Source organism: Hypanus sabinus, chromosome 27, assembly GCF_030144855.1.
Source record: "Hypanus sabinus isolate sHypSab1 chromosome 27, sHypSab1.hap1, whole genome shotgun sequence".
Classification (NCBI taxonomy): Eukaryota; Metazoa; Chordata; class Chondrichthyes; order Myliobatiformes; family Dasyatidae; genus Hypanus; species Hypanus sabinus.
In genome coordinates, this window is record NC_082732.1 from 7724213 (window position 1) to 7868391 (window position 144179).

At 43.0% G+C, this 144179-nt stretch overlaps 1 long non-coding RNA gene across 1 annotated transcript; it reads left to right on the forward strand.

Annotated features, from left to right (window-relative positions):
- The first annotated feature begins 18446 nt into the window (after positions 1 to 18446).
- Positions 18447 to 98752, forward strand: LOC132381979 (uncharacterized). The gene is made up of 3 exons (XR_009508163.1): positions 18447 to 18637; positions 19853 to 19943; positions 96933 to 98752. It is a non-coding gene; the product is annotated as an uncharacterized LOC132381979 (long non-coding RNA).
- The last annotated feature ends 45427 nt before the right edge of the window (positions 98753 to 144179 follow it).

The following is a 144179-nucleotide window of genomic DNA, read 5'->3' on the forward strand; positions in this document are numbered from 1 at the left end:
ACTATAAGTTCGACAGAAACCACCACACAGTTTCCACAGATCCTCAGGGTCCTGATAGACTCGTCATCCATGCAGGTGGCAGAAGGGAATACCCCTGCTATGGACTTCCACGGTGCCAGACTCAGCCTCACAGATGCAGCACAAAATGAAAGCTCTGTTGGACCCAGCTTTGCAGACGCAGCACAAAGTGAAAGCACCCCGACCGCAGCAGACTCCGAGTCCGTCGAAACTCCGAGCCTCTGACCATCCCCTCTGGCACAGCTTCTCTGAGCACCATCCTCTGCCAAGCGCACTACGACACCCCGGTCACCAGCTACTGGCAACGTGACCCCGAGGACTGAGGGCCTGTTCTTCTCAGCAGAGACATGGACCTCACAATAGCAGCAGCAATGAAGAGGGCCGTCCTGGAGATTTGCAGATATTCCTCCGTGCTCCCACGTCTGTTTTTCATCAGATTAAGATTGTGCACGGCACTCCACTAAACAAATAACAGATATCAACTCCGGAGAGGCCACTGCAAACTGCGTTGCACTGCCATCTTGGCTTCAGCTCCTCTAGAAGCTGGAGACCCCAAAACAATATTCCCATGTCCAACCCTTCAACATCGCTTGGGGGTAAGTGCATTGACTTTTTTCCTTTGAAGATGCTCAGAGAGCTTGTGAAAGGTATGTTGAATTAGTATTGATACGATCTTCACAAGCTTGCCCAAAGGCTTTCCCAATGTCCTTCAGATTTTCTCTTAAATTCGTAATGCTCTCCCAGACCAGCCATTGCCCACAATAATTGAACTGCTGGAATCCTATATTCCTTCAAGAGGAGTGGCAGTTATCCAACGCTTACATTCCCTGCTTCCTCAAGCCCTTCTTTGGTTTTTCAGAAAGTGATACAAGAAGTGAACACAAACACTAACTGGAGCTTTAAGTGGTGCTTGAAATCCCCAACATGAGCTAGTTTATTCTTATTCATCTGTTTACTGTTGGCAAAGTTATTTACTGTTTTATCCACCTAATTAGATTGCTTATTAAAAGCCTCAATCATTCTCTTGGCATATCTCCAGCCCCTTCTTAGACTGTTAATTGTGATACCACACTGGAATGGAATCAGGTCATCCAGCATTAGACCCTAAATCAAAGAATATTTTGCACCCAAACTAACAGGAGAAATGAGTTTCCTAACTTCAAAGTACTGGCCTGATCTGGGTGGGGTTGCATCAATTTGAACCTTTTTTTCCCAAGAACCTAAAATTGTTTCCCTTTATTAGGCTAATTTACAATTAAGATGATTGCCTCTTTGAAGATCTTGTGTGAAAGTACGATATTGTGCCCTAGCGTTTCAGTGAATGAATGTCGCTCCTGTCTGTGACAATTTGTGGCTTCCAAAGCTAAATTTGTACGTTATTTTAGATGTTACGATTGTCCTAAGCTTCTATTTGATGTTTTTGGTGCTTGGTTGGCAAAGGTAAAGGGTTATTGATGTTTATTTCCAGTAGTTCCCTTTGTATTGATTCTCTGCTGATAACCTGGTTTATTCCCAGCCTCCAAAATTTCTTCACACGTACCTGTAGGTAATGAACCTTTGGAATTCTTGATCCAAAGAGGTGTGACAATATTTTGGAATATTAATTGAATTGAAGGATAATGGACAAGTGCAGGGAATTGGCAGTATGTTGATTGATCGGACAAGGTTCAGTCTTTTTTCGTGGTTAGAGAAATCAAGAACCAGAGGGCATAGGTTCAAGGTGAGGGTGAGAGATTCTGTATGAAGCTGAGGGGTAACATTTTCACTCAGAAGGTGGTCAGTATAGGATGTGGTTGAAGTGGATACATTAACAACATTTAAACAGGTACATGGATGGGAAAGGTAGAGGGATATGGATCAAACATAGAAAAATAGGATTTGCTTAGATAGGAATCTTAATCAGCATGGACCAGTGGGCTGAAGGGCCCAGTTCTGTGTTCTGTGACTCTAGGATCTTATTAAACGACAGGGCAGGTGTCAGAGATCAAAAGATCTACGCTTGATATTAATTATCTTCCATTCTTAAGCATGAATCTAGCACTGTGTTGACAACAATATCAATGCCATTCTCAGGACCATAGAGCTACTGTAAATCCTTCCTAATTTAGTTATCGGATATAATTTTATTTTTAAATCTCAGCTGCTTCTCTTTTCCCCGCCTCTCTGGGCATCTTGATTTAAGGTTCGCAGGGCTCTGTCTGTATCTACACTTCCCCAAGTGTCTCTTGAAGAGATCATTAAGGAGTGATATGAGTTTCTGGGGCACTACTAGTGAGCTCAATCCTGCTCTTATCACAGTTCCTGGGACATTCGCAGTGCAACCAAAGTCATGAACGAGGACAGGATTTGGATACCCTATCTGAATCTTCCCTTTCACTGATCGCATCATGTTGCACCCACTGAGAAACTATTTTCTGTCCTAATTGAACCAAGAATACAGGATCTCATGCATACAGGGTACACTTCATGCATCTCAGCTTCTCCTTTGCTATCTCAGCTCGTCTGTAGCTGGTAGCAGAACCATCACTATGTTTCGACAATGTTTAGATTGATCATGATTCATTGCCAAATGCATAGCCAGATATCATGTCCCACTTCTCTCTTAGGACCTGTGGGCTGAACTAGATTTGGCACTGCTTATTACAGTGTTAGCACTGACTTGATGGAACATAACTGACCGCTGTCCTTCCATCACAAGGCTGGTTTCGACGGGAATTCACTTCGGACAAATGTTTGTTATGACTTAATGAGAAGTGACCAGCTTGCACTCTTGAAAAGTAAATGAAGTTGCATATAATATAATTCAAACTTTCTAAACCTTTTATTTCTTCCTCAGTAATCATCAGGAAATGCTCAAGCACTTCCAGCAAATTGTTAATTCCAAGTATAAATTCTTGAGATTGTGTCTATATTGTTTCCACATGTATCAGGAAGTTAATTAAGAATATGGAACAGATGCTTCAAATCAACACCAGACGTCATAACTAAAAACACCAGTCTTAAATGTATATTAACACTTTTAACATTGCCTGAGAAAAATAGGATCCACATGTTTTAAGATTTACAAAAAAAACATTTCACACCTTCCAAACATATCAGCTCATTTGCAATTTAATTGTTAACCAATTATTTTATCATTGGCAAAGCCAGCATTTATTGACCATCCCTCATTGCCCCAGAGTAGATGGTGATAAGCCACCACTGTGAAGTTCTGTGGCTAGTGTAGTGAAATTATTCCCATAGTGGGAGTTCAAGGATTTTAACCCAAGAACACTGAAAATGGCTTGATGTACATTCAACTCAGGACAATGCGTGACTTGGCCGAACCTTGCAATGGCGGTGTTTCCATGTGCCCAACATATATGTTCTTCCCAAGTGTGAAGGTCATCGGAGGAACGGTTGAAGTCTTGGCTATTCATTGTGGCAAAGAAAGTGACTGTGAATATACATATTAAAGTAATAAATTCTGCATTTTTATGGCACCTTCTCAAATTTGCTTGTACAGGATCCCTTACCTCACAATGACCATTCTCAGAGTGAATCATACTTAAACATGATCCAGTGGTAAAGTATTGCAGCAGGAATGAAAACACAGGTGCTGCTGACAGCCAATAGGTCAGGCAGCATCTGTGGAGGAGCAGTTCCCAATTCAAATCAACAATCGTGTAGCTATTTCTGTCTCTCCCTCCTATCTATCTACGTCATTTTGAAATTATATCTCTGATTTTAACTTGCCAATATGAAACACCAATAACAATATCAAAATCAGGCCAATTTAATTACATAGCATAACTTATAAACTCTTCTACATGATGGATGGGAAACAGCAGTCAGGGCAAGCAGCAAGCAGTAAGCGTTTACTTGTAAGAAACAGAATGTCTTATTTTAACAAAGATTTTATTACCAAAACTATATTCAGAGTGATATTAAGTTTAGCAGTCTGAACTGATATTTTAATCTGCTAAAAATTTCCATATGACACACAAGCGGTCTGAGAAATGTCACTCACCCACATACTTATCATGTTGCCTTTTCTTTATTTTGACAGTCTGCAAGATTTTGCATATCATTTCAGCTAAACAACTTCTGTCATTCCATCTTCCTGTTCACTGCAGGGAACGTCCGAGTCCAGAGACTGGTTACAATGGCAAACAAAGCAGTTCAGCAAAACAGCTCCACCGTTCAACAAAATCATCACTGTTTCTTCACTTTGCAAACCCCATATCACTTGACTCCCTTTAATTTATAGAACTCAACCAGTCTCTGTTTTAAATAACCCCAACTGAGCCTACTCAAGCCTCCCAGTAAGTGGACCACCTCCACCATGAATGACCACTCCTTATTCTGATCCTTGGTACCCCAGCCAAGAAAAACATCAGCTCTACCTGTCCTTTTATATCTGTACCCTCAAAACTCAATTCTCCTCTAAATGATCCTACTACTGTTGGATGGGGAGCAACACATGGGGATTCGAATGAAATATGAACTTTTTCTCTCACCGCAACTGAATACATTCTGTGCTTTCTGCTATCATTCCTGAACTGACTGCAGGGCTACGTTCTGGTCAGTGTGCTCCTTAATCCCCTCACCATCTCTGGTGCCATTGAGTACAGCCAATTCCTGTGTTGTGTGGAGATTGTCCACTTGGGAGACCTTCTCCTGATGCAAGAAAGTGGTCCCCAGTAGATGAAATTGGTACTGATATTGATTTATTATTGTCACATGTACGAGATACAGTGAAAAGCTTGTTTTATATACTGGTCATACCTATTTTTATTATTAGACAATTCATTGAGATAGAACAAGATAAAAAATAACCAACTAGAGTAAAACGTAACAGCTACAGAGAAAGTGCAGTGCAAGTTCATGGCACAACGCATACACTTTCTGAGAACTGTCATCACTTTCAGAAGCTGGTCACAGCTCAGGAATGCAAGGCCTCTGTCAGCCCACTCCCAACATGAGTTGAAGGAAGGGACCAGGATATCCCTGGTGTCGCCATTACTAAAGACCCTCGGAGAAGTCTGTACAATTGATCGGCTGATTTAAACTCTCATCCATTAGGATCAGCAAAAATTTAGGGCAGACTTCAGAATGCAGAGGGTATCCCAGTGGTAGCAAATGGAATGAGTTCTCCCATAACAGCTAGGTTCCACAATAGCTGAACTGATGGAATTCATTGGTGTGGATTATAGCCTTCAAGGTGAGTGCCTGTCATACATCTCTATTTCCATAAACCATTCTTTAGTTTGCCAGGAGGTTCCAGAGAGTGACATAAATTGATCTCTCCCCAAACAAAATGCCTCAGCCTTGGGCAGTGCCATAGCTATGGACTGTAAAGACCAATGTCTACATGGGAAAGGGTGAGTTCTGTGGTAGTCAAGGACAGAGCATATGGTGTACTGACCCTAAAAGGGACAAATAAATGCTGAAGAAGTACTGAGATAAAACACAAAACAAGTACACAATCCTCTAAAATAGTTCTTACATTTATATTCAGCAAGGTTTCAGAGTTTTAATGTGAAATTCATTGACATACTGCTGTTTCCCATTAGCAATTGGCTGAAAAGCCTACTGGTCTCAGAGAAATGAGAAGGCAGGACGTTAACATAATAAAACACACATTTCCTAATTGACCTGTGACTGAAAAAAAATGATCTGTTCCATAAGGAGAAAATTCCTACATTATTTTGCACTGCATGCACATCAAATTCCTACTAATCTATATTATTAGCTTTATAAAGCTAATCCCTTGAAACAGTGAAAAAGCTCTCCCAGCGGACCACCAGTTCTGTTTGAGTTTCTCAAGCTAGTGATATGGCCAATCCTGCTGTGGTAATAGTCACAAAAGATGTATGAACTCGATCAGCTGTCAGCTTGTCCAACCACCTCAGATGGATTCTGAATCACAGTAAGTAAAACTTGCTCTCTCGTACCTCAGATGCAAATTCTTCACCTCCAGATGTCACATTCCCACAAGTACCTGCACATCACGCTTTTGGCACCAGATATTATGAATGGAATGCACAATCTGGAGTCCTCCCATTAAAAAATATCAAATTATATAAGCATTAGGCCTGTCATTCAATTAATTGTGATTAATAGTGCAATTAGAATATTGAGAATTAATCACAGCTTTAATTAACACTTAAGTAATAATAGGCCACTAACATTTTTTGGCTGTTTCAAAGCATTTTCACATATTCATTTCAGTTTCAACAGAGTTCAAAGTGAACAGGAAATTTTATAAGAATCTCAAGGAAACGTTTGAATATCCTGAGAAAAGATCTTCAAGCTGAAATATCAACTCTGTTTCTTTGTTTCTGCAGTTGTATGAATCACAGGTGGTGATGCATCAACATACAGGAGCAACCTGGCTCAGTGATGCCACAGCAACAACTGCTTGCTCAACGACAGTGAAACGAAAGAGATGACTTCAGGAAGGGGAAGGACTGTGAACATGCCCCAGTCAACACTGCAGCACGAGCGATGTTGAGAGACAGCAGGTTTAAATTTCTGGATAGTAACATATCAGATGACCTGTACCAAGCACATAAGTGCAATCACAAGGAAGATGTGCCAGTATCTTTACTTTCTTAGGAGGTTAAAGATGTCTGGCTTGTCGTTGAACACTCTAACAAACTTCTGCAGATGCACTACTGAAAGTACCTTGACTAGTTGCATCTTGGTCTGGTATGGAAATTCAAATGCACAGGGACTTAGGAAGCTGCGGAGGGAAGGGAACTCAGCCCAAACTCACCATCCGTGGTATCTACAGAAGGCAGCATTTATTGTCAGAATCCCCACCATCCAAGCCATGCCATTTTCTCATAGCCACCATAGAGTAGGAGATACAAAGGCCTGCAGTCTCACACCATCAGGTTCAAAAATAGTTACTTCACTTCAACCATTTGGTTCTTGAACCAACCTACACAACCCTAATCACTACCTCAGTTTAGCAACACTATGACCACTTGTACACCAATGGACCTTTTTCTATTCTATTCATGTTTCTTCTTCTATAATTTTGCGTAAGTTATGTTTAGCTTCCTCTTGTGAATGCTATGTCTCTTATATTACGTGCCTGTGATGCTCCGGAAAGTAGATTTTTCATTGACCTTGACTTTGACATAGAAAAGTCATAAAGTTATAGAAAAGTACAGCACAGAAACAGACCCTTTGGCCCATCTACTCTGTGCTGAGCCATTTAAACTGCCTAGTCCCACCCAACTTCAGTGGAAAAAGCCTGCATGCATTTTCCCTATCTCTAAACCTCATAGTTTTGTATACATCTATCAAATATCCTCTCAATATTTTACATTCCGAGGAATATAGCCCTGACCTATTCAATCTTTCCTTATAACTTGGGTTCTCCAAACCTGTCAAAATCCTTTTAAATTTTCTCTGTAGTCTTTCAACCCTGTTTACATCTTTCCTATTGGAAGGTGACCAAACTGCACACAATGCTCCAAATTAGCCCTAGCAACTGCCAGTCCTGCCCTGTTTACAATTTCTACATTACATCCCATCTCCTGCACTCTGAATGCCAATGTGCCACAAGCTTTCTTTACAACCTTATCTACCTGTGATGCCACTTTCAATGAATTATGGACCTGTATTCCCAGATCCCTTTGTTCAACCACACTCCTCAGTGCCCAACCATTCAGCATGTAAGACCTATCCTAGTTGGTCCTGCCACAGTGTAACACCTCAAACTTGTCTGTAATAAATGCCAAGTACCATTTTTCAGCCCATTTTTCCAACTGGTCCAAATCGCACTACAAACTCTGATAGTCTTCCTCATTGTCCACTACACCCCCAATTTTGGTTTCATCCACTGATTTGCTGCTCCAGTTATTCTCATTATCATCCAAATCATTGATATAGATGACAAATAGCGCTCTAATTACAGGCCTCCAGTCAGAGAGGCAACCCTCTACTACCACTCTCTGGCTTCTCCCACAAAGACAATGTCTAATCTAATTTACTACCTCATTTTGACTGCCAAGGGACTGAACCTTCTTGACCAACCTCCCATACAGGAACTTGTCAAATGCCTTGCTAAAGTCCATGTAAACAATATCCACTACCTTGCTTTGATCAACTTCCCTGGTAACTTCCTCAAAAAACTCCATAAGATTGTCTAGACACGACCGAGCATGCACAAGGTCATGCTGACCATCCCTAATCAGTCCAAGTCTATCCAAATACTCATACATCCAGTCTCTTAGAATACCTTCCAAAGACATTCCCGCTACTAATGTCAGGCTCACTGGCCTATAACTTCCTGGTTTCTTTTTAGTGCCTCCTTTAAACAGCAGGACAACATTAACTATCCTCTAATTCTCTGGTATCTCACCAGTCACTGAGGATGATTTAAATATCTCTGCCACGGCCACTACAATTTCGGCACTAGATTCCCACAGGGTACAAGAGAGCACCTTGGCAGGCCCTGAGGATTTATTCACTCTAATTTGCCTCAACAGTAAACACCTTTTCCTCTGTCATCAGTCTGGGGTCTATGATCTCATTGCTGCTTTGCCTCACTTCTATAGATTCACTCAGTTTCCTGAATAAATACAGATGCAAAAACTCCATATAAGATCTCTCCCATTTATTTTGTTTCCACACTTTATCATTCTGATCTTCCAGAGACCAATTTTGTCCCTTGCAGTCATTTTCTATTAATATTTCTGTAGAAACCCTGAGGATTCTCCTTCACCCTATTTGTTAGGGCAACTTCATGCCTTCTTTTAACCTTCCTGATTTCTTTCTATTACTCTTATATCAGATTTCTTATACTCCATAAGTACCCAATCTGTTCCTACCTGCCTGTATCTGTTGTGTACCTCCTTTTTGTCTTAACCAGGGCCTCAAGCTCTCTTGAAAACCAAGGTTCAGTAAACCTGTTATCCTTACCTTTTATTCTGACAGATGCATGCAAGCTTTGTACTCTTAAAATTTCACTTTTGAAGGCATCCCATTTACCATGTACACCTTTGCTAGAACATAGCTTGTCCCAATCCACACTTGCCAGATCCTTTTTGATACCATCAAGGTTAGCCTTCCTCTAATTTACAATCTTAACCTGTGGTCCACACCTATCCTTTTCCACATTTACTTTGAAACTAATGGCATTATGACCATTAGATGCAAAATGTTCCCCTAAACAAACTTCTGTCACCTGCCCTGTCTCATTCCCTATGAGCAGATCAAGAATCACACACTCTCTCATTGGGACTTCTATATACTGATTAAGGAAACTTTCCTCAACATATTTGACAAGCTCTATTCCTCCCAGTCCTTTTACAGTATGGGAGTCCCAGTCAATTTGTGGAAAGTTAAAATTACCTATCACAACCTTATGTTTCTTGCAGCAGTCTGCAATCCCTCTACAAATTTGTTCTTCTAAATCCCTCAGACTGTTGTTTAGTCTATTATATAGCCTCATTAATGTGCTTGTGCCTTTCTTATTACTCCATTCCACCTATTACCACCTCACTATGATTCTGTTCTCCAGTCTGTCCTGACTGAGCACAGCCGTGACATTTTTCCTGACTAGTACCTTCACCCTTCCTGCTCTATTGCATCTAAAACAACAGAACCCCAGAATACTGAGCTGCCGGTCCTGGCCCTCCTGCAACCAAGTCTCACTAATGACTACAATATCATAATTCCACCTGTTGATCCATTCCGTGTGCTCAACTGTCTTTCCTACAATGTTAGTTGCATTGAAGTATATACAGCTCAGAACATTAGTCCCACCATGGTCCTAAATTTGTCTGAGACTTTTACAACGTCTGTCTCCACAACTGCTCCACTATCTGTTCTGACACATCCCCTTGCAGCTCTAGTTTAACACCCCCGCCCCCCCCCCCCCCACCCCACCATAGCACTAGCAAACCTTCCTGCTGGGAGATAAGTCCCCCTTCAGTTCAGGTGCAAACCATCTCTTCTTTTCAGGTCCCACCTTCCCTGGAAGAAAGATCAATGATCTAAGAATCTGACACCTCCCTCCTACACCAATTTCCTAACTACATGTTAAGCTGCAAGATCTTCTTATTTCTGGTCTCACTAGCATGTACCATGGGTAGCAATCCTGAGGTCACAACCCTTAAGTTCCTGATCTTTAATTAAGCACCTAACTCCCTGAACTCACTTTGCAGAACCTCGTCACTCCTCCTATGTCATTGGTACCTACATGGACCACAACCTCTAGCCGTTCACCCTCCCACTTAAGAATGCTGATGACTCAGTCTGAAATATCCCAGACCCTGGCACCCAGGAGGCAACATACCATCAGATACCTCGTTCTTGGCCATAGAACTTGCTTTCCATTTCCTTAACTAACAAATCCCCTATCATCACAGCTCTCCTGTTCTCCCTTCTTCCCTTCTGAGCCACAAAGCCAGACTCAGTGCCAGAGACCCGATTGCTGTGACTTTCCTCTGCTAGGCCACTCCCCCCCAATAGTATCCAAATTGTTCCTGTTGTTGAGGGGGATGACCACAGGGGTATTCTGCATAGGCTGTTTAGCCCCTTTCTTTCTCTTTCCTGACTATCACTCAGTCTCCGGTGTCCTGTATCTTGGGTGTAACTACCTCTCTATATGTCCTATCTTTCACCCCCTCAGCCTCCTGAATGATCCGGAGTTCATCCAGGTCCAGGTCCAACTCCATAATATGGAGTGTTGGAAGCTGCAGCTGGATGCACTTCCTGCAGGTGTGGTCGTCATTGCATTATGTAGTGACAGAATGCTTTGAGAGGTTGGTCGTGACTAGATTGAACTCCAGCCTCAGCAAGGACCTATCTCTACAATAAATTAGCAGCAAATGCAATCTCAATGGTTCCCCACACGGCTTTAGACTACCTGGACAACACAAACACCTACATCAGGATGCTGTTCATTGACTATAGTTCAGCATTTAATACCGTCATTCCCACGATCCTGATTGAGAAGTTGCAGAACCTGGGCCTCTGTACCTCCCTCTGCAATTGCATCCTCGACTTCCTGACCAGAAGACCACAGTCTGTCAGATTGGTGATAACATCTCCTCCTCGCTGAGTATCAACACTGGCGCACCTCAGGGGTGTGTGCTTAGCCCACTGCTCTACTCTCTATATACACATGACTGTCTGGCTAGGCATAGCTCAAATACCATCTGTAAATTTGCTGATGATACAACCGTTGTTGGCAGAACCTCAGGTGGTGATGAGAGGGTGTACAGGAGCCAGATATGCCAACTAGTGGTGTGGTGTCATAAAAATAACCTGGCACTCAACGTCTGTAAGACAAGAGAGCTGATTGTGGACTTCAGGAAGGGTAAAATGAAGGAACACATACCAGTCCTCATAGAGGAATCAGAAGTGGAGAGAGTGAGCAGCTTCAAGTTGTTGGGTGTCAAGATCTCTGAGGATCTAACCTGGTTCCAACATATCGATGTAGTTATAAAGAAGGCAAGACATCAGACATACTTTATTAGGAGTTTGAAGAGATTTGGCATGTCAACAAATACACTCAAAAACATCTATAGTTGTACCGCGGAGAGCATTCTGACAGGCTGCATCACTATCTAGTAATGGAGAGGCTACTGCACAGGACCAAAAGAAGCTGCAGAAGGTTGTAAATCTAGTCAGCTTCATCTTGGGTACTGGCCTACAAAGTACCCAGGACACCTTCAGGGAGCAGTGTCTCAGAAAGGCAGTGTCCTATATTAAGGACCTCCAGCACCCAGGGCATGCCCTTTTCTCACTGTTGCCATCGGGTAGGAGGTACAGAAGCCTGAAAGCACACACTCAGCGATTCAGGAACGGCTTCTTTCCCCTCCGCCATCCAATTCCTAAATGGACATTGAATCTTTGGACACTACCTCACTTTTTTTTAATACACAGTATTTTGGTTTTTGTACGTTTTTTTAATCTATTCAATATATGTAATTGATTTACTTGTTTATTTATCATTATTTTTAATTTTATTTTTTTCTCTGCTAGATTATGTATTACATTGAACTGCTGCTGCTACATTAACAGATTTCACGTCACATGCCGGTGATAATAAACCTGATTCTGACTCTAATTCTGATTCTGCAGTTTTCTGTTTTTAGTTCTGATTTCCAGCATCTGTGGGGTTTATTTGTGATTTATAAAATGAATAGTGTTCACTTCACAACTTTAGTTGCAAATCCTTGCACTGTGATAGATACAGAAAAAATGTATTTTAAGGCTGTGAATTAATCAGCATAAACTTGCACAAATAACACAAATGCAAAGTAATGTTGCTCTTTATAAGGTATAAACATGTTCCATGGCTTTGCCTGAAATTGGCACACTACAGTTATAAGAGCTTGCTGCACACAAAACCTGCAGATCACGTTTGGTCTACACAATGCTCCCGATCCCTGCTTCGGATCTACACTGACTCCTTCCTGTGTTTCCTGATGAAACTCTACTGACATCCCGAACTTGGATTTAGGCAATTTGTAAAATACTGTTATTCAAAGAAATTACAATTTTACTTGCTGATAAAACTTCAAAAAGTTCCCAGCATTCCAGTTTAATTGATATCCTGGATTTTTGCCCACCGCTTTTATCCCCTTGCTCAGTGTTTGTTTCTGACTTGTTACTGACTTCTATTGGGATAATTGCTCACGTTTGCTGCCCACTCAGCCTTTCTCTGCCCAGATTTCACAGAGATTTGATCTTTGAATCTTTCACAGTTGTTCCTTCTAACCAGATGTGTGACCTCATTGAGAAGGCATGCAGCAGGAGGCTGTCGGGACACATGATCACCTCAGGCCCTTGCATTGCTTTGGGGTATAGGTCAATGGAAAAACACTAAACATGATCTTTACTTGGAATTATTTTGTAACATAGGTGAAGGTATAATAGGAATGGTGACCCCTCCTGATCCATTCTGAATACCTCTTTATCTATGATTCTTGGCCAGTGCTAGAAACCTATCTAGACCTGCACTGTGTGTGGGACAGGTACAGAAAATTCTGGAAACACACCACAAGTCAAGCAGCATTTCTGGAGGGAGAAAAACAGAGATAACATTTCAAGCTAAAGACCCTTCATGAGAACTAGAAAACAGAGAAAAAGACATTAATTTTCAGTGAAGATAGGGCTAGGTGGGAATATCCGTGATAAGGTGAGGTCAGGTTGGATGAGTTGATGGGGCATCTCCTTCCCAGTTCTGACAAAGGACTTTTGACCCAAAACATTGACCTGGTTTGTCTCTTCACGGATGCTGTCTACCCTGCCCAGTGAGTCCTTATGAAGGGTCTCAGCCAAAACGTCAACTGGTTACTCTTTTCTATAGATGCTGCCTGGCCTGCTGCGTCTCTCCAGCATGTTGTGTGTGTTGTTTTGGATTTCCAGCATCTGCAGATTTTCTCTTGTTTCTGTTGAGCGGATCCAACATGTTCTCTCTTGTTTCAGATGTCCAACAGCTGCTGTTTTCTTGGGGACTTTGAAAGTGCTGAGTTGGTGCTTGTGATCCCAGTGCCAATAATGCCATCACCACGTTGTGGGAAGGCACGTGAGGTGCAGTGTCAGAACAAAGGGAGCTGGCAGGAAGTGGTGACGGTGCTGTGATCAAGTCTCAAATTCATGCAGAGCAGAGCTTAAGTCAGGACGAGGTGTCCAGTTGTTCCTGGGAGCTGAGAGGGTAACATGGCAGTGGTTACAAGGAGCTGTAGTAGAAGTGCCTGAATGAGACACAGGGATTGAACCCATCCCTAGGGAAAAGAACAGGGTCAGATCCAGATCATCCTACATGGTGGAGGAGATTTGAGGGACCAAATGGCCTCCATTCTAAACATAAGAGGGCATAATACCAGAAGAGAGAGATTTAAACGTGATATCGGGGGCATCATCTTCACAAAAAGGGTATTTGGAAGGAGCTGCCTATAGTGGCTGGGGGTGGGGTGGGGGGCATCTTGTAGGTAAGTAGATGGATAAGAGATGTTTAAAGATCTGTGGGCCAAGCACGGGCGGATGGGACTAGCTCACCAGATAGCACGGTCAGCTCAGGTGAAGGGCCTGATTTCATGCTGTATGATTCAATGAGTTTATGACTTTGAATCTAATTCATCCATATTTACAATTGTTGTTCCTTATCACACCTTGCGGTGCAGCGGGCAGCAACCTTGCCATTTCTTTTCTGTTTTTTACCATCTCGACTCTTAACCCAGCATGGATGGAAAGTGTGCAAGGAGCCGGTTGGATTCGAACCCGGGACCTCTCAGCTCAAAGTCCAGTACGGATGCCACTACACCACCGGCTGGCTATGCTTACCATTGATGCACAATAATTCAATCCATTAAGAATGGGCAGTGCTAATCATGTGCAGTACTGCAATTAATTTAAAAGCTTCTATGTTATGAGAAATAAACAAAACATAAACAGTTTCACAACAGGACCACCCTCACTCCTTCCCCAACACACTTTGGCTCCTCACATTTGCACTAAATCTATGTTGAACTGCCTTCCACAAAGAGCAAGTCACCCGGCCATTGTCTGAATGCATATTTTGGTGAGACGTGCTAATTTCAGGGCAGGTGGATGGAGTTAGAATATGGATTAGTAAAGGTTTCACTGAATGATTTACCCCTGCACCTGTGTTCCAATAGACGACTGAAATACCTCAAGTCCACTTCCTTTTTAAGTGAGAGGTGGGCACGATTTGTAAGTCACTCGGTGAAATCACTTATTTACTTACTGTCCATTATGCTGCTGGCATTTAGGACGGCAATGAACATCAAACATGGAAAATCTACAGCACATTACAAGCCCTTCAGCCCACAAGGTTGTGTCGACTATGTAACCTACTCTGGAAGCCGTCTAGAATTTCCCTACTGCATAGCCCTCTATTTCCCTCAGCTCCATGTACCTATCTGAGAGTCTCTTACACATCCAGCTCTACCACTGTCGCTGGCAGTGCATTCCACACACCCACCACTCTCTGTGTGAAACACTTACCTCTGATATCCCCTCTGTAACTACTTCCAAGCACCTCAAAGCTATGCCCCTCATGTTAACCATTTTAGTTCTGGGAAAAACGCCTCTTTTTTCCACATGATCAATGCCTCTCATCATCTTATACACCTCTATCAGTTCACCTCTCATCTTCCGTCACTCCAAGGAGAAAAGGCCAAGTTCACTCAACCTGTTCTCATAAGGCATGCTCTCCAACTCTGCACTCTCTCTATAATATCCACATCCTTCCTGTAGTGAGGTGACCAGAACTGAGCACAGTAAGTACTCCAAATGGGGTCTGACCAAGGTCTTAAATAGCTGTAACAGTACCTCATGGCTCTTGATCTCAGTCCCACAGCTGATGAAGGCCAACTCACCATACACCTCCTTAACAGCACTGTTAACCTATGCAGCAGCTTTGAGTGTCCTATGAACATGGAATCCAAGAGCTTGCTGATCCTCCACACTGCCAAGAGTCTTACAATGAATATTATATTCTGTCTTCAAATTTGATCTACCAAAGTGAACCACTTCACACTTATCTGGGCTGAACTCCATCTGCCACTTCTCAACCCAGTTCTACATCCCATCAATGTACCACTGTAACCGCTGAAAACTCTCCAGACTATCCACAACACCCCCAACTTCTGTAACATCAGCAAATTTACTAACTCACCCTTCTACTTCCTCATCCAGGTCATTTATAAAAATCACAAAGAGCAGGGGTCCCAGAATAAATCCCTGCGGAACACTACTGTTCACCATCCTCCATGCAAAATATGAACCATCCACAACCACCCTTTGCCTTCTGTGGTCAATCCAATTTTTGATCCACAAAGCAGGTCCCTTTGGATCCCTCATTACTTTCTGAATGAGCCTCACATGGGGAACCTTATCAAATGCTTTACTGAAATCCATATACACTCCATCCACTGCTCTACATCAATACGTTTTGTTAATCCTCAAAAAATTTAATCAGTTCTGTAAGACCTACCCTTGACAAAGCCATGCTGACCATGATCCCTGCTCAGGTTATGCCTCTCCAAATGCTCATAAATCCTGCCTCTCAGGATCTTTTTCAAAAACTTGCCCACCACTGATGTAAGGCTCACTGGTCAATAATTTCCTGGGTTATCTCTTCTCCCTTTCTTGAACAAAAGGAACAATGTTTACAAACTTTCAATCCTCTGGTACTTCTCCTGTCCCTATTGATGATACAAAGATTATCGCCAGATGCTCAGCATTCTCCTCCTTCACTTCCCACAGTAGTCTGAGGATATCTAATCCAGTCCCAATGACTTATCTAACTTAATACCTTTCAAAGTCTTCAACACATCCTCTTTTTTAATATCTACAACTCAAGCATTTCAGTCCACTGTAATTCAACCCCACAATCGCCAAGGTCCCTTTTACTGGTGAATACTGAGGCGAAGTACTGATTGAGTACTTCTGCTACCTCCTCATTCTCCACATGTTCCCTCTCTCACTCCTGATTGGTCCTTTTCTCACATGGCTCATTCTCTTGCTCTTCACATACTTTTGAATGCCTTGGGGTTTTCCTTAATCCTGCTCACCAAGCCCTTTTCATGACCCCTTCCAGCTCTCCTAATTTCATTCTTGAGCTTGTTCCTGGCATGCTTGTAATTTTCTAGAGCTCTACAGTACTTAGTCTCTTGAACCTTTCATAAGCTATTCTTTTCTTCTTAACTAGATTTTCTACATACTTTGTACACCATGGTTCTTTTACCCTACCATCCTTTCCCTGCCTCAATCAAACATACTCATGCAGAACACATGCAAATATTCCCTAAACACTTGCCACATTTCTGCCATGAAATTCCCTGAGAACATCTGCTCCCAATTTATTTTTCCAAGTTCCTGCCTAATAGCATCTTATTTTCCCTTACCCCAATTAAATGTTTTCCCAAATTTTCTACTCCTATCCCTCTCCAGAACTATGGTAAAGGAGATATAGTTGTTATTACTACCTCCATAATGCCTTCCCAGTGAGATATCTGACACCTGACCAGGTTCATTTCCCAATACCATATCAAGTATAGGCTCTCCTCTAGTTGTCACATCTACATATTGTGTCAGGAAACCTTCCTGAACACACCTAACAAACTCCATGCCCTTGCTCTAAGTAGATGCCAATCATTATTAGGAAAGTTAAAATCACCCATCACAACAACCCTAGTACTGACATGATAAAGAAGGAAGGTCTGAACGCCACCAGAGATAGAGGACCTTCATAGCTTCCAGGTTTACACTAATGTCGGTCTGCAAGCCCCAGGTGGAGACTCAGGAATACCGTCACACTCAGATATAGAAAGATTCTTCATTGCTGTTTCTGTAACAGTTTTGTTTTACCAGTCAGGATTGCTAGCTCTGAGCTGGGCCCCCAAACCTGGAAGACTGGTGAACCACTCTTAGTCTGGCCTCTACCCTTTGACCTGTTTGGCATGGCTGGCCATACCTCTGACCCCAGCCAACATAGCTATTTGGTCATTGAGGCACGCACACCGCCAAGTCTCAGTATGGTTCTGGTCTACTTAGAAGTTGGTGAATCTAGCCACCAAACAATTAGCTGTGGCCTGTTCTGATTACCAGTATGAGACAGGAGAAGCACAGAGAAACCACCATGGAAATCCAGAAGAGTGATACTGACACACCAATTACATAACCTCATGAAGCAAAGGAGCATTTAATAAAAGGACTTTACACAGCAGACAAGACTTTGCTCTGTGAGGTAGATTTCTTGACTGTAGTTTGGAATAACCCCTACAGCATTGTTATGTAAGATATACAGTATTGTTTCCCATTATCATAGTCAGAGAGTAAGTGCATCCTTTACAGAGGTAAGGTTTTTCAAATCCCTGCTCTCTTTTCACTAGCACTGAAGAAGCACACATGCCAAACAGCAGAAGTTTCTACAATGAATTCACACTGATGTGATTTGATTTCACAGGATATATTGTTTCATTTTAAGCAGCCAGTATTTATATGAATGAATACTGAAGGGCTGTGATTCCTCTAGATCGGTCCAAAGAAGTTGGATTTCCAGTCTGTTCATAGCACCTTCGCTGTAAGCCATTACCTGTACTTGACAATGCCACTTAAACATCGGAGACACATGATTTGTTATGAAGAGTACCAGAAAACAAGTGTGATTAACTGCTCATGACCACTTTTGAATTATTTCACCTATAAATTAATTTGTTGTGTTTTATTTCAAATAATCTAATCTAGACAGCATGGTGTTAGGATAGGAGCATTATCTCTTCTCACTGTAGGTGCTTTGAAAAAATGTGTGCTAAAAACAAGCTGAAGTTTAGTACTTTGGCCAATAAAACTTCTACTGAAGTTATAAGCTGATGTATTCGTAGATGGCATGACACTCTCCTGTCAGCTGTTTTAACAGAGTTATTAATCCATGGGCTTCCTGAGAGTACACAAAGCTGCTGGTGACAGTTCTGCATCACTACAGCAAGTTCTGAGATGGTTTGCAATAGAAGAAGTTCAGATTCTCATCAAGGGAGCAATTGCTGAACATTCAGAAATGGAACAAGCAAGAATTTTGAAGCAATTTTGGTCTGCATCCCCAGAAATGTACTGGTTTTATGGAATAGAGCTACAGAAGGTAGGAAGCAGGCTATACCATCGTTCCCAGCTCTTGTGAAAGCACTCTCCACTTAGTCCCATAAAGCCAGGCAGCATTTGTGGAAATATGTACAGATGATGTCTTGGGCCATCTGGGTAGCCTCTAACCTGATGGCATGAACCACGATTTCTTGAACTTTCAGTAATGCCCCCCCCCCCATCCCCATTTCCCATTCCCTTTATCCTCTCCCACCTTATCTCCTTACCTGTCCATCACCTCCCTCTGGTGCTCCTCCCATTTTTCTTTCTTCCATGGCCTTCTGTCCTCTCCTATCAGATTCCCCCTTCTCCAACCCTGTATCACTTTCAACAATCAACTTCCCAGCTCTTTTCTTCACCCCTCCCCCCCTCTTGGTTTCACCTATCACCTTGTGTTTCTTCCTCCCCTTCCCCCACCTTCTAACTCTGACTCCTCATCTTTTATTCTCTCCAGTCTTGACGAAGGATCTCAGTCCAAAACATCGACTGTACTCTTTTTCCATAAATGCTGTCTGGCCTCCTGTGTTCTTTCAGCATTTTGTGTGTGATCCTTGTGATTTCCAGCATCGACAGATTTTCTCTTGTCTCTATTTAGTCCCACTCTCTTTGTCATTTTGCTCTAAAACTGTCATAATTAACTACCAGCTAACAGGCATTTCAATCTGCTCCTACTCCCTTTGGGGTACAGTGTTCTGGACTATAACAATTTAATAAATAAAAGAACTTGTGTTGAACTTATTAATTTCACTCTTCAATTACTTTTTCAATTACTAATTTCCTTTGGTTATTACCTCCTCCAGACAATGGAAATTCTTTCTACCGGTAAACTATCAAAACCTCCCTTAATTTTGAACATCCCTGACAAACCTACTCTTAACCTACTCTGGAATGACTACAACATTTTCAGGTCTACAGACTTTTAAAATAATTCAATTTATCCCTAGTACTATTCTTCAGAATCAGAATCAGGTTTAATATCATGGGCATATGTGATAAAATCTGTTGTTTTGCAGCAGCAGAACAGTGCAACACATTATAATAAAAACTATAAATTACATGAAGAAATATATATATATATATAAATAAGTTAAGTCAGTAGTGCAAAACGAGAGTAAAAAATAGTGGGGTAGTGTACATGGGTTCATTGTCCATTCAGAAATCTGATGGCGGAAGGGAAGAAGAAGCTGTTCCTAAAATGTTGGCTTTTTATCTTCAGGCTCCTTACACTTCGTCCTTTGACGGTAGCATTGAGAAAAAGGCATGCCTTGTGCGATGGGGTCATTAATGATGGATGCTGTCATTTTGAGGTAATACCTTTTAAAGATCTCAATGCCAGGGAGGCTAGTGTCCATGATAGAGCTGCCTGAATTTTCAACTTCCTGCGGCTTTTCCCAATTCTGTGCATTGGCCTGTCCAAACCGAGTGCTGATGCAACCAGTTGGAATGCTCTGCGTGTAATGTTTGTAGAAACTTGTGAAACTCCTTGGTATCTACTCAGGCTCTTAATGAAATATGGCCACTGCTGTGCCTTCTTTGTAATTGCATCAATATGTTCATCAGTATGTTGATAGGTCTTGTAAATCTCCACGATTTCTTGAAGGGTCTTCAGTTATTAAAATGTTCCTTAATAAATGTCAATTAATGGATTCATTTAAAGCAGCATAAGAGAGAAATAACTTGACCAAAAAACATTCAAGGGATATTTAATACATTCATCAGAAATTCTTCTCTCCTTTATGAACTTATAAATTAATTTGTTTTCAGTCACTTTGTAGAGAAAAGAACTTTGGATAAGCATGTTGAATACTGTATTCATAAAGGAGAGCACAGTGGAATAATTTCAAAGTCCTTGTTTTCAAAAAGCATTTGATTTTGCTCCAGTATAATTACTGAATAACTAGTAGACCAAATAGGAAACTCAAAATTGCTTATTCAGTTACATGAAAGGAAACATGATTAAATTATCATCTGTCGAATTTACCAAGTAGAAGGACATGAAAGATAGTAAAATCAGGGAGGGATATACTGATATTCTGTACTATATTGATTTCAAGATGGAAGAAATGTTAGGTCTCTTGAAAAACATTAAGGTGGATAAGTAAGCACAAGAGATTCTGCTGCTGCTGGAAATCCAGAGTACACACATAAAATTCTGCAGGAACTCAGCAGATCAGGAAGCTTGTATGGAAAGGAATAAAGAGTCAATATTTCAGGCCAAAGCCTTCTATCAGGACTCGGTCTCAGTCTGAAAAGCAGACTCTTTATTCATTTCCATAAATGCTGCCTATCTACAGAGTTCCTCCAGCACTTTAGTTATTTAGATGATTTTGTCCCCCAGACGTGATGGAACCTATCCTAGCTTATTAAGGGAGAAGGTTGCTGAGGCCTTGACAAAGATCTTTAGTTGCAGGCAAAGACCTCGATTGACTGGAGAGTATCCAGTGTTGCTGCTTTGCTTACGAAAGGAAGTAAAGACAAACTAGGAAGCTATAGGCTAGCAAGCCTTATATTAATGATAAAGAAATTATAGGAGAAATTTTTAGGAATAAGACCTATTCACATCTGGAAGATAATTGATTTATTAGGGATAATCAAATCAGCATGGCTTTGTGCAGAGGTCATGCCCTATGAATTTGATTGAGTTGTTCAAGGAGGCGATGTAGAAGTGAAGTATTATAAAGTCATTGTCAAGGTCCTTCATGATAGGAAGAATTAAGATGCATGAGATCCATGGAGATTTGACAGACAGACAGACAGACATACTTTATTGATCCCAAGGGAAATTGGGTTTCGTTACAGCTGCACCAACCAAGAATAGTGAAGAAATATAGCAACAGAAAACAATAAATAATTAAATAATATGTTAATCATGCCAAGTGGAAATAAGTCCAGGACCAGCCTATTGGCACAGGGTGTCTGACACTTCGACGGAAGAGTTGTAAAGTTTGATGGCCACAGGTAGGAATGACTTCCTATGACGCTCAGTGTTACATCTCGGTGGAATGAGTTTCTGGCTGAATGTACTCCTGTGCCTAACCAGTACATTATGGAGTGGATGGGAGTCATTGTCCAAGATGGCATGCAACTTGGACAGCATCCTCTTTTCAGACACCACCGTCAGAGAGTCCAGTTCCACCTCCACAACATCACTGGCCTTATGACTGAGTTTGTTGATTCTGTTAGTGTCTGCTACCCTCAGTCTGTTGCCCCAGCACACAACAGCAAACATGACAGCACTGGCCACCACAGACTCGTAGAACATCCTCAGCATTTGATAGAACGGATTTGTAATTGGCTTGACCACAGAGGCATAGGGTAGTGGTGGAGGGGTGTAATACTGACGACAGGTCTATGACCAGTTTTAGTTCATCAGGATCAGAGTCAGAGCCTCTTTTGTTTGAGATATATGTAACTCATTTGTACAAAATATAGATGGGCTAATTAGTGACACAAAAATTAGCAGAGTTGTGGAGAGTGAGGAAGGTTGTCAAAGGAGGCAGCAGAATGTAGACCAACTGGAAATGTAGGAAAAGAAATGGCAGATAGAATTTAATCCAGGCAAGCAGTTGCACTTTGGGTGATTAAATGAAAGAGATAGTTGGCAGGTAGTTGGCAGGACCCGTAGAAGTGTTAATGTACAGAGGGATCTTGGGTTGCAGGCATTGCTCTCTGAAAGTGGCAATACAAGATAAGATGATAAAAAAGGTGTATGACATAATGCCATTATCAGTTGGTGCAATGAGCAGAAAAGTTGAGAAGTCACGTTTCAACTGTATAAATGACTGGTCAGGCCACACTTGGAGTACCATGTGCAGATCTTGTTACCACATTACAAAGAGGATGTGGAGAATTTAGAGAGGGTGTGGAAAATATCCTTTATCAGAGAGTATTATCAGCATTGGAGGATGAAGGGAGACTGAATAGAAGTATATAAAATTATGAGGCTCATAGATAGGGTAGATAGAGCTTTTCCCATGGTGGAATTATTAAATACTACATGACTTTAAGGTGAGAAGAGGAAAGATTAAAGGAGATGTATCAGAGAGGTTTTTAACACAGAGTGGCAGGTGTCTGGAATACACTGCCAGGGAAAGAGGTGGAAGTAGTTACAATAGCAACTTTGAAAAGGCATTTAGACAGGCAACACAACAGGCAGGGAATGGAGGGATAAAACCATATGTAGTTCCGTTGTCACAGACATTGTGGGCCAAAGGGCCTGTACCTGGGTTGTTCTGTTCAATGTTTATTAGCTACACCTGTGCACATGCTTCAAAATTCAAAGTTCAAAGTAAGTTTATTATCAAGTATATATATGTCACCATAAACAACCTTGAGATTAATTTTCTTGTGGGCATACTCAATAAATACATAATAGAATAATAACCAGAATAAAATCAATGAAAGACAACATCAACTTGGATGTTCATTGATGTGCAAAAGTCAACAAACTGTGCAAATATGAAAATAATTAATTAATAATATTAAATAAATAAGCAACAAATATTGAAATCATGAAATGAAGAGTCCTTGAAAATGAGTCCACGATGATGAGGCAAGTGAAGTTAAGTGAAGTTTTCCCCTTTGGTTCAAGAGCCTGATGGTTAACGGATAATAACTTTTCCTGAGCCTGGTAGTGTGACTAAGGTCCCTGTACCTACTTCCTGATGGCAGCAGCAAGAAGAGAGGATGTCCTGGGTTGTGGGGGTCCCTAATGATGCATGCTGATTTCCTGCAACAACACTTCATGTAGATGTGCTTGGGGTGGGGTGGGGTGGGCTTTAGCCATCATGGACTGAGTCATGTCCACTACATTATGAAGGATTTTCCATTCAAGGACATGGTGTTTCCATATCAGGTGGTGATGCAACTAATCAATATACTCTCCACTACATAACTAATAAAGCTCGTCAAAAGTTTAGATGTCATGCCAAATCTTCACAAACTCACAAGACGTTGGAGAGCTGCAGTGCTTCTTTGGCAATTGTACTTATGGGCTGGGCCCAGGACAGGTCCTCCAAAATAATAACACCAAGGAATTTTCAGTTGTTGACTCTCTGCATCTCTGATCCACTGATGAGGACTGGCTCATAGACCTCTGCTTTTCTCCTCCTGTAGCCAATAATCAGCTACTTGGTCTTGCTGACACTCAGTAGGAGGCCGTTGTTGTGGCACCACTCAGCCAGATTTTCAGTCTCTGTCCCATATGCTGATTTGTCACCATCTTTGTTTCAGCCTATGACAGTGGCATCATCAGCAAACTTGAATAAGGCACTGGAGCTGCATTTAGCCACACAGTCATAAGTGCAAACCGAGTAGAGCAGGTCTGTGGTGCACCTGTGCTGATGAAAACTATGGAGGAGATATTGTTGTCAATCTGAACTGACTGGGATCTGCAAGTGAGGAAATCAAGGATCCAATTTCACAAGGTGGTATTGAGTCCAAGGCCTTGAAGATTACTGATTAGTTTTGAGGGAATGATGGCATTGAATGCTGAGCTGTAGTTGATAAGGAGCCTCCTGATGCGTATACCTTTGCTGTTCAGATGTGCCAGGTTTGAGTGAAGAGCAAATGAGATGACCTGTTCCTCCAGTAGGCAAAGATGCTTCTCAGACTGGGGTTTCATCACCAGCCTCTCAAAACACCTCATCACTGTGGATGTAAGTGCTACTAGCTGACAGACATTGGAGCAGGTTACCATGTTCTTCTTTAACACCAGTATAATTGAAGCCTGCATGAAGCAGGTACCTCAGACTGCTAAAGCAAGAGGTTAAAGATCTTAGTGAACACTTCAGCCAGTTGATTAGCTCAAGTCTTTTGTACTTGCCCAGGTACCCCATCCGGGCAAGATGCTTTTTGTATATGCGCCCTCCTAAAGGTTGCTTGCATGTCTGCATCAGAGACTGAAATCACAGGATCGGCATGGGCTCTGGGAGTTTCTCTCTATGTTTTGACAATCAAAGTGGGAATAGAAGACATTGAGCTCATCTTGAAACAAAGCCCTGTTGTCATCTATGTCGCTTGATTTAACTTGATAAGAGGTGATAATATTCAAGCTCTGCCACAACTGCTAAGCATCCTTCGTTGATTCAAGTTTAGTCTAGAATAGGCACATCACCTGTGATATAACTTTCTGGAGGTCACCCCTGGACTTCTTGTAACTTTCTTTGTCACCAGACCTGAATGCCTCTGATCAGGCCCTGAGCAGATTGTGGATCCCGTGGTTCACACAGAACTTCTAGCTGTGGAAAACTCTGTATGATTTTCTGGGCACACACCTTGTCTACAACTGTTTTAATGAGATCCTTGGCATCTATGGTGTATTCATTCAGATCCACAGATGAGTCATTGAACATGATCCAGTCCACCAACTGGAAGCAATCTATCGGCCATTCCTCTGCCTCCTGCGACCACCTCCTGGTTTCCTAATCTTTGGAGCTCTGCTATTTAGTCTCTGCCTAAGCACAGCCAACTGATCAAATGAGAACTGTAGGCATTCCTTATCTTAGTATAACAGTGGTCTAGTGTGTTGATAACTCTGGTGCTACAGGTTATATGCTGATGGTAATTGGGCAGGGTTTTCTCCAAACTAGCCTGGCTGAAGTTCTCAACAATGATTTGAAATGCATTGGGGTGAACAGTTTCTTGTTTGGAAATGGCTTTATGCAGTATATCTAGTGCTTGAATATAATCAGTCCCCAGTGGTATGTAAGCTGCAGTCAGAATAATGGAGCAGAGCTCCCTAGGATGTCTTTTGACTGTTAGGTGCTCAAGATTGGGGGAACACGAGTTCAACAAAACCACATTGGAGTACCACTAAGACTGATTAGATATTTGCACTTGTTAATGCAAATATCTAATCAGTCAATCATGTGGCAGTAACTTAGTTCAGAAAAGCAGGCAGACGTGGTACAGAGGTTCAGTTGTTGGTTAGACCAAACATTGGAATGGGGAAGAAGTGTGACTTTGTGACTAAGTGACTTTGACCGTGGAATGAAGGTCATTTGATCATCTCAGTAACTGTTGTGATTTTCACACATGACAGTCTCTGGAGATTAGAGTATGGTCCAAAAAGCAAAAAAGAAACATCCAGTGACCTGCAGTTCTGTGGGTGAAAATGCCTTGTTAATAAGAGAGATCAGAGGAAAATGGCCAAAAACTAGTTCAAGCTGACAGGAAGACAACAGCAACTCGAGTAATCATGCGTTGCAACAGTGGTGTGCAAAGGAGTATCTCTGAACGCACCACACATCAAACCTTGACACGGTTAGGCTAGAGCAGCACAAGATCAGGAACATAATAGTCATACATATAGGAGATACCTACAGTAATAAAGTGGTCACTGGGCTTATAGTCTATGTTCTGTTGTAAACTGTCCAGATTGAAAGGATCATCTGTGACTCTCACTTCTCAAAATACTTATTAATGAGTCACAAACTGATGGTGTATTGGTAATGAATAAATGCTGGTAATGTGGAAATAGGTTGCACCAGCACAGGGGTAACAGCTATGGATGAAGAATTCAAAAATAACAAGTCCTTTGATGGATAATTACCTCGTTGGCGGGATCCAGAAGAAAATGATAAAAAACAGAAACATTTATTGTTACACATGTCCATTCAGCTCTCTGCCCGCACAGAATTGTCCCTTCTTGTGCGACAAATGCAATCATATTTTATAAACAATGAACAGATAAACTGACATGCTGCAATGATTTGTTTTCAGTCATGTCTGTTCAGAAGTTGCAAGCAAAGTGCCTTCAGGACTTTGGTATATGGCTCTCCATGTGAAAAATTCTGTCACATTTGTTACGGAATGTTGCATTCTCTATTCTTGGAGCGAGTTTCACCAGCAAAACATTTTCATCTCTTTGTTATTGTCTAATGTGTATCTAACAGTTAACAATCCCCCAGAACTGTCCCTTCAGCAACGTGCCTTCTCTCAGTACTACATACACAAGATATCAAGATTAGAAATCTGTTCAATTCACAGTGTGATGTTTAAACCCTGTCCTAGAGGTAAAAATGCTTACCTACACGAGAGCAACAGATACTGGTATTAGGTATTACAACATTAATTTGCATACACCATGGAATTCTAAAGTAGATATGATGAAAATCTAATGTAAGGAATCTCCTGATATTGGGATCATGATGTAATGTAATACACAAGGCTTACTTCCATGTGCTGTGACACATTCAGTCCTCATAAGAACATTATACCATATTAGGCCACAGTGAAGCCTAAGGTCAGCTGTACTTGCTCAGCTTAAGCACAGACATTTATAAGGGATGTCTCCAAAGCATTGTGTTCAGATTATTTTCTATTTCATATTACTAATTGATACATTGATGAATTAACCATTACCCATTTACTAGAGCTCCCAGTTTTTTATAACTTGGTACAGTATGAGATATCCATCTGGCAGCTACAGCCTTCACTGAAAGAGGACATTCAGCCCATTCAATCCATGCCTGCTGTTCTTGAGCTATCCTTTCAGTCCCATTCCCCCCTTTTGAAAATACAGGCAGAAGGAGTGGAAGGAACATAAGCATAAGGTTGGTTGTAGGAAAGCCCAGCATGAAGACTTAAACTACTTGCTCATTTGCCTCTGTTGGTTCCTTCCTTCCCCAAGACTTTAAAAGAATTAAATGAAGCCAATCGGTTGAGGTTCTGGTATTGCCCAATGACCCAAGGACAGATCACTTTTTCTGAAGACAAGGTGAAAATTAGGAGGGAAAAATACTGAACAGGATAAATATCAACCAGAAGAAGGGCCGTAAGGAAATGAAATGTGCAATTTCTTTCTCATAATTGGTGCTTCAATCTCCACACTATATGCTTAATCCCTATTAATTTAAATCACACTGCCAGTGACAGAGGCACCTGCACCACCAGATGCACTAAGGCTGCCTAGAATAATGTCCTCAAGTGACTTCAACCATCAGGAGAAAAATCATCCCCCCCCCCCCCCCCCATCACAGCTTGTCTCCAGTTCAAAGTAGACTATGTGTGAATTCATTTCTGTTTTGCATTCAGCACATCAGTGTACCTGAATTGCCTTAAATGTTGTCTGTCCCCCAGTATCCTGGCCCAATTCATTGTGATTACGGAGCATTTTATAGAAATAATAGTTATACATCATGGAAGCAGACACTTCAGTCCAACTCATCCACACCAACAGTGTTGTCCAATCAGCTAATCCCATCTACCTACATTTGGCCCATAGCCTCTAAGCCTATCCTGTCTATATATTTATCTATGTGGCTTTTAAGTTGAACACATCCATTCCAAATGTGCAACTCTGAGCTTTCGCTTTGATTATCCATCCCAAACCACTCTGACCTGACATCAGCATTCTACTCTGTTCCACTGAAACTCAAAGACAATGCTCCATCTTCACATTGGGCACTTTACAAACTTCTGGTCTCAATGCTACTCTATGTCTAACGATTTCAAATTAGGCAGACTGTCCATTATTTTCCGGACAACCAGTGCCAGTAGTAAATCTCCTGTTGCCATCTACATCTTGCTTGGGCTCACTTTTGGTTTTCATAATGGGTTAGAGCAAAATGTTCAATCATTACAATAATGTGTTAAATTTATATAAATTCACACTAAAATGAGGGCAGAAAAGATTTACCGGGGGTTTGCCTACACCTGTATGCTTGATTTAAAGGGAGAGGTTGCAATGACTATGACTTTATTCCCCCAAAATATAGGAGATTGAAGAGTGACCTGATAGAGTATATAACATCATGAGGGGTATAGATGGAATGAAAGCACAAGGTCTTTTCCAGGTGAGGAGTGCTACAAACAAGAGGGCATAGGTTTCTTCTCCTTTTGCCCATTATGCTGCTGGTATTTAGGGCAGCAATGAAGGTCTTCCATCTCTGGCAACTTTCACAGCCCCCTTCATCATGTCGGTAGCTTTTCTCAATTTTCACTACTGCCAGTTATGCAAGTTCCGGGTGGCAACTCAATGAATACCGTCACACTCAGATGTAGCCAGATTCTCCATTGTTGTATTGTTGACCAGTGAGGGTTCTTAGCCCTGTGCTGTACCCCTAAACCTTGAGGACAGGTGGACCACCCCAAGTCCTGCCTCTACACTTTGACTGTTTGGCATGGGTGACCCTACCAAGAGCCAAAGCATAAAGCCCGGACTCCAGCCAGCATGGCTCCCTGAGTCATTGAAGAACCAAGCCTCCAACAAGATTGTGGTCCTCTTAGAGGTAAGATTAAAGGTGAGAGACTTAAAATAGACATCAAGAGTAGCTTCTTCATGCTAACTGTGGTAAATACTTGGAATGAGCAGCCAGAATTGAGTAGGGAATTCCAGAATTCTGATTGAGGGATTAAAAAATGATTAGGAATTTCAGAAGCTTAATGCGTTAATAGTTCTTTTAAAATCTAGCAACTGATTTAAGAAGGTCTATTAGTTATTTTGAAGAGGGAATTGGAACCATCTGTAGGAATTTAATATCTGTGAAGAAGACAAGGTGTGCTCATGAAGGGGAAATCTCCTGTGCTTGAGGTTCGTGAATCAGCTTCAGTATATAGTCAGTGTTCATTGTACTCAATGCACATAACCTGAGCAGATATTGCACAGAGAGGATTAATACTTCAATCCTCCTTCAGCCTGCATTGTGGCTGAAATCAATCTTGGTTGGTGTCACAAGCAAAATGACAGTGAATCAATGACCTGTTCTAGGAAATATTAAGCATAATTATGTGTGTATGACAAGTTTGTCACTTCACTCTCACTAATACTGTGTGAGGGAGCAGGATATGCCTGTGTGAAAGCTGTCGTTGTTCTGCAAGAAAAGAAGTTAAAATAAGAGTCTGACATCTTTAATGATTCTCATACCTGGCCAGCATTTTATGCATTAAATATATAAACAACTCAATAGTTCAACATTTGAATTTCAAAGTACATTTGCTATCAATCTATGTATAAATTATACAACCATGAGATTTGATTCCTTACTGGCAGCCACAAAGCAAAAAACACAAAAGAACCCATTTTTAAAAAACTAACAAACACCCAATGTGCAGAGAAAAAAAAAACACCAGTTGTGCAAACAATAAAAGCAAGTAACAACATTCAGAAAAGTGAGTCTGCAGACACGGAGCACAGAGCAGCTGGAGCAAGCCCACAGCCTCATCCTCAGTTCATCACACAGCGGAGCAAATCGTCGCAATGCTCCGCAGACACGGACCCCAGAACAGCCGGAGCAGGCCCACAGCCTCATCCTCAGTTCATCACACAGCGGAGCAAATCGTCGCAATGCTCCGCAGACACGGAGCCCAGAGCAGCCAGAGCAGGCCCACAGCCTCATCCTCAGTTCATCACACAGCAGAGCAAAACGTCGCAATGCTCCGCAGACACGGAGCCCAGAGCAGCCGGAGCAGGCCCACAGCCTCATCCTCAGTTCATCACACAGCAGAGCAAATCGTCGCAATGCTCCGCAGACACGGAGCCCAGAACAGCCGGAGCAGGCCCACAGCCTCATCCTCAGTTCATCATACAGCGGAGCAAATCATCGCAATGCTCCGCAGACACGGAGCCCAGAGCAGACTGAGCAGGCCCACAGCCTCATCCTCAGTTCATCACACAGCGGAGCAAATCGTCGCAATGCTCCGCAGACACGGAGCCCAGAACAGCCGGAGCAGGCCCACAGCCTCATCCTCAGTTCATCACACAGCGGAGCAAATCGTCGCAATGCTCCGCAGACACGGAGCCCAGAGCAGCCGGAGCAGGCCCACAGCCTCATCCTCAGTTCATCACACAGCAGAGCAAAACATCGCAATGCTCCGCAGACACGGAGCCCAGAGCAGCCGGAGCAGGCCCACAGCCTCATCCTCAGTTCATCACACAGCAGAGCAAATCGTCGCAATGCTCCGCAGACACGGAGCCCAGAGCAGCCGGAGCAGGCCCACAGCCTCATCCTCAGTTCATCACACAGCGGAGCAAATCGTCGCAATGCTCCGCAGACACGGACCCCAGAACAGCCGGAGCAGGCCCACAGCCTCATCCTCAGTTCATCACACAGCGGAGCAAATCGTCGCAATGCTCCGCAGACACGGAGCCCAGAGCAGCCGGAGCAGGCCCACAGCCTCATCCTCAGTTCATCACACAGCGGAGCAAATCGTCGCAATGCTCCGCAGACACGGAGCCCAGAGCAGCCGGAGCAGGCCCACAGCCTCATCCTCAGTTCATCACACAGCGGAGCAAATCGTCGCAATGCTCTGCAGACACAGAGCCCAGAGCAGCCGGAGCAGGCCCACAGCCTCATCCTCAGTGCCATGGAAAGTGGAGTAAACGTTGCAGAGCAGCAAGCAGAACAGGCCCGATCCTCGCCTGTGGTCCCGCACCCTAACCTTTCAATCCATCCAGCCCTGCATTTAAATCATCCGAACATCCGGCCATTCCTCACCTTCCTGCCCATACCTGACCTTTCCAAATCGGCCCAGCGCTTCGATTGATCAAACCTTACTCTCGATTTAGGTGGATGGGCTATAACAAAATTACAAAGTATTCATTGGTTTCCTTTTAAGAAAGAAAAAGAGAAATGAGAACTGGCTACATTCAGACTAAATAATCTGGTAGGTTATTCTCCCAGTGTGGTGTCAAACCTGTGTGAGATTGATCATGCACTGGGTCCCAAACTCAGCAACTTTTAGGCCTGAGATCATCATTACTTTCATGCTGTGAAGGTTAATAGAATCACTGACAAGCTTCCATTGACATTTGGGATCATGGATTCATTTCAGAAAGGGACATTCAGGAGACCATGTACCTGTTTTTATTGGGGAATTGACCGTGGACAGTCAGAAGCATCGAACTCCTGTGTACTAACATCTCGGAAGACCTTGTTCTGGGCCCAGCACATTGATATTATCACAATATAGGCCTAACTCTACTTTCTCAGAAGTTAAGGAAATTTGGCTGCAACAAACTTCTACTGTTGAAATGATCATGACTGATACAGTAATTCCAATGCACAAGCATGCAAGAGGCTGCAAAGAGATGCAGGCACATTACGGTCACAACCCTCCCCACTACTTACTGCATTAATCATCTTAACTCATATTCGGTGTATTGTCTGAGCCTGTGATGCTGCTCCAGCAGGTCTTTCACTGTACCTGTACCCCACTGCACTTGTGCACATGACAATAAGAAGGTGGCAACTATCACCAAGGATCCCCCACTTATTCGCTTCACATCCTCTTGTCGATGCTACTGTGAGCTGGGTGGGACAGAGGTCTGAAGTCCAACACCAGCAGTGTCTGGAACAGCTACTTTCCTACAGCCATCAAGTTGTTGAAATCACCTGCACAACACGAACCTACCTTTACAATGGAATGCTAGGAACCACACCTTGCACAACCATGGACCTGCCTTCGATTGGTACTTTTGTTTTGCACAAAGACCTTGCTTTTGCACAGCCCTTTTTTCCCTGTATGGTATAATTTTACGTCGAATTCGTATCCAGTGTATTGTCTGAACTGATGCACCTGTATTGCTGCTCCAAGCAAGCTTTTCTTTGTACCTGGACCTCACTGTACTCGGGTACATGTCAATAAACACAACCTTATCCGCTTCACAAATAGTCAAGTGATTTTCTTTTCATACATAGACATTCCATGGAAAATAGATCAGTCCAAACTGTGGCATTGTCAGGCCTGTGGGGTTTTTATGGACCTTTGTGTTTCTGTTGTATGAAATGGCTATTTATCCCTGAGCCAAGCATCCCATAGTTGCTGTCATCACTTTCCCAAGTGAGGCTAAGTGTTGGTATCAACACAGACCATCCTGGGCTGAGGCTAATGTGTTGCCTTGTGGCTGTTGGCCTTTCTCCTGAGTGATGCTGCTTAAGTCAGATAATCCCACCATTTGCCTGAAACAACAGCAGCCAGGATTTCAGCCAGGTACATCTGCAAAGCAAATGAAAACTCGCTCTTTGTCACAAACAAGTTACAACAATCACATCCACTTAAAGTCATTTTAAAATCAAATTCCCTTTTATTTTGGCTACCCATTCCTCTCCATTGACGGCATCCAGTGCCTTAGGGTCTAGCAGTATAGGCGGAATAGTTGGAACTGCTTCCTAAGATAATGAGTTGGAATGAATCCCTATTATAAGTGAATAATTAGCTGAAAAAGTTGTGTTTCCCCCATGAGGCTTTGCCTAGTTTAACATGCTGACAGAATATAAATTACCACAGCTTTAAACTCATGCGTGACTATGGAGGAACAACCACAAACGATGGATGTCTTCTTTTAAGAAAACACAAATCTTCTCCCACCTGGACCCCACTGTATGTTTGTTTTTGTCATTTGTTCGATTCTGGGTTTAGTGGCTGAAAGGAGCCATCTACAGGTCCAGCACATCCACTACAAAGCAAGCAAGCAGCAAGCTGCCTACAGTCTCCTTTGTGATATTACTCAATGGGACCTGCATAAAATCCACTAATTACCACACATTAAAGCCATCATTTGTCTCATGTAATTCAAGAAATGGGACAGCTTGGTTCAGTTACATTGCTCTCCCTTCCAAATCCAAATGTTTAGTTTGGAATGACATTGTGTTTTCAGAGTGTTATATTACATTAAACTAGGAAAAATAAAGACATTATATCACACAATTTGGAAAAAAGGTAGGAAACTCCCTAATGTTATCTTTCAAAGCATTGAGACATGTGCAGTGGATCTAAAACCATCTTTAGAAATAAAGAGAGAACATTTAATTTTAACCAAGGAAACACACGATAATCTATTAAGTTAAGCCAGTGTTTATTAACACAGTGCCATTCACAAATTGACTCATCAATAGGGAATGTATTTCGGTGTACAATTACAGCGAAGAGCCTGAGAATGTAAGTAGTCAAAGCTTTTGATTTATAATAAATGATTAGTAAGTACAAAGCAGGTGACATGAACAATAACTCACAATCATCACCATCAGGTTCAAATCTCTGACCAACAAAATAATTTGTAGGAGGAAGTGAAGACACAGAATGCTTGCCTTCAATGAAGGTGTCAGAGACTCAAAATATTAATCAGTTTGGATTATTTAGTTTATGAAGTTCTACAGTCTTGGAGATTTCTGGTGCTTTAATGGAATACTCAGAGAGTCATAGAGCAACACAGAATGGATACAGACCCATCAGCCATTGAGTGAATGCTAGACAAATGTCTACCCAGCTAGATCAAATGTCTTCTTTTCAGCCTGTATCCCTCTAAGCCATACCCTTGTACCTGTCCAAATGCTTCTTAAATGATACAATTGTTTTGGTCTCAAACACTTTCTCTATTTTGTATGCTCCCAATCTTTGACAGGAAAAAGATCCTCCAAAGGTCAAATGGGCTAGAAAGAACTAACTTTCCAGACCAGCCTGAAAACGTTGTCGAAGACCTCGCTAAACTCCTAATAAACAACATACAGTGCCCTACCCTCATCTACGTTTTTGGTTAACTCTGCAAAAGACTCTAAGTGTTCATCAAGCACAACCACCACACAGAAGGCCTTGCTGACTCTTCCCAATCACACTCTGACTATACACATGCTCAGAATTCCTTCTAGTAAATTCCCCAATACTGACATCAGGCTGACAAGCCTGTACTTCCCTAGCTCGTCCTTGCTGCTCTTCTTAAACGATGGTACAACATTAGTCACCTTCTAATCTTCAGCAACTTTACCAGTGTCTAATGATGAAGTAAATATCTGAGCAAATGCCTCAGTTCTTTTTCCTTGAACCTCCGAAAGATATATTCAGTCCAGCACTGGGCTTTTATTCACCTTAGTGCACTGTAAGGCTGTACATGTTCCTCCTCCCTGGTAATACAAATGCCTTCTAAACTTGTTTCCCTTCCATAATTTTTCTCCTCAGTAAACACTGAGGAGAAATATTCATTAAAAATCATATTCATAATCTGTGGATCAAGACATAAGCAGCCCTGCTGATCTCTAAGAGCACCTACTTTCTACTTAGCCCACTCTTTTACTTTTGATATAGTTATGGAATCTCTTGAGATTTTCCTTAACCTTACCTGCCAGCTGCATCTTTTACCCTCCTTTTGCCCTCCTGATTTTCCTCTTATGTTTTTTAGCATTTTATAAGCATCAAGGGATTCACTTGCCCTGGATCTCCTAAACCCAATGAATGGTCCCTTTATTTTCTTGACCAGAGACTCAATATTACACAACAGCTAATGTTCTATGAACTTGCCAGGTTTACCCTTCACCCTAACAGGAACATACTGCTCCTGGACACTTGATACCACACTGTTAAAAGCCTCCCGCTTGCCACTCATTCCTTCCTTTTCAAACAGGCTCACCCAACCCACCTCTATTATACTAGATCCTATTCAATTCCCCCAGAACTAGCCGTGCTCCAACTTAGGACCCCAACATGGGGACCAGTCCAGTCCCTTTCCATCGCTATCTTAAAACTAATAGAATTACTGTCATTCGAGCCAAAGTGCTCCCTGAATGATGCTTCAGTTACTTCAGTTACCTCATTCCTTAAAAGAAGGTCCAATTTAGGGAGCCTTTGATATTTTAACTGAGGAAATTTGCTCGGACACATTTCACAACTTTCATTTTGACCAATTTATGGATAGGGTGGCCCAGTCAATACTGAGGAAATTAAAATCTCCCACTGATACTACCTTAGCGTTCCACCACTATGGGCAATCTTTCTACACATCTGCTCCTCAAGATCCCTCTGATTATACAACCCCACTAGTGTGACCTTTCCCTTCTTGTTTCTAAGTTCTACCCATATGGCCTGACTGGACGATCCCTCAAGAATGCCCTTCCTAAACATTGTTGTTTATCCTCTCTTATAAAAAAGGCAACAACCCCTCCTCACTTGACGTCAGTGATGTATTTTTGTGGAGCCATTTTCTTTTACTCTGCAGTATATAGTCCAATTGCCCATGTACTGTGCTTTATTTCCTCTGCATTAGAGAATATCACTGGGACTGCTGAACTTACAGCCTTGCTGAAGATTTCAATGTCTGCCTATCGATCATTCTGACACTGAAGGAGACCATTCAGCCCTCTGAGTCTCTGTCAGCTCCTAGTGGAGGAATCAGCTCAATTCCATTCTTTTTCCATCGTCCTGCAGGTCATTTCCCCTCCAGTGAATATTCAATTCTGCTGAAAATTTCTGGCTGACAATTGCCATCATTCTAAAGTTGGTGAATAAAATCTACCAGTGAGCCAAAGTGGACAAATGTTTGCATTCGTAGTGTTGCATTCATAAACAAGGGTAAGGGTAAGCTCTTCTGAAAGAGCTTGTGAAGTGAATGAGGTTGAAAAGACTTGGAAGCTGAATATATCAAACTGAAAGATCAAGGTTATAATTTAATCTTAGCCTACTGCTTCTCTGAGATTAACACATTAGTTTTGGGTCAAGTTTTAATTGAATTACATCTGATTTTCTAAAAGTAAGAATCTGATGTGCCCACATCCCACCAGTTCATATCTCCTCTCTCATCCATTTATTTTATGAACCAGGATGATTTAGAAAGACTCTACCACCAAACAGTTTAATTTTCCAAGGAAATTAATATCTTTATGCTATGTCTGTGACCACTGATTAACTCAGTGACTACAGAAATGGATACCATTGATCCTGGGAATGAAGTTGTTTCTGCTGCAGATATTTGACATGTGTGCTTCATCCTCCCCTGGGATGCTAATTCACATTTGTAACCTCACAGACAAGTTACCTTCTGATCAGGACCCAAAAGGCCAAATCAATCACATGCTTCTAAGTCCTTCTGTGACCACTTCAAATTCTTCACCGTTCCTTCTCCAAATTTTTAAGGCAATTTAAAACCAACTTCAGCTGAGTTCACTTGCACTCTGAGGAGACGGAATTACATCTTTGCAAACAAATGCATCCAAAGGCAGATACTGAGACAAATGTAGATAGTATAACATTGCAAGTTTCCAAACCAGGGTACTGAAGCTAAACTCAGTTTATTTTTATTTCACCCAGCCACTGGGGTTAGGGGAGACACAATATAAATAAGGTTCTATTTATAGAAGTGATCAAAAAAATGTGTAGTGAAGGGAACATGAAATTGTGTATCTGCAATCTTGCTGTTTAAAAGGAAGTGCAGTTTTATTAAATTCCATAGAGCAACAATTAAACTAGGGCTAAGAGAAAACTTGGGGAGAACCTAGAGAGAGAAGAAAACATCATCCCGAAGGTGAGCTTTTGTCAAAAGATTGTAAAATATACAATTGATAGCAGAAGTACATAGTACTGATAACAAACAACAATTACTAAAAGTGGAGACAGCAAGCGAGAAAGAGAGAGCGAGAGAGAAAAAGCAATTCTGATGTTTCCTGTATGTACGTACATTGACTTCTGAGCTTAGGGTATAATGGGAGCTTATTCCCAAGCAGGAGGAGTCAAAAGTTGGGTGTTCATAACCCTGAAATGGCCTGTAGCCAGAATCTTCACCAACAGTGCAGTGGGAGAAAAAGTATAGCATCTGGAAAGGAAAACTTGGCAGGTGCTGGGAACCTTGTAACAAAACTGGGAACAAACAGGATGTCATGCAGCATCCTGTCAAGCAGCCAATGGCCGCTTTTTGTGGGATGTGTTACAGATGTCAGCGTTGTCCTTTGGAGGCTGCTTCCAGGAGATCATTTGTAAAGATCCAGAGAAGACAAAGGCAACACTATGTCAGCAGAGGTGGTACTGGGTGGTCACAGAACAAATTATATGATAACAAATAAAAGAAAATGTATTCACTGGGAACTAGAGGACACTATCTATTGTTCCTATAAGTCCTTCATTTTTTGACACCATGTAAACAAATAGGTCATGGTTCGTGTATCGAGATTTAAGGTGACCACCTAAAATAATGTTACAACCTACAATGCTGGCATGCCACATAACTCTTCTAACTAATAGGATTACAATAATTGACAAAAAGACAGATACATGGAGAAATAATGTCTCCGCTCAAAGACAAATACCACAGTTCTCCGTTTTCAGCAAAACAGCACTTAAATACAACAAACAAAAATAGACAATCGATGAGCATTTTCCAGAGCCTTTCTGATGCCTTCATATTGTGATGTTCTGGGTGGGGGCGTGGTTGACAGCCTGCCCCCGCTTTTCTAATGACCAGCACTGTTTGGAAACGCATGGTGCGAGCAGAATCATCTGCAGCTTTATGTGAAAAAGACTAAGGAGCTGGTGGTGGACCTGAGGAGGGCTAAGACACCGGTGACCCCTGTTTCCATCCAAGGGGTCAGTGTGGACATGGTGGAGGAGTACAAATACCTGGGGATACGAATGGACAATAAACTGGACTGATCAAAGAACACTTGAGGCTGTCTACAAGAAGGGCCAGAGCCGTCTCTACTTCCTGAGGAGACCGAGGTCCTTTAACATCTGCTGGGCGATGCAAAGGATGTTCTACGAGGCTGTGGTGGCCAGTGCTATCATGTTTGCTGTTGTGTCCTGGGGCAGCAGGCTGAGGGTAGCAGACACCAACAGAATCAACAAACTCATTCGTAAGGTCAGTGATGTTGTGGGGGTGGAACTGGACTCTCTGACTGTGGTGTCTGAAAAGAGGATGCTGTCCAAGTTGCATGCCATCTTGGACAATGTCTCCCACCCACTCCGTAATGTACTGGTTAGGCACAGGAGTACATTCAGACAGAGACTCATTCCACCGAGATGCAACACTGAGCATCATAGGAAGTCATTCCTACCTGTGGCCATCAAACTTTACAACTCCTCCCTCGGAGTGTCAGACATCCTGAGCCAATAGGCTGGTCCTGGACTTATTTCCACTTGGTATGATTAACTTAATTTTATTTAATTATTTATGGTTTTATATTGCTATATTTCTTCACTATTCTTGGTTGGTGCGGCTGTAATGAAACCCAGTTTCCCTCGGGATCAATAAAGTCTGTCTGTCTGTCTGTCTGTTTACTGCTCTTGTGTTAAAATGCTTTTGTGGGATTATGGTGGGAAGTTCCAGTTTATTTATCTTTAGCTTGGGTTATACAGTTATTTGCACGTGTATTTGTGGGTAACACTAACTGTAACCGGGGATGTGATTTTCACCTCCCCCATTTGTGTAAGACTGGTTGAGTTCACTCTCTGGGCCATGATACCTGGTCTGTTTTGTGTCTATCACAATAAAATGGTTGTTGAGTTAAAGAGCTTCCTCGTCTGTCATTATGGGCCAAATGCTCACCAGAATATGTTTTGGAGTTGAAACATCATTTGGATTGATTAATTCTGGAAATGAACTTGATGGAAGTTCAAACTCTTTGTATGCCTTTCGCTTCAGTCCTCACACTGTACTTTGATGTGAAACATCTGTGATTGAACTTCCATTAAGTTCATTTCCCTCCACAGATGGTGTTCAACCCATTGAATTCTTCCAGCAGATTGTTTGCTACTCCAGATTCCAGCATCTGCAGTCTCTTGTATCTCCACTGGGTTTAGTACCTCAGTTCCAGAAGTCTGCACTGGATCCAGTTCTGTTCACTATCCAGGCCTCTTTCATCTCTCACTGGGATCAGTCAATATGAACACCTCAGATTTTGTTACCAATTTCACTCACACATCTCTTGGTTCCATAAACTACCTCTATGACCCTCTGAGTGAACTCAACCTGCTGAGGATGTGCTGAATACTAAGAAAACAAATGCAGTTGTTTAGCCAAAAATTAGTTTATTCTGAATAATATTAAGTTAGTCCTTGTGACAAAGATTAATCTTTAGAAATAAAGACTAATAAAGCTCTTGAGGTCAAATTTGATCAAACCATGCTCAAGTATGTTGTCCAACTCCTCCTCACCAAGAGCCCTGATGTTGTCCAGCCTCGTGGCTATGTGCAAAGTTGTTTAATGGGAAACTGGGTAAGCAATGTTTCATGTTGAACTTTGAGTATCTCAGTAATGCTTGCTTCTTGAGGCCTTCCTTTATTCTTCTGCCTGACTTCTTATTTGCTCCTAGGGAGGATGAGTGAAGGAATAAGTGGGATAACTTTTGTGAGCAGAGTTCATCAAGGTTAAGGACAGTGTCAGGAACCAGTCCTTCAGATGTCAAAATGTCAACAGCTCAATTAATTTTGAAATCAATGAAGTCAACATGAAGTCAACCAATGATGACATGATCCCTGCAACCACCTGCTTTAAAATCTGGGATGTGGATCATCATAGTCAGGAAAATTGTCAGCCTTTAGAAACATAGAAAACCTACAGCACAATGCAGGCCCTTCAGCCCACAAAGTTGTGCTGAACATGACCCTACCTCAGAAATTGCTGGGCTTACCTATAGCCTATTTTTCTAAGCTCCATGTACCTATCCAGAAGTCTCTTAAAGGACCCTATCATATCCACCTCTACCACCATTGCCGGCAGCCCATTTCATGCGCTCACCACTCTCTGAGTAAAAAACTTACCCCTGACATCTCTGTACCTACTCCCCAGCACCTTAAACCTGTGTCCTCTTTAGTCCTGTGAATTTTTTCTAATCTCTTGTCCCTTATGATTGGGATTTTTACAAGCTGTATTATGCTATTTGAAATTAGCCTCTTTGCTATCTTCCATATCCCTTCCAAAGTGAAAACATTGAAAAAGAGTCATTTAGCATATCATTTCCTGGAGGTGCCACTCTTATATTAACCACCCTCTTCACTGCCACTCTTTTTTGGTGGTGCAGTCACAATTCATTAGCAAAGGCATATCAAAGTAAGGCTGGAACAATCAGGGCAGCCATTGTTGGAGCGGCCACTGTGTGACTGGACCAGTGTTAGAGTGGGGAGGCTCCACAGGGTAAGTATCTGGAAATTTTCTCCTTCTTCTTCATTCTTCATCTGGTCACACATAATTAGAGTGGTGAGAATGGCTCCAGAGGTTGTATTGTGTTATTTGTGTGAGATGTGGGAATTCTGGGAGACCTACGGCCTCCCAGATAATCACAACTGCAGCAGGTGCCCCAAGCTGCAGCTGCTCAGAGAAGGTATCAGAGAAGATGTAGCTCAATGACCTTCGGCTCATACAGGAAACTGAAGAGATGATAGATAGGAGCTACAGGGAGGTAGTCACCCCTAAATAGGTGACTGTCAGGAGAAGAAAGGGAAATAGGTAGCTAGTACAGAGCACCCTGTATCCATTTCCTCTCAGTAATAAATATACTGTTTTGGATATTGTTGAGGGGGGCAACCTGTCAGATGGGAACCACAGCAATTGGGTCTCTGGCTGAGTCTAGCGCTGTGACTCAGAAGGAAAAAGGGGAAAAGAGGACTACAGGAGTGAATGGAAATTCCTTAATTAGAGGAGTAGACATGAGATTCTGTGAACATAATAGAGACACATGGATGGTATGTGGCCTCCCAGGTGCTAGGATCGGGGACAACTTGGATCTAGTCCATGATATTCTAGAAGGGGTTTTTGAGCAGCCAGAAGTCTTGGTGCATATTGATACCAGTGACATAGGTAGGAAAAGTGAGGAGGTCCTTAAGAGAGAATTTAGGGAGCTAGGAAGAAAGTTGAAAAGCAGGTCCTCCATCTCTGGGTTGCTGCCTGTGCCATGAACCAGTAAAGGTAAGAATAGGATGATTTAGCAGGTGAATGTGTAACTGAGAACCTGGTGCAAGGGACAGGGTTTCAGATTTCTGGATCATTGGAATCTCTTCTGGAGAAAGTATGAGCTATACAAAATGGACAGGGTACCCCTGAACTGAGGGGGACCAGTATCCTTGCAGGAAGGTTTGCTGGAGCTGGAACTACTGGGAATGCTTTAAACTAATTTGACAAGGAGGATAGGAACTGGAATGATAGGGTAGTTGGTTTATAAGCAAATGCAGTACGTAGTGAGACTGTCAGAAAGAACAGTCAAATGATAGGGTAAATTGCAGTTAATGAGATGCATTACATTGTAAAAGGCAGACAAAATTGAAAAATTGGCAGATACACATCCAAGAATCCACATTGCACTGAAGGGACTGGCAGGTAGGTAGAGGGCTGGCATGTCGCTGTTGGTAAAAAATGAAATTAAATCCTTAGACAGAAGTGACATTGGCTTGGAAGTTGTAGAATCCTTGTGGACAGAGTTAAGAAACTGCAAGGAACAAAAGACCCTGATGGGAATGATATACATGCCTCCAAACAGTAGCGAAGGTATGAACTAGAAATTACAACAGGCAATAAAAAAGGCATATCAAAAGGGTAATGTTACGATAGTCATGGGGATTTCAATATGCAGGTAAGTTGGGAAAATAAGTTTGGTCCTGGATCCCAAGAGAGAGAATTTGTAAAATACCTACAAAATGCCTTTTTTGGATTGAGTGTCGAGTAATGAACTGGACTTGATTTTTGAGCTTAAATTAAAGGAACCCTTAAGAGACAGTGATCATAATATTATTGAATGTCACCAGGCAGTTTGAGAGGGAGAAGCTAAAGTCAGATGTATAAGTATTACAGGGACATGAGAGAGGAGCCAGATAAAATGGGACAAAAGTCAGCATAATTTCCTTAAGGGAAAATCTTGCCTGACACATTTGTTGGAATTATTCAAGGGAATAACAAGCAGGATAGTCAAAGGAGAATCGATGGATGTTGTGTAATTGGATTTTCTGAAGGCCTTCGACAAGATGCCATACATGAGACTGCTTATTAAGATAAGAGCCTATGGTATTATGAGAAAGATGCTAGCATGGATAGAGCATTGGCTGATTGGCAGGAGGCAAAGAGTGGGAATACATGGGGCCTTTTCTGATTGGCTTCCAGTGACTGGTGGTGATCAATGCCGGGACAGTTTCTTTTACGCTGTATGTCAATGATTTGGCTGTTGGAATTGATGGCATTGTAGCCAAGTTTGCGGATGTTACAAAGGTAGTTGGAGAGGCAGGTAGTCCTGAGGAAGCAGGGAGAATGCAGAAGGACTGAGACAGGCTAGGAGAATGGACAAAGCAGTGGCAAATGGAATATAGTGTTTGGAAGTGTGTGCTCATGCACCTTTTTAGAAGGAATAAAAGCATAGATTATTTTCTAAATGGGAAGAAAATTCAAAAATCTGAGGTGCAAAGGGACTTGGGAATCCCCGTGCAGCAATCCCTAAATGTTCATTTGCAGGCTGAGTCGGTGGTAAGGAAGGTAAATGCAATGTTAGCATTCATTTTCAAAAGGACTAGAATATAAAAGCAAGGAAGTAATACTGAGGCTTCTGAGACATTGGTAAGGCCTCACTTGGGATATTGTGAGCAGTTTTGAGTCACTTATTTAGAAAAGGGTGTGCTGGTGCTGAACTGGGTCCAAAGGAGGCTCAGAGAATGTTTCCAGGAATGGAAGGCTTATTGTGTGAGGCTCCGCTCCTTTACTCACAAGAATTTAGAAGAATGAAGGGGAACTTCATTGGAACCTATCGCATGCTGCAAGGCCTAGATAGAGTGATTGTGAAGAGGATGTTTCCTATGGTGGGGAGGTCTAGAACCAAATGATACAGCCTTAGAATAGAGGAAAATGGAGATGAGGAGGAGTGAGTGTGTGATGAGTCTGTGGAATTCATTGCCACAGGCACCTGAGGAGGTAAGGTCTTGGGGTGTATTTAAGGCAAAGGTTGATAGGTTCTTGATTAGTCAGGGTGTGAAATGGTAAGGGAAGAAGGCAGAAAAATGAAGTCAAGATGGGAATGGATCAACCAAGAGGAAATGGCAGAGCAGACACAGTGGGCCAAATGGTCTAATTCTACTCCTATGTCTTATGGTTTTATGGTTCCATGGACACTCCCTCTTCTTCCTTACTGAGCACCTAGTATCTTCTTCTTCTTCGGCTGTCCATCGATTTCGATGTTGACTGAGTCCTGGGCGGGGTTGTATGGAAGACCGGCAGTCGGCCATGCTGCAAGTCTCCCCTCTCCACGCCACCGATATTGTCTAAGGGAAGAGCCCAGGCCAATACAGCTTGGCACCAGTGTCGTCGCAGAGCAGTGTGTGTTTAAGTGTGTACTCAAGGACACAACATGCCTCCTCCGCTTAGGTTAGAACTACAACCTTCAGATCGCTAGACCAATGCCTTAGCCACTTGGCCACGCACCTTCTATGCAGAAATGTTAAGAAGCAAACTGTGCAGTATTTATAACCATATCCCATTTCAAAGTTCAACAAGGACAAGTAGCTTGCAAAAGACAACAAACTGGGCAAATACAAAAGAAAAAATATAGTAATAACAATAAATAAATCAGCAATAAATATTGAGAACATAAGATACAGAGTCCTTAAAAGTGGGTCCATAGGTTATGGGAACAGTTCAGCGGTGGAGCAAGTGAAGTTGAGTGACATTATTCCCTTTAATTCAAGAGTCTGATGGTTGAGAGATAACAACTGTTCCCGAACCTGGTGGTGTGAGTCCTCAAGCTTCTATGCTTTCTTTCTGATGGCAGCAGTGAGAAGGGAGCATGGCCTGGGCAGTGGGGGTCACTGATGATGGATGCTGCTTTCCTGTGACAATGCTCCAACATCAATATCACATGTGCTGATTGCTCCTGCAGTTCAGAATAGTAATTTGTCCATTCACATACGTACATGAACTGTAAACCTCTCTTATATCATCTTGCACTTTCATTGATCCTGATCTGAAAGCTTTCTATTTCTTGCTCCCTTGCTATTTATCTCACCTGTTTCTCTTTTGCTTTCAATACACAAATGCTACATGCTGGGTTTCCCTCTCTCCCACACCCTCCCCCCTTCCACTACCACTCGAATTAGTATACATCTGACTCCACACCCTCAGCATCAACAAACCGTCCTGCAAGGAGGTTAGTCCCCTCTCTGCTGAGCTCCAACCTTTCTGAATATATAGGCTCCGTTTTTCCCAAAACCAGTCCTAATATTCAAGGATCTAAAGCTGTGCTTCCTGTACCTGGTCTCCATTCATATTATATTAAATTAATTTATTATCATATCCATCAGAGTGAAATAAAATACTTCATTTTCATGAATCTCACATAAATAATGTATTCTATAGACTTCTGGCCTCTCCAATCAGATTCCCACTTCTCCAGCCCTTTATCTCTTCCACCAATCAATTTCCCAGCCTTCACTTAACCCCCTCCTACTCTCCGAGTTTCACCTATCACCTTCCACTTTGTACTTCTTCCTCCCCTCCCCCACTTTCTTACTCTGACCTCTCCCCCCTTCCTTTCTAGTCCTGAGGAAGGGCCTTGGCCCGAAACATCGATCTTTATCCTCATCCATAGATGCTGCCTGACCTGGATCCCCAGCATCTACACTACCTCTTGTGTGACTGTGGTAATAATAAATGCAACAATAAATACAGTGAAATGTGCAAAACAATGGACTGTTGCTATGCACAGCAGAGCAAAATGAAATACTGTAGTGACAATAATACAAGAGATAGAATCCAGGGTTAGAGAGGTGGCAGGCAGCACAACTGGGAAGGAGAAATGAAAGAGGTGATTAGTTCAAAAGTCTGATAGCAGTGGGGAAGAAGCCATTTTTGAGTTTGGTCATGTGGGAATTCAAAGCTTCTACCACACATCTTATTTCCCAAATTCATTCCTGAAAGGCCTGACACTAATCCTGATGATGTGTCCCAGATCTGTAACATCAACTGCTTCTCTCTCCACTGATGTCTGCTACACCTGCCAAGTGTTTCCTTCATTTTCAACTTCCATTGCAGATTTTCACCATCTGCATTTTTTTCATTACCAATAATCTTAAGACCACTGATCAAACATACCACACAAACAGAAATGGTTTCCTGCTACCTGTTCTAACAGTTTCCATTTAAGCCACAAAACTTTGTACAAATCACCTTATCAACCTTCGGGAATAAAACCCTAGTTTATATAACTTCTCCTCATAATTTAACGCTTTGAGTTCAAGGTTACTTGTAAGATTTCGATGCTGTACCGTCCCAATACCACAACATCTGCCTGAAGCTACGGTTTCGAGCACTGCTTGCATTGACCGGGTGCAGACTGCAAGAGGCTGCATGTGACCACATGGCAACCTCCAGCCCAACTCTTTAGATACAGCTTCCAATATTCCATTAGACATTTTGCATCTGTCTTTTAATAATTCAGGCACAGTTTATTTTATCTCTATATGCTCCCTCTGCTTCTCAAATTTCACCATTTAAAAACACCCTGTATTTACAATTACAGCACGGAAACAGGCTATCTTGGCTCATCTAGTCCGTGCCAACGCTTACTCTCACCTAGTCCCACCAGACTGCACTCAGCCGATAACCCTCCATTCCTTTCCTGTCCATATACCTATCTAATTTTACTTTAAATGACAATACCTGCCTCTATCACTTCTACTGGAAGCTCATTCCACACAGCTACCACTCTCTGAGTAAAGAAATTCCCCCTCATGTTACCCTTAAACTTTTGCCCCCTAACTCTCAAATCATGTCCTCAAATCAACGGTTAGGAGTTTGAGTTTTTACTGAGGATCAACTCAGTAGTGGTTGTTTGTGGTGCTCCAATGGGAAATTTATTTACATTCCTGCAAGAGAAGATGAGTACAAGAGAAAACACCTTACAGTAATTAAACAGGATCTGGTAGGACTCGAGTTGGAATATTCTGCAGTGGTGGGCTCTCCTTACGTAAGCAAGGAGATGCTCATGACAGAAGGAGTGCAACAGAAGCTCTATACTATATTTCCTTGAACAGTTGATACCTGAAGTGGGGGATGGTGGCTGTTGTCTTATGAGGAGGGGTTGAACAGATGGAACACGTATTGTCTGGAGTTTAGAAGACTGAGAGGTGATTTCATTGCAACATACGAAACCTTACAGTTCCTGACAGAAGCAAGCATAACGTTTCTCTAGTTGGGGAATCTGCACTGATGGATCACGGGCTCGACATAAGGTGTTGGACATTCAGGACACAGGTGAAAAAGGACTTTCTTCACCTTTATACTAGTGAATCTCTATAGTTCTCGACCCCAAGGACCATAGAGGATCAGTCACCAAGCAAATTCAAGGAAGATCAGTGATGTCTGTAGATTAAGGAAATTGAAAGGTATACTTTGAAAGAGGTAGCTGTAGACATAGCGGATCTATTGATCTTTATCATTTAACATCCTACAGATTCCGAAATAGGCCCTGTGGCATATAGGTAGCAGATGTGAACAGGTTATTTAAGAAAAAGAGAGAGGGATAGAAATAGGTAACAACTGAATTGTCAGCCTGACATCATAAGCAGGAAAAGTGCTTGGATCCACAATGAAGCATGTAATAACTGAACACCTTGAGTAATAGGACTGAGCAGCATCAGCATGGATTGAGAAAAGTGAAAGGGCAATTGACGAATCTGTTAACGTTGCAGCTAGATGTGAATGGCAGAATGGATAAGGGGACGCCCAGCTGATACGATGCATTCAACCACGTTCCACACAGCAGACTAGCCAACAAGTTTGGAGGATATGGAATTTTTGACAGGGATTGAGAAGTAACTCACAGAGGGAAAGCCCTATATTTCTCAGATTTCCACCCTAAACTCATCTTCCCACAGTGACAGAGTTGCTCTTGTCTTTGCCTACCACTGCATGAGCCTCCTAATCTAACACATCACTTTCCACAATTACCACCATCTCCAAAGAGATCCTACCACCTTCTCTCCGCTACCCCTCACTCAATTCCCTTGTCCATTCATCCCTCCCCACTAATCTCCCTCCTGGCACCTGCCCGTTCACCACCTCCTTCACCTCCATTCAGGACCCCAAACAGTTCTTCATGGTGAGGCAACACTTCACCTGCAATCTGCTGGGGTTGTCTATTGTGTCTACTGCCCCTGAGGGGCCCTCGTTGACATTGGTAAGACCCATTGTAAATTGGGGGACCACTTCATTGGAGCTCCACTCCATCTGGTAAAAGCTGAACCTCCCGGAGGCCAAACACTTAATTCTAATTCCCATTCCTCTTCTGGCAAGTTGGTCCATGGCCTCCTCCTCTGCCATGATGAGACCGCTCACTGGGTGGACCTTAAATTCTGTCTGGGTAGCCTCCAACCTGATGGAATGAATATTGATTTTTCCTTCTGGTAAAAAAAATTCCCTCACCCTGCCTTCTTATTCTTTTCACCACTTTGACCTCTTCCCTCTTCTCTTCTGCCTATCACTTCCACTTCTCCTATGAACCACTCCCATCTCCTATCAGATTCCTTCCTCTGCAGTTATTTACCTTTCCTACTCACCTGGCTTCACCTGTCACCTTCTAGCTAATGTGATAGAAAGCTAAGTGTGATTCTGAGCAGGGAGAGGAATGAACAGAGGCTTCTGGGCAAAATAGACAGGCTAATTGAGTAGGCGAGAACTTCGGAGACAGAAATTTCAGCTCGTCCTGCCACCTTTAAAGAACTCTGAGTACAAGTCATAAATCGGACCTGTTCAATTTTTTTCTATTTCAGAAATAAACCTTATTCATATTAAAGTACACCTATGCAGAAAAATAAAGAGCAAATCATTTTACGTTCTTAGTGCCATTTACATTCAGTAGTGTTAAACCTTCTGGTTGAATGATTGCCACTCATGCAACCCCTTGGGTGATACATCCCTTCATTGTCTGAGGGCCTTCCCCACCTGGCTCTGCCTTTCCGTGTCTGGTAGGAGAAGCAACCCAGGCTACATGCTAGCTGCACCAAATTTCAGTGCATCCCTCAGCATGTATTCCAGCAGCCTGCAATGTGCCAGTCAGCCGCATTCTTTTTCAGACATCTTGCTGTGTGCTGCAAGAACAACAAGTTTTGGCTGGTGATCTTCTAACAGCACTCAATGTCTTTCTCAGTATGTGTCCCTCAGAATAGCCCTTAGTTCTGTTACACAGCTGCTGGACATGAACCAAGGTACAAACTCTAGCTTCCTTCTCCACCTCCTTTTAGTAAATCCACAGCCACAAAGTGTTAGGTAACCAACACTTACCCACCATCTATCCAAGTGCACTGACATTAATATTTTGTCTCTTCAGGAAGGACTTGACTGTAAGGGCCCTTTAACCACCAGCCAAGCAAGGTCTTGATATTTATTGTCAATGAAGAATTCTGTCAAATGCTTTGAATAGTTGGCTTATGAAAGCAGCCTGCATGTGTGGTAAACTACATATACCTGTCTGGACACGCCCCTCTGCTGACTGCTCCTGTGGCTCCTCCCACAGACCCCTGTTTAAAGGTGATTGGAGGCACTGCTCCTCCCTCAGACTCCATGATGTCATGGTCTCTTTTGCTGCTAATAAAAGCCTATCGTTCACCTCCCGTCTCCGAGAGTTATTGATGGTGCATCAATTTTATTAGCAGCAATTTTAAGACATGGAGAGCATGGGGGCGGCCATCTTTGTCGGCGCCACCTCGCCCCGCCTCCAACCCATGGTACTTACCGGGCACCCAGACGGCGATTCAACTCTGGCCTCCATGACCCTCGACCAAAGCGCCCCACACCAGCTCACAAGGTCAATGATGGACATCCTGGTGGAGGGGCACAGGACTAGCTGCCTGTTTGACACGGGCAGCACTGAGAGTTTTATTGACCCGGACACGGTGCAACACTGCGGACTCGTAACACGGCCGGTGAGCCAGAGGGTCACCTTAGCTTCTGGATCACATTCCACAGACATCCGGGTGGGTTGTGTAGTGACACTGGTGGTGCAGGGCACAGAATATCGGGACTTTGCGTTACTGGTCATGCCTCAACTGTGTGCCCCTGTGCTACTGGGGCTTGACTTCCAGAGCCACCTAAAAAGCGTGACAATGGAGTATGACGGGCCCCTCCCACCACTCACTGTCAGAAATCCTCAGTTTTGTGGGACTTCATCATATACCCCGCTACTGACCACACACACACACTGACCCACACATCCCACCCAACACCATGCCAACAGCTGCACTACTGACACCACTTGCAGCCTCTCCACCCTCAAGATCCCTCCCCCATCGCTGTTTGCCAACCTGACCCCCGACTGTAAACCTGTGGCAACTAAAAGCAGGAGGTACAGCGCGGGGGACAGGGCCTTCATTCAGTCAGAAGTGCAACGGCTGCTCAGGGAGGGGATCATTGAGCCAAGCACAAGTCCTTGGAGGGCCCAGGTGGGTCCTTGTTCGGACAGGGCAGAAAAATAGGATGGTCGTGGACTATAGCCAAACCATCAATAGGTTCACGCAGATTGACGTGTACCCCCTACCCCACATTGCAGATATGGTCAATCAGATAGCTCAGTACAAGGTGTACTCGACCATAGACCTGAAATCCGCTTACCATCAGCTCCCCATCCGCCTGGAGGACCGCCCCTACACTGCCTTCGAGATGGGCGGCAGGCTCTATCACTTCCTGCGCGTCCCCTTTGGTGTCACAAATGGTGTCTCTGTCTTCCAGAGGGAAATGGACCAGATGGTGGACCAGTGCCAACTGAAGGCCACGTTCCCATATCTGGATAACATCACCATCTGCGGTCACGACTAGCAGGATCACGACACCAACCTCCAATGATTTTTCCAAGCGGCCAAAGCTCTTAACCTCACCTATAACAGGGACAAGTGTGTGTTCGGAACCACCCGACTGCTATCCTTGGGTGTGTCATGGAGAACGAGGTCATTGGCCCTGACCCCGACCATATGCGCCCCCTGTTGGAACTCCCTCTTCCTACCACCCTCAGAGCCCTCAAATGGTGCCTGGGCTTCTTTTCCTATTACGCCCAATGGGTCCCTCACTATGCAGACAAGGCCTGGTCAAGTCCACCAAATTTCCCCTCTCAGCCGAGGCCCTTGCGGCCTTCAGCTGCATTAAAGGGGACATTGCCAAAGCAACGATGAATGCGGTGGATGAGACCATTCTCTTCCAAGTAGAGAGTGATGCCTCTGACTTCACGCTGGCTGCTACCCTCAATCAGGCAGGAAGGCTGGTAGCATTCTTCTCTTGTACCCTTCTGGGCCCTGAAATTCGGCACTCTGCGGTGGAGAAAGATGCCCAGGCCATAGTGGAAGCTATTAGGCACTGGAGGCACTATCTCGCCGGCAAAAGGTTCACCTTGCTGACTGACCAGTGCTCAGTTGCATTCATGTTCAGCAACCAACAGCAGAGCAAAATCAAAAATTATAAAATTTTGAGGTGGAGAATGGAACTCTCCACCTACAACTATGATATCCTGTACCAGCCTGGAAGGCTCAATGAGCCCCCTGATGCCCTATCAAGGGGAGTGTGTGCCAGCGCCCAACTCGACCGGCTATACGCCCTCCATGCAGATCTTTGCCACCCAGGGGTCACCCGACTTTACCATTTCGTGAAAGCCCAGAACCTGCCTTACTCCCTTGAGGAAATCAGGATGTTGACCAGGGACAGTCAAGTCTGCGCTGAGTGCAAACCGCACTTCTACCGTCCTGAAAAGGCACAAGTTATCAAGGCCACCTGCCCCTTTGAGTGACTGAGTGTCGACTTTAAGGGCCCCCTTCCCTCCACTGACCGCAATGTCTACTTTCTCAGCATAATCGACGAGTACTCGCAGTTCCCCTTTGCCATCCCCTGCCCTGATACCACTGCCACGTCCGTCATAAAAGCCCTGCGCCAGCTCTTCACTCTGTTCGGATATCCCTGCTATATCCATAGTGATAGAGGGTCCTCGTTTATGAGTGACGAGCTACGCTGGTACCTGCTGGCTAGGGGTATTGCTGCTAGTAGGACCACGAGCTATAATACCCAGGGGAATGGTCAGGTGGAGAGGGAGAATGCCACTGTGTGGAAGGCCACACTCTTAGCCCTTAGGTCAAAGGGGTTGCTGGTCTCTCAATGGCAGGAGGTCCTCCCCGAGGCACTCCACTCCATCTGCTCCCTGTTATGTACGTCCACCAATGCCACCCCTCATGAGCGACTCTTTTCTTTTCCCAGGAAGTCTGCCACTGGGACCACCCTACCAGCTTGGCTGACATCCCCAGGGCCAGTGCTGCTCCGGAAACATGTGAGGAGCAATAAATACTCCCCACTGGTCGAGAAGGTTCACCTACTTCATGCGAACCCCCAGTATGCCTACGTGGTCTTACCTGATGGGCGGGAGGACACAGTCTCCATCCGTGACCTGGCACCCGCAGGGGCAGCAGACCACTACCCAGAACACTCCCCGGTAACTTTGAACCCTGTACCCGAGGTGACACCGCACACACCAGGCCCTACACAGACTCCTCACGACACTCCTATACCGGGCGTCTGGCACGCGCATGAGGGATTACTGATGCCTAATGGGCTGGCACCTCAAGTCAGGCCGGAGCCAGCACAACCACCATCTCCAGTGCAATCACCATCAGTGCTACGTAGATCACAACGACAGACTCGACCGCCTGATAGACTTAACCTGTAAATATACTTGTAAGAAACTTTGCCCCGTGGGGACTCTCTTTTAAAACAAAGGGGGGGTGAATGTGGTAAACTATGTATACCTGTCAGGACACGCCCCTCTGCTGACTGCTCCTGTGGCTCCTCCCACAGACCCCTGTATAAAGGCGATTGGAGGCACTGCTCCTCCCTCAGTCTCCAGGATGTCGTGGTCTCTTTTGCGGCTAATAAAAGCCTATCGTTCACCTCCCGTCTCCGAGAGTTGTTGATGGTGCATCAATATGATAGGAGGGGCAGGTAGTGTTGAGGCAGCAGGGGGTCAGCAGGAGAAATTAAACAGATTAGAAGAATGGGCAAAGATGCGGCAGGTGGAATATAATGTAGGGAGGTGCTCTTTGGTAGAAGGAATAAAGGCATTGATTATTTTCTAAATGAGGACAAAATTCAAAAATCAGAGGTGTAAAGAGAGTCGGGCATCCTTGTGCAGGATTCCTTAAAAGTTAACTTGGAGGTTGTGTCAGTGGTGAGGAAGGCAAATGCAATGCTAGCGTTCATTTCTGGAGGACTGGAATATACTGTAAAAGCAAGGATGTAATGTTGAGGCTTTATCAGGAACTGGTCAGGCTGCACTTGGAGTATTGTGAGCAGTTTCGGGTCCCTTATCTGAGAAAATATATGCTGCGTTGAAGAGGGTCCAGAGGAAGTTCACGAGAATTATTCCAGGAATGAACGGGTTAATGTATAATGGACATTTGATGGCTCTGGGTCAGTACTTGTTGGTGTACAGAACAATGAGAGGAGCTGAGATGGCCTGTTTCCGTGCTGTAATTGTTATATGTTATATAGTTATATGGATCTCGCTGAAACCTATATAGATTGGATGAGTGGGTGTTTCCTGAAGTGGGGGAGTCTAGTACCAGAGGGCACCGTCACGAAATAGAAAAGAAAAATAAGACCAGAGATGAGGGTCGTGAATCGGTGGAATTCTTGCCACAGACAGCTGTGGAGGCCAAGTCACCGAGTACATTTAAAGTGAAGGTTGATAGATTCTGGATCAGCCCAGTATTTCACGGGTAAACCTCTGCCTACCATAGAGCACATCTACGTGAAACATTGTCACAGAAAAGCAGCATCCACCACCCAGGCCACGCTCTTTCCCCACTGCTGCCAGCAGGTAGAAGGTACAAGAGCCTCAGGATTCACACCGTCAGGTTCACAAACAGTTACTATCGCTCTACGATCAGGCTCTTGAACAAAAGAGAATAGTTACATTCATTAAGTTTCTGGTGTTCCCACAACCGATGGTCCCACTTTAAGGACTCTACCTTGTTATTTCATGCTCTCACTAGTTATTGCTATTTATTTATATTTGCATTTGCACAATTTGTTGTTCATTGATCCTGCTTACCGTTACTGTTCTATAGACTTGCTAAGTATGCCCATAAGAAAAAGAATTCCAGTAAGATGGGAGCAAGTATGTGTACAGCAGCCTCTCGGGAGCCAACCAAGATCCTTTTTCCTTTATCAAATGTGTTTTTATACATATACATCACTCCAATAACTATATGCATAGCATCAGTGAGCTGCTCATTGTTTGGGCTAGCCAGCTAGGGTATTGTAAGTGCCAGAGAAGGTGAGTCACCATGTCAGGTTAAAAGAATTGAGTCAGGCTGTAGGGCCAGGGAGGTCGAGTCAGGCCATCGGGCCGGGGATGACGACATGGGCCATCCGACTAGGGAAGTCAAGTAGGGCCATCAGGCAGGGGATGTCAAGACGGGTCATCGGGCCTGGGGAGTCGAGTTGGGCCTTTGGACGGAGGGATTTGAGTTTGGTCGTCAGGCCTGGGGATTCAAGTCCAGCCATTGAGCCTCAGGATTCGATTCGGGCCTTTGGACGGAGGGATTTGAGTTGGGCCAGCGGGCCTGGGGATTTGAGTCGGGCCATCGGGCCTCAGAATTTGAGTTGGGTCTTTGGATGGAGGGATTCAAGTTGGACTGTCAGGCCTGGGGATTTGAGTTGGGGTGTTGGGCCACAGGAGAAGCTCTCACTGAGTCTGCCTATACATTGGGTGCAGAGGAAAAATGTGACGTCATCCACCTCCATGCATAAAAACGGTGAGAGTATCTTTAACTGGAGACAGTTTGGGAACTGTTATTGTTCAAAATGCCCTGAGTGTCCTTGTAAACAGTTCACTGAAAGCTAACATCCCCATGCAACAAGTTATTAGGAAGGCAAATAGCATTACCGTGGGAGAATTTGAGTCCAAGGTAAGGATTCCAGCTGCATTTATATAGAGCCTTGGTGAGACCACAATTGGAGCATTGTGTAGTTTGAATCCTCTAAGCTACATGAATACATAGATTCCATAGAGTGAATGCAATGAAGATTCCTAGAAGGTGGGTTTGCAGTATGAGGAAAGACTAAACTTGAGACATTTCCTCAAAAATCTTTGTAAGTGGCAGGACTAGTTGAGGAGTCCCTTAAAAGCATATAGGATTGCTAGATTGATGAATGGAGGAAGAGATTACAATGTGAATAAAGTTGTGCTGAACTTTTAAAAAATGTTATTTGGCCTTATCTTGGTTACCAATTTTGATCACCTGACCTTAGGAAGGATACCAAATGTCAGAAATAAAGGTGTAGAAGAGATTAACTAGAAGGACATCATAATCAGGCCTTCTGGAATATGGAAACTGGTATTGTTCTCTTCAGGGCAGGAGGGTTAAGAGCTGCACAGCATGGGCTTATTGTAGCATGTTGTTGGCTGATACAGCCAACCAGAAAAGATGGCATCGGAAATGGAAACATGGAGAGTGTGTCTCTATTCGTACAAGCCTAAAGGCAAAAGTCCATAGGCCAGGTCTCCCATCAATCCTGCTGTCAAGCTTTCAATCACTAGCAAATGAGCAGAACTACCTGCGTCTGTGACTGAATCAGAGTGAGGTGAAGGACTGCACGACGGAAACATGGCTCCAGAACACCATCCAGCTCAAGGGTTTCACCTCTTTCCCACCTGACAAAAATTTTGTGATCTCTGGTATGACCTACAGTGGAAGACTGTGTACCTCTTTTATAAAAACTGGCGTGTGAATGCTTCAGTAGTGACAACACACTGTTCACATCGGTTGAATGTCAATGCTGATCTGCAAGCCCTTCAGCTTACCAAGGGTGTTCACTGACATCGTGTACATCCTCCCACCTGTGCTAATGTTGGAGAAGCGCTACGAGAACTCTACGGCACCATCAGTGACCTCCAAGCCGCACACCCGGATGGTTTCTTTATTCTTGCAGGAGCATTCAACCAATCTAACTCAAAAACAGTCCTGCCTAAATTCTATCAGCATATTTTTTTTGCTACCAGAGGTGAGACCACTTCCCTGCATCCCTGGTGCATACAAAGCACCTCAGATGCCCTAACCACTCGTCGGTTACGCTAACGTTGGTTACCGACCACTAACGAAACGAGTCAGACCAGTTCAAAGACAGATAAAGACCTGGCTAGTGAGAGCAACCTCAGCATTGCAGGGCTGTTTTGAAAATGTGAACTTCATGGAGGTGGCTATCTACACCATCATATTAAGATTAATGAATAAGCAGGATTTGTGAATGGCTATGCTAAGACATGCATTGAAGATGTCACTGTTATTAAGCACATCTATGTGGAGGAAAATCAGAAGCTATGGCTTGCAGCAGAAGTCCAGACACCGCTGAGAGATCAGGATGCTGATAAGACGGCTCTCGGGTCAGAAATATCTGTGTTTTCCTGTGCCATCATAAAGGCACAGAGAATAGAGAGTCATTTCTGTGGCACCAGAAGCACAAGGTCATGTGACAGGGCATTCAGACCATAACAGACTGCAAGTCCACTCTGCGTATCAATGATAGTAACATCTCTCCGCCTGACAGTCTAAGTTTCTTTTACACACGGTTTGATGTTTGGAACTATGTGCTGGGGAGGAAGAGAAGCTGGCACTTGGTCTGGTAGTGTGAGGAAAATCCTAGCCAGGGTCAACCTACGTAAAGCAGTACAGCCTGATAATGTACCTGGTTGAGTGCTAAGAAACTGTGCAGCTCAGTTAACATAAGAAATTTAACAGAAAAAAATTAGAATGCAGAAACTTTCAACATTTCTCTGGAGCAGTCTACTATCCCTGCAATCTTCAAGGCTCCACCATCATCCTGGTGCCCAAGAGGAGGTAGAATGGTATGAGCAGAACATGCTGAGTCTCCATGTGGACAAGACCAAAAAAGACAACTGTGGGGCTTTGGGAAGTTGCGAGCTGATCAACCTCTCTGCACATAGATGGTTCCTCCATGGAGAGATTTAGAAGCACCAATTTCTGGGAGTGCATATAATTGACAATCTCACCTGGTCCCTCAACTCCATACCTTTAGTCGAGAAAGCACAGCAACATCTTTACTTCCTGAGGAGAATGAGGTGAGTGAGATTCCCCCCCCCCCCCATTCTAACCAATTTTAACATCAGCACCATTGAGAATGCCTTGACTAGCTGCATCACCATCTGGTATCTGAATTGTAAGGCATCCGACAATTGTAAGGCAAGTTCCTCCAAAGAATTGTGAGGACTGCTGAGAGGATCATTTGGGTGTTTCTTCTGCCCATGGGAAATAGTTATTGGAACCCTGTGCTGCATGGTGAATGATCTCTTCTATTTATCCAACGTAATCATATTCCATCTGGGTAGCCTCCAACAACATGATCTCAGCGCAAACAAAACCAAAAAGATAATTGTGGACCTCCCAGCACATAAATGATTCCTTTGTGGAGAGAATTAGGAGTAAAACTTTTTGGGAGTGCACAAAATGAACGATCTCACCTGGTCCCTCAACACTGATGTTCATGATGGCATGAACATCGACTTCTCAATCTTCCGGTAATTTCTCACACCGCCCCCCCCCCTTTTTTACATTCTCCATTCTGACTCCCTTCTCACCTCTTCTCTTCACCTGCCTATCACATCCCCCATGCCCCTCCTCCTTCACTTTCTCCCATGGTCCTCTCCTCTTCGATCAGATTCCTTGTTCTTTGCTTTTTCCACCTATCAGCTCCCAGCTTCTCACTTCATCCTGCCCCTCCCCCCCACATCCACCCACTGGTCCCCTCACCTGATTTCACATTCCAGCTTGTACTCCTTCCCATTCCCCCCCAAACCCCACTCACCTTCTTAATCTGGCCAGGTCTCCCTTTCTTTTCAGTTCAGATGAAGGGTCTCAGCCCGAAATGTCATTTGTTTCTTTCTTCTCGATAGATGCTGCCGGGCCTGCTGAGTTCTTTCAGCATTTTGTGTGTGTTGCTTTGGCACATTCATAATAGATCAAATGACCATCTATGGTTTGATATGAAGACAGTATTTAGCACCATGGGAAATAGCTGAGAATATCTGTAAAAATGACTAACGGAGACAGGAATGTGGACAGTCTGAGGAGAAGAAGGGAAGACATGGAGTCTAAGTTGCAACATGGATCTGCCAGATGAATGGTTGACTTGCTTCTGTGTTCTGTAGATGGATTTCATCCAATGAGGCTTTTTAATATATGATGAATGGAGAAATGAGGGACATGATCCAGACAGCTCCCACAGGACGGGTTTCTTTCAGGATCTTCAGGCAATACATTGACCACAGAAATGAGTAAGTCTGCTCCCCACATTTCTCACTGCGGGGTTTTTAAATGGCTCCTCCTCCACCTCTCCCTCACCTTGATACTGCTCTCCCATGGCCAACGGTATCTCCTGATCCTGAACTGCTACTAAAGTCTTCAGATCCCAGGCACCAACGTGTTCATTTAACTGTGGCCGGTCATTATTGTGGGGTTATGCAGAAAGAACATGGCATTCCGATCATACCAGTTCTGCAGCTGGCCATTAATGTTTTTCACTGGCCATATGGCATCCCTATAGAAAGCCAAAACATTAGTACATAATTATCCAATCGACCTTGCAATGCTCTTTATCAGCATCTAGCTACACAGAAGAGAAATTGTGCCTCATGATCTGCGGAGGGGGCTGACAATTAATAGGAATAATGTGTTGCTGGACTGCAGTTCCAGGAGTGTTTAGGGCTAAAGAACTAGGGCTGGATTCATACGTAAAACCACGTCACGTTAGTGAGAGCATTTTAACATGAATTGTATAGGTCAGTATTTGATTGCCTCGTGCTTTGATGATCTGAAGATATTTGTATTTGGGAAGGATTTCAAATTGAAGGATGAAATTCAGAATTTGAAATTCTGAATTTCATCCTTCAATTTGGCAGATTAACTTGATAAGTCCAAACATTTTAATTAATGATTCCAATATTCATTATTTGAATAATCAATATTGAAATCATTATTGAAATGGTTGAATCTCAAATAATGTTTATCAGAGCCAACTTTTCCCATTTTACACCTTTGCCATTTAATCTTCCTGTGAGGGATTTCTCAATCCATCCCAGCACAAGCCTCCAAATTTACTCTTTTCTCATTACCATTTTATTATCTGCTTCTTAAAGTCATAGGGTCATTGGGAACTACAGCATTGAAATAGGTTCTTCAGCCCATCTAGTCAATGGTGAACTATTACTGTGTTTGGTCCCATTGACCTGCACCTGGGCCATAGCCCTTCACACTGCTTCTATCCTTGTACTTATCCAAATATCTTTCAAACATTGAAATCAAACCTGTTTCCACTGCTTGTGCTGACAGGTCATTCCACACACTGAGTGAAGAAATTTCCCCTCAGGTTTCCTTTAAACATTTCACCTTTCAGACCCATGACCTCCAGTTCTAGTCTCACCCAACCTCAGTGGAAGGAGCCTGCTTGCATTTACCCCGTCTATACCCCTCATAATTTTATATATAGTAACTCTATCAAGCATCCCCCCACTCTCCTATGTTCGGGGAAAAAAAAGTCCTAGCCTTTTCTAACTATTTCTCTACCTGATAAAAGGTTGTTCCCTTTCTCTCACTACATATGCTGCCAGACCTGCTGAATATTTCCAGGTAGAAATACTCAGCAGGTTAGGCGACATATGTGGAAAGAGAAACTGGATTAATATTTCAGATCCTAAAGCCTGTACAAGGTCCTGACAAAGGATTTCACCTGCAATGGCAACCCTTCCTATCACTGCCCTTTCATTTCTCTCTTCCTTCCCTTTCTTCCCGGGTCACTGTCCCCTCCTATTGGTTCCTTCTTCAGCCCTTTACCACTTCCACTTATCAGCTCCTATCTTTTTAATTCATCCCCCCTGTACCTCTTTCTACCTACCTTCCCCTTCTCTGCCCACCTACCTTTCCCCTCACCTGGTCTCACCTATCATCTCTTCCCCTCCATCCCTCCTTTCCTGTTCTGCCTTCTGCCTCCTTCCTTCCCAGTCCTGATGAAGGGTTGCACCTCAAAACATTGACTGTTTATTTCCCTCTATTGATGCAGAATGGCCTGCCGAGTTCCTTCAGCATTTTGTGTGCTTTGCTCAATGCTAACCCTATTTCACTTTCCACAGATGTTGACTAACCCAACTGTTTCCAGCATTTCCTGCTTTAATGTCAGATTTCCTAGATCCAGAGCATTATTCCTTAGTATTCAGTCCCAACACACTAGACCACTGCTACACTATGATAAGGAATGCCTGTCATTCCTTCCCAAGACCGGATTTTGGCAAGTGGGATCATTTGGATATATTCCTACTACCTGCTTACAGACAGAGCCTAAAGAGCAAGGCTCCAGAGATCAAGATAACTCAGAGGTGGTTGTGGGAGGCTGAAGATGGGTTTCAGAATTACCTTCAGTCAGTGGACTAGGCTTTGTTCAAGAACTCATCTGAGAACCTGAATGACTACACCAGAGTCAATACAGACTTTATTAAAACAGCTGTGGATGAGTGTCTCCCCACAAAATCATTCAGGGTTTACCCCAATCAGAATCCCTGGATGTATAATGAAACCAGAATCTACTGAGAGCCAGATCAGAGGCATTCACGTCTGGAGATCAAGAATGCAACAAGGGGTGTAGGTATGATCTCTGGAAAGCCACCTCTCAAGTGAAGTGGAGATTCCAGACTAGACTGGAATCAATGAGGGATGCTCAACAGCTGTGGCAGAGCTTGAACCCCCATAACCTCCTACAAAGTAAAAATCTTGCAACTTAGGGGACGGCAGAGCTTCACTTGCACATAAGCCCAATGCTTTCTATGCTCACTTTGACCACCATACACGCACCTTCACGTCTCCCGGTGATCTTTAGCTCTCGGTATCTGAAGATGACGTGCAGGCTGGCCTCAAGAGAGTGAATCCAAGGAAACCATTCAGACTAGACAGAGTAACTGGCCGAGTACTGAAGACCTGTGCTGACCGACTGGCTACAGCATTCACAGATATCTTCAACCTTTTGCTCCAGCAGTGTGTGGTACCCACCTGCTTCAAGCAGGCTTCAATTGTACCGGTGCCTAAGAAGATCATGGTAATGTGTCTAAATGACTATCACCCAGTGGCACTTACATCCACCTTGATGAAGTGTTTTGAGAGGCTGGTGTTGAATCATATCAGCTCCTGTCTGAGCGGTGACTTGGATCCACTCCAATTCACCTATAGAAGCAACAGGTCTTCAGCAGATGCTATCTTGTTGGCTCTTCACACAACTCTGGAACATCTGGACATCAAAGATGCACACATCAGAATACCCTTTATTGATTGCAGCTCAGCATTTAACCCCATCGTCCCTTCTAAACTAATTAGTAAACTCCAAGACCTGGGCCTCAATACCCCGTTGTAAAATTGGATCCTAGATTCCCTCACCTGTAGATCCCAGTTAGTTTGGATTGTCAAAAATATCTCCTCACAATCACCATCAGCACAGGAGCACTGCAGCGATATCTACTTAGCTTCCTGCTCTACTCGATTTACAACTACGACTGTGTGGGTAAGTACAGCTCCATATCATATACATACAAGTTTGCTGATGACACCACTATTGTGAGCTGTATCAAAGGGGGCAATGAATCAGCATACAGGAGGGAGACTGAAAATTTGGCTGAGTGGTGAAATAACAACAACCTCTCACTCATTCATTGTCAGTAAGACCAAGGAACTGATAATAGAGTTCAGGAGAGGGAAACCAGAGGTCCATGAGCCAATAACCATTAGAGGATCAGAGGCGGAGAGGGTCAGTAACTTCAAATTCCTGAGAATACGTACACGACGCTGGAAGAATGCAGCAGCTCAGGCAGCACCCTCCTGAAGAAGGGTCTCAGCCCGAAACGTTGGCTACTCTTTCCTCACGGATGCTGCCTGACCTGTTGAGTTCTTCCAGTGTCGTGTACGTACTCTTTGATCCACAGCATCTGCAGTTGTATTTCTGTGTTTAAATTCCTGGATGTCACCATCTCAGAGGGCCTGGACCCGTTTTATATAAATATAATTGCAAAGAAAGCATGACAATGCCTCTGCTTCCTCGGGAGTGTCATCAAAAACCTTGGCAAACCTCTTCAGATGCTTGGTGGAAAGTGTGCTGACTGGCTGCATTATGGCCTGGTATGGGAAAGCAATCCCTATGAAAGGAAAATACTACAAAAGGCAATGGATTCAGCCCAGTACGCCATGGCTCAAATCTTCCCAACGATCGAGCACATGAAACCTTGCCATAGAAAAGCAGCATCCATCATCAAAGATTCTCACCACCCAGTCCATGCTCCTTTCTTGCTGCTGTCATCAAGTAGAAGGTACAGGTGCCTCAGGATGCACACCACCAACTTCAAGAACAGTTACTATCCCACAACCATTAGGCTATAAAAGTGGATAACTACACTCATTTAAGGACTCTTTTATCATGTTATTTCATACTTGTTATTTATTGCAATTTATTTACTATCTGCATTTGCACAGTTAGTTTACAGTTCCTGATATTTACAGTTGCCCTTCTATAGAATTGCTACGTATAGAAACATAGAAACACAGAAAACCTATGGCACAATACAGGCCATTTGGCCCACAATGTTGTGCCAAACATGTACTTACTTCAAAATTACCTACAGTTACAGTAGCCCTCTATTTTTCTGAGCTCCATGTATCTATCCAGGAGTCTCTTAAAAGACTCTGTTGTATCCACCACCAACACCGTTGCCAGCAGCCCATTCCCTGCACTCACCACTCTCTACGTAAAAAACTTACCCCAGCATCTCCTCTTTACCTATTTCCAAGCAACTTAAAATTGTGCCCTCTCATGTTAGCCATTTCAGCCCTGGGAAAAAGCTTCTAACTGTCGATACAATCAATGCTACTCACCGTCTTATACACCTCTACCAGGTCACCTCTCATCCTCTGCCGCTCCAAGGAGAAATGGTGAGTTCATTCAAACTATTCTTATAAGGCACGCTCCCCCATCCAGGTAACATCCTTGTAAACCTCCTCTGCACCCTTTCTGTAGTTTTCACATCCTTCCTGTAGTGAGGTGACCAGAACTGTGCACAGTACTCCAAGTGGGGTCTGACCAGGGTCCTATATAGCTGTAATATTAACTCTTGGCTCTTAAACTCAATCCCATAGTTGATGAAGGTCAATGCACCATATGCCTTCTTAACCACAGAGTCAACCTGAGCAGCTGCTTTGAGTGTCTTATGGACTCAGACCTCAAGATCCCCTTGATCCTCCACACTCCCAAGAGTCTTGCCATTAATACTATATTATTTCATCATACTTGACCTACCAAAATGAACCAATTCACATTTATCTGGGTTGAACTCCATCTGCCAATTCTCAACCCAGTTTTGCATCCTATCAATATCCCGCTGAAACATCTGACAGCCCTCCACACAATCCACAACACCTCCAACCTTTGTGTCATCAGCAAATTTACTAACCTATCCCTCCACCTCCTCATCCAGGTCATTTATAAAAATCATGAAGAGAAGGGATCCCAGAAAAATTCCCTGAGCCACACCACTGATCACCAACCTCCATGTAGAATATGGCCCATCTACAACCACTCTCTGCCTTCTGTGAGCAAGCCACTTTTGGATCCACAAAGAAAGGTCCCCTTGGATCCCATGCCTCCTTACTTTCTCAATAAGCTTTGCCTGGAGTACCTTATCAAGTGCCTTGCTGAAATCCATATACACTACATCTACTGCTCTCAGTACCCAAAAGAAGTCCCAATGATTCAGAAATCTTTGATAAGGTCCCACATAGGAGATTGGTGGGTAAAATCAAAGCTCATGGCATCGGGGGGAAGACATTGACATGGATAGAAAACTGGTTGGCAGATAGAAAACAAAGGGTAACGGTAAATGGGTGTTTCTCGGAATGGCAGGTGGTGACTAGTGGAGTGCCACAGGGCTCAGTATTGGGACCACAGCTGTTTACCATTTACATCAACGATTTGGATAAAGGCATTGAGCAAGTTTTCAGATGATACTAAACTGGGTGGCAGTGTGACATGTGATGAGGATGTTAGAAGAATTCAGGGTGATTTGGATAGGCTGGGTGAGTGGGCAGATACTTGGAAGATGGTGTTTAATGTGAATAAGTGCGAGGTTATCCACTTTGGGAGTAAGAACAGGAAGGCAGATTATTATCTGAACAGTGTAGAGTTAGGTAAGGGAGAAATACAAAGAGATCTAGGAGTCCTTGTTCATCAGTCACTGAAGGTGAATGAGCAAGCACAGCAGGCAGTGAAGAAGGCTAATGGAATGTTGGCCTTTATTACAAAGGGAATTGAGTACAAGAGCAAGGAAATCCTCTTGCATTTGTACAGGGCCCTGGTGAGACCATACCTGGAGTATTGTGTACAATTTTGGTCTCCAAGGTTAAGGAAGGACATCCTGGCTGTAGAGGAAGTGCAGTGTAGATTCACAAGGTTAATTCCTGGGACATCCAGACTGTCTTACGCAGAGAGGTTAGAGAGACTGGGCTTGTATATGCTGGAATTAAGGAGATTGAGAGGGGATCTGATTGCAACATATAAGATTATTAAGGGATTGGACAAGATAGAGGCAGGAAATATGTTCCAGATGCTGGGAGAGTCCAGTACCAGAGGGCATGGTTTGAGAATAAGGAGTAGGTCATTTAGGACAGAGTTAAGGAAAAACTTCTTCTCCCAGAGAGTTGTGGGGGTCTAGAATGCACTGCCTCGGAAGGCAGTGGAGGCCAATTCTCTGGATGCTTTCAAGAAGGAGCTAGATAGGTATCTTATGGATAGGGGAATCAAGGGATATGGGGACAAGGCAGGAACCGGGTATTGATAGTAGATGATCAGCCATGATCTCAAAATGGCAGTGCAGGCTCGAAGGGCCGAATGTTCTACTTCTGCACCTATTGTCTATTGTCTATTGTCTAAATCTGAACCCCTGACCTCTGCCCCAATCCCTCAGCCATGCATTTATCTTTCACCTCACTCTATTCCTATATTCACTGTCGTGGGGCACAGGCAGTAATCTCGAGATTACTACCTTTGAGTTCCCGCTTCTCAACTTCCTTCCTAACTCCCTGTCCGTTGCTTTCAGGACCTCCTCCCTTTTCCTGTCAATGTTGTTGGTACCAATATGTACCATGATATTAAAGCATATTGAAACATTCTTCTTCCCATTTGAGGATATCATGGACACATTCAGAAACATCCCGGACCCTGGCACCTGGGAGGCAAACTACAATCTGCGTTTCTTTCCTGCATCCATAGAATCACCTGTCTGACCTCCTAACTACAGAGTCCCCCATCACTACTGTCATCCTCTTCCTTTCACTACCCCTCTGAGCCACAGGTCCAGACTCTGTGCCAGAGGCACAGCCACTGTTGCTTCCCCCAGGTAGGCCTTGCCCCCCCACAACAGTACTCAAACAGGAGTACTTGTTGTAAAGGGGAACAGCCACAGGGGTATTCTCTAGTATCTGACTCTTGCCCTTCCTTCTCCAGACTGTTACCTACATATCTGTCTCCTGAGGTCCTGGTGTGACTACTTGCTTATAACTCCTCTCTATCACCTCCTCACTTATCCTGACCAGGCGAATGCCATCGAGCTGCAGCTCCAGTTCCCCAACCTGGTCCTTAAGGAGCTACAGCTCAACGTACCTGGCACACATGTGGCCATCTGGGAGGCTGGGAGTTTCCCGGGCATCCCACTGCTGACACCCAGTACAGAACACCGGCCTCATAGACACACTTCCTGTTTCTATTCTTCACAGATAACCTACCTGGCCTAAACCCATTATCGCCAAAGCCCTCCTACTATGTCTCCCTCTACTCAATTACCCGCTCTGTAAAGCTGTCTCCTTTTAAACTTCACACTGGTCCCTCGATCCTGCAGTATGCCTGCAGTAAAAGAATCTCAGGGTTGTATGTGATGACAGGTACGAACTCTGATAATAAACTTTACTTTGAACATTGAACTTTAAACTTTAAACTTTGGTCTGAGCTATTATGGTGGTACAAGCCAAGATATTATTCCCAAAATTTGAATATACTTTTGGTTACAAAAATCTATAATATGACAAAGTCCTACATAAAAGGTTGGTTAGCAAAACCAAGGATCAATGTTGGTTTATATATATGTGCTTGCTATCTTATATGTTCTTTATGTGCTTTGTCTTGTGTGTGAGTATTGATACTGTGCATTGCACCTTGATTCTAGAGTAATGCTGTTTCATTTGGCTGTATTCATGGGTATTCATGAATGTTTACATGAAAATTAAACTTGAACTATGAGCTTGAGTAAAATGGAAGTTGTGAGTCTGGTTTTGGACACACAAGCAAGATGGCACTTTATTCTCTTCTCAGACAAAAGAAGAGATTATCCGGCAGTGAGATGAAATGAAGCAGTGACATTTGCAAAGTCTCCTTGAAGTGACTGCAATATCTCCACTAAGCCCTGGGTATCTCCAGCCCTGGGCTGCTTAAAGTGGAGAAGGAGCATTCAGGATATGATGCAGCAACTAGCTTCATTAAATATGGTGAAGTGTGTTTTCAATGGAAGGGTGGAGAAGAGAGGGTGACCATGGAGGGTTGTGTCACTGATTACTTTAGTTGCGTTCTCGAGGAAGTGGGAAGTGTCACCAGAGTCAGTGGAGGGGAAGTTGGCTGAGTGGGAACAGCTCATTCTCCAGTCTTGAGAAAATGCAGAAAGAAATAACAAGTAGGCTAGAAAGCAGGGAGTCATGATAAATCAGTTCAGTAGTCCTCAGGTTATATCCAGATACAGGTCATCTGAGGCAGGCTCCACAGGATTACTGACAAAGTCTCACATAAAAGATTATTTAGCAAAGCAAGTGATTATCAGAATCAGAATCAGGTTTAATATCACTGGAATATACTGTGAAATTTTCCAGCAGTAGTACAGTGCAATATATATTTTTTTAAATCTATAAATTAAAAATTGAAATATATATATATATATATGAAAAATTAAATGAAATAAATAGTGCAAAAGGAGAGTAAAACTAAAGAAATAAAATAGTGAGGCAGTGTACATGGGTTCACTGTCCGCTCAGAAATCTGATGGCAAAGGGGAAGGAGCTGGTCCTAAAATGGTGGATGTGTGTCTTCATGCTATAGCTCCTCCTTGATGATAGCAATGAGATGAAGGCATGTCCTGAATGATAGATGCTGCCCTTTTGAGGTGTTGCCTTTTGAAGGTGTCCTTGATGCTGGGGAGACTAGTGCCCATGATAAAGCTGGTTTCAACTTTCTGTAGCTTTTTCTGGTCCTGTACAATGCCCTCTCCTCCCCCTACCCCACCCCCCCAAAGGCAGGTTGGTGCAACCGTGGCTGACAAGGGAAGTCAAAAACAACGTAATCTCATGTGGATAGGGTGGTGAAGAAAGCTTTTGGTATGTTGGCCTTTATAAATCAGAGCATTGAGTATAGGAGTTGGGATGTAATGTTAAAATCGTACAAGGCATTGGTAAGGCCGAATTTGGAGTATTGTGTACAGTTCTGGTGACCGAGTTATAGGAAAGATGTCAACAAAATAGAGAGAGTACAGAGAAGATTTATTAGAATGTTACCTGGGTTTCAACACCTGAGTTACAGGGAAAGATTGAACAAGTTAGGTCTTTATTAATTGGAGCGTAGAAGTTTGAGGGTGGACTTGATAGAGGTATTTAAAATTATGAGGGGGATAGATAGAGTTGATGTGGATAGGCTTTTTCCATTGAGCGTAGGGGAGATTCAAACAAGAGGACATGAGTTGAGAGTTCGGGGGCAAAAGTTTAAGGGTAATACGAGGGGGAATTTCTTTACTCAGAGAGTGGTAGCTGTGCGGAACGAGCTTCCAGTAGAAGTGGTAGAGGCAGGTTCGGTATTGTCATTTAAAGTAAAATTGGATAGATATATGGGCAGGAAAGGAATGGAGGGTTATGGCTGAGTATGGGTCAGTGGGACTAGGTGAGAGTAAGCGTTCAGCATGGACTAGAAGGGCCGAGATGGCCTGTTTCCGTGCTATAATTGTAATATAGTTATACGGTAAAAGCAAACGACAGGGCATATAATATAGCAAAAATTAGTGGAAAGTTAGGTGATTGAGAATTTTTAAAAAATCAATAGAAGGCAACCATAAAAGTCATAAGGAGTGAAAAGATGAAATATGAAAGTAAGCTAGCCAATAATATCAGAGGATACCAAATTTTTAGATATGTAAAGAGTACAAGACTGGTGAGAGTGGATATTGAACTGCTGGAAAATGACACCAGAGAGGTCGTAATTGGATGATAAGGAAAACAAGGATATACTGAATAAGTATTTTGCATTAGCCTTCACTGTGGAAGACACTAACAGTATGCCAGATGTTCAAGAGCATCAGTGTGCAAAAGTGAGCAGTTGCTATTACTAGGGAGAAGGTGCTAGGAAAGCTGAAAGATCTGAAGGTAGATTAGTTACATAGACCAGATGGACTAAACCCCAGGGTTCTGAAAGATGTAGCTGAAGAGATTGTGGAGACATTAGTGATGATATTTCAAGAACCACTAGATTCTGGAATGGTTCCAGAAGACTGGAAAATTGCAAATGTCACTCCAATCTTTGAGAAGGGAGGGAGGCAAAAGTTAGCCTGACCTCAGTTGTTGGGAAGATATTGGATTTGATTGTTAAGGATGAAGTTTCAGGGTACTTGGAGGCACATCCCCAAATAGGCCAAAGTCAGCATGGCTTCCTTAAGGGAAAATCTTGCCTGACTAATCTGTTGGAATTCTTTGAAGAAATAATAAGCAGGATGGACAAAGCAGAATTGTTAGATGTTATGTACTTGGATTTTTAAAAGGCCTTTGACAAAGAGCCAGACATGAGACTGCCTAGCAAGACAAGACCCCATGGTATTACAGGAAAGATATTAGTATGGATAGAACATTGTCTGATTGGCTGCAAGCAAACAGAGGGAACCTTTTCTGATTGGCTGTTGTTGACTAATGGTGTTCTGAAGGGGCCAGTGTTGGTATCACTTGCTTTTATGTTATATGCCAAATATTTGGATCATAGAACACAGAAAACCCACAAGACAGATGGCTTTATGGCCAAGTTTTCAGATGATAGGTGAAAGGGTAGATAGTGTTGAGGAATCTGAGAGACTACAGAAGGACTTAGATCAGGAGAATGGACAAAGAAGTGCTAGACGTAATATAGTGTAGAGAATTGAATGGTCATACACTTTGGTTGAAGGCATAAAAGTGTAGATGATTTTGTAAACAGAGAGAAAATTCAAAATTCGAGGCGCAAAGGGACTTGAGAATCCTCTTATAGGATTCCCTAAAAGTTAACTTGCGGGTTGATTCAATGGTGACAAAGACAAATGCAATGTTAGCATTCATTTCGAGAGGACTAGAACATAAAAACAAGGATGTAATGTTAAGGCTTTATAAGGCTTCGGTGAATATTGTGAGCACATCTAAGAATGAATGTGCTGACATTGGAGAGGGTTCAAAGGAGGCTCACCAAAAGGATCTGTGATTGAAAAACTTTTCGTATGAGGAATGTTTGATGGCTTCGGGCCTGCTCTAGCAGAAATTTTGAGGAATGAAGAGGTATCTTGCTGAAACCAATAAAATGTTGAGAAACCTAGATAGCATGGACATGGAGAGGATGTTTCCTGTAACAGGGGAGTCTAGAACCAGAGGGCACAAGCTCAGAATAGTGGGACTTCCATCTAGAATGGAGGTGAGGAGGAATTTCTTTAGCCAAACAGTGGTGAATCTGTGAGGTTTGTTGCCACAGACAGCTGTGGAGACCAGATTATTGAGTATATTTTAAGCGGACATTGAAAGTTACTTGATAAATCAGGTAGGTTACAAGGAGAAAGCAGGAGAATTGAGTTGAGAGGGAACGGAATCAGCCATAATCAAAAGGCAGAGCAGGTTTGAATGGCCAAATAGCCTAATTCTGCTCCGATGTCCTACGGTCTTATAACAAAGGAATTATATTTACCACAGAAATCTCTGAATCTCACGGGACATAACAAGGCAATCCTCATACTCTGTCAAAGTAATTTAGTTCAAAGAGAAAAGCTGAAAGCCAGGCTGACGTGGACCCACAGCAAACACCCTCAACTTGTTCTGTGTGTATAAGCGAGCACATCAGGTCCCGATCAGAGCAGAGAATTCCCAGTGAAGAAATGGATGGAAGCATGACTTCACCAGGAAGGATTCATGGTGTTCCAACTCAGTCAAACTTTAATTAATTTTATTAGATTGTTTATGATAAAACCAGTGAAATCCAATTGAAATAATCATTTTTTGAGATCTGACATTTTTGATTTCCCACTGAATCTCCAGATGTCTGCATCTATGATGTCCAATGTATACTGCATTTCCTAATTTATGGGGGGGGGGGGGGGGCATTGTTTTTAACGTACTTTCACACTCCTGTGATGAGGTGCAGGCTTGTGTTTTAGATAGTTCTCTGCTTTTGAAGCAGATGCCTGTTGATAATGAATATATGGGATTTATATTAAGGCTAAATTTCTGAGTTAAGCATGCAGAATAAGTTCTGCACAATGGCATTATTGTCATCACCAATTGGTAGAATGTTGTGATTCACAGCATTGGCTGGCTTTGAAGGAAATGAAGTTTTGTATTTAAATAGCAACTTTCACATCCCTTTACGAATGTCCTAAAGTGAGCATTTCTTAAAATGTCAGATGACATATAAATTAAATTCCATTGACTGTATCGACCAGGCCATGTGACTAAGAGTTTTGTTTAACCTGGACTGGAATACGTTTGCAAGTATTTCCATGTCACGTTTAGCAATTCTGGAGACTGGACCAGACATACGATAGGTTGTAAAGCTGTCAGTAATAAGATCATAAAACATAGGAGCAGAATTAAGCCATTCAGCCCATTGAGGCTGTTCCACCATTTGACTATGGCTGATCCATTTCCCTCTCAGTATCATTCTCCTGCCTTCCCCTCATAACCTTTCATGTCCTGACTAATCAAAAATCTATCAACCTCTGATTTGGCCTCCACGGCCACCTGTGGTAACAAACTCTACAGATTCACCACCTTCTGGCTAAAGAAATCCCTCCTTATCTCCTGAGGTTGAACCCTCTGGTGCCTCACCATAGGGAACATCCTCTCCACAACCACTCAATCTAGACCTTTCATTTCATTCCTTGTATCCAGCTGTTGTTGAACATGTCCTCCTCTGACAGAAACTTCAGACTCTTTGGAGCCCGTTTTCCCTGATTGAAAATATCCAGTCAACACTGACATTTCCACTGAGACCAATTTACAATTTTCGGTGGGTACTCCCGCACCAATCCTGCTGACAGCGTCTATAGAATAGGAACCTCAGGTCAAGGATATCTCCTTCCTCTCACCACAACCTTCACCCCCCACCTTCTGCCTGCATCCTCTCTGACCGCCAATCCACTTCTCTTGGGTTCTTCATGACCCCATGTCTCCCTCTCCCCCATTGTCTTCTATCAGTGTCCAAGCTTGTGCTTAGTGCTGTCAGGTACAATAGTGAACAAAGTTCTCTCACACTACAACCCTCCCTTCCTCTCCCTCTACCATCATCCTCTCTACTTATCATGTGCCTCCTCTCCCTCCTCCTCCTATTCCCTTCCTTTGCAGGACATCCTTTAGGGTAACAGGTTATGATAATTATTCAGAGAAGGGGGGTCAAGGGTTATACGTCAACTGTCCAACACCCAACAGGGATGACCCTTACTCTCATCCATACAATGCTTTGCAGGACGGCCTCCCACTTCAGCAAACCACCATCTATACAGCTCCCTCATGTTATTTTACACAAGAGTCTGATATAAAAAGAGGCACATGTCATACGTGTGTGTGAGAGAGAGCTGGAGGAATTAAACTTGAGGACGAAGTTTAGCACTGAAGGTCTCAACTTGAAATATCTTCCTAGAGATTTATCCCATCTGACCACACTTGGCAGCATCTGATTGCCTCCTCCAGTCAGGTAAGTCCAGGACACAGACTGAAACACTTTCAAAATCTACTCCTTCTGACCATCCTTGGCAGCATCTGATTGCCTCCTCCAGGCAGGTATGTCCAGGACACAGACTGAAATGCCTCTGTGGTAACCACAGTGTGTTACTGCTGACAGATCATCATGGGCATAGCCCCTTTATGAACGAAGCATTGTTCATATAAAATATGCAGCTTCAGTAACGTTGGATGAATAGGTGTTTCAAGCACTGGGCCAACCTGATTCAGGGTGTGAAAGGTTACGAGGAGAAGGCATGAGAATGGGGTTGAGCAGGAAATGGATGAGATGGCAGAGCAGAGTGAATGGACCAAACGGCCTAATTCTGCTCTTCCGTCTGGCCTATGGAGCTTGTTGCAGCCTGTCAATCTCGTGTTGGTGAGCTACTTTCTGTCAGTCCCAGTGCTTCAGGGTGGAACAGGACCGAACCAGCCTGTCTGTTTGTGAGGCAACTGCAACAAGGGTAGTGTTGCTCACTCTCAGCTCCCTTATTGTTTACTTTGCACGAGGCTGGCTTGAACATTCAGCTATTTTCCAGCAGTTTAGCTAGTGGCACTCAAATCTTTCACTGCTGCAGCTCTCTGAAGTTAAAGGAATGACTATCATAACGCAAACTGCTTCCCATAAATAGATGCACTTCATGAAAAAATATTCTTGCAGTTTTGCCCTGTGTTTGGATTTGAAGAATGTGATAATAATCCACAATCAGGTTGGTGTGTGGGCACTAGGTAATGGTTAGCTAACACTCCAAACATGGAGCTAATAGATTTCTAGACATCTTTGTGCAACACATCTGAAAATATCCGTAAATAACTCTTTCCTCAAACCTGTCGCAAGCACATTCACCTCCTGCAGTTCATTTTAATGACTACCAGTTAGAATACGAGGCTTTAATAAAACATGGGTTTCAAACAAGCAACTGGGTAAAAATCATGACCATTTGTAATCCACACATTAACAACAGCCATGTACAAATAACCTCCAGTGGGTCATGAAACGAGATGATACCTTTTGCACAGAATAATGAGAAGCACTATAAACTAAATAGAATTTATAAAAATTTGAAGAAATAGAAATTATCTTTAAAGGCAAAAGCTAATAAATGTTTTAAGAAGGTGACAGCTTCTCAAGCTGGAGGGTTGAGAAGTACAATTGCAAAGAAGTTATATCAAGACTTTGTAAACATTGGTGACATTTAGTGAGAGTATAGCGCTCTGATAGAAATATTGTCAAAACTTTCAGGTAGCTGAGAAGACATTACCTAATGGAGTTAATTGTCTATAGAGACTGGAAGAGTGGAGATAATTTCCTTGGAGCAGTAAAGCTTAAGGGAAAGTTTATCAGAGATATTGAAAATCTTGAACTTCATTGACAACACAAGAAGGAAGAAACTGTCTTTTTCTTCAGAAGGATCAGTAACCCCAGGATATCCCGGAAGTGAACAATGGGACAGTGAAAATTATTTGATAAACTGCCTCTAAGAATGGTATAAGTAGATTGAATAGTGAATTTTAAATGGAAATTCAAATATGTGCTTGAAATAGAAACATTAGCAAGACTGCAGGAAAAAGATCAATGCTGATTGGATCCTTCTTCAAAGAAACAATACAGAAGCAATGGCCTTGAGACAACATGATTCCATCTGCTGTTGAATCAGCAATAACTGTCTGGCCTGCTGAGTTCTGCCAGCATTTTGTGTTTTTATTTAGACTAAAATCAGATATGATTCACCGCATAAGACTAGTTTTGGGAATTGCATAGCCTAGCTCTGAGCTGGGAATGAGTAGGAAACTAAGGCTATCTGCAGTTAATAACATGGAAACAGGATCCTGTTCTATGTCTGTGATAGTGAAAGTGACTCCTTCCCTTCCTCCTCACTGCTAATCCTCAAGTCATCTTCTGAAGAGTGAGCAGGATTGGCAGGAGTGAATACAGAATGCTCATCCAGGCAGCAGAGGTTTACAGTGATGTGTTATAGAGATGGAGGAGTGGAAGGAAAAAAATTTGAACCATGATCAGCAACTGCTTGGCTAAAAACATGGTTGACTCTTCCTGCTGCCTTGGTTTAAGCCATCATGTTCAAAAACACCTTCCACCCCAGACATTCTGCCTCCCATCAGATACAACAGCCTGAAAGCATGCACCATCAGGCTCAAGGACAGCTTCCACCTCACTGTTATAAGACTATTGAATGGCTATCTAGTATAATAAGATGTACCCTTGGCCTCACAATTTTCCCCTTATTAACTGCCTCCAGAGTACTTTCTCTATAAGTGCAACGTTTTATTCTGCGTTCTCTCATTGCCTTTCCTTTGAAATACCTTGATGTACTGATGCGTTGAATATGTTGGATAGCACGTAAAAACAAAGTTTTTCACTGTACCTCAGTACATGTGACAATAATAAACCAATTTACCAAAAGTAAATTGGATTCCAAGTGGGAGTTGGGATGGCGTGGGGAGTGAGGCAGATGGGATTCTTCGACACGGACTTGACCAGGATTCAAAGAGCTGCAGAACCTCCTGTAGTGTAATAATTCTGTGGAACAGAGGATAGAATCATTTTGGACAGTTTAGCAATTATTTTCTCATTACTTTAATGTTTTAATTTAACTCTATTGTAATTATAATCTGATCGATGCTCAAACTCTTGCCAAAAAGACTGGATTTCTGGAATTATGTTTTATGTGCAATCTGTTCCGATTTTAATGCAAAGTCCTTTGCAAAGGAATGTTGTGGACTTCCTGTGATTTGCAATGTATTAAATCCACAATTTTCCTTCTGCTACTGCAGGCACCTGAGGTACAGGTGTACTGTACAGAGGAACCCAGTCCTGTGTAGTTTAAGAGTGTGTAGCCTGTGCCTGGACCTGCTTCTCTGCTCTTGACACAGTCCCAGCACTTGGACAATTTGGGCCATTCATCCAAAAATTGCCTCCACTCTTCAGTGGTTATCATTCAGTCCTGAGCCTTGATCAGTCTGATTAAGAACATTGGCATCTGTATTCATCAAAAGAAATATTTATTTGATGAGCTATAGGAACATTACTTAAAGTATCCGGGCCTAAAGGTTGATGGCTACCTGGTTCATTGTGTAATGTTGTGATGTGTAAATGGGTTGTTTGCAATGGGTCAATGTGTAAATTGGGCTAGGTATAAATGTGTAATGGAGACATATGTAGTGGGGCAGTGCATAGAGGATCTGCACTTAATGGGAGTTTGTGTTATAACTGTGTGTAATCAAGCATTTGTAATGGGATCATGTGTTGTTGCCTGAATGAAGTCACTGGAGTAAAGTACCGGCCGTTATGAAGCAGCCTCTTTATTCGACAAAACAAGATATATCAGGCATCAGTGGAAAGGTCTGCCTATGCCCAGCACTACACACAATCTATCTGCTAACGATCAAAAAAGATTCAGGACAGTTCAAACAAATCCATCTTTATGATAGTAGTTTAAAATGTCTGGATCTTCCCACCATCACACCCAAAACAAGTATTAATCACTGTCACATCCATGCAGTGGAACACGTGATTGGACTCATGCATATGCAGACAATCAGCTAAGTGCTTGTTTCTTGGCCTGACTCGTCTGTGATTAGAACCTATTGTTAAAATCAAATTCACAATCCATATTCAGATCTGAAGACAAATGGCCAAAGTTATCTGCTAAATGTGCTAAACCCAACAGTTGCTTTAATAGTTCTTCATCTTGGCCCTCCTAGACAAAAATAAATTTGTACCTTAGGCAGCAAAAATGTCCTGCCTCTGAATTTCTGCCCAGTTGTTTTTTGTGCATCTACATCTATCCTATCATCCCTAATCATTTTTCTACAAAGTGTTAAACAGAAAGATGGTCCAAAAATTAGAACAGCAGTCAGTGGAAATGTGGCTTTGCTCATATGCCCATTGGCTGTTCCCCTGCTGTCCAGATGCAGCTTAGTTGTCTTTCTTGTCTTCACCCCTTCAGTCTCTGATAGCTAAAACTCTCTTTCCAAAGGCACCAGCAAGGTAAACACATCAGGCTCAGAGGTCCTCTCATCGATTTACAGGAAGGGGTTGGGTGGTCTCTATTTGAACGACTACAAGGACCTGTCCCCAGTGGAACCCCCTTCCGAACTGTCCAGATGATCACTGACCCGACTGCAGAAAGTGCTCGGCTCATTTGTATTCACTCCCCATTCAGACTGCCTTCAGATTCCACATGCAATCTTTCTCAGTCTCCAATGCCATCAACCTGATGTCTCTGCTTTAACTTAAATCCCCCTCCAATATCTTTTCTGTTTTATGCTATTCAACTAATCCTCTACCTTCAGGAACCAGTCTTCATTGGAGTTCCATTACCATTACACTTTAGCACGCTATTTACGTCTTTCTATCAAGTGCTTGGTGTCTTCTGCCATCACATTTGCTGTGGGTCTGTTTCCACCAACTGTGGCCAGGTCTGGTGTGGCCGACCGGTCTTCATCTCTTAGGTTCTCTGTAATTACACAGTTACTGGGTGCGCGTGATCTCCTGCTCTGTCTGTGCGGGAGCAATAACAAGGTGAGTCATACCATTTAACAAGTCCAGTGTTTCCACTGGCTGCATTGCCAAGTCTGCACACAGACACAAGTAACATTCATTAAAAGTATCATCTCTGTTTCTATCCACCTAGGACTAAACCCTGCCCTCTCTGGTTGCACCCTCACCCATGACTTGGTCACCCTACTGTGGGAGGACTATCCCCTTTCCCTCAGGCTCTCTCTGATCAACAATATGCTGCTGTTGTTTTGTTTGGTCCTTCAACACTTTAACTTGGTTAAAAGGTCTTTCACACACTGTGTCCTTCTACCTCATAGGCCCCAGGCTCACCACAACCTGTAACTACCCCATAAAGGAATCAACTTGCTTATCCTATCAATAACTCGTAGGGGCTGAGACCCAGTGTGCAGTTTGCGGTTGCTCATAATCCCATCAGGATTCCTGGTCTACCTGATCAACCCATGTCTTTCCCGCCTCAGCTGTAGCTTTGGTTAAGGCATTCTTGATTGTTCAGTTCATCCTTTCTACCATCCCTGAACTCTGAGGGTTGTAGGGTACTTGGATCTGTTGTTGAATCCCTAATGGTTGGTACGTTTCCTTCATCACTTTCTCTGTGAAATATGCTCCTTGATCCGGGTCCACCTGGACTGGGGTTCTCCACCTGGCAGTGCCATCCCTTGCTGGGCCTCTGTACCTCCCTCTGCAATTGGATCCTTGACTTCCTAACTGGAAGACCACAATCTGTGTGGATTGGTGATAACATCTCCTCCTCGCTGACAATCAACACTGGCACATTTCAAAAGTGTGTGCTTAGCCCATTGCTCTACTCTCTATATACACAAGACTGTGTGGCTAAGCATAGCTCAAATACCATTCATAAATTTGCTGACGATACATTGTCTGTAGAATCTCAGATGGTGACGAGAGGGTGTACAGGAGTGAGATATGCCAACTAGTGGAGTGGTACCGCAGCAACAATCTGGCACTCAACATCATTAAGACAAAAGAGTTGATTGTGGACTTCAGGAAGAGTAAGACGAAGGAACACATACCAGTCCTCATAGATAAATCAGAAGTGGAGAGAGTGAGCAGCTTCAAGTTCCCAGTTGTCAAGATCTCTGAGGATCTAACCTGGTCCCAACATATCGATGTATAAGAAGGCAAGACAGTGGCTATACTTTATTAAGAGTTCAAAGAGATTTGGCATGTCAACAAATACACTCAAAATATAGTTGTACCATAGAGTTGTACCATGAAGAGCATTCTGACAGGCTGCATCACTGTCTGGTGTGGAGGGGCTACTGCAAAGGACCGAAAGAAGCTGCAGAGGGTTGTAAATCTAGTCAGCTCCATCTTGGGCACTAGCCTACAAAGTACCCAGGACATGTTTAGGGAACAGTATCTCAGAAAGGCAGCGTCCATTATTAAAGACCTCCAGCACCCAGGGCATGCCCATTTCTTACTGTTACCATCAGGTAGGAGGTACAGAAGCCTGAAGACACACACTCAGTGATTCAGGAACAGCTTCTTCCCCTCTGCCATCTGATTCCTAAATGGACATTGAATCTTTGGACACTATCTCACTTTTTTAACATACATTATCTCTGTTTTTGCACATTTTTTAACTTATTCAATATGCGTAATTGATTTACTTATTTATTTATTATTAGTATTTTTTTTTCTACTAGATTATGCATTGCATTGAACTGCTGCTGCTACATTAACAGATTTGTCGTCACACGCTGGTGATAATAAACCTGATTCTGATTCTGTTGGGAAAGCCTTTACCCACCGGGTGAAATAATCTATAATTACTGGATAGCAGCGTTTCGCCCTGCTTTTTGTCAGGGGCCCTGTGAAGTCCACCAGGATGATTTCTCAGAGCCCCCTCAGCAATGGCTGGTTTGCCAGCTACAGCTTTGTTCCCTTATCGGGGTTATGACGGGCATAAATGATACAATGGCAGCATAGTTTCTCAACATTCCCTCCACTACCAATCCCGCCGGAGGATCGTAATCATGGTCTGCCTTCCCCAATGCTTCACCCCATGATATAACTTCAGTAGTGTCTGCCTAATTCATAGTGGGTCCTCCTCTGCTCCCTCTCTCCTCCATTTCTGCTTCTCTTCTGCCTCCACCCCTTCATATAATTTTACTGAATTGGCTTCAGTCATTTCTTCCTCTTGGTCCTCTGCTGTCTTCTTCACACCGATGTCTGCTGGCTCCTTCCCTTTCTGCTCCGTACTCTCGCCTTTCTGCTGAGATTATACTTCAACTACTGCTACCTCTGCTCACAGAGTCTCTCCTTCCAGGAGTTGTTGCATTAGGTGCCTGTGCTGAATACACGCCCCTGTTGAAGTTACAAATCCTCATCGTGCCCATGACATCAGGTAATCATGTACCACTCTGAAGGCATACACTTACCCTAGCGCAGTTCTTCTATCCGGCCACCAGTTGCACCACCTGAGGTAAGCAACCCTCCCCCCACCCCCCATAGGTGCTCCTGAACCTAATTCTTCATCTGTTTCCTTCACTACAGCCCACCCAGTCCATGGTTTCCTGTCTATGTGCCTCCGAGACCCATCTATAAAAATTCCCGCTGTTCCCCCTTCCAGAGGTGTTTCCTTCACTTTGATATCTTCTTCCAATATCTATTTCCATTTGGCACTCATGTGCCTCTCCCTCTGTTAGGATTCATTAAAGTGTCTCTAACTATCACTACTAACTTGTGTTTGGGGACACGAACTGCCTCCCAAGCTGGCCTTCTGCTGTTGGAGACTGCTCTCCGCATTCAGGAGCTCCACAGTGGCATGTGGTGTGTGTAGTATGAGTTGTCCCATCACAGCTGGCTCCCCTACTCACACTGCCCACTCAGTACAGTCCTGCTGCAACAGGTTCCTGTTTCGTTGAACAATATGCCACTGGCCTTCTTGTGTCCCCGAGATCCTGCACCACTGCTGTGTTGTAGTACCCTCCCCAACTGCTGCACTATAGGTGAAATGGGCAAGCTGTGTCTGGTAATCTTAGAACACGTGCAGACACCAGGGCTTCTTTGCTGTTCGTAAACACCTTTTCCTCCTCTGGCTCCCATTTTATTTCTTCCAGAGGGGATTTCCTTCCTTTAATCAAGGCCTGTATCAGGGCCACTAGTACTGAGAACCCTGTTATGAAATTACGGCAGTAATTGAATAGACTCACTACCCTCCTCACTCCCCTAATGTTTACTGTTTAGGGCATGAAGCTGACTGCCAAACCTCCGTCATCAGACATGTCCTGGGAAATGGTAGTGTGGTGAACTACATATGCCTGTCTGGACAGGCCCTCTGCTGACTGCTCCTGTGGCTCCTCCCACAGACCCCTGTACAAAGGCGATTGCAGGCACAGCTCCTCCCTCAGTCTCCAGGATGTTGTGTGGTGGTCGCTTGCCGCTAATCGTGGTCTCTTGCAGCTAATAAAAGCTTATCGTTCGCCTCCCATCTCCGAGAGTTATTGATGGTACATCAGGTAGCCTAGGGACTGTATGGTTTGCATTCCTGTCTGAGCCTTGTGTAGATTTATTTTAAACCCCTCGACTCACCACATCTAAAAACACTGGCTATTGCCCCTAAATGACCTGCTTCATCTTCCAAAACAATTAGTAGATCATTTACATACTGTAACACCGGTGCGGTGTTAGATTGAGCTTTTCCAAAGTCTGCACCATGACCTTATGAAAAGTGGCTGGGCTACCGTGGAATCCCTGGGGGAGTCTGCTCCACGTATACTGTTGCCCACCTAGAGTGAAGGCAAATCGGTCTTGGTGCTGCGGGGAGCTCCCAAGATCCATTAGTGATACCCAGGTCTGAAAAAGTTTATGTTCTGGAGACAGGCTATTCAGAATTGTTGCAGGACTCACTGCAATGGGATGTAATTTCAGTGTGACTTGTTAAGGGTGTTTTAGTTTATTATTAACTGATATGATCCATCAGGCTTCTTTACTTGGGGAGTTAGTGGTTGACACAATCTCTGAGTACCATTGGGGTTTTAGTTCCTTCACTTTACTCTGAACAGCTGTCAGTGCAGCCACACTGGTTACGTTGTGTTCTCTGCTGGTTGTGTGTGTTCGTTGCCCCTGGTTTCTCCAGATTATTTCCCCCTTTCCTGAATCTATAATGGCACCTGCTTCCCTTAGGATGTCTGGTCCAAGGGTAGTACTCTCATTATTTGGACAGACCCAGAAATAGTCTGGAAGCTGCATGCTACCGATTTCAAGTATCTGTGACTCACATCTGTCTGCTTTCACCATTTTTCCTCCTACAACTATAATATAAATAGCCTGTCCGGTTGTTGGCAAGAGGTGGTCAGTTATCGATACTGATGCCCCTGTGTCAACTAACATCTTGTATTGCCAGCCCCCTAAAAATGCTGTTGCGTGCACCCATGGGTCACCAGTGCTGACAGTGGGGGCCACAGCCACGTCTTTTTCTGACCTAGAAGCTGTCTTCACTTGCCCTGTGTGGTGAACTATGTGCCTGTCTGGACACGCCCCCTTCTGACTGCTCCTGTGGCTCCTCCCACAGGCCCTGTATAAAGGCGATTCAGGTCTAATCCTCTGCCTCATTCTCCAGGATGTAATATGGTGGTCACTCACTGCTGGTTCCTTCTTCAGTCAATAAAAGCCGATATCTCGCCTTACGTCTCAGTGTGAGTTATTGATGGTGCATCACCCTGTGATCTGGTCAACAGTCGGATGGGTCAGACTGGGTGCTGATAGAGTGAGAGATTTTGTGTCTGCTGTGACTTTCATCTGTTTTTCTTTCCTATTTTTGGACACTGCCTCCAACCATGTCCAGATAGGCCACAGCTGTAACATTTTAACTCCTTTACCCACTCGTGTCTATTCCAGCAATGCCTTGCCACATTCCCCAGCTGCAGGCACACAAAACAAACCCTCACAGCAGCTGAATCTACGACATCCACTTTACGATTTCTCTTGCACTCTCTTTGGTCTATCTCACTGGCCCACAAAGCTATCACAAACTAGGTCAACCCCACCGCCATCCCTAAATCTAAATCTTCCTAATGGGTTGAGCTCAAGCCTTCCTTCATCATTTTCAGGAAGACTGGGTCAGCCCTCCCTGGATTATCCGATCTGGAATACTCCTCATATACTGGATATTTACATTCTGCTTAATCCATGGCTATCTCACCAGCTCTTTGAATCACTGCCATTATCACTCACCTCCCCCCAGTCGCTGCCTCACTTCCCCTTTGAAGAAACGATATCTCTCTTCACTGCTGGTGTTCCTGGAAGTTGCTGATGTACCATCCCGCACCTCCTGGGCCACCCTAATCAACATGTTCCTCGAGCACTTCGCTTTTACCAACACATGCATATCTTCAGGGTGCATCTGGTGAATTTCAACCATTTCCTCAAATTTGTGCCAGAATTCTGAATTCCCACTTGTGACTTTAAACGAGGGCAACTCTGACAAAATGCCCCGTTTCTCCCTGAGGATGAAGGGTTTATGAATGGTTATAATCAGGGTCAAGGGCTGTCACAGATCATCAAGGTTCTTGACCTGACACTGCCTGACCTGAGTAGGTGCCATCCTTTGCAGATATATCCTCTACCCAAAATATCTCCACACTAATTCGCACGCCACACAAAATTTAAATGACGAGTACCAGTTAATCGAACATACTTAAAACTGCAGAGTAAGTACTCTGCAATCTGCCAGTTTTGAGCACCTGACCTCATGATGCCCGCTGTACTCCATCGTAAAACACAAGAAAATTCAGGACAATTCAAACAAATTCATATTTACAATAACAGTTTGAAATGTCTGGATCTTCCCACCATCATGTCCAAAACAAGTATTAATCACTGTCACATTCATGCAATGGAACATGTGAGTGGACTCATGCATAAGCAGACAATCGGCTAAGTGCCTGTTTCGTGGTCTGTCTCGTCTGCGATTAGGAACCTATTGTTCAGAGCTGCATGAAAATCAAATCCACAATCCATATTCAGATCTGAAGACTGGTGGCCGAAGTTATCTGCTAAATGTGCTAAACCCAAAATTCGCTCTAATGTGGGGTCATGGTCTGTACATAAAGGAATATCAAAGCAATGCAGGTAAGTGGGATTCATGTAGAGAGGCATGCTGGTCAGCATAGACATGAAGGGTCTATCTGAATACCAAGGTTGTGAGTCAAAGTGGAGTTCCATTAAATTAGTCACTCAATGCTTTATTGATGCTAAGTTTTCAGAGTGAGATGAATTCGTCACTACTCCAGTGTTGTGCTGGGAGTGTGGCCTTGTCAGAGGTACTCACCACTGGGTGAAAAGTTAAATTGTAGTCCACCATCTGAAAATATCGTTCAATCTCTTGGATATTTAGTCAATAAAAGCAATGCAGTGCTAGCTGTGTTTTTAAATAATCGTCACCATTCTTCACAGCCATGAAAGGTTCCTTCAAAGAGCTGTAGACTGCCTTTAAGATTTACCATGCTGACTAAAATCTGCTAAATCTATGCAGATTACTCCCATACTGCAAACTGTATACCAGTTTTTAGGTTTTCACCCATTTTGTCCTAGTGTGATCCACTGCGAGGTAAATCTCTCAACACTTATACCAGTTCAATGGCTCAAGAGCTGTTGCAAAGTATTACAGGATTATTTTTGCAGGTGCACAGGGATTCTGCTCAATTTTTTATTACTACAGATCAAATTACATCTTCCAGATGTAATGGTTCAAATGTGAGCAGTAGTATCGCTCATTAATTCGGAGTTAACCCTGCCCCTCAATAAAAAAACTTTCATCACTAGATGAGCTACGATAACCTCTCATAAAACATTTTTAACTCAATATCAGTCCCCCACATAGAACCACCCATTAGTGCTAAGTTTTAGTATCTTAGTCAGGTCATGGTGGGGTGAATTCAAGACCAAAAATAAGAGGTGATTCAATAGGAGAGTGAAATGTGAGCCCACATCTAAAAAAGAGGAAATTTCTTCATGGGTATGAATGTTTATCCAAATGCATTCAGTACCAAAGTAGCTGGAAACGAAGGAGTGACCTGAGAGGTATTTTTCCAGTCCTGTAACAATCACTCTTCTATGATATAATCGAATGGAATAAAAGTTAAGGGCATTACCAAAATCAGAAGTCCCTGAATACTCTTGCCATTTGGATAGCACAGGTTTTCAGACCCCTACCAGGTACACCATCTGGGCCTGACACCTTGTGACGGTTCACCCTCTTGAAGATGTTCTGACGTCAGCCTCCGGGATAGAGATTACAGGGTCACCAGATTCTGCAGGGATTCACACAGGTGTACTTTCATTCTCCCTTTCAAAGCGTGCATTAAAGGACATTGAGCTCATCCGGGAGTGAGGCATCACAGTCATTCCTGATGTTAGCTTTCACTTTGTAGGAAGTAATGGCCTGCAAACCTGCCAGAGCTGACATTCTAAGTTCAAAGTTCAAAAGTCAATGTACGTTTTATTATCAAATTATAAATTATACAACACTGAAATTCATCTACCTACAGGCAGCCATAAAAGAGGATAACCGATTTTATAAAAAGACCCAATGCACAGAGAGGGAAAAACAAATCAAGTCAAATCATGCAAACAATAAAGCAAGCATCAGTGTTGAGTACAGAATGGAGAAATAAACCCGAAGCCGGGAGCAGCCGAATTAGGCCTGTGGTCTCAGTCCCAGTCCATCACACAGAGGCAAATTGCCACGAAGCTGGCTTACTCTCAGCCCAGAGCAGCGGGGTACGACACTGCCTCAGTCTCAGTGGCAAGGAGAACGGAGTAAAACGTCGCAGAGCAGAACCAGCTCGACACTCACCTCCGGTCCTGACACCTTGCCTTTCCAGTCCATTTGGCCTGGCATTTAAATCGTCCAAGCACTAGGTCATCCCCCGAACTTGGGCCCCACTGCAGCAACATGCTCTGGGCCTGGACCCTACTTTCCAGCCTGTGCTCGACCTTTCCAAACTGGCACTTAGCATGTATCAACCCTCGAATCGGCCTCGCTGCTTCATGGTTTGCAGTGATCACTTACCACATTGATACAAATAAAAAAATGTTGTCAAAAAAGAGTAGATTAATAATGTGCATCCAATTCCACCTCTGATCTCAATCAGAATTGGGTTTTTTTGCCCTTACGTAGCTCTCCATAGGCCACACCTGGACCTTTTGTATAGTTCTGGATCACTGTTCTTGAAAGCTGCAGATCCTAGCCCTCGGCAGACTACAAATCATTCTATCTCAATTTTCTAAATACATTATCAGAAATGATATCAGAGATGAGAAAGAAATACTGGTCACAACTTGCCTATTAATGAATTCAAATTCTTACTTCCTGGCAGTTGTTTGGGGTGCTAAACCATGAGGGTCGATGTTTGGGACTGCAATGTGGGGCAGCACCACTGGAGTTGTGTGGACATGTGAAAAATCCTGGAGACGAGAGACAGAGCAGGTCCTGGAATCTGTAGCAACAAACAACCTACTGGAGAACTCAGCAGGTCGAGCAGCATCCATGGGGCAGGCAATGATTTGTCTGCATTTTGGGTCAAGTCAGGACCTACAAAGAGGAAACAGTGAGAGAGATTCCTGATGCAGGGTTCTGACGTGAAGTATCACCAATTCCTTCCTCCCACAGATTCTGCTCAACCCACGGAGACCATCCAGCAGATTGTTTGTTGCATGTGAGAAAACCTCAGTGGAAACATCCAGCCAGGAAGGAAACAGCAGCAGCATAGCTGGAGAAATCCAGTAGGAATGAGATGCATCGGATGCAGGTGTCTGAGCTGACCAGTTTTGTGAGATTGAAATTTAGAGACAGTGACCTGTTGAGAACAAAGTTTTTCTGCAGTCTCCTCTTCCTCTTGGGATTGACTTTACCCACCTCAGCTGCTGCACACAACATGATTCCCCATCCCCACTCTGACAGAACTTCCTAAAGAAATGAGATCCATTCAGAATCTGCCCTCTCTCTGGAATTAACTGAACACAGAAAATCAGCACATCATCAACAGAAGACAGAGCTGTGACAGGATGCAGATTCCTGGCTGAAAATTCAGGTGAAAACAATTCCAAGCCAGCCGTGAAGTGTACACACTGTAGTCCTTCAAAGATCCGCTTTGACAATGTTAAGACTCCTGGAGAAGCAGCTCTGTCATTGTCCCTGCCTTACCACAATGCCTGCATTACATACAGCTTTTCGTTTATTGTGTGGTTTCATTTATGCTGAATGTCCAAATCTGCCACAGCAGGTCTATAGCAGAAATTATCTCACAGGCCCTCCACTCTGCTTTAAAGCATCTAGTCAACAACAAAACATATTCAACCTGCTGTTCATCAATTACAGCTCAGAATTCAATTCTATCTTCCTCTTAGTACTAATTGTCCTGCTTCTAAACCTGAGCCTCTGTACCTGCCTCTGCAATTAGATCCTTAACATCCTCATCAGGAGACCACAGTCAGTGTGGATCAGAAATCACATCTCCTCCTCACTGACAATCAACATAAGTGCACCTCAAGGATGCATGCATAGCTCATTGCTCTAGCCAGTCGATACTCATGACTGTATAGCTAAGCACACCTCAAATGCCATCTATAAATTTACAGATGATATCACTGTTGTTAAAATCGCAAGTAGTGATGAAGATGTGCACAGGAGTGGGATAGATCAGCTGCTTAAGTGGGGCTAAAATAACAATTTTTCACTGGACAGCAGCAAGACCAAAGAATTGATTTGAAGAGGAAATCAGGAGTACACGTGCCAGTCCTCGTCAAGGGCTCAGATGTGTGAGCAGCTCTAAATTCCCAGGTATCAACATCCTGGAGGATCCGTTCTGGGCCAACACAATGATGGAATCAGAAAGAAGGCACGTCAGCAGCTCTACTTCATTAGAAGCTTGAGGAAATGGCTCTAAGAAAGGCACAAATGCCACCCAGTTGGAAGGAAGCGATAATCTCAGCTATACTGAAAGAAGGCAAGGATAAAATGGAATGCGGGTCATTTAGACCAATATCCGTTCTTAATGTAGATTACAGATTATTTACCTCCATCATGGCCAAATGATTAGAGGAGTTTCTACCCATACTGATACGTAACGATCAGACAGGTTTTATATGACAACGCCAGACACAAGACAATATATGAAGGACACTTCACATTATGGATCATATAGAAAAAAATAAAATCGAAGCAATAGTGATAAGCGTGGACGCTAAAATCGGTTAATTGGAATTTTCTTTACAGAGTTTTACATAGATTTGGTTTCCAAGACACAATTATTAAAACTACACAGACACTATATGACAATCCTACTGCTAGGATTAAAATCAATGGATATTTATCAAATAGTCTTACCCTAGAAAGGGGCACGAGACAGGGTTGTGCATGGTCACCGCTACTCTTTGCATTATATCTGGAACCATTAGTTCAATACATCAGACAAAATGAAGATATCAGGGGAATTACTATTAAGGGGACAGAGCATAAATTGGCTTGTTATGCAGATTACATTTTGATCTATTCAGGACAACCAACATATTCTTTACCTAAATTGATGCAATCCTTTGAACAATATAGTCAATTATCAGGATACAAGATCAACATAGATAAAACCCAATTACTTTCATATTACTATAGCCCACCAAGAGAAATTGAAAGCAGATACCCCTGGGCATGGCACACAGAGTCTTTCAAATATTTAGGCATAATTATGCCAAAAGATTTGGCAAAATTATCAGAATGTAACTATCAGCCTCTATATAAAAAAATTAAGGAAGATGTGGCAAGATGGAACCTGATTCCTTTTTTCAGTCTCAGTTCAAGGATTGAGTCTATTAAAATGAACATACTGCCCAGGCTGTTATATCTCTTTCAGACCCTACCAATAGAGATCAATCAAAATCAATTCAATAAATGGAACAAGATGTTATCAAGGTATATTTGGCAGGGTAAAAGGCCTAGAGTTCGTCTCAAACCTTTGCCATTAGCAAAGGAAAAGGGGGGATGGGGCCTACCTTCTCTTAGAGATTATTATTTTGCAGCACAGTTGAGAGCTGTGATATGTTGGTGGAACCCATCATATGACGCTCAATGGAAAAACATTGAGGAGCGAGTACTTCACATCCCCATACAAGCAATTTTGGCTGGTAACAACCTGCAAAGGTACATAAATACTGTTGATAACCCATGGGTGAAATTGACTCTTAAAATATGGAAAACTACTATAAAAGAATATAATCTAGAGGGAGATATTGCAATTCTTAAATGGTGTTCATATGACTCAAATTTTACACCAAATAAATTGGATGCTAGATTTAAGGACTGGACAGCTAAAGGAATAACAGTTCTTTGCAACATAATGAAAGAAGGAACACTGTTCAGTTTTGAAATGCTTAAAGAGAAATACATTAGAAAAACAAGATATTTATCGGTATTTACGGATGTGACAATATGTTAATAAGACACTTAAAAATGTAACCGAGGCAAGTACATGCTTGATAGAGCTATTTAGAAAAGCATATAATTCAGATAGTGGTAGTAGAATCATTTCAAGCATGTATAAGGGGTTGTCAAATCTTAAAACACATTCGACTTCATACATTAAAACAAAATGGGAGAAGGAAGGAGGGATAATTATATCCGAGGAAGAATGGACAACAATGTGGAGATATCAATGGAAGTGTACCAGTTCACAGAAATGGAGGGAGTTTGGATGGAAAAACTTGATAAGATATTTTATTACACCTTCTCAGAAATCCCATTATGATAGTAACCTCCCTATTTGCTGGAGAAATTGTGGAAATCAAAATGCAAATCATTATCATATTTTTTGGGACTGCCCAAGGACATAGAGTAACAGAGGAAATGAAACAGATTGACATTAGGAAGGAAATGGTGATGAGTAGACTGATGGGACTGAAAGCTGACAAATCCCCAGGTCCAGATAGTCTGCATCCTAGGGTACTAAAGGAGGTGGCCCTGGAAATTGCGAATGCATTGGTAATCATTTTCCAATGTTCTTTAGATTCAGGATCAGTTCCTGAGGATTGGAGAATGGCTAATGTTATCCCACTTTTTAAGAAAGGAGAAAACAGAGAATTATCGACCTGTCAGCCTGACATCGGTGGTGGGGAAGATGCTAGATTCCATTATTAAGGATGAAATAGTGGCATAGATAGCAGTGATAGGACTGGGTCGAGCCAGCATGGATTTACCAAGGGTAAATCATGCTTGACTAATCTAATGGAGTTTTTCGAGGATGTAACCAGGAAGTTAGACGGGGGAGATCCAGTGGATGTAGTGTACCTCGATTTTCAGAAGGCATTTCATAAGGTCCCACATAGGACATTGGTGGGTAAAATCAAAGCTCATGGCATTGGGGGGAAAATATTGACATGGATAGAAAACTGGGAGAGACTGGGCTTGTACGTGCTGGAATTAAGGAGATTGAGAGGGGATCTGATTGAAACATATAAGATTATTAAGGGATTGGACAAGATAGAGACAGGAAATATGTTCCAGATGCTGGGAGAGTCCAGTACCAGAGGGCATGGTTTGAGAATAAGGGGTAGGTCACTTAGGACAGAGTTAAGGAAAAACTTCTTCTCCCAGAGAGTTGTGGGGGTCTGGAGTGCACTGCCTCGGAAGGTAATGGAGGCCTATTCTCTGGATGCTTTCAAGAAGGAGCTAGATAGGTATCTTATGGATAGGGGAATCAAGGGATATGGGGACAAGTCAGGAACCAGGTATTGATTGTAGATGATCAGCCATGATCTCAAAATGGCAGTGCAGACTCAAAGGGCCAACTGGTCTACTTCTGCACCTATTGTCTAATGTCTATCAAAAACTATTGGAGGGGGATACACAATGCCCTACAAGACATTTTTAAATGTGAAATACCCTTAGAGATTAAGACCATATATTTTGGATATATACCTCAAGAATGGTTGAAAAGAGATAAATATTTAATGAATATACTGTTGGTGGCTGGTAAAAAGACGCTTACTAGGAAATGGTTATCACAGGAGAGCCCAACTTTAAATACATGGATGGAAATTACAATGGACGTTTACAAAATGGAGAAGATAACAGCATCTGTTAATTGTAAGCTGGAACAATTTGATTCATACTTGGAAAAATGGTTTAACTACATAATGCCTCATAGGCCTGATTTTATTATCACAAATCAATATGTTGTAAAAAAAATCACTTCCTACTTGTACATAGTTCTTTCCTTTTGCTTGTTCTTTCTTTCCACTCTTTTCTATAAGTGTATACCTCAGATAAATACTTTGTGGAGATCTGTGATATATATGTACAATGTCTGAAATATATCTCATGGAAATGTTTGTTTGATGAACTTCAATGAAAAAAAATTACAAAAAAAAAGTCCAGTTGCATCACAGCCCAGTAGAGAGACTCCAATGCACAGGATCAAAGTTCAAAGTAAAATGCACTATCAGGATACATACAACCCTGGGATTCTTTTTCTTGTGGGCATATTTAGCAAATCTAGAGAACAGTGACTGTAAGCAGGATCAATGAACAACAAATGTAAATATAAACAAATAGCAATCAATAACAAATATGAAATAACGTGAAATGAAAGAGCGTGAAATAACAAGATAACAAGTCCTTAAAATGAGACCATCGGCTGTGGGAACACCAGAAATAGAATGCATGTAGTTGTCCCCTTTTGTTCAAGAGCCTAATGGTTGATGGGTAGTAACTGTTCCTGAACCTGGCGGTATAAGTCCTGAGGTACTTGTACCTTCTACCTGATGGCAGCAATGAGAAAAGAGCATGGTCTGGGTGGTGAGCACCTCTGATGATGGATGCTGCTTTTCTATGGAAATGTTTCATGTAGATGTGCTCAGTGGTTGGGGGGGCTTTATCAGTGATGTACTGGGCTGAATCCGTTACCCTCTGTAAGGATTTTCTGCTCAGAGTCATTGGTGTTGCCATACATTACGTGCAAAACCTCTACAGACAACTGAGGAAGTAGAAGTGCTGTCGAGCTTTCTTTGCAATTATATTTATATGATAGGTCCAGGACAGGTTCTCTGAGATAGTGATCACAAGAGGCTGCAGAGTGTTATAGACACAGCCAGTTCCATAACATATGCAACATTTCCCACTACAGGGGATAATTTCAAGAGGCATTGCCTCAAGAAGACAACACCCATCACTAAAGACACTCACCATCCTGGACATGCCTCTTCTCATTACTACATTCAGGAAGAGGTACCTGACGACTGACATTCTTTGATTCAGAACCAGTTTCTTCCCTTCTGCCATCACATATCTGAACACTGCATGAATCTATAAACTACACTTCATTATTCCTTTTTTTGCACTGTTTAATGTATTGATTTTGTAATTCATAGTAATTTTATGACTTTGCACTGTACTGCTGCTGTAAAACAACAAATTGCATGTTATATTAGAGAATAAGTCCTAATTCTGATTCATTACTCTCGGTTTCCTACATATAGAAGACTAACATTCTTAGAAGATAGAATGTTATTGCTTTTCCCTTGAACTACTTCAATGCACTGACGTGTTGAGTGATCTGTGTGGATGGCATGGAAACCAATGTTTTCACTGTATCTCAGTACGTGTGGCAATAATAAACCAATTTATCAGTGTTTATTTGTAAGTTTCTGGCCTCATGCTACTTGAATCTGTAAAACTAAGCATACAGTAAACTTCTACATGTTAAGAACAGTTAAAGTTCAAGTCAAAAAATATTTCACTGGGGAAAAATACTTCCCATCACTGAGAACAGGTAGTACAATACTATTCCCTGTGCTCTACAGGTCCAAACTTAAATCTGAAGACCATCTATAATTCTATGCCAGCTGCTTCTTAAGAAGAACCATGTCAAATCTCTAGAACTTAAATAGATGATAACATCTGTGGATAAACACTAATCATATCTTTTTAATCCTTCAAAACACTCAGTTGGGAATGCATCTAACAAAGTTGTCTGAGTTTTCAATCCTATTATATTATTCCTATTAATAATTCTAACAATTTAGCCAAAACACATAAAATGATGCATTGGTAATTGTTTTCCTTCTGGTCTTATTTAAATGCCAATGACATTACCAAAGCTTAGTTTAATACTGCAGACTCCAAAGATAATTGAAAGATTATAGTGAAAACTTTCACCATTTTTTCATCCACTCCTCTTTAATATTCTGATGTTAAAAAAAAGCATTAAGGTTTCAAAATTTCTCTATAATAAGCTGCATTCATTTCTCCATTCCCAAGTCTGCTTTTATATTTAAAAATCTATCCAAATGATTCATTTTTGATATTTCATTTATGAGATTCCCATTGATGGTTTCTCTTTCCCTATAGAGTAATCCTCTTTTGAAATTCCTCATCCCTGTTCCAAAAGGATGTTTCTGCTTTCTGAGGCTGTGCTCTCTGGTCCTAGGAAACATCCTCCTTACATCCACTTTATCCAGACCAGTCAATATTCTATAAATTTCAATGAGAACCCTTTTCATTCTTCTAATCTTCAGCTAGTACAGGCCAGAGCCTTCAAATGCTTCTCATATGTTAACCTTTTCATTATTGTGAACCTCATCTGGCTCCTCTCCAATGTCAGCACATCTTTCCTCAGTTAAGGGGCCCAAAACTGCTCACGAGTATGGGCAAGTATATTCTGATCAATGCCTTATAAAGCCTCAGCATGACATCCTTGCACTTAAATTCTAGTCCTCTGGAAATGAATACTAACATTACATTTGCCTTCCATTCCACTGACTCAACCTGCAAGTTAACCTTTAGGGAAACCTGCACAAGGACTCCCAAGTCCCTTTGCACCTCTACTTTGGTTGCAAGAACAGGAAAACAGATTATTATCTGAACGGTGGCCATTAGGAAAAGGGGAAATGCAACGAGACCTGGGTGTCATTGTACACCAGTCTTTGAAGGTGGGCATGCAGGTACAGCAGGCAGTGAAAAAGGCAAATGGTATGTTGGCATTCATAGCAAAAGGATTCAAGTACAGGAGCAGGGAGGTTCTAATGCAGTTGTACAAGGCCTTGGTGAGACCACACCTAGAATATTGTGTGCAGTTTTAGTCCCCTAATCTGAGGAAAGACATTCTTGCCATAGAGGGAGTACAGAGAAGGTTCACCATATTGATTCCTGGGATGGCAGGACTTTCATATGAAGAAAGACTGGATCAACTAGGCTTATACTCACTGGAATTTAGAAGATTGAGGGGGGATCTTATTGAAATGTATAAAATTCTAAAGGGATTGAACAGGCTAGATGCAGGAAACAGTTTAAGGATAAAGGGGAAGCCTTTTAGGACCGAGATGAGGAAAAACTTCTTCACACAGAGAGTGGTGAATCTGTGGAATTCTCTGCCACAGGAAACAGTTGAGGCTGGTTCATTGGCTATATTTAAGAGGAAGTTAGATATGGCCCTTGTGGCTAAAGGGATCGGGGGATGTGGAGAGAAAGCAGGTACAGGGTTCTGAGTTGGATGATCAGCCATGATCATACTGAATGGCGGTGCAGGCTCGAAGGGCCGAATGGCTTACTCCTGTTCCTATTTTCTATGTTTCTATGTTTACTTCCCTATGCTATATTCTGTTGCCCATTCTCCCAATCTGTCTAAGTCCATCTGCAGACTCCCTGCTTCCTCAAAACTACTTGTCCCTCCACCTATCTTTGTATTATCCGCAAACTTGATCACAAAACGTAAGAAGAATTGGACACAGAAACGACCCCTGCAAAAGGCCACTGATCACTGGCAACCAACCAGAAAAGGCCTCCTTTATTCCCACTCTTTGTCTTCTGACAGTCAGCCAATTTTTCTCTCCATGCTAGGTTCTTTCCTGTCATACCATGGGCAAAAATATCTTGTTAAGCAGCCTCATGTGCAGCACCTTGTCAAAAGCTTTCTGAAAATCTAAGTAAACAGCAATGATTGATTCTCCTGCATCTATTTTGTCTGTTATTTCCCGAAAGTCTTACAAAGAAGTATTGCAAGACTTTCACTTAAGGAAACCATTCTGACTTTGGCCTATTTTATCATCTGCACCAAAACCACATCCTTAAATATAGATTCCAACTCTCACCGCCGACCCTGACACTCTTGAATTTCTGGTATACTGCTAGTATCTTCCATTGTGAAGACTAATGCGAAATACTTAACAAGTTTGTGTGCCATTTCTTTGTCCCCCAACCCATTACTACCTCTTCAGCGTCATTGTCCAGCAATCCATATAACCATATAGCTATATAACAATTACAGCATGGAAACAGGCCATCTCAGCCCTTCTAGTCCGTGCCGATATCCAATATCGACTCTTGCCTCACTTTTAATCCTTATATATTTGAAATATCTTTTGGTTCCATCTTTTATATTATTGGCTAGCTTACCTTCATATGTCATCATTTCTTTCCTTATGGCTATTTTAGCTGCCTTCTGTTTGTTTTTAAGTTACCCAATCCTCTAACTTCCCACTGATTCTTGCGATATTATATGCCCTCTCTTTTGCTTTTATGTTGTCTTTGACTTCCCTTGTCAACCACGGTTACATCATCCTCCCTTTAGAGTACTTCTTCGTTTTGGGGATGTATCTTTCTCGTGCCTTCTGAATTACGCCAGAAACTCTAGACATTGTTGTTTTGCCATCATCCATACTTGTGTCTTCTTCCAATCAAGCTCCTCTCTCATGCCTCTGTAATTCCCATTACTCCACTGCACTACCAATACATCTGACTTTAATCTTCTCCTTCTCAAACTGCAGGGTGAATTCTTTCATATAATGAATACTGCCTCCTAATGGTTTATTTACCTTGTGCTCCCTAAGCAAATCTGGTTCAGTACACAACGCCCAGTCCAGAATTGTCTTCCCCTAGTGGGCAACAACCACAGGCAGCTCTGAAAAACATCTCATTGGCATTCAATAAATTCCCACAGTTGGATGTTAAGCTCGAACTATGATCTTCTTTCAGTGCTAACTCAGCAATGCCCACAAAGTTGTATCTGCCATCTCTAATTGCACTCCATGGTCATCTACCTTATTCCATATACTGTGTGCATTCAAACACAAAACCTTCACTCTCTGGTACACTTTGAACACCAATAGTGTTCAAAGTGTATACTTATCATTGAGGGAAATGGCTACAGGAGTACTCTGCACTGGCTACCTATTCCTGGTCCCTCTCCAGCAACTTATGGCTGACTACCTCCCTGTAGCTCCTATCTACACCTTTTCATTCTCCCATATGAGCTGAATGTGATCAAGATGCAGCTTCAGTTCCTTAACATGGTCTCTAAGGAGCTGCAGCTCAATGCATTTCATTCAGATGCAGTTATCAGGGAGATTGAATGTCTCCCAAAGTTTCCACATCTCACACAGATGTTACTTTCCACTCATCAGCCCAATACAGAACTTTCTCTTAATCTTGTTAGATGATGCTGCGGACAATGTTAATATCTGGAGATTACCAAGTGAACAGAACATCATGCATTCTTCAGCAATCATCCCCATTTCTCAATGAATGGGTGGGATGAAGATCTGCAAATGAATCAGCTTCAGATATAAACAGTTCTGGAGCTTAGAGGTCTGGTGTCAAGCAGCATCCAACCACGACGACTACGTTGGGTGGAGGACCAGCTAGGGCTGAGTGTTTTCCTCCGTTTATATTGACTCAAACTTCACGAAGGACCAGGTGCTGCAAGGTTGTCCAGGGACTCAGTGTTACCTGTGTAACCCTCTCACAGGGGCTCATAAACATACTTGGCTCGTTAGCTAACTCTGCCAACAGCCACACGACTCCGCAGTGAGAAGTATCACAAGTCGAGGGTCAGTATGATTTGGGTTCAACCAAACAAAAAAGTTGGTATGTTCAGATTAAGGAACATTTATTGTAGTGAGCACTGTGTAAATACTGCCCCATACAAAGCTAACATTCGCCAGAAAGATAGCGAATTGTACACCACCATAAAATTACAAAGAAAACATATTTACCAATATTTCAACCTTAACAAAGAGTTAACAGGAAAAGAAAAGAACAACAAAAGGGCCCATTACAGATAAACCAGCTCAAATGCGCACATAAACAGGGAGAAGATGCAAAAATCTGAGATACAAAGGGACTTGGAAGTCCATGTGCAGGATACCCTAAAGGTTAACTTGCAGATTGAGTTGGTGGTGAGGAAGGCAAATATAATGTTAGCATTCATCTCAAGAGGTCTTGAATACAAGAGCAGGGATGTGATGCTGGGCCTTTATAAAGCACTGGTGAGGCATCACCTTGAGTATTGTGAACAGTTTTGGGCTCCTCAGCTATGAAGAGAAAAGAAAAGAAGGTCCAGAGGAGGTTCACAAGGATGATTCATTGAATGTAAGGGTTATCATACGAGGAAAATTTGATGGCTCTGGGCCTGTACGCACTGGAACTTAGAAGGTTTAGAGGAGGATTTCTATGAATCCTTTCACATGTTAAAAGGCCTAGATAGAGTAGATGTGGAAAGGATGTTTCCATTGATGGTGTATCTAAGGCAAGGGGGCACAGCGTCAAGATGGAGGGGCATTCATTTAAAACAGAAATGCAGAAAGATTTCTTTAGCCAGAGAGTGGTGAATTTGTGGAATTTGTAACCACAGGCAGCTGTGGAGGCCAGGTTGTTGGGTATATTTAAGGCAAAGGTTGATAGGTTCTTGATTGGACGTGGCACCAAAGGTTACAGGGAGAAGGTTGGGGTTGAGGAGGGGGAAAAAGGACCAGCCATGATTGAAGGGCAGAGCAGACGCAATGGGCCAAATGGCCTAATTCTGCTCCTATGCCCTATGGTCGTATGGTCTTATATCAACAAAAACACACCATCCCTACTGTGAAGCTTGGTGGTGGTTACATCATGCTGTGCGTTACTTCACTGCATGGTGAAATGAATGCAGCAAAATACAGGGAAATCCTGGAGGAAAACCTAGTGCAGACTGCAAAAGAACTGTGACTTGGGAGAAGATTTGTTTTCCAGCAAGACAATGACCCCAAACATAAAGTCAAAGCTACACAAGAATGGCTTAAAAACAATAAAGTTAATGTCCTGGAGTGGCCAAGTCAGAGTCCAGACCTCAATCCAAGTGAGAATTTGTGGCTGAATCTGAATAGGGCTGTTCACTCACAATCCCCATGCAATCTGACAGAGCTTGAGCAGTTTTGTAAAGAAGAATGGGAAAAAATTGTAGTACCTTGAAGTGCAAAGCTGACAGAGACCTATCCACACAGACTCCAGGCTGTAATTGCTGCCAAAGGTGCATCTACTAAATACTGACTTGAAGGGGTGAGTAGTTACACACTCAATTATTTTGTGTCTTATAACTGTAATAAATTTAGACCAATTTGTAGAAATGTGTGTTCACTTTGACACATAAGAGTCATTTCTGGTGACCAGTATCAAAACAGCCAAATTAAATCCACTGTGATTCAATGTTGTAAAACAATAAAACCAGAAAACTTCCGAGGGGCTGGGGTAAATACTTTATATATTCACTGTAAATATATGCCCATGAGTTTTACACTATTTTATTTATTGTGCTTGTTATTGTGTTGTTTGTCTTACTTTGCTTTTTGTATTGTATCAGAGCCAAAGTAACAATTACTTTGTTCTCCTTTAAACTTGTGTACTACAAATGATACCGAACAATCTTGAATCTTGAATGCCAGTAGTAACCAAAAATGTGCATGAAGGCAGTTGATTATTGTAAGTGACCCCTCAGAGTCTCTGTCGTAGTAATAACAGGGAAGTCAGTAGGCCAATGCAAGAGTTTGTTGCAGGGGTGCAAGGGACTGAGGTGAGAGGGAATGGGAACCATAAGATTATTTAGAATTTGTATGGATTAGAAAGACAATCCTCTGTCATAAGAAGTAAGATCATCGAAATGTCCTGTTGACTCTAATTTTCCCTGGTCACGGAGTTTACCTGCTCTGCTGAATGATCCAACTATCTCTTTTATTTCAGATTCCAACAGCTGCATCGTACAAATCAAGGCAGCTTTTTCTTCTCTCCTGCAATGACTCACTAAGTGCCGGAGGAACTCGACAAACCAGGCAACATCAATGGAGAGAAAAGAACAGAGGATGAAGACTTGCCCTTAGTTTTATTCACAGGTCTTCATTTCCACCTCATGCAGTGAGATCTGCTGTGATTCACAAGCCTTCCCATGCAGCAACATTTGTGTTTTCTTCAACGCCACCCTATCACAGAGATCTCCTTTCTTTCATCTTCCCTCCCCATTCTCTGTCACTTGAAGTTAGTATGTTTAGTCTGGTTCCGATGAAATGTCACCAGCCTGAAAAGTTAACCTTACCTCTCTCTCAACAGATACTGACTGACCTGTGGAGTATTTGCAATACTTCCTGTCTTTATTTCAATTACTTAGATAGAGTTAGAGTCATAGAGCACTACAGCCCAGCAACAAGCCCTCAGCCCATCTAGTCTGTTATACTGCTATTCTGGCTGGACTCAACATGCACCTGGACCATAGTTCTCCATACCCATCCCATCCATCTCCTTAACCAAATGTCTCTTTAATGTTGAAACATAACCCGCATCCACCACTTCCACTGGGTGCTCAGTCCACACTCTCATTGCCCTCTGAATTCTACCTCGTGTTCCCCTTAAACATTTCACCTTTCACCCTTAACCCATGACCTCTAGTTCTAGTCCAAGCAAATCTCAGTGGGAAATGATTGCTTTGCCCTATCTATACTCCTCATAATTTTGCATACCTCCATCAAATCTCCTCTCAGTCTTCGACACTTCAGGGAATAATGTCCTGAACTATTTAAACTTTCCTATCAATCAGGTCCAAAAATTCCAGCAACATAGGTCAATAGGAAGAACATGCTAACAGCAACAGTGGGGTCAAAAAAACAGGTGTAGTTTCTAAGTTCTTGTTGGATGCAATCGAAGGGAGATGAGGAAGAGTGTTTTCACCAAGGTAGTGTTAAAGTTTTAGAACTCACTGCCTGAGAAAGTGATCGAGGCAGAAGTTGCCATCGTAGTGCTTGAATATGTACCTGAAAAACCTTGATTTACCAAGCAGCAAACGTGATGCTACAAGATAATTTCATGGAGAGATGCAACATAGAAACAGGCCCTTCAGCCCATTATTTCCATGCCAATCTTCAAACACACATTTACACTAATCCTATCAGAATTCCACTTTTATTCCCCCTCGTTCACATCAACATCTTCCACTCATCTACACACCAAGGGCAAAATAACAGTGTTCGATTAACTTACCAAACAACACGTCTTTGTGATGTGTGACAATAGACAATAGACAGTAGGTGCAGGAGTAGGCCATTCGTCCCTTCTAGCCAGCACCACCATTCACTGTGATCATGGCTGATCATACACAATCAGTACCCTGTTCCTGCCCTCTCCCCATATCCCTTGACCCCGCTATCTATAAGAGCTCTATCTAACTCTCTCTTGAATGAATCCAGAGACTTGGCCTCCACTGCCTTCTGGGGCAGAGCATTCCACATATCCACCACTCTCTGGGTGAAAAAGTTTTTCCGCATCTCTGTTCTAAATGGCCTACCCTTATTCTTAAACTGTGGCCTCTAGTTCTGGACTCAACCATCAGCAGGATCATGCTTCCTGCCTCCAGTGTGTCCAATCCCTTAATAACCTTATATGTTTCAATCAGATCCCCTCTCATCCTTCTAAATTCCAGTGTATACAAGCCCAGTCACTCCAATCTTTCAACATATGACAGTCCTGCCATTCCGGGAATTAACCTTGTGAACCTACGCTGCACTCCCTCAATATCAAGAATGTCTTTCCTCAAATTTGGAGAACAAAACTGCACACATTACTCCAGGTGCGGTCTCACCAGGGCCCTGTACAGCTGCAGAAGGACCTCTTTACTCCTATACTCAATTCCTCTTGTTATAAAGGCCTGCATGCCATTAGCTTTCTTCACTGCCTGCTGTACCTGCATGCTTGCTTTCATTAACTGATGTACAAGAACACCCAGATCTCGTTGTACTTCCCCTTTTCCTAACTTGACTCCATTTAGATAGTAATCTGCCTTCCTGTTCTTGCCACCAAAGTGGATAACCTCACATTTATCCACATTAAACTGCATCTGCCATACATTTGCCCACTCACCCAACCTGTCCAAGTCACCCTGCATTCTCATAACATCCTCCTGACATTTCACACTGCCACCCAGCTTTGTGTCAACAGCAAATTTGCTAATGTTACTTTTAATCCCTTCATCTAAATCATTAATGTATATTGTAAACAGCTACAGTCCCAGCACTGAACCTTGCGGTACCCCACTGGTCACAGCCTGCCATTCCGAAAGGGACCCGTTAATCGCTACTCTTTGTTTCCTGTCAGCCAGCCAATTTTCAATCCATGTCAGTACTTTGTCCCCGATACCATGTGCCCTAATTTTGCCCACTAGTCTCCTATGTGGGACTTCATCAAATGTTTTCTGAAAGTCCACCGGCTCTCCCTTATCCATTTTCATAGTTACATACTCAAAAAACTTCAGAAGATTAGTCAGGCATGATTTTCCCTTCATAAATCCATGCTGACTCAGACTGATCCTTCTTCTGCTATCCAAATGTGTCATAATTTCCTCTTTTATAATTGACTCCAGCATCGTTCCCACCGCTGACATCAGGCTAACCGGTCTATAATTCCCTGTTTTCTCTCTCCCTCTTTTCTTGAAAAGTGGGACAACATTAGCCACCCTCCAATCAGCAGGATCTGTTGCTGAATCTATAGAACATTGGAAAATGATTACCAATGCGTCCACGATTTCTAGAGCCACCTCTTTAAGTACCCTGGGATGCAGACCATCAGGTCCCGGGGACTTATCAGCCTTCAGACTCAACAGTCTATCCAACACCATTTCTTGCCTAATATAAATTTCCTTCAGTTCATCCTTTACCCTAGTTCCTTTGGCCACTATTACATCTGGGAGATTGTTTGTGTCTTCCCTAGTGAAGACAGATCCAAAGTACCTGTTCAACTCATCTGCCATTTCTTTGTTCTCCATAATAAATTCACCCATTTCTGTCTTCAATGGCCCAATTTTGGTCTTAGCTATATTTTTGCTATTCACATACCTTAAAGAAACTTTTACTATCCTCCTTTATATTCTTGGCTAGTTTACCCTTGTACCTCATTTTTTCTTGGCATATTGCCTTTTTTTGTTATCTTCTGTTGCTCTTTAAAAGCTTCCCAGTCCTCCGGTTTCCCGCTCATCTTTGCTATGTTGTACTTCTCTTTTATTTTTATACTGCCCTTTACTTCTCTCATCAGCCACGGCCACCCCTTACTCCCCTTAGGATCTTTCTTCCTCTTTGGAATGAACCAATCCTGCACCTTCTGCATTATTCCCAGAAATACCTGCTATTGTTGTTCCACTGTCTTCTCTGCTAGGGTATTGTTCCATTGAACTTTGGCCAGCTCCTCCCTCATAGCTCCATCGTTCCCTTTGACGAAGCAGGAGCATACAGAGCAGGAACAATACCATTAAGCAAGGCGTCCGTAGACCCGTTTTGGAAACCGCTGATAGAGAAAACCCACATGGTCACACCAAGAACGTCCAAACTTCACACAGACTGCACCCAAAGTTAGAAATGAACACAAGTCACTAGAGTTGTGGGACTGTGATTCCACTAGCTCCACCACTATACTGCACATCACCACACTGGACAGTTCTTTGTTGATTGGTACAAAGTCTAAACAGCTTTTTATTTTGCATGATGAACTTTGTTCCATTCAAAGACAAAAACATTTGGACTTGTTCAAAAGAACAAAATTGAAGATCGATGACTGTGGTTGAAAACATCAATATCATCTTCCACAGATGCCCTGTTTTCCTGCATTGTTCTTTAAGATTTCTGTTGGGCATTGCTTGCTGAACCAATCATTACTGTCCACTGTTGTTTGCAAACTCATTTATCTTGACTTACTAAAACCTAGACAATAGTTTTTATTTATGTATTTAAAGTAGCTTTGCAGAATCTGCTTTAGCTCTGGAACCTCTTTAGTTCCTGCTGCTGTCTGTAAGGAGTTTGTATGTCCTCCCTGCAAACTCCCACAGTTCAAAGACATACCGCGTTGGTAGGTTAATTGGTCGTTGTAAACTGTCCCAGAATTATGCTTAAATTAGTGGTTGCTGGGCGACACAGTTCGAAAGGCCAGGAGGACCTATTCTGCACTATATCTCGAATATGCAACCTTCTGCTACTGTCCCCAGCAACTGACCAATGGAGAGTGGGTTGTAATTCTGATCCACTACAAATCCCTCAGCTGACCTGAGAAGGAGCAGTGAGATGCAGCCCTTGGGACAGGGTCAAGGCTGGCTCTATCAAATGTCTTTGGAATTAATGCAACACGCACAAAATTGTGGAGGAACTTTGGAATTAGTGTTGGGTGCAGGACTCAATGTATGAGAAGCATATGATGTTTCTGTACCTCTTCAGAAGGAGTAGGAGGGGGACCTTGTTGAAACCTATTGACTACTAAAATCAATGGACATGGAAAAAATGGTGGGATCCAAGTGCATAGCCTCAGGATAAAGGAAAATCTCTTTATACGGAGTTTAGGAGGAATTTTTTTCAGCCAGATGGTGATGAATATGGGGAATTTATTACCTTGGAGGGCCAAAGAGGCCAAGTCACTGGTTGTATTTAAAGCAGAGATTGATAGGTTTTTGATTGGTAAGGGTGTTGGACATTAAGGTGAGATGGCGGGACAATAGAGTTCAGGAAAGATAAGTCAGCCATGACTGAATGATGGAACAAACTTGAAGGGCTGAATGTCCTAATTAAGCACCCATATTTTGTGGTCTTACACCTAACAGTTGATCTATTCTTCTCTTAATCTTCTTGGTGTGCTCCCTATTTACATGAACATGGGCAATGTCTCCCTGGACCAGAACAACCACAGCACCAGGAGTTTATATGAAAGGCCAATTTTGGGAAGAATGCCTCAACCAGAAATTAAGCCCTGTATTGCCCACAGCAGGGCCCTTACTCCAGGGCATCAGGCAATACCAATAGCTTAATGTTGGACACAAAGATATAAAATGGGTAGAATCTCAGTCAATCATTAGCTCAATCATTTCAGTTTCCAATATTAGTAAGTTAGGCATTGGGGAGATATCCCATGTTCTATAACTCTTCTCTGGATTTCCCTGATCTTCTGCAACCTATTCTTGCTCACACGTGCCCATAGCCTCCCCTTTGATTCTCCTTGGTATTACCTTGCATTGAGAAGTAATTTTGCAGACACCAATTAACCCAGCTGCATGTCTTAGGGATGTGGGAGAAAACTCATGCACTGAAAGTTCAATCCTGAGGCCAGGATCAAACCTGGGTAGGTGGAGCAGTGAGGGAACTGCATTAACTCTACATGTCTTGCTGACCATAACTGCTGTACATTCTCTGCATTTCTGATCATTTCTAGGCAATCAGTTCTGAGATTTGGCTGACAGATATTGACCATTGACCTCACAAACTCACAGAACAGAAGATACACTCAGCGGCCACTTTATTAGGTACAGCTGTACACCTGCACATTAATGCAAATATCTAATCAGCCAATCATGTGGCAGCAACTTAATGCATAAAAGCTTGCAGATATGGTTAACACGTTCAGTTGTTGTTCAGACCAAGCATCAGCATGGGGATGAAATGTGATCTAAGTGATTTTGACGGTGGAATGAGCTGGTGCCAGGCAAGGTGTACTAAGTATCTGCAGATCTTAAGAAAAGGCAGATCTCCTGGGATTTTCTCAGGCAGCAGTCTCTGGAGTTTGCAATGATGCAAAAACAAAAAAAAACATCTAGTTAGGTGCAGTTCTGTGGGCAAAAACCTTGTTAATGAGAGAAGTCAGAGAAGGCCAGACTGGTTCAAGCAAACAGGAAGGTGACAGTAACTCAGCTAACCATGCATTACAACAGCTGTGTGCAGAAGAGCATCTCTGAACACATAACGTGTCGAACTTGGAAGTGGATGGGCTACAACAGCAGAAGGTCACAAACTTTCAGGATGTACCTAATAAAGTGGTCACTGAGTGTAGATGAGAATGGAATTGACTTTATTTCTTACATCCTTCACATACACGAGGAGAAAATATATTTACATTACATCTCCGTCTAAATGTGCAACGTGCAATTTATAGTAATTTGTAATAAATAGTATGTACAATGGGATAGTCAATATAGCATAGAAATACAGTTCTATCAGCGTGAATTAATCAGTCTGATGGCCTGGTGGAAAAAGTTGTCCTGGAACCTGTTGGTCCTGGCTTTTATGCTGCGTATCACTTCCCGGATGGCAGCGGCTGAAACAGTTTGTGGTTGGGGTGACTCAGGTCTCCAATGATCCTTCAGGCCCTTTTTACACACCTGTCTTTGTAAATGTCCTGAATAGCGGAAAGTTCGCATCTACAGATGCACTGGGCTGACCACGTCACACTCTGCAGAATCCTACGACTGAGGGAAGTACAGTTCCCATACCAGTCAGTGATGCAGCCAGTCAGGATGCTCTCAATTGTGACCCTGTAAAAAGTCCTTAGGATTTGGGACTCATGCCAAACTTCTTCAACAGTTTGAGGTGAAAGAGGCACTGTTGTGCTTTTTTCACCGTACAGACCATGTGAGATCCGCGGTGATGTGTATGCTGAGGAACATAAAGCTGTTCACCCTCTCAATCCCAGATCAATAGGGGTTAGCCTGTCTCCATTCCTCCTGTAGACCACAACCAGCTTCATTGTTTTTGCAACATTGAGGGAGAGATTCTCTCTTGACACCACTGTGTCAGGGTGATTACTTCTTCTCTGTAGGCTGCCTTGTTGTTATTTGAGATTAGGCCAAACAACATAGTATCATCAGCAAATTTAATTAACAAATCGAAGCTGTGGGTGCTGACATTGTCATGGGTATACAGAGCGTAAAGGAGAGGGCTTAGGGCACAGCGCTCGGGGGCTCCTGTATTGAGAGTCAGAGGGGTGGAGGTGAGGGAGCCCACTCTTACCACCTGCTGGTGAACTGACAGGAAGTCCAGGATCAAGCTGCACAAGGCAGGGTCAAGGCCGAGGTCTCTGAGCTTCTTGTCAAGCCTGGAGAGGATTATGGTGTTGAATGCTGAACTGTAATCCAGGAACAGCATTCTCACATAAGCGTCCTTCTTCTCCAGATGTGTAAGGACCGTGTGTAGAATTGTGGCTATTGTGTCATCTGTCAATCGGTTGTGTTGGTAGGTGAATTGTAGGGGGTCCATTGTGAGTGGCAGTATGCTGCAGATGTAATCTTTGATCAGCCTCTCAAAGCATTTGCTTATTATTGAGGTGAGTGCGACAGGACGTCAATCGTTCAGAAATGCTACCTTGGTCTTTTTAGGTAGAGGAACGATGGTAGATGGTTTGAAACAGGAGGACACATTACTCTGGGAGTGGGAGAGATTAAAAATGTCTGTAAACACACCTGGGATGCTGTCTGGTCCTGCAGCCTCGTGACTGTCCACTTGTTGGAAACACCGGTGTACTTCGGCCTCAGAGATGACCAAGCTGCAAAACTGTAGAAAATCGGAAAGTATGATCCGACACGAAAGTGATGCTTTTTATAATGTGGAGTATTTAACACAACAACTGAGGTAGTTATTGCTCAGGAACTTGGAGGGGAAAAGTAAAGGATGATGATGAAGTTGTTGGGAGAAGCAGGAGCAAAACCAGAAGAGAGGACACTTCCAAGTCTGAGAAGTTACTAAAAGAGGGAGATTGTCCATAAAAACAGTGCCTGAAGCATTTATTGATGTTATTGACACAATTGGTCAACAACTTTTTGTAACCTTATCTATGGCCCATTTATATATGATACTCTTTACCATCCATTTAAATTCCTTTGTCTTCATATTACAACCATTAGCTTTATTGGGAACTCCTCAAGATTGTTAAAGTTAATGAAGTGCAGCTTTTCTGTCTGAAATCTGGGCAATTTGTGCTGAAGGGCTGTTTTCTCTTTTCTTTTCGTCATTGCTCATCATCTGTCCAAGCTGCCACAAGAACCAGTCAACGGGTGATGTGGCTAAACAGCAGAAAACACTTTTATTGCTGAAGCTGAAGACAAGCTAAAAATATCTGACAATCTGCTAGCTCCCAGCAGACTCTGCCGTCTGTAGTGTAGGGTGCATCACTCAGCTGTGCTGACAATGAATGGGATAATATATAAGGAAACTTTCACTGAAATTAGAACTTACTCACACAAAAAGGCCACTTGGCCAGTCCATTGAGTCCATGCTGCTGTTCGAAAAGCAGTCCCATCATCCATCCATTCCATCTGCCTTTTTATTTCAGAATCAGAATCAGGTTTAATGTCACCAGCATATGTCATGAAATTTGTTGTTATGCAGCAGCAGTACATTGCAATGCATAACAATCAAAACTGTGAATTACAGTAAACGTATATACAGTACATTAAAAAGTTAAATTAAATAAGTGCTGCACAAAAAGTAGAGAGGTAGTGTTCATGTCCATTCAGAAATCTGATGGCAGAGGAAAAGAAGCTGTTCCTGAATTGTTGAGTGTGTACCTTCAGGCTCCTATACCTCCTCTCTGATGATAGCAATGAGAAAAGGGGACATCCTGGGTGATTGGATCTCTTAATGACAGGTGCTGCCTTTTTGAGGCATCGCTCCTTGAAGATGCCCTGGATGCTGGGGAGGCTAGTGCTCATGATGGAGCTGATTGAGTTTACAACTTTCTGCAGCTCCTTTAACCTCCTCTATTCTCCTTTAACTTATTGTCTCTCATTTGCCAATTAATTCCTCTTTGATTCTTTTGCCTCTTCCCTGCATTAAGGAGTAACTAACAGCAGTCAATATTGCCCGGACTCACTGAGTTGTCAAGGGAGGTTGGGGAGGCTGGGACTTCATTCCTTAGAGTGGGGAAAATTGAGGGAGTGACCTTATAAAATCATGAAAGGCATTGATAAGGTGAATGCAGTCTTTGTTTCCCAGGGAAGGGGAATCAAAGCTTAGAGGACATAGATTTACAGTAAAATGGGAAAGATTTAAAAGGGAGCTGATGGGCAATTTCTTCATGCACGGGGTGGTGTGCATTTGGAACAAGCTGCCAGAGGAAGTGGCTCAGGCAGGTGCAATAACAACATTTCAGGACAATTGGACAGCTGCTTGAACAGGAATAGTTGAGAAGGTTGTGGCCCAGATACTGACAGATGTGAATAGCAGACCTGCTAGTACAGGGTAGGCCAAAGGGCCTGTTTCCATGGCTCTATGACTTTGATTCCAATTAATCTGTCAGGAAGCTTTTGGGATGTGGGAGGAGATCAGAATATCTGTGCAGTCACTGGGAGAACTCCAGACCAACTGTACTAGATGCCAGGATTAAGCCCAAGTCACTGCAGCTGCAAAGCCGTGCCATTAACTGCTGTGCCAACTTGACAGCTTGAGTCCTCCACCCACAGACACCGCTCCAGATTTCACAGTCAGACATTTTGAATAAACCACAAAGAGAAATATCTGCAAATAATCAAATATATATTTATTTGAGGGGATTTATTATAGGACAGATAATTTAGCCTTATTATTGACTGGGAGCACCAACTCCTTCCAACCATCATCCTCACATATTTATTCTTCTCTCACTTAAGTATGTCTGTGCCTCCTTGTGATGGGCAGCTCCGCATCCCTTCCTTCGGAAAACTTTGGAGACACAAGAGGCAGCAACAACTGTTCTTTCAGTTTGTGGATGCTGGGTGAGGAGTAGGAATGGACAATGCCGGGTTGGAAACCGTGGAGTCGATGGGATCTGTAGTGCTCTGGGAGATAGTATGCTGGCACTCATTTCAATGTTTATGCTCCAGGAGAAGTGAAGAAGTGTCCAAGAGCTAATGCCTGGCTCTGCAAGGTAGAAATCAATGTGCTGGACCACAATGACAACAACCTTTGGATCTAGGCTTGATATTGAAGTTCAGGATTAATGTAAAGTGAGTGGACCACTGCATATTCAGGTCAGGTGAAATACTTATCTCCCCTGACCCACTGTGCTCGGCTCTACCTTGGTCATCTTTTCCATCCTCTCCCCCTCCCATCCTCTTAGAATCATTGCCCTCCCCCACCTGGTTCTATCCACTCACGCACACACTCACCCACACACATCCATCTGGGTTTCTTTTCACTTTGCTTACCCTTCCTATCCCCCTTCCCATTAAGGTTCCATCTCCATATCACCCCTCTCTTATCTGTTTCCAACTATCACCTACCAACCTCTCTCTCTAAACTCCCCCGTCTTGTTCCCCTATGTGGCTCCAACATCCCTCACCTCAGCAACTTCCACAGATCTCCTACCTGTCCTACCCCTCCCTCTCACCTCTTCATAGCTGCTATCTTGCCTCCAAAACTCAGTCCTGACCCAGGGTTTCAAACCAAAATAACTGTTCCTCCCCCCTTCCCCACCCCCCACCAATATATGCTGCTCAATCCCCTGAGTCCCGCCAGCAATTTCTTTGTTGCTTAGGGTACAGAGGAGATGTGGAGTCTATATATCTTTTCTGCCCCCACAGGTAGCTGCTCTATTGCTCACTGGCACACCTCCTCAGAGTTACTGGCAGCGGAAGGCAGCGTACTAAGGAAACTCCAACATCACCGTGCTGGGACTATCCAGCACTCTCTCATTGCTGCTTCCTCTCTCCCTGGCCGGCCAAACCTTGAAGGTGTCTGTTGTTCCTGTTCCAGTGATGAGTACAGGTTTCCCCGGCCATCCGAAGGTAGAGTGTTCCTATGAAACGGTTTGTAAGCCGGAAGAAGCAATTACCATTTATTTATATGGGAAAAATTTGTGAGCATTCACAGACCCAAAATGTAACCTACCAAATAACACATAAAAGCTAAATTATCAGTAACATATAGTAAAAGCAGGAATGATGTGATAAATACACAGCCTATATAAAGTAGGAATACTTTTCTGCAATCATTGCAGCACTGTCCACCGTAGTGAAAATCTCACACCAGCGCTCTTGGCAGAAACACTCGGTGCAAGCACTCTCAGCAGAAGCACTCTCTCCAGTAACCTTTAAGCTATGAAGCTGCCTAATCACACCAAATAACACATAAAAATACACAGCCTGTATAAAGCAGAAACAATGTATGTACAGTGTAGTATCGGGAAGACAGTGAGCACACTGATGATGGTGTGTTAGGCTGAGTCGTCGGAGGTTGGGGTGGTGGGAGACTGGGGTGTCATCTCATCGTCGTCTGTTTCCATCAGGGCAGGCAGGTCACCTTCTTCTCAGTCTGCCTGCCTCATTGTCAAAGATCAAGGTTCACCGTCTGCTGTGGCTGATGTGGAAGGCTTGAAAAATGCTTGACTGCTTAGCCTCGCACATTTTTCTATCATACGGTTCTTTGTAAGCACTCAAACCACCCTGCAAATATGCCCTAAACCTACGTACCCTGTCAAAATTAAAGTCATACTTCTCTGCAATCATTGCAACGTTGTCAATCGCAATGAAAATCTCACGCAGTTGCTTCACGTTCAGTTCCTGGACGACTTCACTTTCGGTCCGTTCGCTACTGCGTTCGATTTCGATTGTTATCCTTTCCTCTTCATCAGCTCTTCATCTGTCAGTTCTTGGTCATGGGATGCCAAAGCCTCTTCAACATCATCTTCGTCAACTTACACAAACCCAGCCTCCTTAGCCAAACTCATTTTGTCCTTACTTCATTCACACGATCAAAACACTTAATTATGTCTAGTTTTACACCAAGTGTAACACCCTTATGAGCTCTTTTAGGCTTTTCCGATACCTTAGAACTCATCTTGCTAACGGATGCACAAAATAAGTCGAGATAAAGCACAGATGCTCACAGGCACGTGTTTAAGCAATGGCGGCTAGAATGCAGTTCCGGGGGAGAAGTTTGGCTGCTTGGGGTGCGCGCTGCCTTTTTCATAACAGTGAAAACACCTTCTGTTAGTGAAAACAGGTAACTAATGTAGGTCTCGGCCCGAAACGTCGACAGCACTTCTCCCTATAGATGCTGCCTGGCCTGCTGTGTTCCACCAGCATTTTGTGTGTGTTGTTCTTTGAATTTCCAGCATCTGCAGATTTCCTCGTGTTTGCTAACTAATGTAGGTCTTTTGTAACAGTGAGGTGTTATAAAGAGAATGTTCGAAAAATGGGGGACACCTGTACAGCTGTTGTCACCAGTTGCCTTCAGGCAGCTGCAGGTCGGCCATGGGTATTGGATTGGATTTATTAATGCCACTCAGATGTTTAAAATTCCCGACAAGTTGACATATTGGAGGTGACAGTAAATGATCTAAAACCCTTCTCTGGGAGCAGAACTTCCACTGGAAGCACACAGAGCTGCCAGCACTGCTCTTTTTGAAGCATAATTCTCTCGCCAATGCCTCTTCATGAACACACAATACTGGGGCTGCCTTTGAAGTGGGACATCATTAAAACAGTGTATGAAATATTTATTGATGCTGATATTGACACCACTGGTCAACAGTGTCCTATAACACTGTCTTGTATCGTCAATTTTATCTTCCATTTAAATTCCTCTGTCTCATGTTACACCTGGTTTTATTTAAAAGGATCATCAACTGTGTACACATCAGTTAGCAGGTTTAGAAAATGTTAAAATTGTTGAATGTATTGATCAAATGCATACACACACGCACACACCCACACACACACATATGCAGGTGTATATAAATACAAATATATCGTTCATTGTTATGTCCCACATTGTATGATGTGGGAGATCATGGTCTTTCCATGACCATGATTGTTCTTGGCACATTTTTCTACAGAAGTATTTTGCCATTGCCTTCTTCTGGGCAGTGCCTTTACATGACGGGTGACCCCAGATATTCTCAGTACTCTTCAGAATTGGTCTGCCTGGTGCCAGTGGTCGCATATTCAGGCCCAGGACTTGTGAAATGCATCAGCTGTTCAATTGACCATCCACCACCTGTTACCATGGCTTTACAAGACCCTGACTCGGGGTGGTGCGAGGGTGCTGAGCAGGTGTTACACTTTGCCCAAGGGTGGCCTGCAGGCTAGTGGGGGGAGGGGGCACCTTACACCTCCTTTGGTAGAAACGTATTTCCACCCTGCCACCCAATTGTAGAGATACTTTGGAGACAGATAAATTTTCAAAATAAAGCTTATTTTGACATTCAATGTTCCCAACACAGCGAGGTGTCTGCAAGGCAAATTCCATGCTGCAGGAATACACCAAAGCTGGGTGAATCTAATGCGAAGGCTCTGTGTGCTAGGACCACAGCCTGGGCTCGTTCCACTACCACACATGGAGGGGCTGAGTCGGGACAGTCCTTCAAGCACTGGAAGCAAACTGGCCATGGTGCTATGGTTAAAAAGGTGCTTACATTGCTGAATGTAGTATTGACCAAGAATTTAGCAAGTTTGGCACCATGCTTCCTTTTGCATCTATGTATTATTATAAAGTTTATTTTCAAAATAAAAAGAAATTTGGCAAGTTTTTTAGTTATTTAAGGGTATTCAGTACTCTTTAGAGTTCAATTATTAGGATTTTGAGGAGACTGGTTATGTCCCCTAGGACTCGAGCTCATTTCTACAGGTGTACCATGGAGAGCATTCTAACTGGCTGCATCACTGCCTGGTATAGAGGCTCGAATTGACAAGATCAAAAGAGGCTGCAGAAGGTGGTAGGTAGACTCGGCAGCTCCATCTCAGGCACCAGCCTCCCCACTATTGAGGACATCTTCAAAAGGTGGTGCCTCAAGAATGTGGCATCCATCATTAAGAACCTCATCACCCAGAACATTCCCTCTTCTCATTCCTGCCATCAGGAAGGAGACACAGGAGCTTGAAGATGTACACTCAACGTTTTTGGAACAGCTTCTTCCCCTCTGCTGTCAGATTTCTGAATGGTCCATGAATACTACCTCACTATTCCTCTTTTGTCCTACTTAATTGATTTTTTATTATAACATAGTATTTTTTCCATATCTTGCAACATGGTGCTGCCTAAAAAACAACAAATCTGATGGCAGATGCCAGTGATAATAGACCTGATTCTCATCATAATTCTGAGAAGTCAACAAGAGTAAAATGCCAGGCACTGAAAGCCTTTCCGCCGACTAGGCAATAAACCAGGGCTCCATGGTAGTGTAGCTCAAAGTGTTCCAGAGTATAGAGTTCAACTCCAGCCTCCTTCTGTAAGGAATTTGTGTGTTCTCCCTAAGGAATGCGTATGTTTTCCCCAGGTATGCCGGTTTCTTCCCACCATCCAATGACGTACCGTCAATTGTCCTGAGATTAGCTTAGGGTTAATTGGGTTCATTGGAAGTTTGCTGGGTGGCTCACTAAATAAGAGTAAAATGAATTACTAAAATTAATTAAAATTCCAAGACAGAAATTCTGGTGGAGGAACTCAGCAGGTTGAGCGGTATTTTGGGGGGAAAGGGATTGTTGAGGGTCAAATCCTGTATCAGGACTGAGACTGGTGAGGAGAGATGCCAGTTTAAAGAGGAGAGGGAGAGTCTTTACTTCTCCCCCAGAGATCTGCTTGACTCTCTCAGTTCCTCCAGTAGATTGCTTGTTGCTCATTTGAGCACGTTCTCATCAGGACTAAAGATGATGTTCTCTGCCTGATAAATGCGCAACATTGCAGCAAGAAAGATTAGGAGAAGGTTGAAGTATCTTTGTTTCACACCAGACTTCACATAGATTAGTTCTCTGGCAGATTCATTGGTTAGTATCATGGTAAGACACTGACCAACTTGAGCAGCCAAGTTTGAGAAGGATTTTCCACAAGCCTCTTGATTGACCAAATAGAAAACTACTATTGGTCACAAAGAGTCAAGAGTATTGGTTGATGTTATATGCCTGGAAATTACTTAATTTAAGATCCTGCTTTTTTTAATTCCCCACCTCTGAAAGTTTGACTTGACACCCCCAATATCTGGAGTCCTAGAGCAATACAGTACAGAACAGGCCCTTCGGCCCATCTGGCCTTTGCCTACCAAGATGCCCCAACCAAGCTCGTCTCATTTGCCATCTTTTGGCCCTTAATCTTCTAAATCTCTCCTATTCATGCGACTGTCCAACTGTCTTTAAAAGTTGCTATTGTACCTGCTTCAGCTATTTTCACATCCCACATACCACCATTTTTAAAAATAGTTGGTCCTCAAATTCCAATTAAATCATTGCCCTCTCACCATTAACCCATGCCCTGTCCACGTCACCTTAAACATACTGAGGGTGAAATACAAAATATAGTAGATGTGGGTTCAATTGTAACATTTAAAAGAAGTTTGAACATGTACATGGATAGGAGAGGGTTGGAAGGATACGGCCCAGGTTTAGTTAGATGTGACTATGCAAAAGATCAGGTTGGTTTGGACCAGATGAGCCAAGAAGCCTGTTTCTGTGGTGTAGTTATAAAATAACTAGAATATTAATACACTGACTGAACAATTTACCAGATTTAAAAAAAAACTCAATTCAGTAAGGGATTTTCCCTGTATGCATTTAGCTCCCTGATCCAAATGTTAAAGATTTAAAGATCAGTTTTATTTGTAACATCTACGCCAAAACATTGAAACATACAGTGAAATGCATCATCTGCACCAATGACCTAACCAGTCCAAAGATGCGCTCAGCAGATGTTAGGCTAAAAGAACAGGAGCTGCAGCTTGTCTTTCTCTCAACCTTTATTCTTAAATGTTGGAAGGGAATTGGAAAATATTCAAGCCAAGGATCTGAGAGAACTTCAGATAGTCCTGGTGTTGTTCTCTAAGAGCAGAGTTTTTGGACCTTTGGAAACAAAAATTAAAATATGTAGATCAGCAATAGCCAGATAATTTGGAAACAGCTTGAAGACCGAAAGAGAGAACAGACCAGGTTTCCTCCTCTCTCTCTCCGCTCTCACAGTTTCCGTGCTTGTACGCTTTGCCCTGGGAACAATCTCCAAACGTTTCGGAGTTTTCTTTCTTCCAGCTGGAGACCATCTCACTTCCTCTCATACATCTGGATCCAGGCACCCAGGAGGCCATTTCCATCTGCCAACACAAAGCAGGGCTGAACAGAACATAATGAGAGCTTCCTTCCTGAGGTGGCGGAACCGAGAGGGAACTCAATTAGCAACCTCAGCGGACTAGCCATTTAGCAGAGAGGAAGCCCCGGGATGTTCAGAAGATGCTGCAGAGAGGATTAATCTCCAACTCACTCTCCCATCAACATTCTTGGGTAACACCATCCACCCGAGGGTCCTCTCAGATATTTCTTAGCTTTGCAGAGGGAGCGCAGTTGGAACTGGAAGTATTTTAATTTGGTGCAAAATACTTTCTACACCGTCTCCTGCAGAGTCACACCAAACAAAATAACACAGAGATCAGAGTTTCAAAGGCTGCCGGTGGATGTGGAATAACACTGGTGTAAGAAAGGAAGGGCCATTTTCTGGTTCTCATCCTCCAGCTGCCATCACTATGGTAACACTTCTTGGTAGGTAGCTAATGCACTTTCCTTTTAAGGTGGGAGGTTATTTTTGTTATGCAAGTCAAAAAATTCTGATAACATAGGGCTCAGCTGTAAATGATTTCTGGCATCAAAAGTGGATAGAGACTGGTCTGTAACTCTGCCATTGCAAAGCATTTCAGCTTTATCAAACTCTGGTTAGGCCATATCAGGAGCATTGCATTCTGGTCACTCCATTATAGGAAGCTTGTGCAGGCTTTGGGAAGAGCGCAGAAGAAGTTTGTGCAGATGTTGCCCAGATTAGACGGTATGTGCCATGAGGAGAATTTAGATAAACTTGAGTTGAGTTGTCTTCTCTGGAGCCGCAGATACTGAGGGAAGGGCTGTTCAAAGTTTATAAAATGATGAGAGGTGTCGATATTGAACAACCAGTATCTTTTTTCTCAAGGTTGTATTGTCTAATACTAGAGGGAAAGGGAATGTATTTAAAGTGAAAGGGTTTAAGTCTAAAAGTGCAGGGCAAGTTTTTTTTTAATACAGAGTGGTGGTGCCTGGAAAGTGGTGGAGGCAGATATGATAGCGGCATTTAACAGGCTCGTAGATTAAGTAGCGACTGTGCAGAGATAAGGGTATGGGCAATGTGGAGGCAGAGGAACTAGTGAAGTCAGATATCACTAGCTTATTTACTTTGGTATAATTGTGGGCTAAAGGACCCGTTTCAGTGCCACACTGTCCTATGGCATCAGTTGGCATGACCTAGGGTTCGTGGCAGCACTAAGTGGCCATAAGAATCTTAACAAAAGGGACCAGCTTGAGAACAAAGAGGAATCCTCAAAACCCAGGCTGAAATAGATCCCAAAGTATGGCATCAGTCTTTGGAAGATGTTTAGGATGCAGCTGTTCTCAAACTCCCTCTACGTCTTGCAAACATAAAGGCATGACTGGAACAGGATACTGGCCGAAACTCACTTTGCCACACCGTTGTCACCTAGATTTAGTGCTTCAAGGACATAGAAAGCAACTAGGAAACACAAGCTTAGTGCAGGATGAGTATCGTTAGCACTCATCCACACAATGACAGACAATGGATACTCAGTGATGAAAGCAGACCTTGAATGGCAAAGGTCTCCCTATCCTGAAGCTCTCTCAGCGTTCTCTGGTCGTGTTTGTACTGTTTCTAGCAAGGATAGCTTTACAGAATGCAAATGATCATAATAAACCAAATAATTCAGTCATGCTCCCTAGTAATTGAGTTTCTAACACATCTAATCCTCCTGGATGCCGATCGAGCTCTGAACATTAACCAAAGCCACAGAAGGTCATACAGGCTATCGAACCGAATGTGAATTCAGAGTGGTGCTTGCCCCCAATTAGTTTGGATGTCCCTGTTCACAGAGATGCTTCTGTTGCCTCATCCAGAGTTCTATGTGACAGCTGCAAAGTCTCAGCTGATCCTGGTGTTTCTATTGACCTCCCTTCTACACTGATGATAGGCATTTAGGACATATGTTCAACTTTCTGGAGGCTTTTCCAATTTATATTAGCTATAAGCTTTCTGCACCTTCACCTCCCAACAAGACTGAGTAAACTGTATAGCGAACAGTATCAATAGGTGATTCATCCGTAGGTGGTTTCTTCCCCCATCCTGAGACTATGAATAAACATTTCTTCATCAAAAGGAACAGCTGCATCTAGCCTTTTTCAGACTAAGTCCTGTTCTTATTATCCTGGCAGCTGATTCTCTTTACAAGTCATCCAGCATTTTAAGCAATCCATGAAGCACTGAAGGAACTTGTTAGGTCAGACACAATCTGTGGAGGGAACTGGACTGTCAGCATTTCAGATCAAGACCCTCCATCTGGAAGGGTCTCTGCCTGAAATGGTGATTGTCCTGCAGTTCAGAGCCAAAACATCAACTGTCTAATTCCCTCCATAAATGCTGTCTGACCTGTTGAGTTCAATTTGCATGCTGCTCCAGCTTCCAGCACTCTACAACCTTTTGTGTATCCAGTATTTAAATTTCTCTGAAAGCCATAAAATTGCTAATTAAGAATTATTTTTCTACTTGCACTCACCTGAATACAAAGCTTTCCTATGAGGTATGGATGTGCATGGTGCATAAACTTTTTGAAGTGGAAAGGAGAGATGAACGTGCAAGTCTCTCCATGACAGTGCATTCCCTCTCCAACAGCAAGCCTCATGTAGTTCTGGCCGATGACACATGGAAACTGAGCTCCTTTCAGACTCAGGCTGAAATACAGAGATGGGCAGGAGGCCTGGCTCCTGCACACGTAGCATGCAGGCCCATTGTGAGGACACACCCCGCTGCTCGTGAACCAGATCCACAGCTATGGGTAAATAGCCCAGCCCCACTGCCTTATGGACAGCCTCGGGAGAGGCGAAAGCTACAGGAATAAACCCAGACAGCAAATTCAGAGTGGAGCCCCTAAGGCAGCTGGACATCATTGAACATCTTTCCGGCAGCTCCTGCAGCCTGACATATTTCTTCATAAGCTTTCCTTTGGACTACACTGGTGAGGCCGAGCGGGGGATCTTGACAACTGAGCTTCTCAGGCCCTCTTTACTTTCCATCCAGGCTTGTGAAGATGATCATCATCACCCATTGTCCTTCGAAACAGGCAGATGCCAACACAGTGCAGGTATGTCAAATTACAATAAGTTACCAATAAATAAATAGATAGACAAGTAAATCATGCAAAAGCTAAATAGTGAGGTAGTGTTCATGGATTCACAGACTATTCAGAAATCTGATGACAAAAGGAAGAAGCTGTTCCTATGCAATGATACAAGCTCCTGATGGTAGTAACAAGAGGATATGTCCCAGATGATGAGAGTCCTTAATTAAGGATTTTGCCCTCTTGAGGCACCGCCTTTTGAAGATTACCTCAATGATGGGGAGGTGTGTCCCCATGATGAGATTACAAATCTCTGCAGCCTCTTTCGATCCTGGGCATTGAAGCCTCCATAACAAGCAGTGCAACCAGTCATTAGACTGATTTCCACGATAAATCTAAGGAAATTTATAGCAAACTAAACAGTCTCTCAGTATACCATAAAGCCCATTACCGAACAACAATCAGACAATCGTTTCAACTTAGCCGCATATGCTGAAATGGACTCTCTCTCTTTTTGATTCCACTTTTGAAACCTAAGGCATTCTGCAATGAACAATGGCTTTGATTCTAAATGTTCCTGCATCACATTTATAATAACAGCAAAGCTCATTGTGGATAGTTTGGTTGGAGCAGATATACTTCAAAGCAAATGGAATGTCTTTAAACCTAATTAACTCAGCAAAATTGGTACTCATTTCTCATTGGCTATTTCATTTACTTCAAAATATTAGTCAATTAGCTCAATATACATGAGCCATTTACCTGTTGTGTAATCAAATTCGGCAATCTTTCTGGTGCAGCAGCCATTTCTGCTTTTATTTATGATTACTATCACCCAGTACTGACTCTTTATGAAGCCATGAATTCTTTCATTTTCTATTTTGTTTAACTCAACAGTCTCTGCCCGTGCTGGGCTGATTTTACACCTGCTGTTCCTCACTGAGCTTCAACAGGTAAATAGTCGTCTCTGGTTTGTTTTAAAAAATATCTTGAGGCCAATATCATGTTTTCTCACCAAAACATTAAACTAATTCTGCATTCCAAAATATGAGTCTAGCTTTGTGTTTATGCACATCTGAGGCATGCACTTATCATGTGGTAGAGTGATGATGTATGCAATTCACATATTTATGCATATAACACATAATTAATTATTTAAATGAACAGGAATGCTTAATCAACAACATATTTACAAGATTACTCAAATATTAAATATTAAATACCCAACACTTTCCACCAAGGACCCTTCAAGGACGACTCCCAACTTCCTCTTCCTGAAGTCCATAATCAGTTCCTTGGTCTTGCTGGTGTTGACTGCGCAATTATTGTAACACTACTCGATAGTGTTACAATAGCCGATCTATTTAGTAGGGAACCCTGTACTCTGGGAGCCTAGAAAGCCACCCGTAATTAACCAAATTTGACCTACCAAACATGTGAAAATCTGCAGATGCTGCAAATCATATACAAAATGCTGGAGGAACTCAGCAGGCCAGGTAGCATCTACAGAAAGAGAAAACAGTTGACGTTTTGGGCCGAGACCCTTCATCAGGACTGGAAAAATAGATCAGAAGTTAGAACAAGAAGGTAGGGGAAAGACAAAGTACAAGGTGGCAGGTGACAGGTAAAACCAGGAGGAGAGGCGTAAAGTAAAGAAATGGGAAGCTGATAGATGAAAGAGATTAGGGGCTGGAGACGGGGAATCTGATAGGAGAGGGCAGGAGGCCATGGAAGAAAAGGAAGGGGGAGGAGCACCAGAGGGAGGTATGGGCATGTAAGGAGATGAGGTGAGAGAAGGAAACAGGAATGGGCAAGTTTGGGGGTTGGGGGCAATTACCAGAAGTTCGAGAAATCCATGTTCATGCCATCAGGTTGGAGGCTTCCCAGACGAAATGTCAGGTATTGCTCCTCCAACCTGAGTTTGGCTTCATCGCAGCAGTAGAGGAAGCCGTGGACTGACATGTTGGAATGGGAACTGGAATTGAAGTGGGTGGCTTCTGGGAGATCCCATATTTTCTGGCTGAAGGAAATAGGTGCTTGGCGAAGCAATCTCCCACTCTACATCAAGTCGCGCCAATATACAGGAGGCCACGCAAGGAGCACCGGACACAGTAGATGACCCAAAAACTCCTTCCAGGTGAAGTGTCACCTCACCTGGAAGGACTGTTTGGTGCCCTGAATGGTAGTGAGGGAGGAGGTGTGGGGGTAGGCGTAGCACTTGTTCCGCTTGTAAGGATAACTACCAGGATGGACATCAATGAGGAGGGATGAATGAACAAGGGAATCACATAGGGAGCGATTCCTACAGAAAGCAGAAAGTGGGGGGAGGAGGGAAAGAGGTGCTTGGTGGTGGGATCCTGTTGTTGATGGCAGAAATAATGGATCCTGTGCTCCCACTGTGGCCTCCTGTATATCAGTGAGACACGACATAGATTGGGAGACTGCTTCACTGAGCACCTACACTCCATCTACCAGAAAAAGCAGGATCTCCCAATGGCCACCCATTTCACTTCTACTTCCCATTCCCATTCTGACATGTTAGTTCATGGCCTCCTCTACTGTCACGATGAAGCCACAATCAGGTTGGAGGAGAAACACTTTATATTGCGTCTGAGTAGCCTCCAATCTGATGGCATGAACATCGATTTCTCACCCTTCCAGTAATGGCCAACCTTTCATCGTTCCCATTCCTGTTTCCCTCTCTCACCCCATCTCCTTACCTACCCATCACCTCCCTCTGGTGCTCCTCCCCCTTCCCTTTCTTCCATGGTCTTCTACCCTCTCCTATCAGATTCCTCCTTTCTCCAGCCCCTCATCTCTTTCACCTATCAGCTTCCCAGCTCTTTACTTCACTCCTCCTCCTCTCCCAATTTCACCTATCACCTTGTACATCTTCCTCTCTTCCCCCACCTTCTTGCACTAACTTCTCGTCTTTTTTTCCACTCCAGATGAAGGGTTTCAGCCCAGAACGTTGACCACAGACTCTTTTCCACAGATGCTGTCAGGCCTGTATTTTCTACGTGTTGACTTACCAAACAATATGTTTCATACTTGGACTTCATCAGCTTATTACTTTATAAACTTTTTGTATTCTTCACTTCATTTCTGTGCATGAAAGTGAGCTCTTGAAGAAGCAAACTAACTTAGATGAAGTACAACCACGACTGGGGCACCAGGTGCAGTTCTACCCGGGCACCTTGGGGTAGATCTTCCTTCCAGCAGTGCTGGTAGATTTACCAGACTGATTTGGATGATGAGAAGGAATTCCCATGAGAAAAATAAATGCAGTATTGCCTGAACTCATTGGACAGAGAATGAGATATGATTTCACTGTAACATGAGCTTTTAACTGGAAACAGGGAGTGCAGGAAATCCTCAAAAGAGAAACAGAGTTAATGGTTCAGACTGAAGAGAGGGTTGATGCTGATGTACTGTTTTATCAAACAGGAGGATCTGCCGTCAGGAGTGTCATTTTCCGCCTTTCTTGTTATCAAAGAGAAAAGCCCATTTCCCCAAGCAATCCTTTAGTCTTCTGCCCTCAACTCTCTCTGTGGCATTTTCACAGTTTGATATAGCAACTGCTCTGTCCAGAAATTGCAGAGAGTTGTGAATGAACCCACCTGTCATTCAAACCAGACTCACCTATCTACACATAGCACTGCCGAGCATAATCATGATGCTTCCATCCCCAGTCACTCTTCCCCACACTCTCATTGGACAGAAGGTATAAAAGCTTGAGAACATGTAAGACTTCTGGAAGAACCTCTTCATCTTTATATATAAGAGATTCTTACCTCTTGATCTCTCAATCAACCTCGTCATGGTTATAGCACCTTATTGTCTACCTGCACGGCACTTTTCCTGTAACTGCAACAGTGTATTCTGCATTCAGTTTACTTTTCCCTTTTGTACTACTTCAGTGTATTTATGTAACGAAGGATCTGTCAGGATGGTATACAGACAATAGCTTTAAACTGTTTCACAGTACATGCAACAATAATAAAAAAAATTACCTATTACCAATTGCCAATTTTTTTGCTTGTAGTAATACTCCTGTGAAATATCCTGAGATCTTTTTGCTAGGTTAAGGCTATAGAAGCGAGTTTGTTGTCGTTTTGCTAAAAGCCCCAATACAGCCTGAAATCAATGATATCGCCAAACTTCCCGCTAATGCTGGTCAGGAGATATAAAGGTTCATAGGTTCAGAGGTTCATTTTATTGTCAAAGTATTCTGGAATAATACAACTCTGATATTTGTCTACTCCATTAAATACAGAAAGACTATGGGTGTTGATGGAAGGAAAGACACAAAATCCCCCACCTCGTCATAAAAAAATAACAAAACTCGGAGGCCCCACGGCAAATATAGCAATCACCAACACCCACACGTAACAACCCCTGACCCCCTCACTCTTGGAAAAGAAGAGCAACAGTAGCACCAAACACCCAGCCCACCCTTCACACACAGAAATATTAACAGATCACCCACCCACCACTTGTCCACAAGAAATAAACACTGAAAAACTGAAGGAAACCAATATACAGTCCGGTATCATGAATGTCTCAGAATATGGGAAGCGTCTTGTCGTCTGAATATGAGGGGAGCAGCTGCACAAACTCCGTCCTTCCATAAAGAGTGCCCACCTACCCAGGTCCTAATGCCACGGATCTGGGGCCGAACACGGCGACCCAGGTCGAGAGTATTGATCCAGCTGCTGACTGTTTGTGCTGGAAGCCATCGCTGAACCCCTCCACATTCATCTCAATGCTTCAGTTTTCCTTGCTGCTTCAAGATGGAGTCGTTCATGGCCCTGCACCTCCTCTCTGGTCTTTTCCACGATTCATCTTGTGTCCTCAGACCTTTTTGGCCCCCCATCTCTGATCTCCACCAGACAGCTCTCCGGACACAGCACAACACTGGATCCTTTGACTGAGTTCCAAACTGTACATCACAGACTCCAGCAGTCTCCATAACACAAGCACGACAAAAAGAACAAACCGAAGGTGTAGATAATGTGAAATAATTGGATAGATTTGCTACCTGAAAGATGTCGTCTGAGGAATCGTTATTCACTGGCGTCATCTTGACTGGAAATGGATCGTATACTCCATATATCAGAATGACTCCCTCACTTGCTGATGACACCATTGTTGTTGGCACAATCTCAGACGTCAGTGAGGAGGTGTACAGGAGTGAGATAGATCAGCTGGATGAGTAGAGCCAAGACAATAACCTTGCACTCAATATTAGCAATACCAAATAATTGACTGTGGACTTCAGGAAGGAGAAGTCGGGAGAACACACACCAGTTCTTGAAAGGTCAGTGGTGGAAAGTGTGATCAGCTTCAAATTCCTGGGCATCAACACCTCAGAGGAACTATCCTGTGCCAAATGTATTGATGCAATCATGAGGAAGGCAAGGAAATGGCTATACTTCATGAGGAATTTGAGGAGGTTTGGTACGTCAAAAAGGACCAGAGAAGTACTACAGCTAAACCGTGGAGAGCAGTCTGACTTGCTGTGTCACACCTTGGTATGGAAGCTCCAATGCACAAGATCAGAAAAAGGTTGTAGAGGGTTAAATTCAGCTGGCACAACCTGTGCTCCCCACTTCCTCCCCCACCATCACCACCACTGAGGACACCTTCAAAAGGAGGTGCTTCAAGAAGACAGCGTCCATCATCAAGGAAGCTTACTCTCCAGAGTATACACTCTTCTCACTGCTGCCATACAGGAGCTTGAAGGTGTACCGTCAGTGTTTTAGGAACAGTTTCTTCCCTTCCATTATCAGACTTCTGAACAGTCCATGAAATCATGAACACTAAATCACTAATCTCCTTCATGGATTTATTTTATTTTTAATTACCACTTGTAGTCATTTTCATGTCTTCCATTGCCGGGCTGCCACAAAACAACAGGTTTCACAACGTATGTCAGTGATAATAAATCTGATTCTGATTTTGATTCTGGTTCTGGTTCTCATATTCGTCACTCTGCGTGGGGGAGCTCTCACCTGTTTAGTGCAAGCCTTTGGCAAACAGGATAGAATCAGGATGATATCCGCTCAAATCCCACTCCAAAGCATTGCGCAAGTTTCGGGTAGATACCCTACTCTAATGCAATATTTTTGGGGTCTTGAAGTGATAGGCAAATGTACTAAAAAGAAGGACCATCTCCTCTCACAGGAGAATACAAAATATCCTGTGGCAGTTTGCACAAGGACAGGGCACCTCAGTCCAGTACTCGACACAATATTTAGCCTGCCCTGAAATTATTCAGGAAATGATTTGGCCTTTTAGCGTATTGCTGGTGGTGAGACGTTCCTGTTGGCAGCTCATTTCCTGACTTCATAACATGGACTACATTTTGTAAAGTCCCGAGATGCATCCAACTTGTCATTAAGTGCTTAAACAGAGACAAGGTACCTGTGTCATTGTTGACAATCAGGATCTGATTATACCATCTGACAAATGAGGAACATCATGCAGACAGAGGCTTTCTTTGAGCCCTGCCATGTTGTGAATTTCCATGAGCTGCCCTGGAAATACATGAATGGTTGACAAGAGGTCACAAATGACTACCAGTAGCATTTGGTGTTCACCTATGCAGGGACTTTCCGACTGAATCCTGATGCCGTTGCAGACATTCTGTCAGTGAAGGATGTTAGTGCACACCTCTGATTAGAGGGGTGCCATGGAGCAACATTATATGAGTGTTTGTCTGGTAACTGAATCCCCAGAGGGAACTATTGTAACCTAGATCTACAAACCACAAAGAGGAATGAGATGAGTTAAATATTTTTTTTGATGTGAGCCACACTAATTCAGCAAGGCAAAAAGAAAGGCTGACAGTTTTCTTGCACATCCAGTGATATATATATATAAAAAAATGAACAAACATTTTTAATTCTCACTGTGAAGGGCCAGTCTATTTTTAGTTTCCATTGCCAACTTTCACTTTATTGCAACACAGACATCATTTGCCATCTGCTTATGTCATGGGAATAAAATGTATCAAATAACATCCTGAATAATGAATGAACAAATCCTTCCCAGAGATTTATTTCCAAAACTGCAATGACTTTTCTGTCAAGCCGCCTGGCTCTGCAATATGGTGTTGCAACTTCAATAAACTGTGCTTCAGAATGAGAGGTCGCGGGTCAGAATTTGTGATTGCTGACTTTGTGAAGCTCTAGTCTGAACAGTCCCGTTGTGGGTGGTTGCTCAACCCAGAGCAGAGGCTACAAATAAAGAAGAAAGAGCAAAGAGCCGGTTGAGTCTCTTTCTGCCCTGGACTCACACAATTTCAACACCCCTCTTCCGTCTCATGGCCCCACTCATCCCCAGTCAAGCAGCCACCACTGGATTGATATCCTTGCTAGCTGGAGAATAAAAATAAAGCAATATCTAACCAGGATTATATTTTATTGATCAAGGAAGCATGTGCAAATATATCTGTGGTTCTTCTCAACAGTGTCTGGGGGTATGCAATGTGGGATGAGAAGACAGGGAGCACATTTTTCCAGCTGGGTTTGAAAGGTTCTGTGGGACTAATGAAAGATGAACCAGGAAGATTTCTATTAATTGCTACCTTTTGCTCTATAGTAGCTACACAGTAAGCCTAGTTCATTGATTGTGAAGTACCTCCAATTGTTAGTTAGCAGGCAGTATATAATGGTAATGGACTAGGAGGGAAGACAAGTAGATTAGTATATTAGGTATTGAAAATATACACAGATTAAGATAGCTATAGATGAGTGCTGTATAGATTGATATGATGACTGGCGTAGACTTGGTGGCTGAGGGGTCTATGTCTATTCTGTAACTCCGACACTAAATTGATCCCAGATCAACTGAGCAAGGTCTGCTACATTTTAGTCCAAGAACACTATTCACTAAGGTCAAGGAAATAAACTTTGGAGGCAGAGTAACACATACTGCCACTCCTGTAGCTCTACTGTTGGGGGGGGGGGGATCAGTCACTGGGTCAGTTCTTTTCTTATTAGAGACACAAGATTCCGACGATGCTGGAATTGAGAGCAACAAACAAACAGCTGGAGGAACCCAGTAGTTCAGGCAGCATTTGAGGGGTGGAAGAATGTTTCATGTTGAGACAAAGGGTAAAGGATCCAGGTGAAAATTCCTGTGGCTGACCCTCAACTCACCAAAACCCTCCTCCACTATCACTCATTCCCTTGCTACCTTTAATATCCAAAATCAACCTAGCCAGATATTTTCTAATCTCTCAAACAATGTAGCCATTGATACCTGCTTTGGCATTTATTTTGAATTATAGTCCTACCAACCTTCATTCTGATTGCTCTACCAACTTTAGCTCTGACGGCACTGTGGCCCTTAAATTTCAAATTCATTTGGATCATGTGAGGAGGGCAGACAATTCATTTTCACAAAGTTTTTTTTTAAATGAAGCGCGTTCACACAATCCTGTCTTGTGGCGCATGCGCAAGCGTCAGGGACCAAGCCAAACACCTGAGCCAGCAGTCTGAGTCTGCCCGCTACACAACAAAGGACCCACAATCTTTTGGAAAAAGGCAGCAATCAGCACGCTGTGGCCAATGGTCATCCATAAGTAAATTGTTTACGGCAAAGCTCAGAAATACATACGTTACACAACTGTTACATACCCGTCCAGTGCCAGACAAGGAATTCCCCTACTGTTAAACAGAAGAGACAATGCCAAGGTTTGACAGTAATGATACACATCAATAGACAAGGTTTAATATGCCTCAGTGCAAAAGTACATAGTCTACCAGTAGGCTGCCCAGTCTTCAGTCAGGATGAATATAGCAATGTATCTGGCATGCAAGGAGCTTGTGAGCACCAGCCTACCACACTTTGATGATCATCAGAAAGTTGGAGAGCATGGAAGTCATCTTTTGTTAATGCAATCAAAGGTCTGGGTCTTACTGCTGGTGAGGAATAGGACTTGCTGTCAACAATGGCTTGGTAAGGAATCCCCTGACTGAGTTAGACATTTCAGAGCAGATCATATAAACAACTCAGCTGCTTATGACCTGGGACAGACTGGATGAGTGTTACAGTGCACCAGAGGTAATAGAAAGTGCACTTCTCAGAAGCTGGACAGCTTTCCAAAGATTTCAAGTAAGTTAAGAGACCTTGGGGATCTGTTAATGGAGCTGCTTTCAGCAAAAGAAGAGGGTTATCTGCCTGGCTTAGCCTATTTAGACACTGCCCATGGCAGTAGTCCTATTGTTGAAAAGCTGCAACATACTTTGCAAGAGAAATTGATTTTTCAAGGTTCAAGGTATAAAGAGGAGAAAGAGCTCAGTTTTCCCCTTCTCTGTCTTTATTGATTTCATCTACCAGCTCATCTCGGAGAATGAGCCATCCTCTAAAACACACTAACATTTGTACTTTGTACCAATGTCTCCCAGCCTACAGCTCAGAATGAATCTGTGTTTAAAGGTGACCCAGATAGATGTTGCCCTATCCATAATAAACCTCAGCTGTTGAAAAATCCCTGTTGTTCTGGGTTAAAAACCATTGAGGAACAAAAGGGATTTTCATCATCACATCTTACACGTAACTGCAAGGCCACAATAACGTGTGATGAATGTAATAATAATAGTCATGTTACAGCCCTACACCCTGGTCCTCCCCTGAGGGCATTTGAGGTTTCAGATTGCACTTCAGAGCATGGCAGGGAGGAAGAGGAAGAAACTTTGCCATCTGCGAAGTCTTGATGCACCGAGTTTTGTAACAGCAGTCTCGTCACTGAATCCCATTCCAAGGTAAGCTTAGTCAACGAGTATCCTAATGGTCAATGAGGGAATGTTTTCAAGAGGTACTTTGTTCAATGACCAGAGCAACAGATCCTTAGGCTGGTCAGAATTCTCTGATCTGTTTGCCATCCATAGTGATTCTTGAAGACATGTGCTGGTATAATGGAGTGATCAGGTAGAAGAGCGACAGGTTAGTGTAATGACGTTCCAGACAATCACGAAGAAGTAGTGGCTCCTGAGGCTGCTGCCTGTCACACCCACCTCAAGTGTCTTACTGAACAGATCCCACCTCTAGATGATAAAGCACAGTAACACTTCTGCTTGGGAGAGATATCCTCACAGCCCACAAGGTCAGGAAGCACATCAACAGTCCTGGTAATGGAGCCTTTGCGCAGAAGCTGGACTTAGGATAGGTACATGATGGTGATTTGCATTTAGGGAACATCCACAAACCTACTGTTCACAGCTTTCAGACAAACATTCTGGTAAACGGGAGGCCTTCCCTGTTTGGCTATTACACAAGCCATATTAACCTTAAAGAACAGGCAAACTCCAGACGACAGCCTGAACATGGTCTCTTGCAAAGTGACAGCATCTGCAGAACAGATGAAGACCACCATCTTCTGAAGAACTAAGGAAGATCATAGCCTTGCTCTCTTTTTTGAAGATGAACTCTTTCTTGGGACTATAGACTAACAGTTTTTCCCAGATGAGTCCAAGAGCTGGGTGGTAATTCTCTGCTTTAAGTCTCCCAGACTATTTCTACCCAAATACAGAGAACAGGCCTTGACTCGCCTCTCTTCTCTATGACGCTAGCTTGATTGAAAGAGCAGTTTGTTGATTTCATGGAGAAGGTCTTTGACAATGACCATCCACAGCTTGTCTCTCCACTGACTCAGAAAAAGGAAGGCACACTTGGAGTCTGTCACCCCAGAAAGATAGACCAGATCAGGGTAGGTTTTGAGTCTAGTGCTCAATACAAAGGCATCTATCTGAACTATATCAGTCCACCAGGCTAGACTTGAATAACAGTCCTGATCTGCTTTAGGAAAATGCATGTTTCAGTTACTGGTTATTTTCAGAAGATGTTTCATCATTTCACTGTGAGAGAAGACCATCGTGATGTCTTATACTTCCTCTGGTATTGAGACAATGACCTTAAAAAGGATGTGGTCGACTACAAGGTGAGTGAGTGAGAGAGGCCTCTGTCGGTCAGGGTCAACCATGACGTGCAAGCCTGAGTAGTATGAAATGGAGAGTGAGCTGTTGCCCGTGTAGCAAGCTCCACATCTGATGAATCCAAGGGAACAGCAGAGACCAATACAGTTTGGTACGAGCAGCATTCCAGCAGTTGCCAGTCAGTGTTGAACTCAAGATAGGATTACCTAGGAATCCAGTACAGGGCTTACTCCCAAAGCCTTCCCTATGTGTGGATATAGCCTCAAGGCAGCAGTGCTTCGAGATCAGAGTGTTCCTTCTCCTAGATGAGCTGCCAACCCCGGCTGAGAAGCCACATCTGCTTAAATGCGACTGGTTTAAATGCACCAATAACCCGCCTTTGCCCCTTCCCCTGTCAATGGAAACAGTTCCACCAGGCTTAGCCACTTGAAGGCCAGGAGCTAGACGTGGTAGTCAGGGGCAATTTGAGGCTATCTTAATAGGTAGTGGGAGCTTGTCTCCACCACCACCCCCAGCTACAACAATCTTAAGGAACCAACGACAGGATGAAGGTTCATACATCTGGCAACAGTCCTTCACCAGCAGTGGCCACCTACATCTCAGAAGGGCTGCGATGAAAAGGGAACAACAATACAGCTCAGATACCAAATGCTTTGTTGAACATGAATTCTATGTGGATGATGGGCTCACGTCTCTGCCATCTGAGGAAGAAGCAATTAACCTGTTGCCGAGAACGCATGCTTCTCTTCCTGAGAATACCTTGAGGCTTTGCAAGATCATGTCAACAGCATTGATATTTTGAGAGCATTTACACAAGAAGACAACACAAAAGATATCAATGACCTTGATTAGGGTAGAGAAGCTATCCTCACTCAGCACAGCTTCTGCTTAGGCTGGGGAGCTGAAAATGACACACTTAGATTCCAGGTGTCTATCAGTGACAAGTCTTTCACACAATGCCAAGTTCTGTCAACATGGAAGAGCAGATTATTATTTAAATGTTAAAAATTTGCAATATGCTGCTGTGCAGAGGGACTTGGGAGTGCTTGTGCATGAATCACAAAAGGTTGGTTTGGAGGTGTAGCAGGCTATCAAGAAGGAAAATGTGATGTTAGCCTTCATTGATAGAGGGACTGAATTTAAAAGCAGAGAGGTTAGGCTGTAAATGCACAGGGTACTGGGGAGGCCATACCTGGAGTACTATGTGCAGTTCTGGCCTCCTTACTTAATGATGGATATACTGGCTTTGCAGAGGATGTTCGCTAGGTTGATTCCAGAGATGTGGGCGTTAGACTATGAGGAGAGATTGAGATGCCTGGGACTGTACTCACTGGAATTCAGAACAATGAGAGGAGATCTTATAGAAACATATAAAATTATGGAAGGAATAGATAAGATAAAGGCAGGAAAGTTGTTTCCACTGATAGGTGAGATCAGAACTAGGGGACATAGCCTCAAGATTTGGGGGAGTAGATTTGGGATGGAGATGAGGGGGAACCGCTTTTCCCAGAGAGTAGTGAATCTGTGGAATTCTCTGCCCAATGAAGCAGTGGAGGCTACCTCAGTAAATAAGATAAAGTTGGATAGATTTTTCATAGTAGGGGAGTTAAAGGTTATGGGGAAAAGGCAGGTAGTTGGTGATGAGTCCATGGCCAGATTGAATGGAGGATCAGGCTCGACTCCTGCACCTATTTCTTATGTTCTTATGTTAACAATACACATCTTCTTCAACCCTCTCATTGCTCCTGTCTCGGTACCAGGAAGACTCCTACTCAGTGAACTACTTTATCAATGGAAACAAGCAGCTGCGAAGACCCTCTCCCACAAGAGAAAAGTAGGATGTGGGAGGACTGGAGAGAATCACTACAACATCTGCAGAATCTTCATATCCCACGTGCTTACACAATTGACTCTCTCTCAGCCGCCAAACAAAAGGAGGTCACCATCTTTTCAGATGCTTTAACGGAGGCTGTTTCTGCTGTTGTATATCTGACAAGGATGGCCAGATTTCTGTTGGCTTCATCTTGGGAAGGGCCAAAGTAGCATCACAGACTGAGCCAACTATACCCCGGATGAAGCTTGTGTGCAACGGTGTTAACAGTAGAAACGGCAGAACTTTTACTGTTCGAGAGATGGACTTCGAACCCGGTGCTGTAACTTTCTACTATGACAGTAAGGTTGTGCTTGGATACATATATAAAAAATCCAAAAGATTTTGTGTGTATGTCCATAACAGGGTCCAAAGAATTTGACAGTCTATAGAGCCATAGCATTGGAAATATTTGTCCTACAGATTACATCCCAGATCTGTCCAAGCATCCCAGCTCACCAACACCAACTGGTTCAGAGGAGCAGCGCTTCTGTACAACTCTCTCTTGACTTGCTGCACACAACCAGATGTAGAGTAATCGATCCTATTGCTGATATGGGATTCAACCATGGGTGACAAGCTGTGCCACTGGCACATTTAGTAGGTCACCTACCTCAGGGAGCTTTGAAAAAAATCTCTTCCTGGAGCTTCCTGGAAAGCAACTCTGAACCATATTGTGCACTCTTTCAGGCCAACCACACAGCCCTCTACCGAGTTCAGAGGCTGGCGTAGATGGACAGCACTAGTGTACTGTCCAAGCCAATGAACATAACAATCCACTCTGTGCAAATGACCACCTTCTCTGAAAGGTATTCTTCCTAAGGGCGGAAAGCTCCCAAGAATAACTCACGCACTAAATTCAATCCAGTCTATTCAGGGGTGGAGGAGGACTAAGGCTTACAGATTTGAGCAGCTCGGAGAGGAACCCCATTATTTTGCCTAGCAAGTATCACACGACCACAGTGTTCATATGTCGTGAACAGGCATCAAGGATGCACATTCATGAAAGGAGCCATTAGAGCTGCTGGTATGTGGCTTATTTGGAGCAAGAGATGCATAAGTAGCATCTTACATGGCTGAATCACTTGTAAAATGGAAAAGCAGATGATGTCAGACTTGCCAGAGGAGTGACTAAACACCTCTCCACCCTTCACATACACTGGCCTGGATGTCTTTGGTCTTTGGACTGTGATTAATAGACATAAAAAAGAAATCTAGCTCATAGCAAGCCATGGGCAACACTCTACTTGTCTGAGTACTCGAGCTCTTCACATAAAAGTGATTGAGTCTCTAAAGTGATTGAGTCTCTAAAGCTCTTCACATAGAAGTGATTGAGTCTCTAAAGCTCATCAAATAGAAATGATTGAGTCTCTAAAGTGATTGAGCCTCAAAATCTCTTCACATAGAAGTGATTGAGTCTCTAAAGATTTTCTCTTGAGGAATCCAGGCTGACTATGGCCTACTTTATCATGAGCCTCCACGTACTCTGAGACCTCATCCTTTATAAACGTAGGCATTCTTGAAATTTCCCTCCTTGGAATCTGGCACCAACCTGACCTTCCCAATCTACCTGCATGTTGAAATCTCCCATTACTGTTGTAACATTGCCTTTCTGGCATGCATTTTCTATGACCAGTTGCAATTTGAAAACCACATCCTTAGGGGGACTGTGTACAACCCCCATCTGGGTCTTTTCACTCTTACAGTTCCTTATCTCTATCCATAATGATTCAATTCCTTCTGACCCCCATGCCAGCTCTTTCGGAAGATTCGATTTCATTTTTACCAACAGAGCAACACCGCCCCCCTCTGCCTTCCTGCCTGTCCTTTCGATGCAATGGACATTTTCTATCAGCTATGAATCAATGATGCCTACAACATCATACCTGCTAATCTGTAACTGTGCTACAAGTTCATTTTCCTTATTCTGTATAGCGCACACATCCAAATATAACACCTTCAGTCCTGTGTTCACCCTTTTGATTTAGTCTGCCTTTCACGTTGCAACTCATCCTGTTGACTGCATTTTTGTCCTATTAATGGCCTCTCCTCACTACACATTGCTTCTGTTTGTAAACCTGCTATCTCATCTTCAACACTATCATCTGACTTTCCAACAATACTTCTTGGAAGCAGTGGCACAGGCGCATACACACCCAGACCAGAGACACAAGGCAAGGTCATTTCATTCCAAACAACATGTTTATTGATCATTACAGAATGTCTTTCTGGTGCTTCCCATTTCCTCCCCTCTCCCTTATCCTTTACCCAACCATGACTCCCCTTTCCCTGCCCTTTCCCACTCTCTGCCCACAATAGACACCCTAGCTAGGCACCTTAGCTATATATATTTGTGCAAAAGACTTTTGCACAGTACTGTAATTAAAGTAAAAAAGAATTCCTCATCAATTTTAGAGTGTACACTAGAAGTCCAACTACTCACTATTCCATTGCTTTTTCACCTTTCAATTAGGTTTGGGGCAACGATATCAGCTTCCCCACATCAGGCCAATTTGATTCACTCTGTGTAATATCAGGAAATAAATGAGAACACTGGGTACACAAAATGGCAGACAACAGCCCAGTTGTGGCACTGAAGACTAGCCACACCTCTAACCAAGCCATTCTGGTTCAGTTATAACAATGGTATCTGCTCAGCACTGTAGAAACATGTCCAGACACAGTGCCTGTAAGAACTATTTACCTGCCTTGGAATTTTTCATGTTTTATTATTTTACAAAATTGACTCACAGTGGATTTAATTTTTGGCCTTCTTTGACACTGATCAACAGAGAAAGACTCTTTAATGTCAAAGTGAAAACTGATCTCTGCAAAGTGATCTAAATTAATTACAAATATAAAACACAAAACAATGATGGCATAAGTGTTCAGCCCCTTCAGGTCAGTATTTAGTAGATGTACCTTTGGCAGCAATTACAGCTTGAGTCTGTGTGGATAGGCTTCTATCAGTTTTGCATATCTGGACACTGCAATTTTTCCCCATTCTTCTCAAGCACACTGCTCACGCTCTGTCAGGTTGCATGGAGATCATGAGTGAACAGCCCTTTTCAAGTCTAGCCACAAATTCTCAAATGGACTGAGGTCTGGACTCTGATTTGGCCACTCCAGGACATTAACTTTGCTGTTTTTAAGCCTTTCCTGTGTAGCTTTGGCATCATGCTTGTGTCATTGTCTTGCTGGAAAACAATCTTCTCCCAAGTCACTGTTCTCTTGCAGACTGCATCAGGTTTTCCTTCAGGATTTCCCTGCATCTTGCTGCATTCATTTTACCCTCTACCTTCACAAGCCTTCCAGGGCCTGTCTGCTGCAGTGAAGCATCTCCACAGCATGATGCAGCCACCACTGTATTTCATTGTAGGGATGCTGTGTTTTTGGTGATGTGCTATGCTGGGTTTATGCCCAACATAGTGTTTGGTCTGATGGGAAAAAAGCTCAATTTTGGCTTCATCAGACCATAGGATCTTCTTCCAGCTGACTTCAGAGTCTCTCACATGCTTTCTGCAAACTCTAGCTAAGATTTCATGAGAGTTATTTTCAACAGTGCTTTTCTCTTTGCCACTCTCCCATAAAACTGCAACTGGTGAAGCACCCAGGTAACAGTTGTTGTATGTACAATAATGTATGTACATCTCACCCATCTTAGCCACTGGAGCTTGTAACCCCTCCAGAGTTGTCATAGGTCTCTTGGTGGCCTCCCTCACTCGTCTCCTTCTTGTACGGTCACTCAGTTTTTGAAGACAGCCTGCTCTAAGGAGATATGCAGCTGTGCCATATTCTTTCATTTCTTGGTGATTAACTTAACTGTACTCCAAGGGATATGCAGTGACTTCGAAATTTTCTTGTAGCCATCTCCTGACTTATGCTTTTCAATAACATTTTTGCAGAGTTGCTTGGAGTGTTCTTTTGCCTTCATGGTGTAGTTTTTGCCAGGATACTGACTCACCAGCAGTTGGACCTTCCAGCTACAGGTGTATTTTTACTACAATCAATTAAAGCCATTGACTGCACACGGTGATCTCCGTTTAACCAATTATGTGACTTCTAAAACCAACTGGCTACACAAGTGATGATTTGGTGTGTCATATTAAAGGGGGGTGAATACTTATGCAATCATATTTTGTGTTTTATATTTAGATTTAATTTAGATCTCTTTGTAGAGATCTGTTTTCACTTTGGCACAAAATAGTCTTTTTTTCTGTTGATCAGTGTCAAAAAAGCCAAATTAAATCCTCTGTAATTCAATGTTGTAAAACAATAAAACATGAAAAACTCCAGTTAGAGGGGGGGTGGTGAATACTTTTTATAGACACTGCATGCCCTGTCCACATGAAAAGCAGAATCTGGCCTCTTGTTTCCTCTCAGTTTCATTCTCAATCATCAGATAATTATGGAAATTTTACCAAGGAGAGCTCACTGTCCTGTACGTACTCTAGTGATGCAATCTGAAGGACTGTATTCTGGATGTTAGATGAAAATGACTGTCTTTGAAGTAAAGGCAGCATTTGATCAAGTGTGTGCCATCAAGAAGCTTTTGGAAAGCTGCAGTCAACTGGAGAAAACTGAAATCACCCTGGTGTCTGTGTTAGTCCTCATTCTAAGGAAAGTGGGTGTGATTATTGGAGGTCATCACTTCAAGCGCAGAACATCACTGCAGCAGTTGTCCAGGGCAGATCTATGTTCAGCCGCATCATCACTGATCTTCTTTCCACCATAAGGTCAGAAGTGGGGCTGGTTTATTAATATAACACAATATCCAACACGATTTTCATCTCTTATGCAAGTAAAACAGTTCAAGCCTGCACACAAGAAAACCTGGACAATATTATAGTGCATAGGCTGAGATATGGTAAGTAATAAAATCACCTTGTGAGTGCCAGGTTCTCAACAACCTTGATACTCAATGGCTTTGACAACACCTACAACATCCTGGAGGATCACTAGTGGCCAACTGTGAGTACAGGAGCCGATCAGAGACCGGATATCCTCTGGCAAGGGACTCACTTTCTCATTTCTCTCATGCTTTTCACCATCTACAAGGCCAAAGCCAGGGGCTAGATTTTTGGCTGCATTTGCCAAATCAATACAACTTCCAAGAACACTCAAACACAACACTATCTAGGACCAAGAGACCCATTAACTCATAGTTATCAGTTAACTAATAACTGGTAGCATCAACACTAAACATTTACTCCGACTACCTAGAGCGCACAGTGGCTACAGTGTGCACATAATGCACTGCACTTACTTGCTTGCAATATCTGACAGCACTTCCCAAACCTATGGCTTCCACCATCAAATACAAGATCAACAGTACCTTTTGCAGGTTCTGCCTCTGCCCCAAGTCAATCACCATCCTACCCTGGAAATACCCCATATTTATCATTTTGGGATCTATACCCTGGAATGCCTTGCCTAACAGCACTGGGGGAGCACTTTACTAGGAGGAATAGCTCAGTGCCACATTTTCCAGTGCAATTATGGATAATGAAGTGACAAGTACAGTTCTAGCTAGTCATATCCGCATCTTGAAAAGTAAATAAAAAATTTATCCGGCGCCAATAAGATGGAATCAGCGATTGAAAGGGAAAGCTATAATTGAACAATGGGCAACATTTAAGGAAGAGATGGTTCAGGTCAAGTTGAAGTAAACACTTACAAGGAAGAAAAGTAGAACAATTAAAGCCAGGAAGAACTAGAACAGAAATCAGAATGGAAAAGAACAAATGTCAGACTTTCTTTCTGACGACAGTCTACTGGGATTGACAATTATTTATCTCCACTCCATCGTTAAGGCTTCTGACATGACTACTATGAGAACCACAGACTCTTGTACAGTTGGAATAGGAGGTTTCTCAAGGATGGGTCCCAGTATTAGTTTAAGATGATGCTCTCCTGACGATCACCCAGTGCTCACCTCCAGCTGTCAACACCATCCTGGAGCTGATGTGGAACTGATCAGTCGACAGCTTTACATTCCCAGATATCCATATCAGCAGCCTCTCCTGGTCTCTCCACATAGGTACAGTGACCAAGAACGACCATCAAAATTTGCACGTTTTTGGAATCAGAGAAAATCCCGTTTGTCCACAAGAATTCCCTTGAGCTTCTATGGAGGGGGCTTGCAGAGAGTGGTAAGCACACTCCATCACAGGCTTGTCACTTCCAGTCCAGCTTCACCGTACATTGCAAGCAACCAAAGGGGATTAGATGTCATCATTGTAACTAATTCAGCACAACACCGTAGCTGAAGGACCTGACCTTGTGCTGTACTTTTCTATGTTCCAACACTTTGTGGGTTTCTTCCAAAAATTGGTAGCATAAGTTATCATTTTAAATTGCCTCTTCTGAGGGTGGAGTTGATGAGAATGTGAGGATAGTGAATAATGGGATTAATGCAGGATTAGTGTATGTGTTCAGAACTAACTGGGTGGGCCGAAGGAACTGTTTTTGTGCTATATCTCTTTATTATTCTTCATTCCCCTGCTGACTATTGGCCATCCTGATAAGAAGCTAATCTGATAGGATCTTATCCACTTTGAGCAGTCAGGGATTCTGAGAAGCCAAAGAGAATGCTTCCATTCCTCAATGGAATGGAGCACACTTTTATATCTTTTCTTTTGTTTATTTAATGGTATTTTGCCATGATAAGATCCACAGTAAATGTCTCCTTTGGGACACTGGTGTTGTGGATGTAAATGTCAGCTGTGGAAAGTGTGAGCAGATTCCAGTTCCAGGGTGTCAGCATCTCAGAGGATCTATCCATTGTTGAAATCACTTAAAGGAATGCCAGTGGCTATAAATTCTGAGGAGTCTGAGGAGATCTGGATGTCACAAAAGATTCTAGCAAATTTCTACAGCTATAAGTTGGACAGTTTTCTGACTGGTTGCATCCCTGCCTGATACGGAGGTTCAAATACACAGGATCAAAAGTAGCTGCAGAGGGCTGTAGGCACAGCCAGCTCCATCACAAGCACATCCCTCCCACCATCAGGACATCTTCAAAAGGCAGTGCCTCGCAAATGCAGCGTTCATCATTAAGGGCCATTGCTCCTGAGACCTTCCCGTTTCTCACTATCACCAAAAGGGTGGAGGCACCGGAGCCTGAAGACCCACACTCAGCATTTTCAGAAGAGATTCTTCCTCTTGCCATCAGATTTCTGAACTGTCATGAACACCGCCTCACTCTTTTGCACTATTCATTTACTTTTTTTTATTGTAACATAATAACTTTTGTGTATGGCACCGTAGTGCTGCCAAAAAACAAACTTCATGACATTTGGCAGTGATAGTAAATCTGATTCTGATTCTGGAGTTCTTTAACTCTATTTAAAGCTTCAATTCTAAGGATGTCAGCCTGGGAGAGGACGCTGACTGTAGTTTGCTTATTCTTCGAGGGAGGGAATTACTGGGAGTATTTCTCCAGTGAACCGAGGTAGCTGCAGTGACAGTGCCAGCCTCAGAGAGTATGGGATCAGAGAGTACAGGGATCACAGCTATCTAGTTTTGTAGACAGAGGTCAATCTGCTCTTTATAAAAGGTGGCACCCAGAATATGAGAAGTGGTTCATATTTTCCAAAGTGTCATAATGAATATTAATTGTTGGAGTGTAAGATCAGAAGACATAGGAGCAGAGTTAGGCCATTCAGCCCATCGAGTCTGCTCTGCCATTCCATCATGGCTGATGGCACAGTGCAATCAAGGCAGGTTGGAAGAGGACTTTTGTGAGATTCCTCTGTCAAGCCATACCTGATGCACCTCATTCATCCTCGAAAATGCCCCACCAACCCATCCTATCACACAAAGACCAAGTTAATCAGCAAGATGTTAGGACATACCTTGAGGAAGTAAAAAAGCCAAAACAGAAGCAAAGAACAAGCATGAGAAAAGACCAGCACCACACAAAAATAGGAACCAAGTATCTTTGGTAGGCATGTAAATAACCAAAAGTTCATAGGAAGGGAGGTAAGGTGATCAGGAACCAAACAAGAGACCGGCTCATAAAACAAAGGATACGTATTAGATCACACATAGGCATTGGGCATGGTTCTGATCATAGCACTAGGGGAAAGAAGTTGTAACAAAGAAGGAGCGCAGAAGAAATTCATTAAGACATGGTCTGGAATGGAGTGTGGTAGTTTTAAGGAGAGCTTATATCATCTGTGTTTATTCTCCTTGAAATGTAGGATGCTGAGAGGTGACCTTATAGAGATTTATAAAATTATGAGGGGCATAGATAGGATGAATAGTCAAGGTAGGGGAATCTTCAACTAGAGGAAACCAGAAGGTTAAAAGGAATGTCAAGATATCACAACCACGATTCGGCAGCACAGTAGATATGGCAATTGTGCTTGTGAATTTGCACGTGTCAGCTAATTATTATTTAATTGTGATAGTGTTCAACTCCATACTTGTCATCATAGTGCTTGTCAAGACTTGGACAGAGCACAGCAACACTTCGCTGCCTGTTTGCATTCGGACTTCCTTGAGACATCGGATTTTTGAGTCAACTGATGTTCTCTTCAGCCGCAATGTAGGCTTCGTTTTCCATTTGAGAGTTTTAGTTAACATCCCTGTTTGACCTAGCATGTATTGTTTTATTTTCCCTTTAACACTGTTTGCATTAAAGCCTGTGAACTATCGACCTGCTTCAGTGTCTCTCACTCCACACTTGGGCCATATCCAAACCTGGTAACACAAGAGAATGAACATCATTGAGTCGTTCCAGTGCAGTGCTAACATGGACTTAATGGGCCGAATGCCCCTCTTCTGTGCTGTACACGTTCATTCTGTGGGACCATGTGAGCAAAGGAGGAAACTTGTACCAGCCTGTGTTCCAATGGTGGTGCTGAAAACCTGAGAATTCATCCGAACGTGGGAGAAAGGAGGACGTGTCAGAAATAAAGTGCTAACAAAGACAGCATTTTACTTCTTTTATTCTCAAGATGTGTTTTGGCCTGTGATTTATTATGTTCTATAAATATTACCCTCACAATGGCAGCCCTCCAGCTAACACTCTGTTAATAGTAATTGTCAGTGAATACCATATATCAAAAGGACACTTCCTTATACCATTATCACTGCATGATTTGTGATACTGTACTGTTGCTCATGCAGAAAATAAAGATTAACTTTACAGACGATTTAAAAGCATTTAACTAGATTCCATAATGAAATTGGATCAGCCACAATCTTATTGAAAGCAGAACAAGCCTGAGGGTCATCGACCTGAAACACTAACAGTTTCTCTCTTCACAGGTGCTGCCTGACCTATGATGCAGTAAATCAGTGAGTCTGCAGAAATAAATGCTTGGGGGGGTGGGGGAGGCACAAAGTTGAAGGGAGTGCCAGGTCAAGTACTTACCCGAATGGGAAGGTATCTGAATGAGATAAATGTGTTAAAGCCAAGGTCAAGTCAAATGTATTGTCATATGCATGAGTATATGTATTCCCAACGGCAATGAAAATCTTATTTGCAGAGGCATCACGGGTACATCACATTCACAAGAAAAACATTAATTATGGAAAATAATACACGAAAGAACACAATAAGAACAAAAAAGAAAATGCATTGCAATGTCAGGAGTCCTTAGTGGTTGTCGTGGTACTGTACTTTGGTAGAGGTGTAAAACCAAGCAACATACTGTAGGTGACAAGAAGATTTTGCTCCCAGATAAGCACAGTTCACTTTAACTATCAAAACACTGAGGCACCTTCACAAGCTCCTACAGCCCCTGATGACTCTGTGATTTCAGCCTGACGTGAGAGCATCCTTCAAGAGGGTGAACCCATGAAAGCATCCGGCCCCGATGGGGAACCTGGCCAAGTACTCATCAACTGGCTGGAGTGTTCACTGAGATCTTTAACCGCTTGCTTTGGCAGTCTGAGATACCCACCTGCTTCAAGCAGGCTTCACCTATGCCGGTGCCTATGAAAACATGGGAACTATCATCCTGTACCACTTTCATCCACTGTGGTGAAGTGCTTTGAGAGGTTGGTGATGAAACATATCAGCTTCTGCCTGAGAAGAGAACTGGATTCACTCTAATTTGTCTACCATCACAACAGGTCAACAGCAATGGAAATGCGAACATCAGGATGCTCTTCATTGACTGCAGCTCAGCATTCAATACTATCATTCCTTCAAAACTAATCAATAAGCTTCAAGACCAAGGTTTCAATACCTCCTTGTGCAAATGGATCTTTGATTTCCTCACTTGCAGGCCCCAGTCATTTCAGATTGGCAACAACATCTCCATCAGCACTGACACACCACAAGGCTGTGTGCTTAGCCCCCTGCTCTACTCACTTTACACTCATGACTGTGAGGCTAAGTACAGCTTTAAAGTCACATTTAAGTTTGCTGATGACACTACTGTTGTTGGCTGAATTGAAGGATGTGACAAATCAGCATATAGGAGGGAGATTGAAAATCTGATTGGGTAGTGCCACAACAACAATTTCTCACTCAACAAATATCTCAGCAAATATCTCAGCAAATCCAAGAAGCTGGAGGAGGAGGAAACTGGAGGTCCATGAGTCAGGACTCATTGAAGGGTGAATCAGAGGTAGAGAAGGTCAGCAACTTTAAATTCCTGGCTGTTATCTTTTCAGAGGATCTGTCCTGGGTCCAGTGCAATGATGAAGAAAGCATGGCAGCGCCTCTACTTTCTTAGAAGTTTGTAAAGGTTCAGCATGTCATCTAAAACTGTAAGAAACTTCTATAGATGTGTCATGGAGAGTATATTGACTGGCTGCATCACAGCCTGGTATGGAAGCACCAATGCCCTTGAACAGAAATGCCTACATAAAGTAGTGGATACCACCCAGTCCATCACAGGTAAAGCTTTCCTCACCATTGAGCACATCTACATGGAGTGCTGTTGTAGAAAGGCAGCGTCCATCATCAAGGATCCCAACATCAGGCCATGCATTCTTCTCACTGCTGACATCAGGAAGAAGATATAGGAGCCTCAGGACCCACACCACTAAGTTAAGGAACAGTTATTACTCCTCCACCGTCAGACTCTTGAACCAGGTGGGATAATTTTATTCAACCTCACTCATTTCATCACTACACTGTTAGCACAACCAATGGTTTCACTTTCAAGGACTCTTCCTCCCATGTTCTCAATATTTATTGTTTATTTATTTATTATTATTATTTCTTTTTTATAGTTGCACATTGGTTGTTTGTATGTCCTATTGGATACAGTCTTTCACTGATTTTATTGTGTTTTATGTATTTTACAGTGAATGCCTGCAAGAAAATGAATCACGTGGTTGTATGTAGTGACGTATATGTACTTTGATAATAAATGTACTTTTAACTTTGAACTTTTGTATCCCTCTATGTCTGTGCTGAGCTTGATCTCAAACTAACTAACTCTATCTGCCTACATATGGTCTATATCCCTGCATTCCCTGCCTGGTCATGTGCCTGCCTAAATATCTGTTAAATATTGCTCTTGTATCTGCTTTCACCACCTGGCAGTAAGTTCCAGGCACTTGGCACACACCGTGTAAAATAAGTGTTCCACAATTCTTCTTTTAAACTTTACCTCTCTCCCCTTAAACTTATGCCCTCTAGTGTCTGAGATTTCCATGCTGAGAAGGAGACGCTTCCTATGCCTCTGGTAATGTATGTGCTTCTATCAGGTCACCCCTCAGCTTCCAATCAAATGATTTAGCTCAGTCATTTCCACGGTCCTGCATGTACCAGCTTCGCTTGCATAAATTAGCTGCCAGATTTCCTTCTATACAACAATCAGTGCTTACATTTCAGAAGTCCAGGCTGTGAATGGTTTGGAATGATTTCACATCCAAAAGTAATCTTCACAAATGTTGGTTATGATGTCTTTACTGAGTAAGATGATGAATATGAAATAGAATAGTCAGAATGCTCAGAATTTCTATCAAGATTAAAAATACAGTGATAGAAGCAATGTTTGGGCCAGTGGTTACAAGTTTCTCAGTTTACCATTTGTGCATCATGAGGACTCCTTTTTCCTGTGATTTGTATTCATGATTGTGTTATTCATTCTGCCTGACCACTTGGAGAAGGCTGAGGAGATGAGTTACAACAACAGTTCTCTTTTGATGAGATGAGTTGCACCCAGACCAGACAGTTGGTAGGGCTGCTGTCTCACAGCACCAGAGGCCCAGGTTCAGTGACGGCCTCCCGTGTATCCGTGTGGAGTTCCTTTGACTGTCTGAGATCCCTCTCAGTGCTTTGGTTTTCCTCCACATTATAAAGAAATGGTTGCTGATCAGTGAACTAGCCCCTAGAGTGTAGGTGAGCGGTAGAATCTGGGAGGAAAATGTGGGGAGAATAAGAAAAAGGACTAATGTAGGATTGGTGCAGAATGGTGGCTGATGGGCAGCATGGATTCGATGGGCCAAAGACTCTGATCCATATCCCTACCAGGGTCCACCGTGAACAGGATAGGGCATTTGCTGGAGCTGAGTTTATTGTACAGAGATGGTGATGACATGACGGATTGCCCACACTGAAGCTTAAGTATTTGCCTGAGGTAACACCAGCTCCATGCTGATGTCAGGCATGGTGGTATCCCCACATCCTGCTACCCCATATCCATTCTACCATCTGTAAAGCATCTGTAAGAAGGAACTCCCTCCACTTACCTGAATGAGATCAGCTCCATTAGTGCTCAGGAAACTCAAAAATATCTGAACATGGCAATTGATTTGGTTGTCCTCAGCAACGACCTCAAACTCTCATTCTCCCCACTACTAGAGAACAGTTGCTACAATGTGAACCATCCACAGAATGTCCTACAGTTACTCACTCGGGCCACTCCGACAGCAACTCTCAAACCCACGCCGAGAGATGAGCAGCAGGCAGACAGTTCCCCATCAAGTTACACAGAATCCTAACTAATGCCAGCCCTTCATCATTGCTGGTCTAAGTTTCCAGACCTCCTCAAACAATGCCACGTTACCTTCACCAGGAGCACCGCAGTGGTTCAAAAAGGCAGATTGTCACCACCTTCTCAAGGGCAGTTAGGGATAGGTAATAAATATTGCCTCGCCTGTACCACTCACACCCTAAATTGTGAAGAAACAAATATGTTCCAATTTTACTTAATTGCACACAATCTACATTGCATGTTCATCATTGTAGTTACCATAATAAAATATCATTGATCTGAAGCATTTCTCTTTAATGGGTGAATTTTCATGGAAAATATTTCAACAGTATGGAATTTTAAACTAAAACATTAGAAAGATAAGAATAAATTAATTCTTATCCATATTCAAGATAAGGATTGACATCGACTTTACTGCAAGTAGCCAAAATAAGCAATCTTGTTTGAAAATATCCTGACCTCAATATAAGCCCTGAAACTGGAGCAGGGAAGTTGTGGGATAGGCTGCCACCTAGCAGTCTGAGTACAGATTCAGCTGATCTACTCAAGATGCTGAAAACAATATGTGGAGTGGTTGGTGTGAGCTTTTGTCCTGCTCAGACTGAAGTGAACATGTTTAGCTTTCTCCCGTATGGGAGGCAATGAGCAGGAAGAAATCAACTGCTGACGCAATTTTATGACTTTTTTCCCTTTTCCCTATACTGAGCTTGCTTGGAAAATAATCTCTTAACCTGATTTTAGTCTGAAGTCTCCACACCTGTACTAACTTATCAACACTTTCCAACAGAAGGTTCCAGTTCTGTGACACTTTCCACATTGCAAAGAACCTTAGGAATAATACAATTGTAATGAAGTGAGAACCTTTGTGAGAACCTAGGTAACTTTAAAGAAAAAAAAGTGTAAGTCAAAGCTATTTCCACTTTAAAATATTCAGTAAAAGAGCCCCATGCCACTTCTCTGCAGGAGGAGTGATTTCCCTACACATATTTCTTGGGAAATGACAACTCCTCGTCGACCACTCTGGACCAGGTATTTGCATAAGGTGTTCTCATTCTACAGTGTGATCTCCCTCTTGGACACAAGCTCTTAAAGGATAAAGACTTCACACAGTGTTCAGCAACAGACATAACTGTCCATGACTAGAGTGGTGGAAGTAGCCACTGTCAAAGGTAACATCCAGGCCAATGACTATTGCAGGCATGGGTCCACATGGAAGGTTGAGGTCACCTTTAAGAGGGAAGGCACTGGGGGGTACCTGTGCTAATTCCAATCCTGGCTCCAGTGGGGGATTCTCTGAAAGCACCTCAGAAAGTTTTCACCCCATGACCCTCGTTGGATAAAGTCTTCATCCTCTGCTCAAGCCATCCAATGGATTCTGAGGGTCTCATGGGCTACTAAGTATCTATTCACAGTCCAGTGTTGTAAGAGCAACTATTCAGTAGTTTATGTGGATAACTAGCACGTCTTTCACTCTGTACACAAGCTCACGTACCAGAGCATAACCTGCTTGCACAGAATCGGCATTCGTTCTCAATGCCTAATTTTCCGGTTATAAAGAAAACCTTATATTGTATAAACCGTGCACCCCCGATCGAGTTCCAGGCTAACTGTTGGTTGCAAGTAAGGATGCTAGTGATAACTGTCTTGCTCCTTTTTGGTTAGTAATATAGCGTCTAAGAAGGTTAGGCGGGCATTGACTGGAGATGTCACCTGAAAGACAACACCCCTGATACTGCAGCATCTGGGTGTATCATGAAACAGAAAGCACTGGAAATGCTCACACAGAGCCCAGGAAGAGTGAAACACAATTAACTTCCATCAGATCAGATCCTGAGTTGAAAGGTTAACCGTATTTTTCTCTCTTGGGATAGCTGCCTTACAATACTGGACTGGGAGTAGATACTTAGTAGCCCAGCAGACCTTCAGAATCCATGAACAGGGGACGAAGACCTTCTCTCACTGGGGTAATGGGATGTGTACTTCCTGTACCTGCAGTTTTTGTTGCACTTTGCTTTTGTTCTCAGCAGTTTCAGACCTTGTTTCTTGAATCTCTTCAGAGAGGATGTGAAACCCCTCCTTCAGACCCAGAGCATAGCAATCAGTTTGCCACCTTGAGACGATCTCGTTGCCCTGAATGCTGCCTGAAATCAGTGCAGATCCACTGCCTACAAATAGGGTAATTATACAGCTTATTAAACCTACACATTTAAACTGCTTTAATATTCAAATTGCATTATAATGTCCTCTTGGACAAGGAATGGAAAGCAGATTAATGAACATATTTAACTATCAGTGGCCATTATGAATGGACCAGATACACTTAAGTTGTTGTGGGACTGCACTACTCACTGTGAAATTACTGAAATTATTTCTCAATGGCATG